Raw genomic sequence first — 124,805 nt, forward strand, 5'->3', positions numbered from 1 at the left:
AGTACAGGTGCCTACCCTAACTTAATGATAAGACCCTATTACAAAGTCAGCACTCTAACAAAGATGCAGGATGCAAAGAAATCAACTTCCATTGACCAGGAAAATCTGTCCCTGCTGGATAGCTATTAAAGTGCCAGAAGGTGCTACTCAAGTTTCCTGGGGTCAGGAGAGACATCAATAGTCTCATACTACACTGGATGCTGTGTGTAGCACACAGCACACAAGATGTACCCACTGGCGCAGTGATGAGCATGGGGATAACCAAGGGCTTTCTGATTGAATATGAGTCCTGATTCACAGAGGGATTTCATGTCTGCTGCTGTAAACTGCTGAAAAGCAAATGACTAAGGAGATCGTAGAACCGAAGAAGGGAATCTCCTCTTGTTTCACTGCCAGTACATGCTGTCAAACCGCTTTCCAACGTTCATGTATGCACATATAGGTTTTTGTCACTTTGACTTTAGCCAGACACCTCTTTCTGCAGTGGGTAGTAGTTAATACAGCCTCATATCCGGCCCAAGTGTGAAGTATAAGTAACTGTGAGTTCACTGTGAACAAGTAATATACAACAACCTCCCTACATACAAGGCTCAGGAAACATCATGAGAGAGAGACGGCAGAAAAGATGTTCAGGGGTTGGAAGAACTGTGAACTGCTGACATCTGGACATGGCACGACTATTGCACACATCAACTCCTACCAGCTGTGATCACCTGCAAAGTTGTCTAGGAGATCAAACCAGTCATGATTCCAGTATGGACGGAGCAGGACCAAGCAAAGACCTACACTTAGTGGATGAGCTATTGGTAGTTGTTGATGGTGGAGGGGGGTTGTTCTCCTCTGTGAATACTACAAGTATGCTGTCCACACAAAGGTAGAGAGCCCTGATTGGACTCAGGGTATAAAAACAACCAAAAGAAGGAAAATGGGAAGCTCTGAGGGAGAGGAAGCAAGGGTACCATGGAGAGTTAGAAGGAGGCAGTGGTAGATGAATAACATCAAAATACATTGCATAAATGTGCAACATTTTCAAAGAATAAATAAATATTACTGAAAATATAAATATAAATGACACATAGCATCCACATCCCTGACAGGCCCATTCTACTTTCACAAGAAGAAGAAAGAGTAGGGATCTCACAATTACATAAATAAATATTACTGAAAATATAAATGTACACACATCCCTGCTAGCCCTGTTATACTTTCACAAGAAGACTTAATAGGAGCCTCACACAAAAGTATATAACTTAACACACCTGAGATCACTACTATGCTCAAATTCATTTTGTCACTAGAAATATTCCATCCCTGCACACCCCATTACTCGTGAGTAGGTATGATATCGCAGGATGTTTCATGTCAGACATACATGAGACAAACTACTTGACAGGAAGCCATCACTGAAATCAATGACCAAAGGGACATCATAGCTGAATTATGGATGCCTGCCTTTCTGCTGACCATTAGGTGCTCAGTTTATACATAGGGACATTGTGACACCATAAAAGCTCTTTCAGAGACTTATACTGTCTGCCTTGGGCTCTGTCCATCTTGACGTTGCACAAAGTCACCCAACACCTCAATGACTAAAACACAGCAAGACACAGAGAGCTTGAGAGGATGTAAAACAAGAAGGGAACAGATAAACCACCTTCTAATACACTCAATAAAAATATTGATGAAAGCAATTTATTGGCTGCAACCCATCCCAAAGATAAATACAGAACACAAAGAAGCACCAGGCCCCTAGGGCCTTTGCACTCTCTCTGTGACGTGCCTACCTCTGCCATCTCAAAACCAGCTCTGACAGGCCGAGGAGCATGCCAACAAAAGAAAGAATAGCTGCTGCTGATTTTCGAAAGCAGACTGCATCACGCCTGTCTTATCAGCACATCTAGATCATGCCCCTTCCTCTATGATGACCTTTCTAGGAGACAATGGATGCCTATAAAAGTGGGGTGCAGCCTTGGGGTGGACAGTCAGAGGCAGGACCAGGAGGAGAAGCAGCTTCTGAAGACGTTGACCCTTCAGAGGGACAAGGTAAGGACTGCCCAGAGGGATGCACTAAGAATGGCAGGCTACCTGGGAACGATCATGGGACGGGTCACCTCTGGACAGATGACTAGGGCTTACGCACTGGGCTGAACTGCAGGACACTGGGCCTAAAATGGGACGGTGGATATCAAGGGCTGATGAGGGGACTATTTTAAGAAAACAGGAAACCAACCACTGGAACTCTCAGAGAGGTTCGCCAAGGCACCATACCCATGAACTCATTAAGAGGCACACAGGCCCCACTTGTCCTAACAGTGTGTTTAGATGGATGTAATACTGTTTAGATTTCCCAGAGGTCAGAAAAGAAAGGGAGAAGTCTGGTGGAAATGTGGTAAGATTTATTTTCCAAAAAGGCAATTTATTCCAGGTAAGGAATTGTCACTGGCTTGAATTACTAGAACCACTTTCTGATGGCAATGGCAATAGAGGACTTGCTTTTGCTAGTGTGTGTGTACACAATGCCTATCTAAACCATCACAACCACCCTCTAAGGTTCATCAGCTTCTCAGACTAAGGCCCCCTCAGCTTTGGGAAGACACGGGTACTGGAGACTACTGGAGTATGAAAAGAGGACGGGGCATGGCAAGATTGGAAGGATGAAAGGAGAGGGATTATAGATGATATTTTAAATCAACATCAAGTAATTACCAGAGTGGTACCAGTCACGGGTGGAGGAGGCACTTGCTGGGCAGGTATGCCGCAGGAGCCTCCACTGTGCCGTGTTTCTGTAAAGCAGGGGCTATAGCTGAGGTCTGAGGAATGGTTGTTGTAAACAGGAATACATATGCAGGGTCCTGTCTTTCATTAGGAAAATAGAACTTATAGGATCAGGATTTGACAGAAGTGACCTATTGATTCTAACAACTTTCCCAAAGGTCACAGCAAAGACCCAGACCCCCCAATACTATAAACCATGGCAGGTGAATGAGGGCCAAAGGGAAGAAATGTCACAGTCCAACACATATCTTAAAGGAAGATGTCAAGGACACATACCTCAGCACCGCTCTAAATGTGAAGAGAGGGGACAGGGAAACCACTCATCTGGTAATGACACCTGCTGCCAATCCACATGGACTCGGTTTGATCCCTGCAACCCACATGACAGAAAGAAAGAACCAGCTCCATCAACTCGTCCTGGGACTTACACATAACTAAGAACACACAATGAGGAGCAATGAATAACTGTAATTCGAATACTAAGAAGCAGGCCAGGCATAGAGGGGCACAGCTTTAATCCCAGCACTGGAGGGACAGAGGCAACAGTTCTCAGTGATGTCACGGCCAGGCAGAACCAGAAAGCAAGCTTCAGGAAAGCTGGGACTGTAGATTAAGACCCTGTCTCAAAATGAATAATCAGCTGAATCAAGTAAATGTCAGAGACAAAGCACTTAGAGAATAAGCATAAGAGAGGAATCTGAGAAGGGGAGATGGGAAATAATCTCCAGGAGTGACCAGCACAGCTCAGATCCACCATGAATGAGGAAAACCACCCAAGACAGGGAAACCAGGATAAGAATGGGGCCTAGTGCCCAGCTTTGCTGGCACAGTTCTATAGATGCCTCAGGGAAAGTCCAGTACTAGCTACTCACTCAGAAGACACTTGGGGAAGAAACCTGAGATTGGAGCTAAGGTCTTGACATGTTCACAGACAGGGACTAGGACACGACCAGGGGCTAGGACATAGCTCCGCGTTAGAGCAGTTGTATAACATGGGCAAGGCCTGTGTACAACCTCAGCACTGAGAAACAACAGAGGGGAGAAATTCATATTGGGGGTAATACAAAGGACATGTGACTGCACAGTATAGGAGGATGGTATATATGAGCCCAGGAAGTCAGAGCTCAGGACAGGGCTCAGACAACAATGACATGATGTAGCCAATCCTGACAGTACAGTTACCCATATAGGAAGGAATTGCTTCCACAGGATGTTAACATGTATCAGACCATATTCCCATGAACAGAGGATAACCTGAGGTGTGGATAATGTGAAAAACACACTCTAACAAAGACAGGGAATCCTCTACACAAAGTTGCATGACAGCTCAAAGGCCCATTGTGACTGACATATGTGACCCATTTTTCTTCTTCAGGTTTCAGTCACCATGATGTGGGTTCTCTGGGCCTTGGCCATCATGTTGAAAATCCAAGAAGGAATACTTGACCTGGTGGAAGCACCCCCAAGGCTGAACACTCTCCCTGTCTTTGTGACCAATGTGAGCATCCTCCCTCTTAACCTGCCAACACCACCACGCCTCAGAGGTCCCTCCAACAGGCAAGGCTCAGCTCCCAAAATTAATCCAGCTCTCCCCAAAGGCGGCAAGTGTGCACCGGCAGCCAGATACTTCCTCTCCAGTGGCAAACTCCAAGACTGTAAGTAAGACTCACCTCAGCTGTCTCTTGGCTCCTGTCCACACCTCCGATAGCCTGATCATTTCTGAGCTCAGAGCAGGGTTGGTCAACCTTTGAAACAAGTGGTTTTCAAACATGAGAATCCTGGGACATCTTCTTGGTGCCTAGAGAGAGAACGGAATGTGGTTCAAACCTAGAACTTCTTTAACAGCAAGGGGCTGAATCCAGCTAATCCAAGAGCTCAGGGAGATGGTGAAGCTTCATGTAAGGTTTCAGTACTAGTTTAGAACAGGTCAGCCCTACCCTGGACAAAAATAATATCTGACCCCAAAGGCTGTCTCTCTATTAGCCTTCCACTGGATTCTTACCACCTAGAGACTCGGTCACACCACAAGGTTCTTCCTTACTGTGTCCTAAGCTTGCCTAGACTCCCACAGATGATTAACACTCAGCCTGGTTTACAGAAAAAAAGAAACAGAAAATTAAGAATTTGCCAGGAAGCCCTTTACCACATATGCTCTCATGAAACTTCCACTCCATTCCCTATCTGAGATACACATTGGTCCATGAGATGAGGAATTCTACTCCCTGTGAATCTCAAAGGCTGAGAGTACAGAAACCTGGGCAGTTAAAACCACGACAGAGAAGTGACTCAGTTTGACCAATAGGAAATGGATAGATTTGAAAGCTAAAGTAGGACAAGAAACCCTTGTAGATCTTGGAAGTTCCCTGCAGCAGTGGTCTAGCAAAGGCCCGCATCAGAGCATGAAGGATGGAGATGAAGGCCATTAGCCACTGAACTGTCACAGTGGCCAATTACCACGGCCATAAGTCCAATGTCCTAGGCACAGAACTCAACAAAGAAGGACCGCAAGTCTGTAAGAGATGCTTCAGGGGACTGCTTCAACTGCAATTCTGCTGAGTCAGATGCCCTTTGGTTCAATCAGTCTCAGCTCTGAAGTTAGCAAAGGTGAACATATTCAATACGTCACTGACATTTATTTCTATACACTTCCTACTAGAGCTAGCAAGACAGAATGTGGAAATAGCATTTTAGCATAAGACTGTTTTGCAGGTCACAGGATGACTCTCAGCCTGTTCTCTACTACCCGAAAATTCCATGTCTCCCTTCCTATTTATATCAGATGGAGGGAAGCATATGATAGGCCCCTGACTATCAGTGCCCAAGCCTCGGGCAAATGCAAAGGTTACTCAACACAGCACATCCCAGAAACAATACCCTGCAAAGACTAATGAAATGAAAATGAGTCAAAAGACCAGAGGAGTGTGGGCATAAAAGCCTAGAGAAAGAGTAACTGTGCTTGTCTCTTTACTACACCCTACTTCTGTAGTCCTTCCACATTACATAGATATCAGCAACCATAACCTGTATCCTTCACCTGTAAGCCATGCTCCACATCCAATCATAAACCTTGAACAAACACTGAGACTAGGGATCAGAGGACCATGAAGACTCTAAAGAGCAGAGCTGATATTGAGGTGTAGACACAAAAGGAAAAAATAAAGCTGGTCTGATGGCTCAGGCCCCAACAGGAGCAGTGCAGGAGGCACCATGTGTGTGTGCATGTGTGCGTGTTTGTGATATTTTTTAAATAAAGGAAGAGGAAAAAAAACAAGACATATGACAAGTAATATAACAAACATATATGAGGTTCCACCTTGACTCTACACCCAAGTATCTTTGAAGCAAATGATCCAATCAAAATTTAGCTCCATGAGGTCTAACAGGAGCTATGGACAAAAAGAAATGTGGACCTATCTGACAGACAAATATTCTTAACTAGGGCAGAGGCAACACTCGAATTGGAAGGCAGAATTCAGAGTTCCTAGTGCCCATATTCCAACATGCCATCTTCCAAAAGGAGGCTGCTAGGGATGATCTGAACAGAAACCACACAGCAGGACTGTCTCTTGATCTTTTTCAGATCTCATGGACGCTCTGCCCCCACAGATCGAGGACATTGTCAAGTGTGATGACGTTAACATGGCAGGTGTACTTGGGACACTGCTAGCCACGGTGGACAGCGCTGACCTGCTCTCACTCTTAGATCCCACCTCCCTCCTACAAGGGGCAGGCGGTCTCGGCCTAGATGGTATCCTAGGCAAAGCAGGGAATGAGGATCCCTCAAAGCCCTCCTCAGGGTCCAAGGCCGCTGGAGGCCTCGGCCAGCTACTCCCAGGGGGCGGTGGTGGCCTGGGAAGCTTACTAAGCCTCGGTGGAGACAAGGGCCCTGGGAAAGGACTTCTGAATGGAGACGTGCTCGCCAATATCAAGAAGCCTTTGGATGACATGATTGGGAACGTAGACAACCTGAAAGACTCTGTAGAGGCCAAGGTGAATGAAATACTCCCAGAAAGTGTCAAAGACCCACTTTCAGATCTGCTCAAGGTCAAGGTCCAAGACCTTTTGCTCGAGTAAGTACTTCCTCCACAATCCTCTGGGTTTCTGAACAAACAACTACTCACTGGGAATGCTGACACTCACCCTACAGCAACCCCAGGGACAACCACCCTTTCATACAGGGACATACTTATTCCTGCTGGAATAGCTGCAAAATGTGACCAGGATGTCTTGAGCTTGAACCACTGGGTGGGAAGAGGAGCTCGGCAGCCATAAGCAGAGCTCAGGTGGTGGTGAACTGGCGGCCTCACGGGGATTTCTCATGAGGACAAGGCGGTTTTCAGGAGGAGAATTGAGTCTGTGTTGTCGTTCTGCAGCTTAAAGGTTGATGACGTAACCGTGGACAGCATAGACATAACCATGGCAGCGGATGAGATCCAAGTCCACTCGGCAGTCACTGCCAACATAGGTGGAAAAGGGTGAGCCTGTTCCCAAAATGATTGCCGGGTCACCGGGGATTAGGATGTGAAGTCCCTATCCTAGAGCCAGATGACAGGGACACATAGACAAAAAAAGGACAGTCACCAATTTTCCAGCAAGCTTGGGTTACTGAGTGAGAGCCTGCCTCTGAAAAATAGACACACACACACACACACAATTTGCCTTGTCTGGACCTTCCTATGTTAAGAAGCCCAACCTGTCTCCTGCTAGGCTTCTCTTATGTATTTCCACACAACTAGAAGACATAAGTATGACACTTGTAGGTTCTGCAACCAAAAACAGGTGACCTTCTCAAGGCTACTTGGGGAAATTTTTTGTCAGATATTACCTAACTACCAAAAATGGCCAACCTCTTCATTCTGTGGCATGGGACTGAGTACCTAGGAGCACGTGGACTGGGAACACAGCCCTCCCCTAAAGACGACAACCTTCCCCGAACCTTGAGGCTGATTCCCAACTGCCCGTCCCTCTGCTGGAGCCTCACCTCCCAGACAGTATGACAACAGCCTGCACATCCTCTCCACAGCGTACTTGGACCTGTCATCACCTTACTGCAGTTTCAATCTGCAATGGAAGTGACGATGAAAGCTGTTATTTCCCCCAACAACACCCAGTGCGTCAACCTTGACATCCAGGACACACATTTCCAGGTCAACGAAGTCACCATTCAGTTAATAGAGACGTATGTAAAACCTGCTTTCTTTCTACTCGATCAATGCAAAAGGGTACCAGAGGGGCCACCTGCTGTCTCAGAGGAGACTGGTCCACCATAGTACACTAGACAGTCAGGAAATGCCAAAAGAGCTGACGACCAGAGTTCCTCTGTAGCTCAGAACAGCCTTCTCATATCAATCTTATATCTTTCCTGCCGGCTCTATTTAAGTGACTCATCCTATATATTCCCTAAACAGAACACGGACTTGAGTCAAAATGTAAAAAGAACCATGCAGCCACACAGTAAATATCTCTCTACCACTTCTGTGGGCCAGCTGCCTATGGCTCCCCTCCTGGAACAGATACAGGCTCCAGGCCCTTCTGACTAGGCACACACTAGAAAAATAGAAATGCTTCTCACCTGCCCAGAACCACCTTTGACATTCCTTCCTTCCCTCTGCTATGGCCTAGGCAGGAGTCATTATAGTTTCTCTAACTAGAACATAGAAAGCTGTGAATTCAGATCTACAGCTACACCAAGACAACAGAAAGGTCTATGGACAATGTGCTCCAGTGTCTGAAGGGTGAAACCATCCAAGGGGACCTCTGGGCCAGGTGTCCTGTGACTTGCACAGGTATCTTTGCATTCTCCTTAAACACTAAAGACCAAGACAAGAGCTCAGGACTCACGCGTTAATTTAGAAGCCAGACATCATCTGATGCCTTCATCAGTGAGCCCATTTGTCTAAGACACAGAAAAACCCAGAAACATGAAGATCACTTATTTCAGCATTATATCTTTCAGGGTCACAGGAACTGTGCCTCTCCCTGTGCCTCTGCCCTTGAATGATCTCGTCCCAGTACTGCTGACAGCAGAAATGAATGAGAATGTAAGTCCAGGGAAGGGGTGGGGCTTCTGCACAGACATGATCCCTAGGAAGGAGGGGAGAAACTTTCACCTTTGTAAATGCCCTGCTGCTAGGACAGATTGAGGAACAGTGCCAGGGAACTCTGGAGCACAAGGGCCACCATGGACAAGCAGCTCCTGTGGACCATAAGTCTGTAGTGTAATTAATAAAAACCCAGAGATCGATACTGGGGTTCAACCTGAACACTAGAAAAAGTAAATCAGCCAGTAACTGGCGCTTACCTCTATCTGCATCAGTCTGCAATGGAGATCCTGCCTCCAGCAATCTCAGAATGAGACTGACCTGAGAGCTGTCTCCTCCTGTTTCATATTCATATCTAGTGCTGGCATTAAAGGTGTGCATACGACTGCCTGGTTTCTATGGCAATTGGTGTGGTTACTGAAATTAAAGATGTGTGTCAACACTGCCTGGTCTTTAAGGCTGACCAGGGAAGCAGTTTCACACTCTGATCTCCAGACAAGCTTTACTTATTAAAATACAAATGAAATATCACTACATATACCAAGCAGCAGAACTAAAGAACACAAGATTTGAGAACAGTGGATAACTTCGGTCCAGTAGATGTCAGGAAAATAGCACAGGGAAGTGGGAAGAAAGGGGAGACGGGAGGAGGTAGGATGATAAGACAAGCGACTGGTGTTCCCTCAGCTAAGCTAACCTGTGGTGACTTCACAGCTGGAGAATTCCGACTCCTGTGCTGTCGTTCTCGCGAACTTTAATGAGTGCAAGAACGGTGAGTACTTCCTAGGTGGTATATGCCCAGTACACTGAGGTGCCCCAGGGACCTTGTGGGATTTCACAGGGTGGCATACTACAGAGGAGGGGCTCCAGGATACCAGACTCCAAAACTACAAGGGCTCACACAGCCTACTCAGCACACCTAGGAAGGAGAATGTCCCAGCAGACCTTTCTCTGAGAGTACTTGGCTTCTAACACATGGAAGACAAAGGACACAGTGCCTCTGGGGCATCTGCACAGAGCTCCCAACCCAAACGGTTTTCAAAGCAATACTGCAAAGAGTCTGAATCAGGAGCAGTCCCAGGTCCTCATCTATGGAGTCCTGGGATCGGGAAATCTCACAATATCCCTATAAACATGCCAACAGCCAAGGTGAGAGGACATGTTTGGTTGAACCACACAGAGAGGTGAAGTAGGAAAATAAGCTCTTTTCTCAAGGCTCAGGGTAGACAAAATGCATGGCCTAGATAGATAGTATTTCCTTCTCCATGAAGATTTTGATACATCAGGTTAAAAAAAAATCTAAATCTTTTTGGGTAAACCACAAGGTCATAGCATCCTTTGGGATGTAGAAGGCATCCAAGACAGCACCTTGTGCATGGAAGGCAGACAGAATCAAATGTCCATCTATGGGGAAGACCAGAGCTGCATTTGAGGCACCGCAGCCGTCAATGGCCGTTTGAACTCTCTCCATTCCTCCCCGCTCTCCTCCACAGCTACCGGCTTATTCAAGTACAAGACTCAAAGTGCCAGGATATCTCCCAAAGGACTTTCCATCTTCTACTGTGTAAGTATTTGCTGTCATTGCAATAACTGGATGAAGGCTGAAAGCCTACCTGAGCCCACCAAAGAGATCAAAAAGTCAGGACAGTAAAATAATGATCGGCTCTTTTCTCACCCCCATGCTTTCCTGGGATTAGTCTCCTGAGTACTCATCAGGGCACAGACAGGCTAGCGTTCTTCTCAGTTCAAACCCACAGCACATGGCCTGTGAGAACCCCAACAGAGAAAACAAAAACTTCGCCCAGCTCAGGTCTCCACTCTCGGGGGATTTTACACAACAAAACAAAAAGGGCCAGCTCGTTCTAAATACCTGCTACCCAAGCAGGAAGGCAAAAGCAGAACATGGCAAGTGATGAAAAAGGAGACAGAGTTGGTTCAGCTTCTCTTCTGCAAATCCATCAACAACATTGCTCTCAGATGATGGAACACAAATCCATGCACATTCAGTAGGACATTCATCAATGACCTACAACACAAACAAAGGACATAGCCAACCTGAGGGTCAGATTCTTCTACACATGTCACATGTGGAAACAGAGCCATGGTTTATGAATATAACTAGTATAAAGAGATAGTATGAATGACCCAAAAGTCAAAAAAAAAAACTAACAGGACAATGATGTTAGGTAAAACCCTATCTTCTCTATTTCAACTCTGAATGTTCCAATATCCCTTCCAGAAAGAGATTATAGCTCAGAAATATGAGGAGAGAATGCATACAAAAAGAGAATGAAACAGACAGAAAGACAGAGAAAATACTCAAGAATGGCTTTAATCTAAGAACTTATTCCTCCATATGATGGTTTATGCTACATGGGAGGGAGGGAAGTGGGGAGGGAAGAAAGGAAGGAGGGAGACATGGAGGGAGATATAGAGAGAGACCAGACCTCAGGTCTGTAGATGGTGACAAGGACAGGAAGCAACTAGTAAACACACGTCATCATGAAGTCCATCATAAAAGGGCGACTGGCCCTCAGGTGAGAATTCATGGCCTCTCAGGAAAGCTCGGCCGCCCTGAGCCCTGCTACCCTGCCACTGGAGCAAAGGCCTCTTCACCCTGCCCTGGCAGAGCCGAGTCACAGGCCTTCCCTCTCCTTCTAGTCTCCTGCACTCACACAGATAGTTCTCTGATTTCCTCTCCCTAGGTTGAAGCCAACATTGGCAAAAGAACAGTGCCCGTGCCTGGAAGTCGACTGCCTCCAGATCCCAGAAACGCCACCATTTCTGTAACCATGTCCACCTCAATGCTGAAGACACTTCTAGTTTATGTGGCCAAGCAGAGCTCTGTCAAGGTGAGTGTCCTTCATCAGCCCCAGGTCTGTGCCACTCTGGACATGAGCCGAGACTGTCACTTCTGAGGGAGAAAGTAGAGGTGTAAATGAGATCTGAAGGGATGTTTCATTTTGTTTTGTCTTAGGGGGGGTGGTTGGGGGCTTTTTGGTTACATTTGGTTTTTTGGGTTTTGTTGTTGTTGCTGTTGTTGCTGTTTTCAAGATAAGGTTCCTTATGTATTCCTGGCTGTCCTGGAACTAGCTCTGTAGAACAGGCTGGCCTCTAACTTACAGAGATTCCAATGTCTGTGCCTTACTTTGAAAGACTTGATAGAAAGCAACATTTCACAAGGGTTCCGCCTCAAAATCCATCCACTAAACTAAATAGAGCAAAGGATGGGAATGTCCCTGTCATTTCTTCTTCTCAGTTGCACAAGGCCCAAGCTGGAAGATCAAGCCTAAAGGACCAAACTCAGGATCTCAACCAAGACTGAAGAGCACATGCTAGCTCATGATACAGCACCTCCATCCTCTTCCCCAAACTAACTGAAGTCTTCTTCACAACAGATGAATGACCTGGAAGCCAACATCACCAAAATAGCCTATACCTTCCAGAAAGACAAACTCCTCAGAGTCTTTTATGAGGTGAAAATAACGAAGGATGGTGAGGACTTTGCCACTGGGAAAACGGTGAGTGCTGAGAAATGAGGGTTCGTGAGTTGGAAGAAGGCCAAGGACTTGGACATGGAATGAACGCTTCCCAAAACCCTGAGGCCTTGGTGTCCCCACAGAGGAGGGAAAGGCCATGGACCCATGTCTCACTCATGCTCCCTTGTGTCATTTCAGCAATTAATCGTCAGCCATAACAGCAAGATTTCAAAAACCAAACTGGTACCAGACATCAAACTCACAAGGTACTACGAGGTGCAACTGCATAGACCTCAGGAATGTAAAGACCCTGTAAACACAGAGACATGATGGGTTCTGGGCAGATATTTGAATCATTACAGGGACTCAGGAATTGTGGCTTCTGTGCTCTTCGTCATCTGTCTGTTCTATTCAGTAGCTCCAGCCTACAGATGACTCATTCCAAACCAACAGAGACAAGACTTGAACTCTAAACATGAGTGGTACTGTTCCCATGAGCCTAACATTTCTCTGTTCTTTGTGGCTTACAGGTCTGATCACAGAGTGGAGCCCCCTGAGGCTGTAAGTTGATCTGTTCTTTTATACTGACCCGTGATGGCTGGGAAATCATGTCAATGCTGGAACTCAGTTACTCGGGAGTGGGGGAAAGAGAGGCCCATGGGGATTAGAACACAAACTTACTGTGGAACAGAAACACAGGCTCCTAATTGATTCTCTGGAGAACTCTTAAACCACAGCTGCCATGCTCACACTGACATATGTGTGTGGGGCCTGCAAGGAGCATATATGTAAACACATACAAAGGAACAAGATACTGAAAGTCTTGCCACATGCTAGAGAGAGGCCCACAGTGGTTGCCCAGAGATGGATATGGAAAATGTGTCCTTTTAGCAGCCCAAGATATGGGGAGTCAGTGAAGCAGCAGACTCAGGGAACATTTCAAGGCTAGCAATCCCTACATCTCTACTTAGCAGGGAAACAACAGGATATACCTGGCTGTGGGCTCAGTGAAAAAGACTGAGTATTATTGACCCACGTCCTCATAGAGACACCCAAATATAGTCATTAATGCTAAGAGTTGCCCCCTGGATGTTAAAGGGCAGAGATTAAGGAGTGTTCTCTGAGTGCACCCCAACCAGTTCTGCAAAGCCTGATTTCCCACAGAGAAGGGTGAGCAATGAGAAGGAAACAGAGGTGCAGAGCAAACCATATGATCTCAGAGGAGGGTCACAAGAGAGAGAGAAGGGAGCACCATAACATGGATGGACCCTATATGATCTCAGAAGAAGGTCACGAGAGAGAGAAGGGAGCACCATGATGTGAATGAACCCCATATGATCTCAGAGAAGGGTCACAAGAGAGAGAGAAGGGAGCACCATGACGTGGATAGACCCCATATGATCTAAAAGGAGGGACACGAGAGAGAGAAGGGAGCACCATAACATGGATGGACTCTATATGATCTCAGAGGAGGGTCACGAGAGAGAGAAGGAGCACCATGACAGGGATGGACCTAGAGTTATACATCCTTGAACCACATCACAACAGATGCAGTGGCCAACAACTGCCAGGCCTCCCACCTTTGGTCTCCATGTTGTTCCTGAAGTTCCAAAGCCTCCTGCGGTAACAGTAGCAAGGTGGCAGTGCACAGGACAACACCTCTGCTCATGGAACCACAAGGGCAACAAACAAAAGAGGGGCCCCCAAACTCCCAAACATGGGAGCCCTAAGGATACCTTGAGATCCATCTCTACACTCCACCCTGACACATGGCAAACCCATGACATAGAGAAATCCCACAGGAACCTGCAGCCTGAGCTGAGGTCCTAGGCCCTGATGACAAGCAGAGGCCTGCAAGGCTCTACTGAAAATGTCTTCCCGTGTCTTGCAGAAGGAACAGGTGGAAGGCATTTTGTCTGAAGTCATGAAGAAGTCCTGGTCTGTCTTCAATGGTATGTGGAATTAATAACTCTGACAGCTGCCATAGATGACACATGTTTGACACTAAAGCACTCAGCACAAGGCCATCCTGTCCTCTGCCGGGCTACACATCACCTTCTCTGTCATAATGGCAGCAGCTAACGCTATAAAGGGAAAAGAGATCAAGATGCCTCCTCTGCGGCTCCCAGGAAGTCTTGTCCACAGGAGCCTTGGGACCAAGACCACTGGGCATACAAATGAGCAGTGGACCTGGGTCACCACCACTATAGGCATTAGGGTTCTGACTCTTGAAGGTTATATCATAACCGTTTTGGGCAACAATAATGGTGGTGCCACATGCCAGGTATGCACATCCCTGGTTAGCCCTACTGTGGTTGTAGATAGTATACTGGTCATCAAATGCACATACAACCTCCAGCCAGGTCCTGCAGTGAGGCAGAGCATCGCTTCTCATCGGTGTTAGGCCACCAGGTCCCCACCTGCTTTGGGGGCCTTTCTTCCCCTACACCATACCTTGCCTCCATCCTACAAGCTGGGGTGGACAGTACCCATGACACCATGCTGAATGTGTGTGGCAGCAACTTTCCTAGGGCCACAAACACGTAGAGATCCCACGTGTGACAGTGGTCTAAAGACCTATCCAGGTTACCGTTTCCCTTAACTCTTGTCACAAGGTGATTCTTCCCTATTTCAGATCTGTATAAACAAATGAATGTTCCAGAAGGAGTGTCTTCATTTGCCTTATCGAATGCCGATGTCAAACCGCTGAAATCGGTAAGAAACTGAAATAAATTCTTTTCCTTGCTTCTCTGCTTTGCTTTACTTGATTTTGCCTCAAATACAGGACCTTACCTATTTTCTTCCTCTGCCTGTGCAATCAGTATGAAATTTGACCCAGAAAACATCAGCTTCTCTCATATGACTCAAACTTTAAGCTGCACCTGACCCCATCCTTCCCTGCATCTGGGCCCAAAGCAATTCCTAGAGGGTCCAAATGGCAGAAAGTCAGTCTTTTCTCGGGGTGGTTCTTCATGCTCTCAGTTTTTCGTACTGACTCTATCAGGGGTCAGAGAACCTTACACAAGCCAGCCTTGATCAGGCAAACAGAACAGATGGATGACATCTGAGCCTTAACTACAGGGACAAGAAACACAGCCCACACCAGGTTATATGTTAACAGTGAAAGTCTAGTTACTGACAGCCAGCATTGTGCCAGGGTCAGCAGGTACTTCACTCAGAAACCTGTGACCCCAGAGTTGGTACCTTACACCTATTTTCTCTGGGTGGACCCCAAATGCATCTGTATGGATTTCCTCCTGCAACTCCCCCTTCCAGAGGCTTCACCTCCAAATTCCTTCTCTCATAGTCTGAACTCTTGGGTGCTCACTCCAGGTGTTTTATCCCATCCCTGAAGCAGTGCTATGGGATCTGGTGGGGTGTGGGTTAACACTCACCGTGCTGCAGTCAACTTCTGGGTTAAAGGCTGTCTTTAACTGCTGTCTTTCTCTCCCCTTAGAGTGACCTTCAGGCAGCAAACTGAACCCAGCACTGCTGAAGCCAGGCAAAGTACTGAATGACAGCCAACCCCTCTGTGAATTTTTCCATGCAACTCTGAAGCCCCATCCTTATGATTAAGGACAGTAGCAGTAGTCCCTCAGCCTGCCTAGGATCCTCTGCCCTGACCTACAAGGGAAAGAAGAACAGTTCAAGGACCTGATCTCTTTGTAATCAACTCCTTAATAAACAGTCACTTCATGCAAAAGTAAAAGATGACTCGTGTCTCCATTCTGGTACATGTTCATGAGTGTGCAAAGAACTTCTTACTTTGGGCTGAACAATAATATGAGACAACAAAATCCACTGTTCTCCAACACTCTGGGGACAATCATGACAATGATCAAACTCCTCTCCCCTCACTTTCCTGTTTTACTTTAGATCTGGTGCGCCTCACAAAGATTCAGGTGGGAAAGCCTTGTTCCCACCTACTTCTATTGGGAAGTGGCTGCAAATGGTAAATCTTCCTTCTCCCAGTCAGCATAAATGCTTCCCTGTACCCATGGGAATGACCACTGATCATCCAGCACCCCACTGGTGTCCTTGGAAGTGGAGGAAACCCAGCCACTATCTTCAAGCTACATCTGGCCTTTTTGCCCACCAGCACCTCTGGCTATTATCCACTAGTGAGCCCTCGTTTCTCGAGCATGGTTTCTCACATCTCAGCCCTCTCTGTTTGATATCAGACAACCTATACGTCTCTCAGACCCACATGTCCCAAGGGCTCAGAGCCTGGTGCCTGACCTGTGTTTGATGAATAACTGAGTAGTTTGTGCCTTCTCACTTGATCCTCACTTAACTGCAACACTAGAAACTCCAAGCCGTGGAATCTTATTTCTCTGCCTCACTCATGGGTAAGCCACCTACCAAAATAAGCTCAACATCTCCTCTGGGATGTCTTTTAGAAAACCTCAAACCTCCACGTTTAACGTCCGATTTAAAGGCTTCTAAATTCATCTACTTTGTATGCAGACATGGCCCTAATACCCCTTAGATGGCCAGTCAAAATGACCACCTAATGGCAGTTTGAACCCAATATTTTGTGGGCTCGTTCCAACTTCTGTCAGTAGACGGGTAGATGGAAGAAGTGACTTATGTACAAGGCTTCTTCCACCTCAACCCCAAACCCTCTCCCCGCGCTTCCTGTTCACCCACTCACTTTTTCCTAGCTATGCAGTCTGAACCAAAAGAACCCTCCACTAACCCGAACCCTGCTAACGAACCCCCACTATTCTGTCCTCAACATGCATCTGCTCCTTCAGCTCCTCTAGCCTCTTCCTCCTCTCCAGCTGTGGGCCATTCTAGCCATCTGACTCTCGTGCCCACTTTCACCCCTCCTGTTACTCATCCTCATGCCGCCATGGGACCCCATCTACCCCTCTCCACCCATTCCAACCCTGCTACCATTCTCCCTTTGCGAGAGGTCGCCCGAGTGGATGAACTGGTTAAGGTACCCTTCTCATTAAGTAAACTCTCTCAGAGAAAAATCCTATGCATCTAATCCTACATCTTTCATTAAAGAATTTCAATATATAACTCAATTGTATAACCTCACATCCCATCAGATATACAGATATATATACATATATCCTACTTCCTGATGAATGCAGGCAAGTTTGGGTACAGGCCAGAGAATGTGCAGACGAGATTCATCAAACTAACATAGGCAGTCCCCGATATGATAGGTCTATAATACCCCAGGGGACACTCTAGCTAGAGATCAGTTTAAAACCTGCATCCTAGCAGGTCTCCATAAGGCTGTACTCAAACCAGTTAACTATGAAAAACTCCAAGAAATCATCCAGGAAAGACAGGAAAATCTGTCTCAGTTCTTAGAACACCTCACAGAGTCCATCTTACAGTATACAAATCTAGACCCTGAAAACCCAGAAGGCAGACCACTCCTTATGACCTATTTCATCTCTCAGAGCTTCCCTGACATGAGGGCCAAGCTTAAGCATCTGGAGAGAGGGCCCCTACTCCCACAGGTAGAAGTCTTAGCGCCAGCTTTCAAGGTGTAACATGGGAGAGATGAGAAAACCCACAAACAAAATTACCAAATGCTGGCTAAGGCCATCCGACCTACCTAGGCAACTGCCAGGGCTCCCTTGCCCCCTGGGGCTAAAGTATCACTGGGTCCCTGCTTCAAAGATGATCAGGAGAGTCACTGGGCCCGAGCTTGCCCTAATCCCTGCAGGTCACCCAGACCAAAGTGCTACCAAGAGGGGCATTGGTCTGTTGACTGTCCCCGTGCACCTTGTGACATAAGGACATCAAACACAGACCACCCTCAAGCCAACCTTTTAGGCCTAGCCATGGACGACTGAGGCAACCTGGGCTCTCTCGACCCAACCACTCTCATCTCTGACAGGGAGCCCAGGTAATCAGCATGGTATCAGGGTGGTCCATCTCCTTACTCTTGGACACTGGGGTCACTTACTCTGTCCTGAGGGAATTTTGAGGACCTACCTCTCCTCGTGTCCCTATTGTCGGGGAATAGGGACAGTCTTACCCACCTCATCAGACTCCACCACTCAATTGCATTTTAGGGGCTTTCTCCTCACTCATTCATTTTTGGTTGTGCCCTTACTGGGAAGGGATCTTTTAGTCCAAGTAGGAGCTTCTATTTCTCCCCACATCTGCCTGATCCCAGACTCACCAGCAGCCCTTCTCTGGTTCCAACATGTCATTTTCTCCACCAGCCTCCCAGGTGGACCCCCATGTCTGGGACACTCAAACCCCTCTGTTGCTGACGTCATTTCCACATTGTCATCCAATTACAGAATCCTGCCCAGTTCATTACCCAAGCCCAGTGCCCACTCTCACTCCAGAGCCTTAGGAGACTTAAACCTATCATCTCTGACCTTCTAAGAAAAAACTACTTTGTCCTACCCTTCTTCTTTTAACACCCCTATACTTGCAGTTAAGAAACCTAACGGGACTTACTGCCTGGTTCAAGAGTTCCAGCTCATTAACTCTGCAGTGGTCCCCCTCCATCCTGTGATGCCTAATCCCTACACCCTTCTTTCCACTATCCCTTCAGGGACCCCCCCATCTCTCAGTTCTGAATCTCAAATACACTTTCTTCTCTATACCTCTCATACTCAGTCTCAAAATATCTTTGCTTTCACCTAGACTGACCCTGACACTTACCCCTCCACACAGATCACGGGGACTGTGTTGTAATCTGTTGGCTTGGTCTGTCACCTGGGTATCCTGTCCCTTTAAGAGACAAGCTCCACCCACTCCCAACTCCCCCCTCCCCTTCTGCTGAGGCCTCCTCTCCAGTCTTCTCTCTCTCTCTCTTTCTCTCTCCCTCTCCCTCTCTCTCTCTCTCTCTGCCCATCTTCTGGAGAGGCAGTTTCTGCCTCTCTCTCTCTCCTCCTCCTCCACTTCTCTCCCTTCCCTTCCCCCTCCATAACCCACTAAATAAACTCTATACCCCATCTATCTGTTTGTTTCCTGTGGGGCCTCAGGCTACCCACCAGAGGACCCACCAAGGTGACCTACCACTGTCCCTCGAGGGACCAGTCTCAGGTCACCAGCATTGATGACCCACCACATTTAATGCTGTGAACTCAGCAGGCTATCCCTGAAAGCTGAGGACTGCTATGGATCCTGTAATCTTCTAACTCTTCTTCTATGTGGTCGCTTTTCCAACTTAAAATCACTGGAACATCAAACGGCAGGTTCTTCCCACACATCTGGCCATGCCTCCATGAGTGTGCAATTGCTTGGTAGTGATTACTCCACATAAAAAAAAAGGCCCAGTACTGGTCAAACACTAACCCATTGGGATTAAAGCCCCTCACTTGGGCCTCCGACTCCACGTGACAATGTAGGGGTTTGGTTTGTGCCCATCCATTTTCAAGGCCCCCTAGACTTTGAGTGACAACCCAAAGTCAACTTGAGCTATGGTCCATTCTCTTTCTTAGTAATGTCTTTCTATGGTTTGGGATTCAGGGTAATTGTAGCCTCATAAAGAGTTTGGCAACGTTCCTTCTGTTTTTATTGTATGAAATAATTTGAGGAGTATTGGTATTGGTTCTTCTTTGAAAATCTTGTAGAATTCTGAGCTGAAATCATCTGGTTCTGGACTTTTTTTGGTTGGGAGGCTTTTTTTAAAGATTTATTTATTAAGCATACAATGTACTGTTGGCAAGGAAGGCACCAGGTCTCATTACAGATGGTTGTGAGCCACCATGTGATTGCTGGGAATTTCTCCCAGCATTCAGTTTAGTTTTCCCCATCTAACTCTATTCTGCCCTGCCAGGCCCAAGACAGATTCTTTATTAACCAATGGTAGTCACAACATACAGAGGGGAATCCCACATCACTGTACCAATGTGTTCAAGAGTACTTCCCTCTTTGTCTTCTATGAGGTTCAGTGTGGTTGGTTTTATGTTGAGGTCTTTGATCTATTTAGACTTGAGTTTTGTGCATGTCAATAGATATGGATCTATTTTCATTCTTCTACATGTTGATATCCAGTTATGCCAGCACCATTTGTTGAATATGCTTTCTTTTTTCCATTTTATATTTTTAGCTTGTCAAAACTCAGGTGTTTATAGGTGTGTGGATTGATATCTGGGTCTTCAATTAGGTTCCATTGGTCCTCCTATCTGTTTTTATGCTAATACCAGACTTTTTTCATTATTGTAGCTCTGTAGTAGAATTTGAAGTCAGGGGTTCTTTTATTGTACAGGATTGTTTTGGCTATTCTGGGATTTTTGTTTTTCCATATGAAGTTGAGTATTTTTTTTAGATCTGTGAAGGGTTTTGCTGGCATTTTCATGATCATTTCATTGAATATGAAGATTGCTTTTGGCAAGATTGCCATTTTTACTATGTTAATTCTACCTACCCAAGAGTATGAGAGATCTTTCCATTTTCTGGTGTCTTCTTCAATTTCTTTCTTCAAAGACTTAAAGTTCTTGTCATACAGGTCTTACACATGTTTGGCTAGAGTTACACCAAGAAATTTTACCATGCATCCCTCTTAGGGTCCTCCTTGTTACCCAGTTTCTCTAGAGCTGTGAATTGTGGTCTTGTTATCCTTTACTTTATATCAAGTACTCACTTATGAGCGAGTACATACCATGTTTGTCTTTCTGGGTCTGGGTTACCTCACTCAGAATGATTTTTTTCCAGTTCCATCAATCTGTCTGCAAATTTCATGATGTCACTTTTTTAACCACTGAGTAATACTCTATTGTGTAACTATACCACATTTTCTTTATCCATTCTTCAGTTGAAAGGCATCTAGGTTGTTTCCAGGTTCTGGCTATTAAGAATAATGCTGCTCTGAACATTGTTGAGCAGGTGTCCTTGTGGTATGATTGAGCATCTTTTGAGTGTATGCCCAGAGCGGTATCACTGGGTCTTGAGGTAGATTGATTTCCTATTTTCTGAGAAACCACCATACTTATTTTCAAAGTGGCTATACCAGCTTGCATTCCCACCAGCAATACAGAAGTGTTCCCTTTTCCCCACAACTTCTCCAGCATAAGTTGTCATCAGTGTTTTTGATCTTAGCCATACTGACAGGTGTAAGATGGTATCTCAGAGTAATTTTGATTTGCATTTCCCTGAGGCTAAGGATGTTGAGCAATTCCTTAAATGTCTTCCAGCCAGTTGAGATTCTTCCATTGAGAATTCTGCTTAGATCTGCACCCCATTTTAATTGGATTATTTGGTATTTTGATGTCTAGTTTCTTGAGTTCTTTATATATATTGGAGATCGGCCCTCTGTCGAGTGAGGTTGGTGAAGATCTTTTCCCATTCTGTAGGATGCCATTTTGTCTTATTGACAGTGTCCTTTGCCTTACAGGGAAGCTTTTCAGTTTCAGAAGGTCCCATTTATTTTCAATCTCAGTGTCTGTGTTATTGGTGTTATATTCAGGAAGTGGTCTCCTGTGCCAATGTATTCAAGGTTATTTTCCCCTTTTTCGTCTGTCAGGTTCAATGTAACTGGATTTATGTTGAGGTCTTTGATCCACTTGGACTTGATTTTGTGCAGGGTGATAGATATGGATCTATTTGCATTCTTCTACATGAGGACATCCAGTTATGCCAGCACCATTTGTTGTAGATTCTTTTTCTCCATTGTACAATTTTGGCTTCTTTGTCAAAAATCAAGTGTTTAGAGGTGTATGGATTGATACACCTCTATTATTATTATTATATTATATTATTAGGGCCTTCAACTTGATTCCATTGATCCGCATGTTTGTTTTTATATCAATACCAAGCTGGTTTTATTACTATAGCTCTATAATAGAGCTTGAAGTCAGGAATAGTGATGCCTCCAGAAGTTCCTTTATTGGACAAGATTTTTTTTTATTTTAATTTATTTATTTATTAAAGATTTCTGTCTCTTCCCCGCCACCACCTCCCATTTCCCTCCCCCTCTCCCAATTAAGACCCCCCCCTCAGCCCGAAGAGCAATCAGGGTTCCCTGCCCTGTGGGAAGTCCAAGGAACCCCCACCTCCATCCAGGTCTAGTAAGGTGAGCATCCAAACTGCCTAGGCTCCCACAAAGCCAGTACGTGCAGTAGGATCAGAAACTCATTGCCATTGTTCTTGAGTTCTCAGTAGTCCTCATTGTCCGCTATGTTCAGCGAGTCCGGTTTTATCCCAGGCTTTTTCAGACCCAGGCCAGCTGGCCTTGGTGAGTTCCCGATAGAACATCCCCATTGTCTCAGTGTGTGGGTGCACCCCTCGCGGTCCTGAGTTCCTTGCTCGTGCTCTCTCTCCTTCTGCTCCTGATTTGGACCTTGAGATTTCTGTCTGGTGCTCCAATGTGGGTCTCTGTCTCTGTCTCCTTTCATCACCTGATGGTTAATATTCAGGAGGATGCCTATATGTTTTTCTTTGGGTTCTCATTCTTATTTAGCTTCTCTAGGATCTCTAATTATAGGCTCAATGTCCTTTGTTTATGGCTAGAAACCAAATATGAGTGAGTACATCCCATGCTCCTCTTTTTGGGTCTGGCTTACCTCACTTTCCTGAGTGTTTTCTATTTCCATCCATTTGCATGCAAAATTCAAGAAGCCCTTGTGTTTTACTGCTGAGTAGTACTCTAATATGTATATATTCCATACTTTCTTCATCCATTCTTCCATTGAAGGGCATCTAGGTTGTTTCCAGGTTCTGGCTATTACAAACAATGCTACTATGAACATCGTAGAGCATATACTTTTGTTGTATGATAAGGCCTCTCTTGGGTATATTCCCAAGAGTGGTATTGCTGGGTCCAGGGGTAAGTTGATCCCGAATTTCCTGAGAAACCGCCACACTGCTTTCCAAAGTGGTTGCACAAGTTTGCATTCCCACCAGCAATGAGTGAGTGTACCCCTTTCTCCACAACCTCTCCAGCAAAGGCTATCATTGGTGTTTTTTATTTTAGCCATTCTGACAGGTGTAAGATGGTATCTTAAAGTTGTCTTGATTTGCATTTCCCTGATTGCTAAGGAAGTTGAGCATGACCTAAAGTGTCTTTTGGTCATTTGAACTTCTTCTGTTGAGAATTCTCTGTTCAGCTCAGTGCCCCATTTAATAATTGGGTTGATTAGCCTTTTATGGTCTAGTTTCTTGAGATCTTTACATATTTTGGAGATCAGACCTTTGTCAGTTGCGGGGTTGGTGAAGATCTTCTCCCAGTCAGTGGTTGGACAAGATTATTCTGACTATCCTGGAGTGTTTTGTTTTGCTCTTCCATATGAAGTTGAGTATTGTTCTTTTGAGGTCTGTGAAGAGTTATGTTGGGATCTTAATGGGGATTGCATTGAATTTGTAGATTGCTTTTGGTAAGATTGCCATTTTTACTATGTTAATCCTGTCTATTCAAGAGCATGGGACATCTTTCCATTTTCTGATATCTTCTTCCATTTCTTTCTTCCAAGACTTAAAGGTCTTGTCATACATGTCTTTTACTTGTATAAGTTGCCCTGAGATTTTATATTATTTGTAGCTATTGTATAGGGTGTTGTTTCTCTGATTTCTTTCTCAGCCCATTTATCATTTATGTATAAGGAGGGCAGTTGATTTTTTTTTAAGTTAATCTTGTATCCTGCTATATTACTGAGGGTGCTTATCAGCTGTAGGAGTTCCCTCATAGAACTTTTGGGGTCACTTATGTAAACTATCATATCATCTGCAAATAGCAAAAGTTTGACTTCTTCCTTTTCAATTTGTATCCCCTTGATCTCCTTTTGTTGTCTTATTGCTCTAGCTAGAACTTCAAAATACTATATTGAATAGATATGGAGAGAGCTTCAGCCTTGTCTTGTTCCTGATTTTAGTGGAATCGCTTTGAGTTTCTCTCCATTTAATTTGATGTTGTCAGCCTACTTTCTTTCAGAACTCAGGACCACCAGCCCAGAGATGGCCCCACCCACAATGGGCTGGACTGTACCCCATCAATTACTAATTAAGAAAATGCCCTGCAGACTTGCCTACAGCTGGATCTTATGGAGGCCTTTTCTTAATTAAGGTTCCCTCCCCTCAAACTTTAGCTTGCATCAAGCTGACAAGAAACTATCCATCACACTTATTAAGTAGGAGGCAACAAGATAGCTCAGCAAGTTAAGTCACTCGTCACTAAGACTGATAGCTTGAGTTCTATCCCTATGACCTACCTACACCATGGAAGGAGAAAACCAACTCCTGGAAGTTGTTTTCTAGTCTCCTCATGCACGCACACACACACACACACACACACACACACACACACACACACACACAAATAGATAAGTAAGCAAATCCAAAAAAAAAATCTTAAGGTCTAGTGTCACCGGGGCTTTGAGGTTTCATACTAAGCCCAGAGTGTGTGTGTGTGTGTGTGTGTATGTGTCTGCACCTATAGATCAGAACATAGTTCTCTGCTACCACTCCAGAATCTGCCTGAATACTGTCATACTTCCTGCCATGGTAATGGACTAACTCTCTGAAACTGTAAGCAAGCCTCCAACTAAATGCTTTCTCGTATTACAGCTAGCTGCCTTATTCATAGTGTCTTCACAGCAATACAACAGTAACTAAGACAGAGTGCATACTGCTCTTGCAGAGGACCTAAGTTCAGTTCCAAGCACACACATCAGGCAGCTCACAACAACCCGTAACTTCACCTTTGGGATACGAAGGCCTCTTCTAGACTCCATAGAAACCTGTACACACGTGTATATACTCAAACACAGACACACACACGCACATAAAAATCTTTTTTGTAATGTTAAGCAACAGATAGCAATGTTATATACTAAATTAATTTTAATTATGAAGTAAAATATAGAAGTAAAAATTTTCCTAGATTTAAACATACATATAGCAAAAGCCTTAAAGAAAAAGTACTAATAGAGCAAATCTCCCAAACAGCTATTTACTGATGCCTGAAACTGAGCTATGTATGCAAAATGCCTTCCACTTACACAGCAGTAAATTCCTAAGGGGCAGGAAATCATCTTTTAAATTGCAGGGGCTTAAAAGATAGAAAAGAATGCCATCATATCCACACTTAGGCAGAAAAGAATACTGTCATATTGATATAGACATGAATAATTTGCATTAGTATAGATTTTGCTTTATTGATAGAGATTTACGGTCAATTTTGTTATATGTATAAATGTTTCTGATATAACTTTTACTTGATAACTGTTTTGTTATATGTAATTTTGCTATGTTAAAGTTAAAGCCTTTTTTGTTTAAACCGAAAAAGGGGAAATGATGGAGGAAGGTCGTTGGTTAAATTAAAAGAAACTGCTTGGCTTTCATTGGTTAGAAGATAGGTGGGAGGAGTAGACAGAACAAAACGCTGGGAGGAAGAGGAAGTGAGGTCAGACTCGACAGCTCTCCTCTCCGGAGCAGACGCAAGAGAGACGCCATGCTACCTGCTCCAGGGAAGATGCACACTATGAAGCTCCGACCCAGGATGGACATAGGCTAGAATCTTCCCGGTAAGCGCACCTAGGGGCGCTACACAGATGATTAGAAATGGGCTAAATTAATATGTGAGAATTAGCCTAGAAGAGGCTAGATAGAAATGGGCCAAAGCAGTGTTTAAATGAATACAGTGTCTGTGTAATTATTTCGGGTAAAGCTAGCCGGGCAGGCGGCTGGGGTTTTGGGGACACAGCCCCGCCGCTGCTCCATATTACTACAAATGGCGCCCGACATGATGGACTAAACCCACTTAAAAAACCTGAGAAGGCTTAAAAATAAGGAAGAGAGCGTTTAACACAGATTTTTGCTGTTTGTTGGTGGCGTGCTGTAGAGAGATTTCCTGATTCGGCAACAGCAGCAGAAAAAATGCTGTGTCATTTTAAAGCACAGCTTCTTGGGGCTGTGCCCCCAGTGCAAACTCTGGCTTTAGGTTTGTGTTCCCACTTGGGATCGGAAGGAGAGTGCTCTGAGACCATGACGATGACTCAGAGCTCCCTGCCTGCTCCTGGGAAGAAGGCAGAATCAGGCTTAGGCAGGCAGAAGAGCATGGTGGATTCCTGCCACCATACAGAGACGTGTTTTCAGACTGCGCAGTGCTCTGCGTGTCAGATTTGGATTTAACTTGGATGAAAAGAATTTCTGTGCTGCATGCTCAGTCTCAGAATTAAAGTGCTGAGTGCCGCTCCTACCTGGCGGCCCCAGAACTAGCACAAAATGGTAGTCCTCCATTTTGAAATTTTCCTGACTCAGCTTTAGCTGCAAAACCCTGCAGCTCATTAAGAGGTCCTGCCACGAAACACTCAAACGGTGTTGAGGAAAAGCTGAACGCATGCTTTTCTGTTTTCAGCCATAGCAGGAAAAAAGCTGTGCCGTTTAAAAATGCAGGCTTTCTGGGCCATCCTGCCAGGGCAAACTCTGACTGTTTGAGGCAGGAGGGCCGGCTACGGAGAGAGGATTTGAGTGTTGTCTGTTGTAGCTTGCTGGCTGGCAGGGACCTTGAAACGCCATAGAGGTGTGGCTATAAACATGGCTACAGCCAGTACCTCAGCCTTGAGGCTGGAAAGCTAAGGATCCAGCTGTCAAAGCCACGGCTTTAGTCCTACTGAGATTGCTTGGTAAATTAAAGGCTCTTGTGGTCAGAAAAAAAGAGATATACAGTAAAGAGAGATTCAAAGACAGAAAATTTCTGAATGGTTTAAAGTGTGTTAAAAATATATGCAGACTAAAAGTTAAAATTCTTAAAGTAAACCTCTGTGACTTCAAGGTGTGGTAGCACACGCCTTTAATCCCAGTGCCTAGAAGGCAGAGACAAACAGATCTCTGCGAGTTCAAGGTGTAGTAGCAAACACCTTTAATCCCAATGCCTGGGAGGCAGAGACAGGCGGATCTCTGAGAGTTCAAAGACAGCCTGGTCTACAGATATATGCTCAAAAAGCAAAAAGTTAACCTAGGAATGTCACAGTTTAGATTCTTAAGCGCCTACTGATTTAAAGGCACAAATCAAAAGTGCTCCTGGATAGTAAAAAATTGCAGATTCACAATAGGACAGATTCAGACCACTAAATGAGTCACACTGTTGGATGAATGTACGTAGGCTTGGGAGAGAGAAGAAAAAGAATATAGAGAATAAAGTTAATGGTTTAAAAAAAAGGTAAAGTCTTTAAAGAGACAGAATAAAGTAAAGTGATAGAGTAAAAATAAGCCGCGTAAAGATGAAAAATTCACAGAGAGTCTGGATTCTTTGTATTATTGTGTTTTCTTTAAAATTTTTGACTGTGAAGGAGCTAAGTACAGAGAGACATTTCATTATATGGGCTGCCCAGTGGAACCAGAACGGATATCATGAGGGTATGATTTCAGAATTTGGATCTAAGGATATGATACTTTGGAAAAGAGATTCTTCTTTTGTTTTCACAGAGGATGAGACTCTATGGATTTCTTCTATTCCGATTTGGTATGATGGACCACGTCCTCCTGAAGGGTTGCTGTGAACATCTTCAGAAAATTGCTTTGCTCAACTGCCAACTGAGATGAAACTAGCACACAGGTTATACCATGAAAGACCTAATTAACGACGCCCCCATTCAGCAGGAAGCAGTTTGGAGAGAAAAAACTGCGCCCATGTTCCCAAATATAGTTTATAAGTGTTCTTTTACATTTAAAGGGGGATATGATATAGACATGAATAATTTGCATTAGTATAGATTTTGCTTTATTGATAGAGATTTACGGTCAATTTTGTTATATGTATAAATGTTTCTGATGTAACTTTTACTTGATAACTGTTTTGTTATATGTAATTTTGCTATGTTAAAGTTAAAGCCTTTTTTGTTTAAACCGAAAAAGGGGAAATGATGGAGGAAGGTCATTGGTTAAATTAAAAGAAACTGCTTGGCTTTCATTGGTTAGAAGATAGGTGGGAGGAGTAGACAGAACAAAACGCTGGGAGGAAGAGGAAGTGAGGTCAGACTCGACAGCTCTCCTCTCCGGAGCAGACGCAAGAGAGACGCCATGCTACCTGCTCCAGGGAAGATGCACACTATGAAGCTCCGACCCAGGATGGACATAGGCTAGAATCTTCCCGGTAAGCGCACCTAGGGGCACTACACAGATGATTAGAAATGGGCTAAATTAATATGTGAGAATTAGCCTAGAAGAGGCTAAATAGAAATGGGCCAAAGCAGTGTTTAAATGAATAGAATACAGTGTCTGTGTAATTATTTCGGGTAAAGCTAGCCGGGCAGGCGGCTGGGGTTTTGGGGACACAGCCCTGCCGCCACTCCATATTACTACATCATATCCACATTATTATTATTTTTTTTTTTTGGTTTTTCGAGACAGGGTTTCTCTGTGGCTTTGGAGCCTGTCCTGGAACTAGCTCTGTAGACCAGGCTGGTCTCGAACTCACAGAGATCCGCCTGCCTCTGCCTCCCGAGTGCTGGGATTAAAGGCGTGCGCCACCATCGCCCGGCTTATCCACATTATTTAAACAATGGATGAAACACAATTTTGGGATACTAAGCAACCAACACTCCCATGTAAAAGCTGTCAATAGTTTCCTGAGTTGAAGATATCCTTGGGTCATCTTTGAGTTATTCAGATTTGTCTGTAGAAGAATCATTTATAGGTTCACATTTGTGCTATAAATTTAGGGTGAAGGAAGTCTGTTGTTGTTTCCTTATAAAACTGCACCCATTATTTCTTTGGCAGAAAAAGAAACAAAGTCTCTTTGATAACTGGGGTATAAATCGGGGACAAGAATGATGGAAGGTAGAGAGAGCTGGTCCAACACTACATTTGACCAAGAGTACATACCGCTTCTGATCGGACATCCCTTGCAGAGTATGATTTCATCTGCGTCTTCTTGTCATTTTCCTTCTGGTAACTATTGTAATGCTTGGATAATTTAAAGAACTGGGAAAAGATCCATAACAGATGTTCTCTTCAGGATAAGATGAACACGAAAGGGCTGGAGAGATGGCTCAGTGGTTAAGAGCACTGACTACTCTTCCAGAGGACCCAGGTTCAATTCCCAGCACATACATGGCAGCTCACAACTGTCTGTAATGTGAGCTTTGACACCGTCACACAGACATACATGCAGGAAACACCAATGCTCATATAAAGTTAAAAAGTAAATAAAAAAAGTTGGACACTGAAAATAGAAACCAAGTATCCAGGACTGAACCACACTGAAGAAGGCTCTCATAGGTTGTCAAGCTAGTCAGCAGGGTGTCTGAAGAGGATCACAGCCAGACACAATTAACAGCCAAGCATGCCCAAATATGCAGTCTGTATCAGAAGCAAATCTTTCAAGGACTGTTTCCACTTGGTAAGAGCTTACAGTGGGAGAGTGGGTATAGCTCAGTTGGTGGGGAGTACTTGCTAGCATGAAGCTCTAGATTTGATCCCCAGATATTCACACCTGGTGTGGCGGCTCATGCCTTTAATTCTAGCATTCAGGAGGAGAGAGGCCAGCCTCAATTACAAAAGAGGTGGGTTAGAGCACTATAAACATTATTTTTCTTTTTCCCCCTATGGCACTGTGGATCTTCCCCAGGGCCTTGCTTATTCTAAGCAAACATTATATCACTGAGTTACTCCCATAGCCCTCATATAACAACCACTAAAGGAGTAAGGATCTGATCTGAAATCTAGTTCTAATTATCCTATGCTACCATCTTGGATTTTGATTTTTGAGGTTTTTGTTTTTGCTTCATGAAGATAACTGCAGTGGTAAATAACCCATTTCCTACAGCTAAAGGAAAAGCTGAAAAAGATGGCCATGATGAAAACCCTCAGGTCAAAATAACTAAATAAGTAAATGAACAAGGAGAGGTGGTTAACAGCTGAGTCAATGGCATTAAATAGCAAACATTGCGCTGAGAAGCACTTCCCATAGAGAGAGGCAAGAACCCCATAAATGGGCCTAGATGAAAATGAAAAGTAGAGACAAAGGAGTCATTTAATTTATGAAATTTATTGTTGTAAAATCTGTTCAAGCGACAAGGAAATGTACTCTTCCATTTGGTATAAAGGCGCTTCATGACTATTGTCTTGTCTCCAAAGCATGAGGAAAACTGTCCAAGTCTACCCTTGAGCCACCCACTCATGTCAAGCAATACATTGATGAGTCTTTCATGGTGGTCCTGCAGAGAGCGTGTCCTTTGAGAGTCTGAGAACTGGCAGAGGTGATCTGAAAGAAAACCCACCAAAAGAAGACAACGTAACCTGACGTAACATGGGCACAGGACATGGCTAGAGATGACAGGAAGCTCATGGTACTTGTGAAAGGAAGACACAGACGGAACAGTAATGCACATGAGGAAAGAAGGCACACAATCCATCAGGCCTGGGAGGCCTGGGAGACACTGATGGGGAACCTCCTTCACTAGAGTGTGCCGTTCCCAACCACAGTGATCAGTATTCTGACAGGGCACACAGTTGCACACCTGATTGGCTAGAGCCATCATCTCAATGTGAGCTGACCTCTGGTGTACCCAGCATGGAAGGAAGGGACTAGCTTTCTGCAGGAAGGGAGGACAGAGTCACAGGCCCTGAGGGAGACTGAGCACAGCAGGACACACCTGGGCTGCTGCTGGCAGTGGAGTCTTCTTCCCTCTGCAGTTCCCTTCAGTCTGTTGCTAGGCACAGTCTCCCTGACCGCTGGCGTGCTTTCCACACTCTGTGAACACTTCCTTTTCAACAGAGAAAAGGCCTCCAGAGCCTTGTGCAGGCCACCAGATCCGGTCGGAGTTTAACGACATTGTTTGTCTTCACTGTGCTTATTTTTAAGTTTACTTTCTACTTATGGCACAAGATACTGGCTTTCCATTTATGGAGAGATCTAGAGTGTCCTTTAGAAATAATAAATTTATGTTTATTTTTATTTTTTCCTCTTTATTGAAAATAGAGCCCGGCGATAGTGGCACACGCCTTTAATCCCAGCACTCAGAAGGCAGAGGCAGGTGGATCTCTGTGAGTTCGAGGCCAGCCTCGTCTACAAGAGCTAGTTCCAGGACAAGATCCAAAGTTACAGAGAAACCCTGTCTCGAAAAAAACAAATCAAAATAAAACAAATAAAAAAATTTTTTCCTTACATAATATATTCTAATTACAGTTTCCCTTCCCTCCACTCTACCCCACCTCCCCTCCTAACTGCATTCACTCCCTTTGTGTCTCTCAATTAGAAAACAAACAGGTATCCAGCCATGCTTGGTACACACTTTTAATCCCAGCACTTGAAAGGTAGAAGCAGGCAGGTCTCTGTGAGTTCCAGGCCAGCCTGGGCTACAGAACTAATTCAGGATTGCCAGGGTGACACAAAGAAAAGCCATGTCTTGGAGGAGGAGGAGGAGGAGGAGGAGGAGGAGGAGGAGGAGGAGGAGGAGGAGGAGGAGGAGGAGGAGGAGGAGGAGGAGGAGCAGCAGCAGCAGCAGCAGCAGCAGGAGGAGGAGGAGCAGCAGCAGGAGGAGAAGGAGGAGGAGGAGGAGGAGGAGGAGCAGGGAAGGAAGAAAGGAGAGGAAAACTAATAGGTTACCTTGCCAGTGGTGGCGCACACCTTTAATCCCAGCTGGGGCAACTTTCCAGCTTGCAAGCTGGCATTTAACTCACAGATATCCACCTGCCTCTGTCTCCCAAGTGCTGCGATTAAATGCGTGGACCACTACCACCATAAATATTTTTATGATATTTTTGATCAAATGCTAGTGAGAAAGTTTATTTTGTCTCTGTTGAGGACTGAATGGCTAGGACCCCAAAGTTACCATTAATCACATTTCTCATCAGAACAAGCTGATCCGTTAGTAAATATTTACAAGGTTCTAACTGCATGTTAGAAACGACCTTTTGTGCAGGAAATACAAATATAGACAAAAGAGGTACTTTCTTACCCACAACAGAATTTCAGAGAAAGGCAGGTAATAAACATATACATAAACAAAATTATTTCGGGAACTAAAAAGTACTCTAAAGATTACGGAGAACAGGTAGTTAATAGGCATGGGAATTAGGCAGGAAAAGTTGCTTCCAAACAATGATGTTCATGTAAGGCATCTCTGAGGTAACAATAAAGAGATAACCTTAAAATTAAAAGAAAGGAACCAGGCAAAGATCAAGAATCTCCCAAGCCAAAACAGCATATCTAAGTTCCTGAAAACAGAAGAGAATCGATGAGACAAAAAGAAGGTCATGAGACTGGGAGAGAGAGAATGAGAGGACATTGTAGAGACCCAAAAATGTGCGCCTATTTCACCTTGTCTGAAGGTCAGAGTTTATTTTGTTCTCTCAAAGTTGTTGACAACAAGCGTGGCTACACACCCTGACCTGGGGTGTGGTGACTTGGCGCTTTGGACGTTAAGATGGCCCACACAAGCAGATCCACCCACCCTGACCTGGGGTGTGGTGACTTGGCGCTTTGGACGTTAAGATGGCCCACACAAGCAGATCCACCCACCCTGACCTGGGGTGTGGTGACTTGGCGCTTTGGACATTAAGATGGCCCACACAAGCAGATCCACCCACCCTGACCTGGGGTGTGGTGACTTGGCGCTTTGGACATTAAGATGGCCCACACAAGCAGATCCACCCACCCTGACCTGGGGTGTGGTTACTTGGCGCTTTGGACATTAAGATGGCCCACACAAGCAGATCCACCCACCCTGACCTGGGGTGTGGTGACTTGGCGCTTTGGACGTTAAGATGGCCCACACAAGCAGATCCACCCACCCTGACCTGGGGTGTGGTGACTTGGCGCTTTGGACGTTAAGATGGCCCACACAAGCAGATCCACCCACCCTGACCTGGGGTGTGGTTACTTGGCGCTTTGGACATTAAGATGGCCCACACAAGCAGATCCACCCACCCTGACCTGGGGTGTGGTGACTTGGCGCTTTGGACATTAAGATGGCCCACACAAGCAGATCCACCCACCCTGACCTGGGGTGTGGTTACTTGGCGCTTTGGACATTAAGATGGCCCATACAAGCAGATCCACCCACCCTGACCAAAGGTCAGAGAATTCAAGCATACTTCTGCTCCTTCTTTTGAAACAGGTTTGACCTAGGCAGTGACTGCCTTCAGGACATTTGATCTAGAGTCTGTTCACTGCCTAAACAACAGAATGCTTAACTCAGGATATAGTTGCTTGATGTTTCAGTATTGAAGCACGTAACCCTTCGGGCTGTCCTTTATATCACGTTAAAGCAGTCTTCTGCCTTCTTCCCCATTTTTGCACTGAGGTATAAAAGTGTATGGAAAATTAAACACGGGCAAACTCAGAAGTCAGAACTCAGTATGCAGCAGGCACAGAATTGCCCTCCGATACTATACAATGTCTCTGTGTTTCTTTCTTATCTCTCTGTTCCTCCTATCTAATGTTTCTAATCCTCATGCCCCTACCCTGAAACATAGAAACCCGCTGTGTCTAGGATCATGGCAGAAGTCACCCCAAAAAGGGGATCCCGACAGGATGTCAAGTTGGAAAGTCACTGGGTTAGATCACATAGGCCTGAATTACACTCTGGCTCCAAGGAAAAGCCAGTGGAGGGCCCAAGCTGCAGAGTAAATGATTTGAATCAGAATGATCACACCAGCTGTCACGGGGCAGACACTGGAGGAGAGTAAGAACAGAAACAGAGAAGGTGAAATTTCTATAATTCTCTATCACTGCTAGCAGGAGTGTAAAAAGCACCTGGGCTATTCCTATTACAGAGATGAACACTCATGTGCCTTACAACACATGTACAGGAATACTCACAGCAGTATCACGTGTACTAGCTCCAGACTGGAAACAACCAGCATGGCCCACTAGCAATACAACACATAACAAACTGTCGTGGTGAGAAAACACACCCACAAAAGAACCACAGAATGTAAGTTGAGGAAAAGAAAACGGAAATTCAAAACTATGTTCTATAGAATTCAGTTTACAAGAAATCAAAACCAGACAAAACCAAGCCATAGTACAAAAGTGGGACAGGGTATGCACAGGCCTACAATTCCAGCACTCAGATGCCTGGGCAGCAACTAGAAGTACATGAAGGGCATTTCTGAGCTCCAAAACCATTCTTTTTGATCTCAGAAATAGCTACCTGAGTGAGTCCCCAAATCATGACACTTAAACTTATTAATTATGAATGCTCGGCCTTAGCTTAGGCTTGTTTCTAACATTTTTTTAACTTAAATTAACTCATTTCTTTTAATCTATGTGCTGCCTCAAGGCTCATTTACCACATCTACATACTGTTCATCCTGCTTTCCTGCTTCTTCTGCGCCTGGCTAGCTGGCCCCCAGCTGGCTGGTCGCAGGCTGGTTGGCTAGCTCCCTTTTCTCTCTGCCCCCCAACCCTGCCTATCCCTCCTCTGCCTAGCTATTGGCCATTCTGATTTTTATTACACCAATCATATGCTTAGGCAGGTAAGGTTAAATAGCAACACATCTTTACATAGTTAAACAAATATTGTATTCCACAACAGCTATCCTCCTGCCTCAGACTCCTAAGAGTTAGGATTGCAGGTATGAGTCATTAATCTGAATACCTTTTTTAATTAAGCCATTCTCAATGATGTACAGTTAAGCTCTGTGTTTTTTGAGGTATACATTTTCTACCTTGTTTCTACTAAGAATAACATTTCTTCTTTTGGTAGGGGAGAAAGAAAGGCACAGTCTTTCCATGAAACTATAGCTGACTTGCCTAAAACAGGAGCTTGTGAACTTCCCAGAGTAGATGCTGGGAAGGGAACTTGGATCCTCTGGAAGAAGAGGAAGTGCTCTGATATCCCATCTCTCCAGGGGCTCTATATGTGTTTATATGGCACCATATTAAATTAATAGAGAATGATGACATAATTAGCCCAAAATTCCTTTTAGTTTATAGAACTTAAATCTTTAACAAGTCAAGTAATTCAAATTTGTAGATAATTCAGGTTTGGTGATACACACCTTCTATCCCAGTGCTTAGAAGGAAGATGGATCTCTTTTGAGTACCAGGTAGGCCTAGTCTACATAGTGAGACCAGTCACAGATGCATAGACCCTGTCTCAGAAAAGAGTTATACTATCTTAAGATGGGAACTTTGACAAGATGTGAACTTTTAATTTTGGTTTGCTGACAATTTTTTACTTTACTTATCTGTTCACTGTGAACTGCACAAGTAATATGAACACATGTACACTTTGTGCATGAATATGTGAAGGCCAGAGGTCAGCCTTGGGTGTCACTACACAAGAGCAGCTCACCTTGTCTCATTGGAACAAGTCTTAGCAACTAGGCTGCCCCAACTGGACAGTAAACCACAGGAACCCTCCCATCTCCTCCCCAGTACTATGATTAAAATTGTGTGCCAGTGCTAGGTGAGGTAATACAGCCTTTAACACGGCACTCAGAAAGCTCAGAGAGCCATATCTTTGTAAATTCAAAGTCAGCTTGGTCTACATAGTGAATTCCAGGCCAGAGCTACAAAATGAAAACCCTGTCTCAGAAACAAAAATAACAAAGTCATCTGCCAGGCCAACACTTAACTTTAACCTCAGCTCTTGGAATAGAGGAAAATGAGAGGCTGAGGGGGGCAGAGGTAGGCAGATTCCTGTGAATTAGAAGCCAGCCTTATCTACATAGTGAGTTCCAGGACAGTTAGGGCAACATAAAGAAAAACTGTATCAAAAAGATAAATAAATAGCTAAGTGGTGGTAGTGCACACCTTTAATCCCAGCACTTGGGAGGCAGAGGCAGGTGGATCTGAGTCTGAAGCCAGCCTGGTCTAGAGAGAGTTCCAGGACAGCTAGGACTACAAAGAAAAAAAAAACCTGTCTTCGGGGGGGAAAAAAATTAAAACCTGATTATCAACCTAATTCCTTTGTATCGAGTGACCCATTGTTACAGTGGAAAGAAATTAAGAGGCAATATGAGAAGGTAACTGTTAGATCTCAAGTAATCCAAACATCCAAAAATGAGCTCAAACTGAATTATAAGAGGATTTCCAGCAGTTAGATAAAAGCCTGTTTTCCTCAGCAACTTGTGAAACCAGTTCCCATCTGCCACAAGGAGTCATTTCTCTTACCTCTGGTGGAAGGGACATATGACATCCATATCAAAGCCCACACCACCCTCCAGGTTCACTCAATCCCTACTCACAAGTACTAATAATACATTTCAAAGTTTGCACTAGCATCTTGGCCCTTCTCGCCTCAGAGCCCTGCTCTCTCTGTCCCCGGCCCCTCGCTACGCTTGCTATTCTCACTATTCCCTTTCTGGCTATTCTCTCTTCTCTCACAGACAGCCCTGGCCTGTCCAGTCTGTTTCTCTTTCTCTCTGCTCTGCTCTTCCCGATGCCTCTGGGTACTTTCTCCCTCTTGTTCACAATTAACCCTTCCCTAATAATAAAGCAGTCAAAACACTCTTGGGCACTCTCAGCAATTAAGAACACACACTTTGGGGAACAGAGAGGTGGCTCAGCAGGCAAGAGCAACTGCTGCTCTTCCAGAGGACCTGGTTTCAATTTCCACACCCACATGGCAGCTCACATCTGTTCTGTAACTTCAGCTCCAGGAGGGATCCAGTGCCCTCTACTGGCCTCCACAGGCTCTAGGTACACACATGGTACAAGGATACATGCAGGCAAAACTCCCATACACATAAAATAAATGAGTAAATTTAGAGGGGAAAAAAGAGGGGTGCCTATTGCTCTTCCTGAGGACTTGAATTCACTTCCGAGCACCCACATTGGTTGGCTCTAGCTTGTATCTCTAGCTACAGGGAGATCTGAAAGAAACTTCTGGCCTCTGCAAGTACCTACATTCACATGCACATACACACAACTAAAAATAGTGAGACAAGGTCTGAGAGGTGGCTCGCTGGTTAAAAGAACTTTCTGCTCTTCCAGAGGGCCTAAGCTTGTTTCCCAGCACCCACACTGGAAAGTCCCAACTTAATTTAAGAGCATTTTTTGGTCCAATGTCAGGGAAGGGAAAGGGGACTAGGAGGCCTGTCAGTAAACTGGTTGTGTTCTGGGTTTTGTCAGACAGACAGAACAAGGAAACTCAAGACACCTTACCTTCACCAGCACATAGTCCCCAGGCTGAGCTCTGACCTTCTGCCCAGAGTTAGTGATATCCTCCACCTCCACATCAGGGAAAACCACCTTAAGGTTTGCATCATTCCGGCCACACAAGTTGGTGGAAGAACGTTTGCTGAACTGCAGAAAACAAAGACAAGAATGTATGCATCCGTCAGTAGTAAGTTTTAGGAAGCAGACATTGCTCCTGTTGTCTGAGGCTCTCCTGGGTCTATCACAGAGCATTTCTTAACCAAGAAATCCAAAGGCTCCGTGTGTATGGCTGCTTCAACAATAGGACAACATGCAGTGCACAACAGAAACAAAGTTCTGCTGACTATTTTAATGAATCGATGAATCTTTACAGACTTGGCTTTTGCAATAATGAACTTTCAACAAGCATGAAGTCCAGGTACTCGTGAGTGAGTGATGTGCTTAACAAACCAATGTTCACGACTCCTGACCTCACACTAAGCACTTAGGATGGGCCCAGAGTTTTTGGCCTGAGTTACTTGCTCCTCTTGAACATGCCAATTTGAACTAGAGCCTGGGACCAGAAAGAAAGATAAACCTCAATGAGAAGATTAAGTTCTAGAATAGACACAAGTCTTTCTATTCCTGCCAAGATTCAGTAACAGAAACCAAATTTACCCTCTTCTCTAAAATCAGAAAATAAGACAAAACACAAGAAACAACTCTATTTAGAAATCAGAAAACAAATCACACAAGACCTCAGCCTGACTGAAATGGAAAGCAAATGAAGTGAGTCCCCCCTCCACCCCTGCTTTCAAGCAGAAAGGCACTCGTCACTAGAACACGGAAAGCAAGGGAGATCAAAAAGAACAACATCAGGTTCTCTTCCATAACAAGAGAGATGAACCTGAATTCAAGCTGCTGGATGTCATAGGAAATTAAAGAGCAAATTCTGGAAAGGAGAAGGGTAAGCAGAAAGAAGAGCTCTAGAATTCTCTCTGGGTTTCCTGATTCTTTACTAAGCAGATGTGTGTAAAGGAAAAACTCCAGAGACTCAGGTCAACAGAGTAACCTGGCAACGATCAGCTAGACGGTTTGGCATTTCATATCTGTTCTTAGAACATATTATAACTTTGCTATCAGGATGATTAGTATGGGAGTGGGGGAGATGACTCGGTGTCTAAGAAGCCCTTGCTCTGCAAGCATGAGGACTTGAGTATGAATACTCAGCGCCCACATAAAAGCCAGGCATGGAAGCATAAGCCTAAAGCCCCAGTGATGGGGAGCAGAGACAAGCAGATCCCAAGAGCTTGAAAGCTAGTCAGCCTAGCAGAGATGAAAGAAGAAACAAGCCCTTCTTATTTGTCCTCCTCTTCCCTACCTGAGCTGTGGCAAGCTTCCTCATACTCACCTTGTGCCACCTGTGAGAACTCTAGGTCCGTCCCTACACTTAGCCAAAAAGCCTCCAGGAACAAGCTTTCTAAGAAATTATGACCAAAATAGTACTGAACAAACATAACCAATAAATCTAGTTCTAAAATTACACATGTCTTTGCTTCCAGGAAGATAAAGCAGAAATATTTCTCCTAGTCCTCTTGTTAAGAGCACTAAAAATCATATATATTTTTTTTAATTTTAATAAATTAAAAACATATATAATTTAAATAATTTTTAAAAATCAGTGACAAATAAGAAATTTCTAAACAAAATAGATAAATTCAAGAAAAATAAACAGAGCCTCAGACACTGTGGGACAATTCAAAAATCTATTACTTGTGTTGATACTGCATCATAATTGCAGAAAAGTGTTCAATCTAGCAGCAAATACACTAAAATTTTAATAACACAGAATTGAAGAAGAGGAGGAAAGGGAATGAAGAAGTATTCAAAGTCATGACTAAACACTTCTCAAATGTGGCAGATAACATAAAATCCTAACAGAGGAAATCCACGCCAAGATACATCACAGCCAAACTTCTACGAGAAAAACCTTGAAACCAACAGTTGTCTGTCATTTGAGGAGCATGAGGACAGCCACCTGCAAGCAGGAAGTAGACTCTCACAAGAACTGGACTGTGCTCATCTCTGACTTCTAGACACAAAATTAGAAAAAATAATTTCTATTATTTAAGTCAAAAAAAGAGGAAAGGGAAGAAAACAGGAAGGAAATGGAAGTTAAAAAGAATGGAGAGGAGAGGAATAAGGAGGGGAAGTGCAGGAGGAAGGGAGAGGAAGGGGAAACGGAGAAGAGGAAAGAGAAAGGAAAACAGAAAGATCAATTTAAAAAAAGGAAATTCCCAATAAAAACATCCATGATTTTTATCATGGAACAGGAAGCCAGCAGGAAATGGCACGTTTTTCAAGACCTGAAAGGAAAGCGTTACCAACCCAGAATACAAGGTCCAGCAAAAATATCCCTCAGGGGCTGGAGAGACAGCTTAGCAGATCGGAGCAGTAGCTACTCTATTACAGGACCAGTCCAGACCCCATCGCATACTCAGAAGGACACCATGACTCTAACTCCAGCTCCAGGAGATCTGACACCCTCTCCTGGCCTCCTCAAGCATTCAAATATACAAATGTACATACATTCACACACACATACACACACATGCACACACATACACACACACACTCACATGCACACACAATAAAAAATCTTTTAAAAAAAAAGATCTTTCAGGAAAAAAGCAGAAATGGAGACAACTCAAAATTAAGAAAATTAAAGAAAATCTATTACTAGAACATCCACAGGAAGTTTTCTAAATATAAAACACTTGGTACATCAGAAAGAAAGAAAAAAATACGACATAATTATATACATAGAAGTTTAAAACACCAGCCGGGTGGTGGCCATGCCTTTAATCCCAGCAAAGGCAGGCAGATTTCTGAGTTCAAGGTCAGCCTGGTCTACAAAGTGATTTCCAGGACAGCCAGGGATACTTAGAAAAACACTCTCTCTTGAAAAAGAAAAGAAAATTCAAAACACCAACAAGAAAATAAACCAGAACACTGAATTCAGCAAGATCATAAAATACAAGATAAACATTTTGGGCTGGTTCGTAGAGTGTTTGTCTAGCACGCAGGGGCCGTGGGTTTGATACAATTACCACACAACCTTGGGCAGAACGATGCACTCCTGTAATCCCAGTGCTTAGGAAGATACAGGCAGGAGGTTCAGAAATTCAAGGTCACCCTTGGCTACTTAGCAAGTTTAAGGTCAACCTAAGTAAGATACATGAGACCAGGTCTCAAAAAAAATTAAATTTAAAATAATCAGAATCAAGTAAGACCTAAATAAAGAAAACACATAGTGTTATTTTAAAAAGTAAAAAAAAAAGATACATGTGACCTTACCCCCTCAACCAATACCAGCTGGGTGTGGCCCACTGAGGTCTCATTGGCTTTTGAAGCCTCTTCTCTGAAGACAGTAATAAGTTCCTCCAAACGTCTTAATTTTACTTCTTCTGGGACATCGTCCTTCAGCCTATGATATGCTCGTGTTTTCTGTTAAAAAGACAAAACAGAAGAGAGGTCACTAAGAAGTTGTAGAATCCTCAGGGCACAAACAAGAGAATGTGCTCATTCTATTTACAAGTTACAGATGTATAATCTGGTCCAAAACCCAACCTGAACCAGACTTATTTCTCTAGTTCTAGGAACAGTCCATGAGAGAAAATGGTGACTGAAATAGAATCTTTGTAGAATCATTCTAAATTTAGCAAATGACAATCACACTGGTGGCTGGCAGGGTGGGTCAGGGGGCAAAGGTTCCTGCCACCAAGCCTGACAACCTGAATTCAACCCTAGAACCCATGTAGTGGAAGGAAAGAACCAATTCCAGCAAGTGGTCCTCTGACCTACACACACATCCCTACAAATACATACATACAAAATAAACAAGTTTATAAGTAAATACATTTAAAAAGAAGACCACGGACTCAAAGTTCATCTTCATATTTATATTTGGACACAAACTAAATAATAATAATCCATGCTCTAAGTTATTCACTGCACTATCGATAGAGACACAGATGTAAAGCAGCCTAAATACTCACTATGGCTTATCAACAGAGTGGAGTATTACACAACTGTTAATAAGATAGCTCCACGAATACTAATGTAATTGTTCCAAAATATCCTGCCAACTGAAATTAGGAAAGTACAATCAACATGCATGTCTTTGGTGTACAAAGTAGTCATGTTTATGAACACATGAAACATATCTGGAAAGTCATAGAAGAAATCACTAGAGTTCCTTCAAGAAGGGAACTAAACCTGGGAGCAACAAAAGGAAAAAGTGCTTTACCCTTCACGCTTTCTACCATAAGCACATATTACCTATTCAGAAACAATAGTTATCCTCAGAAAGTGTTTAGAAACTCTCCTGGGTATACACTTACATACGTACTTATGCTCATGCTCAAATCATGTGGAAAACCACTGAGTTAGGAAGAAGCCAAGGAATAAAAGGAAAAGCTGAACACCACTGTCTGGACATTCAAACCAATCTACCCTAAAAGAACTACCATGCCCACAGAGGAAAACAGAATGGGGAATGGGCATAAGATCCCACTTGATGTCAGCATACTGTTAGCAGTTGATGGCCATCCTGATGGCAACGACCCTGCAGGAAGCACCACACTAAGTGCTTCGCACACACCATCCTATTCAAGCCTCAAAACAGCCCTAGCTGGTATTGTTATTCCCACTCCAGGAAGCAACTAAGGACTTTAGACAAGGTCACTGTTACATAACAAAGGTACAATTTGAGTGCCATATTTCTACTGTGTATTGAAAGGCCATTTTCCATCTACGCCAGTCTCATAAATAATTTGTGCATCTATGATGTCCACGAAAAGGAGGCAATACGGAATGTTACAGGCTCTGGGGAAGTCTCACTTCTGAAATAATTTTGTAAAAGACACTGACCAATTGAAACTGACTACAGAACACTGAGCACTGGGCTTTGGTTTTGTCTTGATTTGCTTGTTTGTGTTTGTTTTTGAGACAGTCTCAGTCTACTCCAGGCCAGTTTCAAACTTGAGATCCCCCTGCCTCAGCCTCCTAAGTGCTGGAATTACAGGCATATATGGTATTTTTTTCATATCAATTTGCTGAAGTTTGTGGTGGCTAACACCTATAATGCTAATGATCGGGCAGCTAAGTGAAGTAGAAGGAAAACAGGTTCAAGGCCATCCTGAGTTTTATGGTAAGAGAGCGATGCTAATTGTCTCCCATCCAGGACGCACCTGCCTCATGCTGTAAGCAAAGAGAAAACCGGTATTATACTGGACTTCTCGAAGTAAAGACACTGTCTGTAGGTGATCATCCTCTGTCTCTCCACAGAAGCCAGTGATGAAGTCGCTGCTGAGGCTCACACCTGTCAATACACAACAAAGGACAAGGGACCAATGCTCAGAGTACTGCTTCTGCCTACCTCAGAAGGAATGTGGGCATTTACAGATTCCAGAAGGAAGGAAACCAAATGGGACAGATTTCCAGACTACCCCACCCACATCTATGTAAAACAGAAGTCATTACAGAGCAAGGGAGAGAGGCTTGTTTTTCTACATAATGCCAGAAGTGGCTTCTCACTCAACATTTCCTTAAGCAAACTAAATCTTAGTTTCATATGCTGGATTCAGAGATACTACAGAAATGCAGTTTCAAATCAGTCCTGCTTTTGCAGGGGAGGGTGGGAGACAGTGCTAAAAACTGAACCCAGAGCCTAATATATGCTAGACAAGCACTCTACCACTAACAGTCCAGCCCCCAGGTCCTGCTTTTACTAGTCAATCTTTCAGTGCTTCACACAAACATATACATCTATGTATCTTGTTTTGTTGCTATTGTTTGAAGATAGGGGATTGTTTCTCTACTGTGTTAGAGACAGAACCCAGGGCCTCTACCTCTAAGCTAGACTATATCTATGTATTTTAGTCAATTCATAATAACTGCAAATGTATATATGATCAGACATTGAATTTAATTTAGCATTATGTTCATTTACAATGCAGTAGCAAAAATTATCAGATACTGAATACTTAGAAAGTGCTATATGTCACTAGCTATTCAATTGCTCCCAAAATCAGATAACATGAGCACTATTTACTCTATTTCATAAATGACAAATCTTTGTTGTCACATAGCCAGTAACACAGTACTCAATACAAAGCCAGTACATCCAGCGGCCACATCATCCTGCCCCATCAAAGCACAAGTATATGTGCATTATACAAGAAGCATGGTGGCACACACCTTTAGTCTCAGCACTCAGGAGACAGAAGCAGGTGGATCTCTGTGAGTTCAGGGCCAACCAAGCTAGTAAGTTCTAGACTCAAAAAGAGAAAAAATAAAATTTGAGGTAAATGTCAGGCAACATCCTCAACCAAATCTAAGTAAAACAAAACAAAAACATTAATTTTATTAGGAGGAAGGGGAAAGAGAGGGGTAATCTAAAGTCTGCCTACTTATAGTGGAATAAGTGGTAGTGCATATTTATAATCCCAGCAATGGTAATGAAGGTAGAATAGCAAGTTCAAGGCCACCCTGAGCAACATAACAAGACACTGTCAAAATCTAAATGCTAGAGATGCAGATCAGAGCATATGCCCGTAAGACATGAGGTGTGGATTAAATATCTTGCAAAACACACACAGTCAGAAAGATGGAAAGGAAAGAGAGGAAAACAGAGAAGCAGAAAATGAACATGAAAGTAGCAAAAACTATAAAATGACACCATAAGGAATTTGCCAAAGAGGCTGGTAATTGAGCAGGATGAATGTGGACTGTGGTAATATGATCAGCATTTCTTAAAAGTACCTGGGATACAGTCTCTGATATGATGAACCAATGCCACATAAGCTTCCCTTGAATATCTGCAGCAAAGAAGAAGAAAGGACCCAAATGAACTATTCATTCTTTTATTTGGGGGAAGAGGGAAGAACAGGGTTATAAGGTCTTATGTAACTGAAGTTTTCCTTAAACTTCTGTTCCACTGGCTCTACCTCCCAAGTACTGGGCTCATATGGGTACACTACCACACTCGACCCAATCTTATTTAAATGAGCACTATAGAGAGATAAAACTATGAATTCCCACATATATTCATTTTTTTTGATTTTGGATTTCATAACCACAAATCACACTAGAGAAGTATATAAAAGCACCCTTTTGGGCCAGTGAGATGTTTCAGCAAGTAACATTCTTTTTTTCATGTTTTACCAAACCTGATGACTTAAATTCAACCCCTGGGACCTACATGGTAGAAGAAGAAAACTAACTCCTTCCAGCTCCTGAGGATCTTTCATTTAATAAATCAAGAAAAAAAATTAAACACTGAAGAGGACCTGTAGAGGCTGGAGAGATGGCTCAATGGTTAAGAGCACTGGACCTAGGTTGAGTTCCTAAAAACCACACTGTAGCTAACAACCATCTGCCACTCCAGTTTCAGGGAATCTAATGCCCTCTTCTGGCCTCTGTGAGCACTGCATGTTCATGATGCAGAAATACATGCAGGCAAAACACCCACACACATAAAATTTAAAAAAAAATGGGATTCCTACATCTTTGCCTCTGTGGAAAATAAGACAAACTTCCAGTTCATATTAACCCCCAGTCCTACCTCTGCAAATTTATTTCCAAAGTGAGTCAAGTGATCTGCATTTATATTCTAAGACTTAAAAAACATTATTATTCTTGCAAGTTAAAAGACTAAAATTTAAAATATGGCACCCAACAAGCACTTAATTTTTAAAATGTTAAGCAAATAAGAGATTTGATGCATATCCTGCTTAGGGGATGCACAGAAGCAAGTTCAACTGTCCATAGATATATTCAAACAACAACCACTTAATAATTTGCTACTGTGTGTTATATACCATACTAGGTCCTTAGCAACAAATGCAGTGTTTAGTGATTCAAAGAAACTGGAAAGATAAAGGATGTCCTCTCCCCCAGTGAGTCTGACCCTCTCCGCATGGCATCCAGTACACGGTTGCTTCCACTCTGGGCCGGCAGGTGGATCTGCTTACAGATGTTGTGTCTCTCATGAATCAGCTGCAAAACCTGACGAAACAGAACACATGGGTTACCTAAGTCTCATCAAGGAATCCTGTAAAAATGAATACTCTCTACTTCTGGGAGGGGTTGCTGTTGTTTTGTTTTGTTTGAGAGAAGATTTCACTGTGTAGGCCAGGGTGGCCTCTAGCTCAGCAATCTGCCTGACTCTGCCTCCTGAGTGGTGGAATTAAAAGTGTCTAACAAAGTACTTGGTAGGATACTCCCCTCACTGTTTCTCCTCAAAAACTAATTTTCAAGTAATTAAAAGGTTGACTGGGAACTGAGGACAAAGCTCAGTGCACTGACTGCTTAGCAGGAACGAGGCTCTGGACCCAGTCCTCAGCACCACATCAAACTAGGCATGATGGTGCACATCTTTAATCTCAGCACTGGGGAGGAAAGGGGAAGAATCAGGAGTTCAAAGCTAGCCTCAACTACATAGGCAAACATGGGCTGAGTGAGACCTGTCTTAAAAACTAGAAAGAGCCAGGGCACGCCTTTAGGGCTGCCTAGCTGCTGGCCCAATGCCTCTAGAGCTTTAGTAATTAGGGGTAGTGGCCCCGCAGTCATGTGGGTAGCCGGCCCCAAGTGACAGCAGCATGGAGGAATTCGACTCCAAAGACTTCTCTCTGTCGGACGAGGATGAGGACTACGTGCCGTCGGGTGGAGAGTACAGTAAAGATGATGTCAACAAGTTAGTGAAGGTGGATGAAGTAGATGGTGACGAGCAGCTGAGAAAACCAAAGGGAAAAGAAAGAAGGCACAGAGCATTCCAGCCAGAAAGAGAAAACAAAGTGGCCTCTTGCTAGAAGACAAAGAGGAAGATGGCAAGAAGAATCTGGAGGTAGTAGAAGTGAAGAAGATGAGGAGGACCAAGGAGGCCTTGGGTCTGAGAATGCAAGGAAGAAGAAGGAAGATGGATTATGGGCCAGCTTCTTTAATGATGTGGGACCAAAATCAAAAGCAGCTCCAAGCCCACAAGTTAAGGCAGCAGAGGAGACTGAAGAGACTAGTTCAAATAAATTGTTGGTCAAAGCAGATGAACTGGAGAAATCTAAAGAGTCAGAAAAAGTGAAGATCACCAAGGTGTTTGACTTTGCTAGTGAAGAATGCGACTAAAGAAGTAGACGCTTGATTGGGGGAGGGGGAGGGAAATGGGAGGCAGTGGCAGAGAAGAGACAGAAATCTTAAATAAATAAATTTTAAAAAAAAGAAGTAGACGCTGCATCTAAGGAAGCCCAATCTTTCCTCAAGCAAAATGAGAAAGAAAAACCTCAGGCTGCTATTCCACCAGCAGCACCAGTGCGCCCTGCTGGATCGGGGATAATAAGATCAAGTGGCATGAGCAGCCTTTTGGGGAAAACTGGAGTCAAAAACCAGAAAATGAGCACCCTTGAGAAGTCCAAACTGGACTGGGAGAACTTCAAGGAGGAGGAAGGGATTGGTGAAGAACTGGCTATCCATAACTGAGGGAAAGAAGGGTACACCGAACGGAAAGCTTTTCTGGATCGAGTGGACCACAGGCAGTTTTGAAATTGAACGAGACCTCAGACTGAGCAAAATGAAACCTTGACATTCTGGGAAGAATTAGTAGCAGTTTATTCCTATTATCAGTGTGAGCTCTTCTGTGTGTCTGTGAACTATTTCCAGTGTTCATCATGTTTCCAGAAGGGCCCTTTTCTTCGTTGCAGTTTTGTTTATGTATCTTAATCTTAGCTGGTTTCATTCATTTTACTTTTTAAAGTTTGTCTTTAAATAAACAAATAGAGAAGTACTGAAAAAAATAAATAAATAAATAAATAAATAGAAAGAGCCAGGCAGTGGTGGCGCACACCTTTAACCCCAGCACTTGGGAAGAGAGAGGTAGGTGAATCTCTGAGTTCAAGGTCAGTCTGGTCTACAGAGTGAGTTCCAGGACAGCCAGGTCTACACAGGGAAACCCTATCTTCAAAAAACAAAAAACAAACAAGCAAAAATAAAATAAAGAACTTTTTATTATTCAATAAGAAAGAAAACAATCCAGTCCAGGTAGAAAAGGTGGATGATTGGATGTCTAGCAAACATGTGTGCCACCTATTCAATGTGTGGCACTGTCCCAAGTTTGAAACATGTGTTCATTCTCAACAACCCACAGAACTAGGTTATTAATGCTCTCTTTTCCCAGATAAAGACAGCAAACTAAAAAGTATCTTTATATATCTACTAGCAAAAGAATACAATATCTGGGATTTTACTAGCAAAAGAGTACAACATCTGGGATTTGGATTTTTTTTTTCCCTTTTTGACATTTATTTTTGTTTTGTTTTTCTGTTCATTTCTTTCTTTTTTTTTTTTTTGATATTTCAAGACAGGGTTTCTCTATAGCTTTGGAGCTGTCCTGGAACTAGCTCTTATAGACCAGGCTGGCCTTAAACTCACAGAGACCCACCTGCCTCTGCCTCCTGAGTGCTGGGATTAAAGGCATGCGCCACCACCACACAGCCATTTATTTGTTTCTTAAAGCATAGTCACAGCCAGGCAGTGGTGACACACATATTTAATCCCAGCACTCAGGAAGCAGGGGCAAGTGGATCTAAGAGGGTTCAAGACCAACCTGGTCTACAAAGTGAGTTCCAGAACAGCCAGAACAACCAGGATTGTTACACAGAGAAACCATCTCAAAAAAAACGAAAAAGAATGAAAGACAGTCTTGCTAAGTTGCCCTGACTGACTGACCTGACACTATGTAGCTAAGTCTGGCCTGGAACTCACAATCCACCTACGTTAACCTCTCAAAGCTAGGATTATAACCATGTATCACACACTGGACAAGAGCTAGTATCTGAGCCCAAGTGTGTCTCAGGCTACAGTCTGGGCACTTTTCCCACCACATCGCATTGTCTCCCTTCTGTTCTCACTGTATCTCTTCCTCCACCACCACAATGTAGCTGCCCACCTTGATAAACTTCTCACTACACAGGTGGTCCCAAGTTCCCATGGAAAACCATCCTGTCACCTTCCTGACCTTAGGGGACTTTAAATTCTGCCCAAAGGCCAGCAGTTCTGCAAGGAGATATTGCAATGTAACACAGAATCCCCAAAGCAGGACTCAAGGTCTCCGCTGTATGCTACTGGGTCCAGGCAATCATATGCCTCAAGGGGGCTGGAGAGATGGCTCAGAGGTTAAGAGCACTGACTGCTCTTCCAGAGGTCCTGAGTTCAATTCCCAGCAACCACATGATGGCTCACAACCATCTGTAATGAGATCTGGCGCCCTCTTCTGGTGTGTGGGAAGCAGAATGTTGTACACATAATAAATAAATAAATAAAAAAAAATCATATGCCTCAAGATGCTGGTAAATTTGTCACAACGCTAAATATCAACACTCACCTCATCGGGAAAATCCTTGGGGTGGGGAGAGGTGAAACGGATCCGCATTTCAGGGTCTATTCTTGAAACCTGATCCAGGAGATGAGAAAAACGAAGCCCCCCTTGTTTGGTTTTATAGTTGGTAGTAAAACCACGGCTGAGGTTGGTAGACACTGCATTATTGAACTGGACCTCCGAATTGTCCCGAAAACTATTAACATTCTGGCCAAGAAGTGTCACTTCTTTTACCCCCTAAAAACAAAAAGAACATGTTGAAAACTAGTTTAAAATTTCTAAAACAACAGATTCATGTCAAACCACTAATTAAAAATTAGCTAAATCTACCAAGAACCATATGGAAACCTGTCTTTAATACAATAATTTCACACTGGAGTATTTTATCTAAAGACTGAACAACAGGCAAGACAGTGACGGTACGTGCCTTTAATCCCAGTACTTGGAAGGCAGAAACAGTCAGATCTCTGTGAGTTCAAGGCTAGCCTGGTCTACAGAGGGAGTTCTAGGACAGCCAGAACTGTTACAAAGACAAACCCTGTCTCGAGAGAAAAAAAAGACTGAAAAGAATAAAACCTTAAATACTAAGAGTGTGCATGATTATAATCTCAACACTCAATAGGCAGGTTTCTATTAGCATCTCAATCCTTTGAACAGAATATATCTATCCTAAAGGAGTTTTGTATTGTGGGGGAATTAAAAATGGGGGGAAGGGGATGACTTTAGTATTTAGGAAGGTGAAAGCAGATTCACAAGCTACCATCTTTGGATAGTAGAGAGGCACAGGCTACAAAATAGAAAGGTTGTCCTCAGCCCGCCCAGAGCATGCTCAGACAAAGAAATCTTAGAGAACCTTACCTGCTCAGACAGTTTCGTCACTTCATCTAGAATGGAGGCAACCGGCCGACTCCTCTCCCGGCCACGAGTGAAAGGAACAATACAGTAACTGCACATGTTGTCACAGCCACGCATGATTGATCTAAGGGGACAGCACCAGAGCACGGTTAAGAGAGGAACAGCATTGTCTTAGCAGGTCACAAGCAATGGGTCACAGCTCTACAGCTCTCTTGGGATTTTTCTTTGGCTCTGGATCCTCCTTCCTCTAAGCTCACACTGAACTAATGTGGAATTTCTAAGTATAATCACAGACTATGAGCCAGACTATAATTGATAGACATCCTGGTGAGGAAGCACAGTAGTGAGGGGAAGAAGTCAGAATCAGCACTGTGGAGTCTCTACTGTTTTTATAGGTATATTGGCTGGAACTTTTACATAGAGATTAAAAACAAACTCTATCGTCTATCTATGTTATATAAGAGATCCTGAATTTAAAATATAGTTTACATTTCTCATACAATTTTTTTCTTTGAGACAGGGTCTTCTGTGGATCAGACTAAACTTAAACTTGTATGTAGCAAAAACCATGGATGAGGATCTTGAAGTCCTGAAGTTCCCGCCTCCATCACCCAAGTGTTGTGTTTATAGATAGCATCACCGTATCTGACTCCAGCTTTGATTTTCTGACATAGGGTCTCTCAAAGCAGCTCTCAACTGCCTAGTACATGCTGTGGAGCCCAGACTGCCCTTGAATTCACAGCAATGTTCCTGCCTCCTGCTCCCAACTGTTACAATTATAGGTATGAGCCTCTTCCCAGCTGCTGTTTTCTATTTCTAAGAGAAAGGCTTTCCAAATTACACAGACTAGCCTGGAACAATAGAATCCAGAGTGACCACAAACTCATAACAATCTTCCTCCTGCCTTGGCCTCAGATTGTGAGCATATACTATAGCAGCTAAAAAAAAAAATATTTCCTTAAGTGAAAATAAACACAGAACAATATTTATGCTTTAAAAGGAGAGTACAGGCTAGAGAGATGGCTCAGAGGTTAAGAGCACTGACTGCTCGTCCAGAGGTCCTGAGTTCAATTCCCAGCAATTCACAGCCATCTATAATGAGATCAGGTGTCCTCTTCTGGTGAGCAGGCATACATGGAGGCAGAATGTTGTATACATAATAATCTTTAAAAAAAATAAAAAATAAAATAAAAGGAGAGTAGAAAAAGTATCCATATGAGCATATGACTGCATATACAAGGGATAGTTCGAGAAGGATTAAATAAGAATGACTGACATGGAAACCTTCGAGAAATGGTCTGAGAGAACAGGGAAGATGGGTGAGAGGGACTCTTACTATATCACGTGTTGTTTTCTGCATGCTGTACCATAACTTTCAAACTCATTACTATCAGGAACCTTCCATTCCTAATAGTAAGACTAAACATACTATTCCAAAAGTAAAAGAGAAGGAAGAAGTTCATCCCCAGGTATCACAGAATGACTCACACAAAGGCAGAAGTGGCACTGGGACTCGTTTGGACTGGCATGATATCTGCATAGGTCTCATCCAGAGAGAGAAGCACATTTGCTGCCTGCTGACCTGACTCCACAACAGCCAACAGTCGGGGGAGGTCTCGATAGGCATCTGGACCAGCCAGGAGATCCACCATTTTCTCCCTGTTGAGGATTTCTCCCTTCAGTCTCTCAGCCATGCAGCCTAGGAAGTAAAAGAAACTCGTACCTCTTCCGCAGTTCATCTGGATTCCTGGCTTTTGCTCAGTGCATGCAATTGATAACTTGCATTGGAGACTAGGGCACAGAAAACTTCTCTGAGAGCTTGATATTATCCTTCAAACTGGACCCACACCACTGAACCCACATCTTCAAATACAAGGAGACCACAGAAATATTCGTAGCAACTCAATTAAATGCCTAGGATTACAGGGAGACATCCAAAAGCCTCTCCCCATTCTTTTCATTATTGCTGGGGGTGGAGGTCAGAGCCCCCGACATAAACCAAGCATGCATGAGTGAGCTGCATCCTCTGCCCAGCGAAAGCCCCCCAAACACGAGCTACCTCTTCTCACAGTTAAAAATCCTTACTACTGAGACAAAAGACTTCTTACATCAGAAGCCTGTTCATAAATTTGCAACTACACTTACACTTTTTTCTCTTTCAGCCCACAATACTTGCTAAACCTATGAGAAATGATAAAATTAATACCCTCAAACCATCGTTTTATTATCCAGTCTTTATTTACTAAAATACAATTGAAATGCCACTGCACAGGGACAGCTATAATGACGTGAAAGGAGCACTCGTGCAGCGTCTCTCTGTACTAGCAAGTACAACCGCTAGTTGTAGAGATATGCTAGCTGTGTATAGCATCATCAAGAGTGAGGACAATAACTGCACGACATGGACACAGTCCACAATGCATAAAGTTAAAATACCAGCCAAATTCTGGGACAGGAAGGATGCAGAGATTTTTCTTTCGATTAGCATATTTTTACACTTATTTATTTATTTAGGGTGTGTAGGTGTGCATATGCTACAGTACAGATGTGAAGGTAAGAGGACAAAGCAGTCAGCTCTCTCCTACCATGTGTGTTCCCAGAATCAAACCCAGGTCAGTAGATCTGATGGCAAGCAAGTGCTTTCCCTGCTGAGCCACTGGCCAAGCCCCCAAGCATTTATTTTTGAAATATGTTTCCTGGCCACCTAGGGCAGAACCATCCAGCTGAGTTTTCTAACAAGATGAAGAGAAATGCTAGATGGAAAAGACTGGAGGGGTTGTGTAAGCTGGCAGCCCCGTCAGCTGCGGTCACTGAGGAATGACAGGAGGGACCATGTAAGTGCGCAGCCCCGTCAGCTGTGGTCACTGAGAAATGACAGGTGGGGCCATGGAAGCTGGCGGCCCCATCAGCTGTGGCTACTGAAGCTGAAATGTATCTGATGCAAAAATGGAGAGGATTTTTGAAATTTTATTTTAAATGTGACTACTGACCACCAGACTGGTCAGGGCAGACCTGAATTCTCACTTGGGCATGCTTCAGTAGCTCACATGACAGATGACTACACTGGGAACTCATGCTGCCCTCCAGACAGCCTGCATATCAGATATTTACATTATGATTCATAACAATAGTAAAATTTCAGTTATAAAGTAGCAACAAGCCGGGCGGTGGTGGCACACGCCTTTAATCCCAGCACTCGGGAGGCAGAGGCAGGCGGATCTCTGTGAGTTCGAGACCAGCCTGGTCTACAAGAGCTAGTTCCAGGACAGGCTCCAAAACCACAGAGAAACCCTGTCTCGAAAAACAAAAAAATAAATAAATAAATAAAGTAGCAACAAAAATAATTTTATGGCTGGGGTCACCACAACATGAGGAACTGTATTAAAGGGTCCCAACATTAGGAAGGTTAAGAATCATTGCTCTAAAGGAAAACTCTAGGAACCCAAATCTCAAAATGGAGAAGTCTGAAAATGAATGGATACCTAGAATCCCAATCCTCAGAGGCACCCGGGAGCGTGGTCGCTTTGTCTTCAGGGCTTTCAGCTGACGTAAACGGTTCCAAATGGTCTGCTCAGCCTTCTCCCTGAAAAGATCCAAAGAGAGGAAAATGAGCAAGATAGGCGAACAGGACAGGGGGCGGGGGGAATGAAAGCCATGTGAGTCCTTTCAAAGGCATCTACATTTAACTCAGGGAAAGCACCGCTTGCTATCATTTCCTTGCTCTCTAACAATATCCTCCCTACACATCTCAAAATCCAGATGAGCTGTAAACCAAACTCAAAAACTACATTCTTCACAAATAGCAATCATAAGTAGGAGGAGCCTATCACTTTAGATGAACTTCCTGTGATCAAGTATTTCCTGGCAACCTCTGAAGATGTCATTCATACTCTTTTAGAATTCTGTTTCCCAACCATTGTCTATACCTCAAATCAGGTATATATATATATATATATATATATATATATATATATATATATATATATATATATATATATATATTGTCAGAATATGCCATTAATAGCCAGAAAACTTTAGGAAATTTGGGAGCTCAGCACTTTGGGTTTAAAATTCTATATAATGTACAGAGCTTGGTTTGGGCATTTTTGTGACTATTGTTTGCTTTTTAGACAGTTTCATGTGTAGTCCAGGCTGGTCGAGAACTTACAATCCTCCCAACTTTTACAGCGCTGAGATTACAAGTGTGTACTACCATGCCCAGATGAAATGTGTGAGGAAGAAAAGCCATGTCACAGAAAGGCTACTGTTTAAACTTAGAAATCCGTGTATACTGTACACACGGAACCCAACACATAGAGCATGCTCAGCAAACTTCAGTCAGTTGTATCAAGACTATCTCTATTACAAAAAACTCTTAACTCTCAGGGACCTGGAGTCATTGGCTCATCTCCATAAACAAGCCTCCTTGACATGATTACACACAGTATATTCACTCCCTATGGAAAGAACAAATTTGTACCTGATAGAACACGTGACAAGAAGGATCACATCAGCCTAAGGAGAACAAGAAAAATAAAGTCATAAACTTTGAAATTAGCTTTGCAGAATCACTACCATGCAGTCCACCTGATTTTTTCCAATTATTATGGTAAAAAACATAAGTAAATCTTATTTTAACCATTTTTAAGGATACCGTGCTATCATAAGAACACTTGAACACTATAGAGCAACCATCACCATCATCTCCTTCCAGAACATTCCAGGGGAAGCTCTCTATCCATTATGTACTTACTCCTCAAGCCTCACCACAAGAAATCTTTGTTTTGCTCTGGTTTAATTGGGTGTGGTTTAGCTGCTCTGGAGACACAGTCATGCCTTACAGTCACCATAGCCTCAAATTTGAGATCCTCCTGCCTCTACTTCCCAAGGCTAGGATTACAGTCACATGTGACCACATCAAGTCTGATAACCCCTTTCCTGAAGATGAACAGCATCGTTAAAGCTCAAAATAGCTGGAACACCAGTATATGCCAGTCCTACGGTACACGTCACTCAAAGGAACTAACTCAGCAGGCAGCATCCTCTCCCCGAAACTCACTGCATCTAAGAGCCTGCACCAAGGCAAGTAGCCCAGGCCCAGGAAACAGGAAAGCAGAGAATGCAAGCACCTCTTGGAGGTTGCTGGTCCGCAGGTAGCCGCTCTTCTGTAAAATGGACCAGGCTATCTCTGTGTCATTCACATTCATCTGGCAGCCATAGGTCTCGAGATAGACTGTAATGAAAGGTAGATTGAGTAGGCAGAGGGTCACATGCTTTGAGCCTCCTTCCCAAAGCACTCAGAAACCCTAGACAACATGTTATCTACCTCAACCCTAAAACACCATCAACTGCTAGGTGTACCCCCAAATTAATAACAGCCTTTCAGAACAAAGGAAATACAACATCATATATACACACCTACTATAAACAGGGTATTTAAAATGTAGGGGAAATGTGCCCCTTCAGAAATAAGGAAATAGGGTTACAGAAACAAGTAGAACAGGAAAGACTAATGATCACTTTTATCCATCTGAGGGAAAACTAAATTCAGGTCCCCATATTATAGTCCTCCCTCTAAACAAAGGGAAAGTGAAGTAAAGCCAACCTTTTCGCTGCCTTCCTAGAAGTTCATCCCCTGTGACATAAGGGGGTGGGTCCTCCACTTGTGGAGAAGATGGTTTCTCTTGGAGAACCAAAGCACTTCTTAAAAAATGCTGAAAAGTTGGTCCGGCAGCAAGCCTGGAGCTGAAATCCTTTTGAACATCTTCTGAGCTCTGCCCCTCTGGACTTGACGTGGTGGGGACACTGCTATGTGCCCTGCAGGTCCTGAGCAGCAGCCAGGACACAGAGCTCAGAGGCCCCCACTTTAGAGACCTCTGTGCTTGGAGGACACACTGTAATGGATGCATGGCACCTGCAGTTCTAAATCTGCAAAGGAGTGAGACACATCAATGCACATTACTGTGCACCCTATACAGGTATGCACTGGACACTTCCCACAAAAGCAGAAGAGAGTATGTTTTGGGGGAGGGGCATAAGAGGTGTTGCGACATAATCTCAGTATTATCCTGAGCTGGCCTGGAACTCACTCTGTAGTCCAGGCTGGGGGACAGGGAGGGCATCAGTGGGGAAACAAAACTAGGTTCTGTTTGTTTGCTCCTTTTTTTTTTCTTTTTTTGAGATCTTGTTATATAGCCCAGACTGACCACAAACTCTCCTCATTCCCCCGCCTCAGTCTCCCAAGTACTAGAATCAGGAACATAGACAACCATATCCAGCTCAAAGGCACTCTTGACAGTCACCTTAACCAAAGCATGGTAAACCTATAGTCTCAGTGATTTGGAAGGCTAAGGTAGGAAGATCACTTGAGCCCAGGAGTTCCAGGCCTACCTGGACAGCCTACCAAGGTCTCTTAAATCTTACAGTCTCTCACGTTGGGTGTGGCAGCATGTGCCTTTAATCACAGCATTTGGGAGGCAGAGGCAAGTGGATCTCTGTGAGTTTAAGGCCAACTTGGTCTACAGAGCTAGTTCCAGGACAGCCAAATCTGTGCATAGAAATCCTGTCTCAAACCAAAACAAAACAATCTTAGAGTATCTCTAATTTACAGGTTTATAGGTGGAAATAACTAAAGTATGGCAGTGAGGTGGCTCGGTGGGTAAAGGTGCCTGCCATCAAGCCTGACCTGACCCACACAGTGGAAGGAAAGAGCTAATTCCCACAGCTTGTCTTCTGATCTACACACACACACACACACACACACACACACACACACACCAGGTGTGGTAGCGCACATCTTTAATCCTAACACTCAAGGAGGCAGAGGCAAGCAAATCTCTGTGAGTTTGAGGCCAGCCTGGTTGACAAAGTGAGTTCCAAGACAGCCAGGACTATTTATATAGAAAATCCCCATGGGGGGAAGGGGGTATAGCAAATGTAAATAGGACCTAACCACTGGCCAGGTGTTACGAAAAATCACACATTAAAAATCCAGCCAGGGGCTGGAGAGATGGCTCAGTGGTTAAGAGCATTGCCTGCTCTTCCAAAGGTCCTGAGTTCAATTCCCAGCAACCACATGGTGGCTCACAACCATCTGTAAAGAGGTCTGGCGCTCTCTTCTGGCCTTCAGGCATATACACAGACAGAATATTGTATACATAATAAATAAATGAATGAATGAATGAATAAATAGAAAAAATCCAGTCAGAGTGGTAGCTTATACCCTTAATACCAGCACTTGGGAAGTGGCTTCTCTGTGAGTTCGAAGCCAGCCTGATCTACAGAATGAGTTCTAGGACAGCCAGTGCCACACAGAGAAACCCTGTCTCAGAAAAAAAACAAAACAAAACAGCTGGATGCTAGGCACTGGCAGCACACACCTTTAAACCCAGCACTCAGAAGGCTGAGGCTGAGGTAGGGATTTCCTCAAGTTTGGAGTCAGCCTGGACTAGAATGAGACAAACAAACAAAACAACTTTAAAACCTAACTTGGACAAGATGGTTCAGTGGATAAAAATGCCTGTGGCTCAAGTCTGAAAACCTCAGTTAGAGCTCCTGAACCCACCGTGAATGGGAAGAACTGACGGTGGGAGGAGGAATGACTCTGACCACCACACGCTGTGCCCACACTCATACAATAACACTTTTAACGAGGTTGGGGGTGGGGGGACGACCCAAATAGGCACACTAAGACTTCAGCAACCATCAATTCCCGGCCCACATCTCTTCTCACAGTATGTACCTTAAGAGTCAAAGTGACTGCTGCCTAGCCGGGCAAGCGCCGGATCAAGGAGCCTTCTTTATGAGCGCTGGGATGGGGCAACGATCCTCTCTGTGGAACCTGACAGGGAAATCAAATGCAAACTTACAGATTTGCACAACACAGCCCAGAGCGAAGCTCTTAATGGCAGTGGAAAGGGGCGGGACCACTTGCCATATCCAAGCACGTGATTGGGTAGATACTGATGCTAGGCGTGGCGGGAGCTCTGCCTGCACGCCCACAAGAGCCCCTACAGTCGTCCAGCAAGGCCGTTCGGACCCCAGCTCTGCTTCCCAAGGGGAGACGCTAGGGCTCGGAAGGTGACTTGGCCAAGGACATGCAGAAGTAGATAGCAGGATTGAGCTACAGTCGCAGCGGTCTCGCTCAAGGCCTCGCGCCGACCAGTGATACCTTCCCCTGGAGCTCTCGGCTCTTCCTGCACGCCACGAGCCCGCCTGCACCACGGCGGGGTCACCCGCAGCAAGTCCGTCTCAGGCCTCTCACCTCCCACAACTGCGTGGTCCCACGCCCGCTCAGTCAGCTAGTGTGCGTCTCTCTCAGGCGTCCTCCGCTGCGCGCCTAGGCGGGCAACTTTTGTTCCGCCGTGACTCCCGTCTGCCGTGTTCTAACGGAAGTGTTTCCTACCGGCCCGGTAGACTCTGGCCACTGACTTTGAAAAATGTTTGGGTGTGAAACCTAGTTCTTAAAATGCTAACCAAATATATATATGTGTGTGTTAAAAACCAGGTTGAGCCGAGCGGTGGTAGCTCACGCCTTCAATCCCAGGCAGAAGCAGGTGGATCTCTGTTCGAGGCCAGTCTGGTGTGCAGAGCAAGTTCCAGGACAGCTAGGGAAACACTGAGAAACCCTGTCTCGAAAAACAAACAGGTTGGACATCGAGTTCCAGGACAGTTAGGGAAACACTGAGAAACCCTGTCTCGAAAAATAAACAGGTTGGGCATGTAGACAGCCTCAGAGTCTGCATCTGCCCGTGTCCCGAGAAAATGAGGGATTCTTAAGCGAGTTCTACCCGTGGAAAGTAGGGACTCTGCCTTGTCACCCATTAGCTCCCTCCTGTCACATGCACCCTCCTCTCCTCTCGATCCCAGGTCTTTTAAGAAACGTGACCCATGGGGCTGATAAGACTCAGAGTGAAAGTCACTTACTGCCAAGCCCGACAGCCTGAATTTGAATCCCCAGAACCTACAAGGTGAAAGAGAATTGACTCCTCTGATCTCTACACATACGCTAAGGGACATACAATCCTCCCTAACACACACACACACACACAGACACACATCTCTTGGTGCAGTAATTCTAACACTCAGGAAGCAGAGCCTGACAACCTGAGTTCGAATCCCTAGAATCCACAAGGTGAAAGGAGAGCACTGACTCCCACAAGTCCTCTGACTTCCACAGATAAACCATGGAATATGCAACCCCACACACACACGCATGCACACACACACACAAATACACACACATTAAATGTCTCCTGGCCCAGTAGCATACTTGAGTAATCCCAGCACTCAGGAAGCAGAGGCAGGCTGGTATTTGTAAATTCAAGTCCAGAGAGAGCTGCGTAGTAAGACTCTATCTCATAATAAATAGACAGACAGACAGATAGATGGAAAAAGAATTTAGAGAAAAGAGGCTAAGGAAGGATTTCTGTGGCTAGCTCTGAACTGCCTCACCTTTCCTGAATCTCCCAGTTGTTCCTTGACACCTCTTTGTTCTATTCCTGTCACCTGGCAGGACCTTGATGCTCTCAGCCACTCTCCCTTGCCCATGGGTCATGCCTCTAGCCAAGGTGCTTCTTCTCCCTTAGACCTAACCTATAGACCCTACATTCAGGAAAATGCTGAGCACAGGATTCAGACAGACCAGAGCCCTGTGGTCAGAACCACCCTTTGTAGCATAGGTGTTTTGCAAGCTCCACCATAGTTTTAAAGTGTGAACATTTGGTTGAAGCACAAATTGTAAGTGGACAGTTCAAATTCCACAAGCTTACAGCATGAGTAACAGAGGAGAGGTGCCCCCTCCTGGCCTCTTCCAGTCACTACCCCTAGCAAGAGACTGGATTTGGGTGCCCAGGAGGAGAAGGGTATTCCCAGCCTTCCTCTGTTTTGCTTTGCTTTGCTTTGTTTTGTTTTGTGTGTTTATGCATCTGTGCGGGAAGTCAGAAGCACCTGTGTGTGGGAAACCGGAGACCCCTTAGCCTCCAAGTGATGCCAGAATTACAGGTGTTGTGAGCCACTTGACGTGGGTGCCAGGAATCAAACTCCAGTGCTAACAGTACGAACACTCAGTACTATCTCTCTGGCCCTCCATCTTTAACATGCTAACTCTGAAATCTCTGTGTAAGGCATTCTGGGCCTCAATCTCCACCGCATTCTCCTATTTCAAAAATATAGATGGTGTTGTGGTCTCGATGTGGGAGTCCCCCTCAAATCCACATATTGAAACTGTGACCTTCAAGAAAATAGTAATAAGAGGTAGGGTCATAATAGCAGATCCCTCATTGATGTGGTTATTATCTTAAGAGACCTCAGGCTAGGCACAGTAGCACACGCCTTTAACCCCAGCACTCAGAGACAGAGGCAGGCGGATCTCTATGAATTTGAGTTACCTCAAGCCTTTACACATCTAGTTCCAAGTCAGCCAAAGTTACATAGTGAGACTTTGTCTGATAAACTTTTTTTTTTTTGGTTTTACAAGACAGGGTTTCTCTGTGTAGTCTTGGCTATCCTGTAACTCAGACTGGCCTCGAACTCAGAGATCTGCCAGCCTCTGCCTCTGAGTGCACCACCACCACCCAGAATAAACGAACTTTTTTAAAACAGTAAGTCTGTAAAGAGCCAGGTATGGAATGCATACCTACAATCACAGCATTTTGGAAGGTGGAGGCAGGAGAACCAGGAGTTCAAAGCCAACCTCAGTTACATTAGGAGTTCAAAGGCTATGTGTGACCCTATCTCAAAAATTTATTTTAAAAAATAACCAACAAGGGGCTGAAGAGATGGCTCAGTGGTTAAGAGCACTGGCTGCTCTTCCAAAGGACCCACATGACAACTCACAACTGTCTGAAGATCCAGTTGCAGGGGATCTGACACCTTCACACCAATGCACATAAAATAAAGTTAAATAAACCATAAAAATATTTTTAAAAAAATGACCAACAAATACATATACATATATAGTCAGTCACAGTTGCTTCCACATGTAAACCAGCCAGCACTCAGGAAGCAGAAACAGGAATCTAGGAGTTCACAGCTAACTCAGACAGTATAGTGTGGTCCAGGCCAGCCTGAGCTAAAGAGTGAGGCCTGCCTCGGAAAATTTCTTTTTGACTTCATAAAAAAAATCTATGAGATTAACTAATTTTACAATCTTAAAGATGAGAATACAAAAGTAGTCGCACACAAAGGCTCCCACAGCAAGACAGAGCTGTACAGTGTTTGGGATCCACCCCTAGTTCAGTCTGATCCCAAAGCTCTATTCTTAGCACTAACCCAACCTCAGACTGGCTGGGTTCCCGCCTATGCTGCTGACAGTTGGATAACCCCAGCCAACTCGTCACTGCTGACTCCAATGTCCTTGCCTACAGAGTGGCAACCACGACCTAAGTGAGGGGGAAAGGGATGAGGAGGGGCTGAAGATCAGAAAAGCACTGGGGCTGTGGCGGTATTCCAAAGATCTACTGTGGATTCCTGGGCCAGTGTGGGATTTGGGGCAGTGAAGTTTGAAAAAATAAACAAAGCCCTATGGTTCCAGGAGATTGAGACCCTCATATTCTACCTGTTCTAGGACCTGGGTGTTCTGCCTGAGATGATATGTGAGCAGAGCGTGCAATCCTCCCCACTGCTGTCAGACAGAGGACCTGGATGGTCTGTGAGACTGACTGTTCTTTGTACTCTACTGACTTATCACAGGGCAAGCATGCCCGAGGGAGTCCAACCAACAGCCGGGAGCAAAAGCGCCCTGCTCAGCCCAGGTTTACCTGGTAAAACTGTAGTCGTGCACAGCTAGGATCATGAAAACAAATGCCCGTTGTTACAGCCACGGAGACTGAGCGGGTTTGTTATTGTGGTGCCGCAGCATCTCAGGAGAAGCTGGTATACCTGCTTCCGCGTCTCTTCCTACAGAAATGAGACCAGGTGAGCACCCGCCATCCTCTCTGCTCACTCCCTGTGGCTATTCAATTGGAATCTCACATTTGATTGTGGAAGATTTTGGCAGATTTCTTCACGCTGAGGCTAGAGACCTGTTGGCTACACGTCACCAAGGCCTAGCACAGAACAGACGTGTCCTGGATACTTCTAGATAACTGTGGGCTGGTGGGTGCATGATGAGGTAGATGAGGAAGCAAGACTGGAGAGTCCTCACCTGCCTACATTTCCCCATTCCCTGGTGCCTAATTTCTAACCATGCTAATGAGGTAACTTCACGGGACAACTTCCTCATTGGCTAAATGTCCTAAGAGACCTCGGACAGGAATAAATCCAACTCAGCCACTCTTAGATTTCTGACCTACAGACTGGAAGACAAGGTGAGCACTGCTAGATTGTAGGAGCACTTATCACAGAGCACAGATAAGACCTGTATTCACTTTGAGACGCCGGTTCTCCAGGAGAAGGGTCTCACATCTTGGTCCGGTTCCTCTTGGGACTGCAGAGCCACCTTAGAGTCCAAATGTCGAGACACAAATCACAGACATGGAGCCAGGCAGCCTATGTGCTCAGAGGCTGTTTATTATTCAAGAGGAAGGAGGAGAGAGAGAGGAGAAACCCCGGACACCCCACGGGGCTCAGGAGAAAGTGAACTGGAAGGCTCCTCTTCTTTCTCTTGCCACTGACCCAGAAGACTCCAGATGCAGAGATCTCAGGGGTTGGCTTAGAGGCCTCCAGGAGGCCTGGCAGCTCTGCTGTTGGCTGGGGACAGAATCCCCACAGGGGCAGGTCCCAGGCTCGGAATGGCTTCTGTGTACACAAAATATCTCTCTTCAAAAGGCACTGGTGGAAGTGAGCAGTAGGAAGGCCGCCCCATCACAAGCCAGACCTGTTGTATCAGGTCTGAGTTCTGTTTCCCCAAGACCAAGCCAACCTTCCTAAGGCTGGTCTCTGAGGCCCTCGTTCCCCTCCTCTCCCTTCCCTCAGCCCAAACATGAGCAGGCAGTCGGCAGAAGGACAAGTCAGGCCACGGGGTAAATGATCCTCTTCAGGGCTTGCACCTGACAACTTCTAGGCCAAGAGCCCCAAGCGGGTGACTTTGGCCGAGAGGAAGGAGTGGATGATAAAGACCATAGTTTTGGGACACGAATGCAGGTCCAGCTGCTGCAGAGTGGACAGAGAAAAGGGTCAGGGGGTCTCTCCAGCCTGGCCTCCAGGAGAGCATCCCCACCCCCAAGATGCAGAAGTGGCCCTCCACTTACGATCTCTCCTTCAGCACCCCCAAAGTCCAGGAAAAGGAGACTTGTGCCATCATCCGATGACATCTGCAGCTTCTCGAAGGGCTGTCGGAGCAGCACGGCTCGGGCTGCTCCTGGCTCAGCTGCCCACAGTGTGAAGCCCTTGTCGATGTGCACAGAGAGGTTACAGGGGCGGCCATTCCATGTGCAGGCTGCGGGAGAGCAGGGAACACAGGCTTCTCTGAGGCTACTTCAGAGACCACAAGCCCCACTCAACTTCAAAAGCAGCTCCAGAATCCGGCTTTTCCTCCCCCAGATATAAGAGGCTCTCTCTGTCCACCTGCCCAGTCACCCCTATCCTAAAATGCAGAAGGGCGGGCCTTCAGAGAACCTACAGCTGCTTCTGTCCCCACTTCCAGCACCTGTGTTGAAGAAGCTTGGGCTGGGAGGTTCTGTGGGAGAGGATTTAGCTATCACATACAAGGTCTTGGGTTCAATTCTCGGAATAAAATAGAGTTAATTTCTGTGATGTACATAGTTTATCCCATTAGAGGCACAGGAGAGTCCAGTTAACTTTAAATTTATGAAATTTAAGTGGATAATTTAGATTGGCATATAAAATACTATGCATCGTTTGAAATTCAAAGCTATTTTACCTACAGCCTTGCCCCCAAGACAGAATCTCATTGTGTAGCCCTGGCTTGCCTGGAACTTGCTATGTAGACCAGGCTGGCCTCAGACCCACAGAGATCCACCTGCCCTAGCTCCCAAGTGCTAAAATGAAAGGTGCATGCCACCAGGTATCCCTACCAGCAGAATCGCAAAGAGAACAGAAAAAAGACTAAGGAAAAATGTCTTCCTTCCTCCCAGAGTGTCGGGGAATGTTATTTTAAGGTGTATTGCTTTTGTCTATGCTGCATTTGTTTAACTCTGTGAAACTGATTCTTTACCTGTCTAAAATGTCTGATAGTCTAATAAAGAGCTAAACAGCTAATAGCAAGGCAGGAGCAAGGATGGGTGGGGCTGGCAGGCAGTGTATAAATAGGAGAACCAAGGAAGAAGAGAAGCAAGAGAGGAGGACATCAGGGACCAGCCAGCCAGCAAGCCACAGAGAAAGGCGAAAGGTAGTCAGGATATGTATCTCCACAGCAAGGAAGAAGCCAGGCTGCTAAGGTCTGGAATTTCTAAGACTAAGCCTTTGTGAGAGATATATTTGGGAGCTGGGTGGTGATGGGCCCCCCAAAAGCCAAAAGAGTAAAACATCTAGAGCACCTGCATACCCCAAACAGGGGCTTCTTAAAAGACCCAACCTCCACTAGTTATCCCCCTCCAGAAAAGTCATAAAGAAACTTGAACGCCTCTAGGCACAAGAGGCTCCACCTGGCACACCTGTAGACACTTCTTGCACACCTTCAGCAGCCCGGTGACAGCCATCCACCAGCTGTCGGGTCCAGGCTGCCAGCTCCTGCGGTGACTCCACACTGAACAGGTGAGTGTCCACCCCATGACGTGTGCCCGTCCGCAGGGCAAAGGAGAGTTCTGCATCATAGGGCACTGAGCCCTTGGACGGGCCTGAGTGCACCAGCCTGCGTGCAGAGCAGAGGGCCAAGTGGTGAGGCCTTGAGGTGGGGTGGGGTGGGGTCAAGGCAGTGACCTGCATCCTTTCAGAGGACAGAAGCTGCAGGGGTGTGTCTCCTCCATCTCACCCTTAGCCTCACTTCAGCCCTAGCGGAGGTCCTCTGCATATTGTTCCCTCTGCCTGGCTACTCCTCCCGATCCCCACGCCACTCGCTCTTTCACGTCCTGTGGACCTTTGTTCAAATATTCCCTCCTCTGAAATGAGCTGTCTAAAATAGTTCCTCTAGCACTCACTAGCCTTACTTTTCATCAGCCTTGGCTAGTCTGGAATTCACTGCCCCTGTCTGGCCAGCAGACCTCTAAGTTCTAGCCCTTAGACTCTTCTGTTCCTCACTCCATCCACTCTGCTTCCCTTTAGAGCTTCTACTGAAGCCCCGCACTCCAGCCCTGAACCTCTGACCAGACAGTCCCCAAGCTTCTGAGCCATGGTCCCTGTGTTTCCCACAGATACTCTGGGCCTGACTCAGCATCTCGTTGAACATCCTCCATAGGCACCATCGCTCCAGTCCCACTGCCCCCGCCAACACCCACACACACCCACACACACACACAACCACTCCAAACCTCCTATTCATCCAAGACGTCTCCTGCCCTCTCCCATCTGCCAAGCACTGTGCCTGTGAGTTCCCACCCATGCCCCTTTCCTCTGCAAATGCCTCTGCGCTTCTCCAGATGCTTCCTCCACCCACGTCTCCTGAAGAGATGGCAGCCTCCCAGCTTCTGCCCTCCCTTCCCCAGTGAAAGTTCTCCGTGGCAGGCACAGGGCTTCCTCTAAAACACAGCCCCAGTCTCCTGACTCCCCAGCTTACCCCCTCCAGCGATAATGCTGGGACTGGAGAGATGACTCAGTGGGTAAAGCATTTACTCCTCAAGCAGGAGGACCTGAGTTTGTGTCCCTGGCATCTATGGAAAAGCCAGACATGGCAGCAGATACCTGCAGCCCCAGTGCTGGGGACGCTGAGACGGGGGCCACTGGTCTGCCAGTCTAGCCCAAACAGCAAGCTGAGTTCAATGAGAGAGCCTGTCCCCCAAAAAATATTGAGTGGGTGTGGCAGCTCATGCCTTTAATCCCAGCACTTAGAGGCAGAGGCAGACAAGTTCAAGGCCATCCGCAGGACTGGACAGGGCAGAGACAGGTGAATTGCATGAACTTAATGGCCAGCCAATCTAGCCAGAAATAGCAACCTCTAGGTTTGGTGAGAGACAAAGTCTCAAAAGATAAGGTAGAGAAAAATAGAGAAAGGTATCTGAATACGACCTCTGGTTTCTATATTTGTATATATGAATGCATGCACGCACATGCACACAAACACACACAGACATACACACAATCTTTTTTTTTTTTTGGTTTTTCAAGACAGGGTTTCTCTGTGGCTTTGGAGCCTGTCCTGGAACTAGCTCTTGTAGACCAGACTGGTCTCGAACTCACAGAGATCCACCTGCCTCTGCCTCCCGAGTGCTGGGATTAAAGGCGTGCGCCACCACCGCCCGGCTTACACACAATCTTGATAACACAATATTCCTTCACCAGACAGTTATCTCTTCCCCCCCCCCCCACTTCCCATGTGGATTCTGCATCTGGTTCTACTACATTCACAGGTCATGAACATGTTCTAGCCCTTCATGCCTCTGTACCTCTGTAAGATGCTCTACCATCCTTCCTCAAAAGCCACACTTCTCATTCATCAATGTCATTAAGTCTCCCCTGGCCAAGCCAGACAGCTAGGTGTCTCCAATAGCCAGACAATTCTGTGTCTGTCTCCTGACTCTGGGTTCTCCCTGAGGGCAGTGATTGTACCTGTTAACTTTGTGTCCCCTGAACCATGCAGTACAAGATGCAGGTATCAGTAACTGAGGGACAATGAATACTTTACATTTTTCTGTTCTGAGCCTTGGCTTTAAAAATGAGGAAAAATTGTGGCTAAAAGAAGCAGATCACCTGGGAAGTAGCTGGAGGCAGAACAGGGCTGGGGTTTGGGGCGTTGGGGCCCATCTGGAACACCACCCTCCCACGTCTTGAGTACAACCATTGAGTGCAACCCAGTGCCCCTGCTCCTTGGTACCTGGTGGCAATGAGCGGGGCAGTACGGGCTGGCCTGCTCAGGGCCTCTCGAGTCTGGGGGAGAGAGCAGTAGAGGAGCAACTCCTTCTCCGTCAGCAGGGCCAGGGTTGGAGCCGTACCCCCACTGGGCAGCTGCAAGCAAAACGGTAATGAGGAGGAATGGAAGGAAAAGAGGTCAAAGGGCCAGAAGGGCATGGGGTGACAAGGGGTGACAGCAAGCACCTGTTCTGTCAGCCAGCCAATCTGCTTGATGTCCTGGTTCCCAGCTGTACCTGTGGCTGTCAGCAGTGCCAGCAGCTCATCCTTGACCCAAGGTATGAAAGTGCTGATCTGGGCTTGGATGGCACCTGCCCATGACCTTGCACTGGCCTCATCCTTGGCCCTCAAGAAGAGGGTGTCCTGGCCATCTGCTGCCCAGATTTCCAGATACCTGAAGGCACATGGGATTAAAAAATAAGACATGTCACTGGTCACCATCTGGTCCAAGAAACCCACCCACTGCCAAACTGGAAGAAACCACACAGGGTGTCCATGAGAGGTAAGGACTGAGTTTGTAGATAGAATCCCAGCCATGGGTGTTAGAACCTCGCAGGATCTAGGACCAAAAAAAAAAAAAAACCAACCACAACACACACACACACACACACACACACATATACACAGATTTCTAGATTCCCACTCAAACACGTGCCAAGAGCCACAGTTACGGCCAATACCCTTTTCTCCTGGCTTCCATGAAAGGTTCCTGCTGAGTTAGCTTTCCAGGCCTCCCTGTTGCCTAGAATCTAAGGCATTCATCTACTAATAGGGAAAATATATTAAGAATCTTAGAAGACCAAGTTTACCTATAAAACAAAGAACTGGGCCAAGTAGTACACATCTGTAATCAAATCAGGCTGAGGCAGGCAAGAAAAGACTAAAGAGGGGCTGGAGAGATGGCTCAGAGGTTAAGAGCACTGACTGCTCTTCCAGAGGTCCTGAGTTTAATTCCCAGCAACCACATGGCGGCTCACAGCCATCTGTAATGAGATCTGGTGCCCTCTTCTGGCCAGCAAGAAGAAAGACAGACAGAACACTATACACATAATAAATAAATAAATCTTTAAAAAAAATGTGGAAGAGAACCAACTCCTAAAAGTTGTCCTCTGACCTCCACACATGTGGTGTGCCCATATATGGGGCGGGGAGGGGCAGGAATAAATACAATCAAAAATTTTTAAAGACTTAAGTACCTAAATTATACGAGACCCTGTCTGAAAGAGAGAGAAGAGAGAAAGAAACAAAATCCATGCCGTCAACTATGGAGGGAGAGTTTCAGGGGACAGCAACAGTGGTGCTAGAAAAGTTTTATGTTCCACGAAAGACTGGCTCCCCTTTGGATTTCTGTACTTCATGGAGCAGGGCAGAAACGAGAGGCTGCTCCCAGCTCCTAGCCCATCCACCTTCACCCCTCCTTCCTCTGCTGCAGAACTAGGAAACAAAGTTCATGGCTTCCCTTGCAGTTATGCCTGCCAGTTAGACCCAGGTCTAATCACTCTGAGAATCAAAGGTAAATCTTTCCTAGGTGATAATCTCCAAAGACAGATTCCACCAAATCCACCCCTCCCTACACACATGCTGGGGGCTATGGACCCCAGACCCTGAATTTCCTGTAACCCCCTTGCCTGCCAGAGTAAACAACTTGTTATGCTTGCAGCTGCTCCGAGCAAACAACTTGTTTTCCTGTGCTTGCAGCTGCTCTGAGCACAAGACAGGGAGTGGTTTCTGGTGGGCTTGCAGCTGAGAGTTAGGTGTGGCCATTGGTCAAGGAGACTAGATAAGATGCCCTGGAACACAATAAAGTGGGCATTCTTAATTCAAGGGGGCGTTCTTGGGGAATTCAAGGATGACCTGTGTCTCTGTCTGTATTAATGTCAGTCTCCAGCCCCTTGCCCATAGCGTGAACTGTACCACAGCACAGAGTGCAGAACAGGCGTAGTGCCGTACACACACACAGTCTACTCCCAGCAGAAGGATGAAATTCAAAACACCAGATATGCAGGGACACCTTTGATCCCAGCACTCAGGAGGCAGAGGCAGGCAGATCTCTGTGAGTTTGAGGCCAGCTTGGTCTATATATAGAGCGAGTTCCAAGGTAGTCAGAGCAACACAGAGAAACCCTGTCTTAGAAGAGAGAGAGAGAGAGAGAGAGAGAGAGAGAGAGAGAGAGAGAGAGAGAGAGAGAGAGAAGCAATGCATGCCATCACCCTAGAGTTAATTCATGCATCCATTTGACCTAGCTGCAAAGCACCTGCTTCCGTGCCAGCATGGATGCTCATAACATGTTAGTCACTTATATACAGCACAGATACCTTTCATTTGTGTTATCTGAGTGCCTCCCCACTCCAGCCTCACCTGGGTTCCGGGTCAGTGGGGGTGCACCTCCTTGAAACATATGCCATCTTCAAGGATATGTGTTTAGCCTCACTGAGGTTCCTGGGCTGGGGTCCAGGGGAAGAAGGCTGGCGCTGAAGAGGCGAGGCAGGGGGTGAGTCCCAGCCAACGGAGGTCCCGCCAGCGGAATTCTTGAAATACGGTGAGACCTCCTTCATGTATTTAACTGGTAAGGAGAGAGGTCACCTGTTACCACAGTGGCATGAACTCCATGTAGCATATATCACGATTGTCACCAGTTAATTAAAAGCTTAGTTGATGGGGCTGGAGAGAGGACTCAGTGGCTAAGAGCACTCACTGCTCTTCCAGAGGACCCAGGTTCAAGTCCCAGCATCCAGCTCACAACTGTCTGTAACTCCAAGATCTGACAACCTCACACAGACAAACATGCAGGCAGAACACCAATTCACATAAAATAAAATGAATTATTTTAAAAAGTTTAATTTAAGCCTAATATTATAATTTTCTAAAGTAAATTTTCTAGCATTGACAGAAGGGTAGAAAACATCTGATACCTTCCAGTATCCATCTACTCGTTTAGCCTGGTTTATGGACACGGGGCCGTCTAGAACAAAGACTACATTTCCAGCCTCCTTTGCAGCAAGTGTGGCCAAGTAAGTAAGTTCCAAGCAAGGAGTCAGAGAGTTTGGGGCCTTTGGGTGGTCATTCACAAAAAAAGACAACAGAAGCCGGCCAGGCAATGGTGGCATGTGCCTAGGATCCCAGCACTCAGTAGATGGAAGCAGGAGGATCTCAGGGCCAGCATGGGCTACATACTGAGATGAGAAAGAGGACAGGAGAGGAAAAGGAAAATAGAGACATGGAGAAAAGAGGAGTGGAGCTGGGAGAGAGGAGAGAGAGAACACCACTGCAGGGAGACCGGCATCTCAGAGCACCGAGATGGAAGTCAGGCTGTGTGGCTGCTAGCTCTGTCCTGGGGCTTGTTTCCATCTCTTCATACCTCGTATCTGCCAGAAGGAGTTGAATGAGGAGTTCTATGGCATTGCTCATTATCCTCCAATATATTAATAGCCCCTGAAAGACTTCATTTCCCAGGATCCTTTGCATTCATAAATATCCATGTTACTAATTCTGGTCACTAGCATGAGAAAAGAATAGTGGATGCAAATAGCAGGCTTTGACTGATGGGGAAAAGAGGTGTCCTTTCCTTTCCCCTATGTTCTCCTTTCCCTGGCCAGAAGCCAGACTAACAGGATACCATCTTAAACATGAGGATGTGGGCCATGCTCTAAGGAAGCCCAATTAAAATAGAGATAGCTGGGTACTGGAGAGATGACTCAGTGGTTAAGAGCACTGACTGCTCTTCTAAGAGGACCCAGGTTCTATTCCCTGCACCCACATGACAGTTCACAACTGTTTCTAACTCCATTTCCAGGGGTTCCAAGGCTTTCTTCTGACCTCAGTGGGCCATTCATGTACATGGTACACAGACATATATGCAGGCAAAATACTCTAGAACATAAAATAATAAAATAAAAATAATTTCAAAATATAGATAGTGCAGTCTAGTTTGAATATACATACACAGATGCAATTATCTCAGAATTGCTAACATCAGACTTGCAACCTTTACCTAAACAAAACATTTGGGCTATCAAGCACAGGTAAACACACACACATAAATATTTAAAATTTTTAAGAATAATGTTTTCAAAACAAAACATCTTCCAGGCATGGTGACATCAGCTGCCTTTAATCCTAGCTATGCAGAGGCTGAGGCAGAAGTGTCATGAGTTGAGGCCAGTCTGGGTGATTTAGCTAGACCCCCCACCTCAATAATCCCAGTTCAAGGACAAGCATGGTCTACAGAAAAAATTCCAGGGCACAGAGGAACACTGTCTTTTAAAAAACCTAAATAAATAAGACAGATGTGTAGCACTTGACTGTAAACCAAGCATTTAAAAGGTCAAAAAAAGGAAAATCAGGGGTTTGAGACTAGCCTGGGCCACACAATCCCATCTCACAAAAAAAAAAAAAAAGAACCCGCAAAATCACCAGGCGGTGGTTGTTCACACCTCTAAAGAAACCCTGTGTTGAAAAAAAAATAGAATCAGGCTGGGAAGATAGCCCTGTGGTAGATTTCTTGGCGAGCATACACGGGCACAAGGTTCCATCTCTAGCACCAAAGAGAGAGGGAGGGAGAGAGTGGGAGAGTTTACAGAGGGGGTGATTCCAGCAGAATTCTTGTCTTGCATATTCAAATCCCTGAGTTCAGTCCTTGGTACCACAAAAAAAGAAGGAAGCAGTAGAAGAGATGAGAAGTGGAGACAGAGCTGTGTGCTGTTCACACCTGTAATCCCAGAACTCAGGCAGCTGGGCAGGAGGACTGCCAAGAACTGGACGCTACAGAGCAGTGATTCTCAACTTCCTAATGCTGCAACCCTTTAATACGGTTCCTCATGATGCAGTGACCCCCCTAACCATAAAATTATTTCATTGCTACTTCACAACCTTAATTTTGTTACTGTTATGAATTGTAATGCAAATATCTGATATGCAGGATATCTGACCCAGTGGTGGATGAGACCCACAGGTTGAGAACCACTGCTATAGAGTATTCCAGGCCAGCCTAAGCTATAGAGTAATATACTCCGTTAAAAAATAAAATAGAAGATGGGCAGAGGTAGTATACACCTTTGCTCCCAGCACTCCAGAGGCAGAGAAAGGCAGATCCTCTGCGAGTTAAAGGCCAGAGCAAGTTCCAGGACAACCAAAACTACACAGAGAAACGCTGTCTTGAAAAAAAAAATAAGTAAATAAATATAAAATAGGATAAAATAAAAAAACAGAAAGAATGAAAAACAGGACAGAGAGAAGAAAAAAAGGAAAGGAAGAAAAGAAGGAAGGGAGAAGAAAAGGAAAGAAAAAAGAGAAAAACTTCTATTACACTGTTTGGCCTTCTTTTAATTTTCTTTTTAGATTTATTTATTTTATTTTATGTGTAAGAAAGTTTTGCTCAAATGTGTGTCTGTACCCCACATGTATGCCTGGTGTCCTCAGAGGTCCGAGGAGGGCACCGTGAGCACCATGTCAGGTCCTCTGCAAGAACAGCAAATGCTCTTAACCACTGAGCCATCTCTCCAGCCCTGCTGTTGGTCTTTTTGAAATAGAGTCTCATACTGGCCTCCCAAACACTAGGATTGTAGGCATGTGTGATCATGTCCAGCTAACTTTATCCTTTTTTTTTTCCAGTTTTGATTTTGGTTTTTCAAGATAAGATTTCTCTGTGTTGACCTGGAACCCACTCTGTAGACCAGGCTGGCCTTGAACTCAGAGATCCTCCTGCCTCTGCAGGATTAAAGAAGTATACCACCACCACTACCTGGCTTACTTTTATTATCTCTAAGGCACCATGGATCATGGGTTTATTTCTGACAGGGCCAGCTAGCATCTTAACCAGCACATGTGACCAGGGACCCTGGCAGATCCGCCCAGCATCACTGAAAGGGCCTTTGGTGACGATGGAAATGTGTCGCTCTATACAGCAGAACCACCACTGGCTCACACTGCAGTGAGCACATGGAATAAGACTAGCACGAACCAGCAGACACCAAAATAGGGCCTCAGATTACCTGGAGCTGGTGCTACGGGCCACTGGGGTCCACCAGATGTCAGTGCTGGGAGCCAAACCCGGCCCCTCTACGTGAGCAGCAGTGCTCTTAACACTGAGCCATCTCTGCAGAGCTCACAACTGTCTGTAACTCCAGTACCAGGAGATCTGACACCTTCACACCAATGCAAATAAAATAAAGTTAAATACATTATTTTAAAAATTATTGAACTGGGGGCTGGAGAGATGGCTCAGCGGTTAAGAGCATTGCCTGCTCTTCCAAAGGTCCTGAGTTCAATTCCCGGCAACCACATGGTGGCTCACAACCATCTGTAATGGGGTCTGGTACCACAAGGACATATGCTCAACTATGTTCATAGCAGCTTTGTTTGTCATAGCCAGAACCTGGAAACAACCTCCACCGAAGAATGGATAAGGAAAGTGTGGTACATTTACACAATGGAGCACTACATAGCAGAAAAAAAAGTAACGACAGCTTGAATTTTGCAGGAAAATGGATGGAGCTAGAAAACATTATTTTGAGTGAGATAACCCAGACACAGAAAGACAATTATCACATGTACTCACTCATAGGTGGTTTTTAAACATAAAGCAAAGAAAGCCAGCCTACAAACCACAATCCCAGAGAACTTAGACAACAATGCGGACACTAAGAGAGACTTACATAGATCTAATCTACATGGGAAGTAGAAAGTAGAAAAAACAAGATCTCCTGAGTAAATTGGGAGCATGGGGACCTTGAGGGAGGGTTGAAGGGGGAAAGGGAGAGGCAGGGAGGGGAGCAGAGAAAAATGTAGAGCTCAATAAAAATCAATAAAAAAATAAAACAATAAAAAAGAATTTAAAAAAAGCAAATTCAATACCCGAAAACACTTGAGTCCACTCTCAAAAGAAATAGAAACAAAGCCTGGCAGTGGTGGCACATGCCTTTAATCCCAGCACTCAAGGCAGAGGCAAGCGAATCTCTGTGAGTTCGAGGCCAGCCTGGTGTACAGAGTGAGTTCCAGGACTGTTACAGAGAAACCCTATATCAAAGAAAGAAAAGGGAGGGTGGGAGAGAGGGATGGAGGGATGGGGTGAAGGAGGGAGGGAAGGAAGAAAAGAAGAGAGAAAGAAAAAGAGTTTGAACATGACCAGGCATGAGGAATTCAGAGTCATCCTTAACTACATAGGGAGTCTCAGATCAATCTACTAGAAGGAGACAGACAGACAGCTAGAAATCATGAGGCAGCAATGTGGCTCACACCTATAATCCCAGACCTTGGGAGATTCTAAGGCAGTTGGATTACCAAGAGTTCTAGGCTACCCTGGGCTACAGAATTAGGCTCTGTCTCAAATGACTGAAAGGAAAAGAATGCTAAGGAAGGTAATTCAGCTTTAGTTCATGGGACAGGTGTGACACTAGAGTCTGGGTCTTTCTCTTGGCCTCACCCTCACAGCCACAGGAGGGCTGCCATAACTCAAGTCGATCATTCCTTATGTCACAAAACACAAAGCAAGGAGAGAGGGGCAAGCAGAAAAACACGGCTCCCTTGCACCTGTGTAACAGGTGCCTGTGGCGGCCGGAGGTGTTGGATCCCACACAGCTGAAGCTACAGGTGGTAGCAAGCAGCCTTATGTGGATGCTGGGAACCCACCTCCGGTCCCCTGAGGTCAGTGTCGTTGTCCCTGTCTCCCCCGCCCCTGTCCCGGAGAGAACACTGTAAAGGCAAGAACTTCATGTGACTCATCTATGTCCTCAGGATCCAACAGGCTTCTCATATGCTACATGCTCAGCAAATGAACGTTCGTCAATTCTGAAGCCAAAGAAACTGGTAAGAGTCACTGTGCGCCCGGCTGTCCCAGAACCAGGTCACCTTTCTCCATTGCCATAGGAACGTACTATAAATGAGGAGTGTTCCAGCTGGTGCCAGAAACAGGGCTTGGATTTCACAGACCAAGTGGCCTCTCCCTGAATGAGGGTGGAAACCTGGGGGCCCCAGAGTTTGGCCATAAATAGCCTCGCCACTCTGACTTCTGCCTGACTCATTTGAGCAGATAGGGTGGGACTGCCTCCAGACTATGGCCTCCAGCACTGAGGACACGGCCATGGCTGGTGGCCAGGATCATGGAATCTACAAGGATAGGTCCAGCCAGAGTCCACATTCTCCCCAGCCAAGTCTCTGGCCAAGCAGCCTAGTAAAGCTCACACAGGAAGCTGAGGCTAATGAAGGAAACCAGAGGAAAAGCAGAGGTGAGCCCTGGCCCCAGGACATAGGAAGAGATCCTACTGGAGGCATTCCACTAGATTCTGCAACGAAGCAAGGCCATACCCCTGCCAGTTCAATTGGAGAACACAGGGTCTCGTGTGCCTTGCTGAGAGGAGTCACATTTGTTTTGGCTCAATGCAAAAATGTTCAGAATGCATCCCAGGGCTCAGTAAGTGCCTGTGACTAAATGTCCTGGCCTGGAACCTTGGGAAATCTGTTGGCTGGGCTTAACCTGTTCCCTGTCTGTTCAGAGTGGGCGGTTACTTCCCCTGTTGAAATTATACCTTGGACTCATCCTTTTACTAATCTAAAGCCTCTCTACCCTAACCCAGATGTTAATAGTGTGAACAGAGGACCCCATCTCACCTGCCAGGGCACACCAGCTTCTCCTACAGCTCTTGACCTACACTAGGTAGCAGGATAAAAACACAAACCAAGTGTGCTAATGCATGACCGCTGTCCCGGCACTGGTGGCTGAGGCATGAAGAGCAAGATCAAGAAGCATGCAGGCCAGGCAGTGGTGGCTCATACCTTAAATCCCAACACTCAGGAGGCAGACCCAGGGGGATCTCTGAGGACAACCTGGTCTTCAGAGTGAGTTCTAGGACAGCCAGGGATACACAGAGAAACCCTGTTTCGAAAAACCAAAAAACAAAACCATGTAGGGGCTGGAGAGATAGGTTCAGTGGTTAAGAGCATTTGCTGTTTTGGTTAAAGACCCAGGCTTGGTTCCCAACACCCACATGGTGGCTCACAACTGTCCTTAACTCCAGTTCCTAGGACTGCCCCACCTTCTAAGGGTGCCAGGCACACACGTAGTATACATACATACATACATACATACAAACATACATACAAACAAAACACTCATATACATAGAGTAAAAATAAATGTCTGAAAATAAATACTTAGACTACATGTAAATGCCTAGAACTGAACAAAAACAAAGAAATGTGTTCGATGACATGACTGAAGGCATCCCTCTTCAGTAAAATGCTTGCCTAGCACGGGTAAGAGCCTGGGGGAAGAAAAGAAGAAAGGGAGGAAGAAAGGAGGAGTATGAGAAGGGAGGGACATTTGTCAAAGGAATGGGTATCGAAAGGCTTGGAACTTGTGGGACTGGAACAAGAACATAAATGTGGTGTCTGGTGGCTTGGTTTAATGTCCTCGTTTTATGACATAACCACTCTGAGCCTTGATGTCCTATTTTTGTTTGTTTGTTCCTGGGCCTATCTTTCTTCATTTCCTACTTTCTTTGTCTCTTTCCTTTCTCCTTTTGTGACTCGGGCGTGGTCGAGGATGACCTTGAACTCCTTTTTTTTTTCTTTTTTGCAACAGTGTTATTTCATTAGGCACAGAATTTTAAATGATCTCTTCAGTTTTCAGTTTCTCCATAAACAGGCAAAATGATGTGTGGCATTTAACATATTTGAGCTTGCCAACTGACTCACTACCTAGAAAGGGGAAATTGTCCCTAACATGTTTACCCAGGAGGTCAGATCATCTGCCGATCCCATCAACATGAACATGACATGAATACGAGCATGAATATGACATGAATACGAACATGAACATGACATGAATATGACACGAATACGAACATGAATACTAACATGAATATGACACGAATACTAACATGAATATGACATGAATACGAACATGAATATGAACATGAACATGACATGAATACGAACATGAACATGACATGAATACAAACATGAATATGACATGAATACGAACATGAATATGACATGAATACGAACATGAATACGAACATGAATATGACAGACAGACTGTTACCCATCTGCACCTTCATTCACCACAATCCAACAACCCCAGTTTAGGCCCAGATTCCACAGCATGTTTCCTGCCAACGGTTCTTAAATTTCCTAGAAGACTTTTATCATTACCTCCTGCTCCAGAAATCTGGGCTAGAAGCTTCTTGGGTATCACCAGCAAATGTGTTGGTGCTTGAGGAGAAATGTCATGAATGAAAAGATGATCTTGGCAGGGATTTCTTTGCCGTGATCTTGCTGAAAATTGTGTTGCCGTCAGGTTGGGCCACTTGAGTATTGGCAATCTCGTCAGCCATCAGGGCCCCTCGATGTCCTTCCTGAGTAGTGGCCACTGAAGAGAGCAACCTTGAACTCTTGATCCTCTGGTCTCTACCTCTCACGTGCTGGTGTGCACAACCATTCGCCTAGCTCTTTTCTGGTCTTTAAGGCAGGGCCTCGTTAGCACATGTTCATAGTGGCCCAAGTGCTGAGGGTCCAGGCATATGCTACCATGCCCAGTTAGTTCCTCATTTTAAAAATAATTTATAGGGGTTGAAGAGTAGGCAAAGAACACATGTGAATAAAATTTTCAAAACATAGAATTTTTATTTTATTTTATTTTATTTTGGGGGTTCTTTTTAGACAGGAACTCTATGTGTAACCCTGGCTGTCCTGGAACTCACTCTGTAGACCAGGCTAGACTGGAATTCAATCTGCCTGCCTCTGACTCCCAAGAGCTAGGATTAAAGGTGTGCACCACCACATTGGGCCCTAATAAAATTTTTACTTTTATTAAGACTGGAGAGATGTCTCAGTGGTTAAGAGCATCTGTTACTCTTGAAGAGGACCCAAGTTCAGTTCCCGGCACCCACTTGGCAGCTCACAACCTTAAGTCTACCTGCAGGGAATCTCACACCCTCTTCTGGACTCTTTTGGTGGCCATGAAAATGCACTTACAGATATGCAAGCAAAACACACACATAACTTTTTTAACTTTAAATGATTTTTATTTTTATTACTTTGGGGGGAGGATTTGAGGCAGGGTTTCTCTATGTGGCTTTGGAGCCTGTCCTGGAACTCGCTCTGTAGACCAGGCTTACTTTTATTACTTTTATGAATGGGGTGGGGGTATGTGCACCTAAATATGACGCCCTCAGAGGCTAAGGGCACTGGATCCCTTTAGAGCTGGAGTTGTAAGCAGTGTAAACTGCCAGTGTGGGTGCTGAGAACTAATTTCAGGTCTTCTACAAGAGCTCAGAATTCAGAGATCTGCCTGCTTCTGAGTACTGAGATTAAAGTAGACTACTGTCTGGTTTGTAGTACACACTCTTAAGTGGGATGACATCTCTCCGACCCCTACTTTTTACCCTAATTTTTTATTTTATTTTTATTTAGTGTACACATATGCACACCGTGTATGCATCGTGCATACGTGGAAGTCAGAGGATAATGTGTGGGAGTTGGTTCTCCCCATCCACCAGGTGGGTCCCCAATCTCTGGGCCTAGCAGCAAATACTTTTGCCATTAGACCCATCTCTTCAGCCCTTAGGTCCTCATCTTAAACATGGCATCTGTCTTGTAGGACGGTGAAGCCACTGTTTGCCTGTCTGCCATAGAATAGGTCTTCAAGGGGCTGGAGAGATGGCTCAGAGGTTGGGAGCGCTGGCTGCTCTTCCGGAGGTCCTGAGTTCGGTTCCCAGCAACCACGTGGTGGCTCACAACCATCTGTACTGAGATCTGGCGCCCTCCTCTGGCGTGCGGGAATACATTGAGGCAGAATGTTGTATACATAATAAATAAATAAATCTTAAAAAAAAAAGAATAGGTCTTCAATAAAGGCGTGGTAACACTTCTGCCGCTGGTCTCCGCCTGACAGAGTGAGGGAAATGGGAATAGTGGTAATACCCAGAAAAGTGTCTGAGTCCAAACCCTGTCCCTTGGTCTCTAGCCTTGGTATCTCTCTGAGCGTGTCACTTTTCCTATTCAATGGACTCTGATGCTAATTCTCTCAACAAGGCACTGTGAGGATTCAGTCCCTTCCCTAAAGCTGATGGAAAAGAGAAGGCTTAGGATTTCAATGCCTGTGAGGGGCAACCTTTAAGGACCTACTGACTTCACAAAGCTGAACAAAAAAATAGTTTCTGGACCCCTGCATGCTGACTAACCAGCAGAGACCCCACACTACTACACCTTGGAAAATAAAATCTCATTTTACTCCACCTGTACTACAGATGTGGAATGGAAGTAGCATTGAGTGAGATTCTACAGGCAAATGAAGCCTTTATTCTAATAGTCCCCCCAGGAACCATACTCCAAATATGTATTCACAGGTTCATGAAAGAGTCATATCAGGGTTATCTAGGACACAAGACCCTATGGACAATGTGCATGTCCGTGATGAACACCAACAGCACAGAACAAGATGTGAGCTCCCTAACTGGCAGACATCATTCTGTGCCCTGATATTTGCACCCAGCCCTGGACCAGAAGGAAGCAGAAAATACTTGCTAGAAGGATGAATGAGCTAAGTAAGCATGGTGGAAACTGCCTGGAATCATGCCAAGGAGGCTACACAAGCACAAACATGACTGAGGGCCCACGAGAAGGCTCAGCAGGAAAACGTGTTTGCTGTCGAGCCCAGTATCTGAGTAAATCCCTTGGATCCACAAGCTGGAAGGAGGAAACGGACTCCCACGAGTTGTCCTCTGCTCTCTACATACGCATGGTGATACAAATGCATAAACATCATACACACATTAACATACAAAATAAGCAGGGTGTGACTTAAAAATTAAGAAACTGGGCTTAGTAGTTAAGGACGTGTACTATTTTGCAAGAGGACCTGAGTTTAACTCCCAGAAATCAGAAGCTCACAACTGCCAATAACTCTAGCTCCAGGATTCAATGCCCTGGCCTCAATGGGTGCATACCCGTAACCACACATGTTATATAATTAAAATTTTAATTAAGAAAAGAAGGATTAGCACATTTGTTTAACATGGGCAAGTCCCTAGGTACAAGATACCAAAGCATGCTAGGCACTGTGTTAAGTGCCTTCCCTGGGTCATTTCACTGGCTCCTCAATACCACCCCTTGAGAGAGGCACATGGTTAATACCCTCGGACAAATGAGAACACTGAAACTCAGGTGAGGCTACTTACCTAAGGTCACGCCTGCCTAGTCTACACAATGAGATCCAGGTAAGCCAGGGCTACAGAGTGAGACTTCCTCAAAAAGAAAAAGATAGATGATAGATAGATAGATAGATAGATAGATAGATAGATAGATAGATAGATAAAAATGAACATAAATTTTAAGCTCAGATCTCTCAGAAGCAACGTTCTGAGCTATTCCTACTGCATAGCATATGACCTAGATGTCACAAGATACCTGGCACTGTAAAAAATAAAATAAATAAGTCAGATATAGTGACACTTGGGAGACTGGGGCAGGAGGATTGCTTAGACTAGCCAAGTATGGTTTACACAGGGATAACCAGGACTGCATAACAAGACCCATCTCAAAAGGTTATAAGTCTTTAACTTACAAGCACAAGCATATAAAGTTCTCTGATGTAAAACTATCAACAGAGGTTATCACTGTACAGTGGGTGTTTTGTTTGGATTTTTAGTTCTTATTGTTGTTGAAACATAGCCTTGAACTCCTCTTCCTGCCTCCACCTCGCAAGGTCCTATTGTATCTGGGCAAGTTCTCCACTATTGAGTCATATCTCAGCCCTGACTATGAATGACCTTCTTAATTCCCTGTTGTTTCATTCTGCAGAATATACGCTGTTTTTTTAATTTTTAAAACACCAACTTTAGTTTTCAAAATATACCACTGGGGCCTTGGAGATAGATGGTTCAGCAGGTAAAGCTGCATGATGGGCCTGCCACCTCTCTGCCGTGATGAACTGTACACACCCTTCCTTAAACTGACTGACAAGTTAAACTAACTGACAAGTTATCCATCACAGCAACGAGATACCTAACTTTACCTAGTCAGTGAAAGATTAAAATTCTTTGGCAAATAATTTTGTGCACTAGACCTTAGAGAGCCACATGACTTGCAGTAGAGATATTTAAAAACATCACTTCTAGAAAGGCAGTGGTGACACATGCCTTTATCCCAACACTGGGCAGGCAGAGGCAGGAGGATCTCTGTGAGTTCAAAGCCAGCTTGATCTACAGAGTGAATTCCAGGAGACAGCCAAGGCTATTACACAGAGAAATTCTTTGTATAAAAATAGGAACAAAAACAAAAGCAAAAAAAAAATCACTTCTGAGAGATCTGGGCTCAAATTTCCTTCTCCTCTTCCTCCTTCTCTTTCTCTTTCCTCTTTCTCCCTTCTCCTTCTTCTTCTTTTGTCAAAAGAATCTCATTCCATAGCCCTGGCTTGCCTGAAATGCACCATTAGATCAGGCAAGTGTGACCTTATGCAAGCATCTAAAGACCTAGTAGTTTCTCGGTTTGCTTGTGGGGAGATAGTGGTGTTGGGAAGTAACACTGCCACTGCACTACTTCCCAGCCCTAATTATTTTCATTAAATTTAATTATTGTGTGTAAGAAACACACATGTACAGAGGTCAGAGGACAACTTGCAGGAGTCAGTTCTCTCCCTCCAACTGTGGACTCTGGAGACTGAACACAAGTCATCAGGCTTGGCAGCGAGTGCCTCTACCTGCTGAGCCATCATCTCACTGGCAAGAGCCACAAGCATTTCATTTGAGTTCTGCAGATCAGGCCAGGGTTGGATTAGGCCAGGTTTTGTCTGTGGGGAGTCACATGATCCAAAGCTATGTGTGTGCAGCCAAAAAAATGTCTCCTTGAGAACAATGGTCAGAATAACAGGTCTTTGCATTCATGGGAGACCCAGACAGGGGTTCCATTTATGTCTGTTCCAAGCACAGAAGTCTCTCTGGCACCTAAGGGGCACAGAACACTCAGCTCAACTGAATAAATAACCCCAAATTAACTACATCCACTTTAAAACTGTTAAAAATCACATGGGGGGGGGGGGCTGGAGAGGTGGCTCAGAGGTTAAGAGCTCTGGCTGCAATTCCAGAGGTCCTGAGTTCAGTTCCCAGCAACCACATGGTGGCTCACAACCATCTATAATAAGATGTGGTGCCTTCTTCAGGCATGTAGGCATACATACTGGCAGAACATTGTATGTATAATAAATAAATCTTTAAAAAAAAATCACATGGGATGCATAGCAGTGTCTGTCTCCCAGAGGAAGAGACAGGGTTGGCTGACTTCAGAGCTCCAAGGACCCATAACAGAAAAACTCAAATTTCACAAGCCAGAATGAGCCTGGAGACCTTATTCAGATTTAGAAATGACAACTGCAATCATGAACATTTCAGGAAAGTAAAAAAAGGTCAGAGGCATAGCCTACTGGTCAATCTCCAAACACTCTCAAGAACCAAGATGCACAGAGCTGAGTGCCAGCCCTAGAGGGAGGGGCAGCAGGGCTCAGAAGTATACAATAGCATCTGCTCTCAGAGAGTTTCTAGATTGGAGGAACAGTTCAGTGGTACAGTACTTGCCAGTCATACATGGGACCCTGGGTTTTGTTGTGGTTTGTTTTTGAGATACAGTTTCTCTGTGTATCCCTGGCCCTGTGGCCCTGGGTTTGATTCCCAGCACTAGGATTGGAGGAGGGGCTTCTATACTAGATGCTTGAAATGCACTATCACCTTAGCTTTACATACTGCTTGTTTGTTTTTTTTGTTTGTTTGTTTCAGGGAGGGTTTAAGACAAGGGTTCTCTGTATGGCCTTGGCTGTCCTGGAACTTGCTCTGTAGACCAAGCTAGTCTCGAACTCAGAGATCTGCCTGTTGTGACAGGCTACCCCCCCACCCCACCTCATGCTGGGATTATAAACTTTTGCCACCACTAACCAGCCTACATGCATTATTCTTTAATCTTGGGGGGGGGAGAAGCATGACAGGGAGTATCATCCAAGACTGAGGCAATATTTCTCTCTATAACCAGAGAGAAATCAGTTCAACTAGAGTCAGAATCTTCTTAGCTGCAGGATTTAAGAATCGTTACTTATTCTCAGAGCTGGAGAGATGGCTCAACAGTAAGGAAAGCTCACTGCTCTTGCAGATGGCTGCAATTCAGTTTCGAGCACCCACACCAGGCTCACAATGTTGACTATAGCTACAGAAGAGGGGGCCACCCTCTTCTGGCCCTCAAAGGCACATACTCTCACATGCATATATATGCACATATACATAGTTAAAAATAATAGCAATTCCTGTTATTCTAGGCTTTGATCATGAACATTTATTTAAGTGCTAATATATACTTGTACCTTTTATTTCTTGATTGGTTGGTTGGTTGGTTGGTTGGTTAGTTGATTTGCTTGTTTTTTGATGCAGGGTCTTACTTATAGTCTAGGCTGGTCTGAAACTCAGCAGTTCTCCTGCCTTGGCCTCCTGAATGCTCAGGATTAAAATTAGCTTTTTTCCCCCTTCTTTTTGTTTTCTTACTTAAAATATAAATCTATTTGTATTTATGTCTCTGCGTATGGATGTATGCCTTTGTGTGCAGATGCTCAGAAAGGCCAGAAGAGGGTGTCAGATCCCCTGGAGCTAGATTCACGGGCAGTTGTGAGGCACCCCATGTGGGTACTTGGAATGGAGCTCAAGTTCTCTGAGCAGTAAGCACACTTAGCTCCCCAGCCGTCTCACCAGCTCCTCCCACGCTCATTTTGTACATTTCTCTACATTTTATTTGCAAAAACTAAGAAATAAAATGTATGCATTTCAAGTAGGAGAAACTCTCTAGTAAAGTAGGTCAAAGTATAAGATCGGCCTGAGAGCAAAGGTTTGTGTTATGGAGGAAAGGGGCTCCTTCATCATTTAGGGCTCCCCTCTAGTCACTCTCATTAAAAATCTCAGAAGCAGGCCTGGAGAGATGACTCAGTGGTTAAGAGCACTGGCTGTTCTTCCAGAGGACCCGGGTCCAATTCCCAGCACCCACGTGGCAGTTCACAACTGTCTGTAACTCCAGTTTCAGGGTACCCAAAACCCTTATACAGGCCAAACACCAATGCACATAAATTTTTTTTTAAAAGTGGAAAAAAATTCAGAAGCAGCTGAGCTGTTATGGTACACACATTAAGCAGACAGATCTCGGTGAGTTCAAGGCCAGCTTGGTCTACAGAGCGAGTTAGTCCACAGAGTGAGTTCCAGGACAGCCAGGGCTACACAGAGAAACCCTGTTTCAGAAAAAAAAAAAGAAAGAAAAAAAAAGATAAGGTCTCACTGTGTTGCACAAGATGGCTCTGAATGCCTGAACTCAAGACAGCCTCTTGTTCAGTCTCATGAGTACCTGAGATTACAGGTTTGCTCCATCCTGATCATCTTTTTGTTTATATCTTTAAAAACAAATAATCTCTGTGTAATGTATACCTTCCCCCCTTCGAATAAAACTTTAGACTTATTTTATGAGTTTTTACTGTGCCTTAGTATTTGATTTTTACCTTTTTATGTATTTTATGTTTGAGTGTTCTACTTACATGTATCCCTGCATGACAGAAGAGGGCATCAGATTCCATTACAGATGGTTGGGAGCCATCATGTGGTTGCTGGGAATTGAACTCAGAGGACCTCTGGAAGAGCAGCAAGAGCTCTTAACTGCTGAGCCCTCTCTCCAGCCCGAGTAATATTTTTAGTAATATTTTTCAATGCATCACAGATTCACTACTGTCGCTGTCAGTAAGTTCCGCCAAATTGGAAAAAGAACAAAAGAAAGAAGGGCATTTTCCTTGTGGTATCCCTCCCTCTTCCCCCTGGCCTGGTCTCCAAGGGCCCGAGCAAGTCCTGGCATGAGATCTGCACACACAATGGGCCTCTCTAAGCAGCGGACAGAGGAGTGTTGGCTGCCAGCTTACGCCCAGGCTCTAGTCACAAACATATCCCTGTGGCTAAAAACAGGCTCAGAAGATCTGTGCAAATCCCTGACTTAGCAGGAAGAAAAAAAGTTCTAGGAGGCATGCTGGGGTGTCTGAGGCCCAGCTGAACCCCCAACTCAGGCCTGGGAAAGAAGGCCTACCTATGGGAAACACCTAGAGATCACTGGTGACACCAGTCCTTACTGGACATTCCTGAGGATTCTATATCCATCAAGCTGCCTTGCCAAGTTCACATTCAAATGACAGACCAGCCTTCGATGACTCTTCCAAGAAGCCTTAGGAGTCAGTTAGGGAATGGGGAAGTCGCAAACAATGTGGCCAGTGACTAGGTTCTCAGGGAACCTAGGCCCCGGCAAGATCCTAAGAGCCCTGGTTCCAAATAGGGAAAATTGAGTGGCTAACTCACACAAACTCCTCAGAGTCTCAAGGAACAAGTACAGCCCAGCATCGTTCTGTCCTCAAGACTTTTCCAATCACTGCAGCAGCGCAGACTTGAGCCCAGTTCCCCACCAACACCCCTCCCACCCAATCAGCCTGTGGTGCTGCCTTGAAGGAAACGCCCCTCCTTCCAGGAGGCAGCTGGCCAAGAGACCAGGTCAAAACAGACCTCAGGGCTGAAAATAGAGCTCAGTGGTAGAGAACCTGCCTAGTATATGTGAGTCCTAAGTTCAGTTACAGAACGCCCACCACCACCACAGCACAACAGGGAGCTGGGAAAGAGAGGGAGAGAAAATGAGATTCAAGGAGGAAAACTGGAAAGCAGAACACAGTGATTAAGACATACAGCACACAAGCCGGGCAGTGGTGGCGCACACCTTTAACCTCAGCACTCAGGAGGCAGAGACAGGCAGAGCTCTGTGAGCTCGAGGCCAGCCTGGTCTACAGAGCGAGTTCCAGGACAGGCTCAAAAGTTAGAGAAACCCTGACTCGAAAAAACAAAACAAAACAGCCAGTCATGGGGCTGGAGGGCTGGAGTGAGCGCTGACAGTTCAGAGCTCATACGGCTCTTCCGGAAGACCCAAGTCCAGTTCCAAGCACCCTAGGGATGGTAACTCCAGCTCTAGGGAATCTGACACCTCTGGCATCCAAGGGTACCTGCGCTCATATATACAAACCCACATACAGACATACACCAACTACAAATAATATGATTTTTTTTAAAAGAATCCAGGCCAGGTAGTAGTGGTATCTGCCTTTAATCCCAGCACTCAGGGAAACAGAGGTAGGTAGATCTCTGTGAGTTCAAGGCCAGCCTGGTCTAAAGACCTAGTTCCAGGACAGCTAGGGCTGTTACAAAGAAAAACCCTGTCTCAGAAAAAAAAAAAGTCCAAGCATGGTGGTACAGTCTGTAATCTCCACACTCAAGAGATGAAGGCAGGAGAATCAGGAGTTCAAAGTCAACCTGGGCTACTTGAAACTACACCAAATAACCAACACATAAAATGAAGGGGGAGATGTTCCAAGTACTTTTGTTTGCTTGTTTTGAGTCTCATTGTGTGGTAGGACTTTGCTGATCTTGGACTATGTGTGCCAGGATTTCCCTCAAATTCATAGAGATTTACCTTTACCTCCAAGTACTGGGATTAAAGATATGCACCTCTATATCAGCTGCTACTATTCTTTTAATAAGAAGTATGAGTGGGTAAGTGTGTGTGAGTGTGTGTGTGAGTGTGTGTCTAGGACTGTGTCTCTATCGGTACGGATCCCTGGAGCTGGAGTTATGAGCGGTTGTGAACCACTGACCTGGAGGCTGGGAACTGAACTCCGGTCCTCTAGGAGGGCAACAAGTACTCTTCACCACCGAGCTGTCTCTCGCTCCCTCCCTACCTTACCAGACCTAGACTGTCCTAGCCAAGGATAACATTGAAGTTCTGATCCTCCTGCTTCCACCTCCCATCAAATGTCAATCATTCATCCTCAGAGCGATGTACGTGCTACAGATAAATTGCTCTCGTCCTAAAGATGAGAAGGTACGATTAGGAACATGGCTCCAGTAAACTTTTGCCATCTATAAACTAAGGTTTCGAACAGCAATCCAGGCACAGCGGCATATGTCTTTTTTGGTTGTTGTTCTTTTTGTTTTTGTTTTTCGAGACAAGGTTTCTCTGCGCAGGCTTAACTGTCCTGGAACTCTCTCTGTAGACCAGGCTGGCCTTGAACTCACAGAGATCAGCCTGCTTCTGCCCCCAGAGTGCTGGGATTATAGGTGCGCCACTGCCACCACCGGGCTTGTGCATATATCTTTAATCCCAGCACTTGGAAGTAAGAGGCAGGCAGATTTCTGTGAGTTCAGAGCCAAGCTAGTCTACATATCAAGTTCCAAGACAGCCAAAACTAAAACGAAAAGCTTCAAATAGCATAAACTAAAGAAGCTTTAACATCAGCTGTAATTGATCTATCTAGATGTGAGCAGTCCCAGGGGCAGGCTCCCACTAGCAACAATCAGCCATATCTTTGTGCCGTTTTTTTTACTTTACCCCTTCAAACCATAAGCTTAATATAAATCCCACTTTCTTTTAAAAAATACAATAAAATGTGATGTTTCAATTAATGTCAATTATTTTAAGTCACATTGCTGGCTATAAATATCAAAATAATAAAATGTCTGAAGTGGAAAGTCTCTCCATATCTGTAACATGTATGATCTTATTTGCTGATTGTGCTGTTAAAGTATAATTGATAGGGGCTAGGGATATATCTCACTGGATGAATGTTTCCTGGCAGGCAAGAAGCCCTGGGAATATGACTTTTTTTTCCTTTTTATTAGACTTACTCATTTTTTTATTTTTTAATGTCTATTTTGCCTGTTTGTAGGTATGTGCACCACTTGCATGCCTGACACCCCCAGAGGTCAAAAGAGGGTGTTGGATCCCCAGAGCTGAAGTTTCTGGAGTTTCAGGTGGTTGTGAACATGTGGGTGCTGGGAATCAAGCACAATCCTCTAGAAAAGGAGGAAGTGCTCTTAGTTGCTGAACCACCTCTCCACCCCAACTTCTCTCTCTCTCTCTCTCTCTCTCTCTCTCTCTCTCTCTCTCTCTTTCTTGAGACAGGGTCTCATTCTGTAGCTGTAGCTGACCTAGAACTCCTCTGTAGACCAGGCTGACCTTGAACTCATGAAGGTCTTCCTGCCTCTGCTTCCTGAGTGCTGAGATTAAAGTAGAGTGCCAGGATTCACTGCCTCAGACTTTGACTTGATTATACTACACATGTAAATAATTGATATACTTAAGTTTTTAAGAACTAACGTACTAAACCGGGCAGTGGTGGCGCATGCCTTTAATCCCAGCACTTGGGAGGCAGAGACTGGCGGATCTCTGTGAGTTCGAGACCAGCCTGGTCTACAGAGCTAGTTCCAGGACAGGCTCCAAAACCACAGAGAAACCCTGTCTCGAAAAAAAAAAAAAGAACTAACATACTACTAGACTGAGAAACAAAACTACTGTGCACAATGAAATAAAATGTATCAATACTAGTTATAGATGTTTATAGATGTGCCTAAAGTATCAAATAAAATAAAACTAAGCAGAAGTTGAGGTCTTGGGCCACAAGAATGGCAAAAGTGAGGACCTATCTGGTTAACTCAGAGATTAAGAGTGGATCACTGATGACCAATGTACATACGCATACATAGTACATAAACATACAGGCAGGCAAAACGCCCATTCACATAAGATAAAAACAAATCTTTAAAAGTGCCAAGCTAAGAAGGAGAACCCAAAGAAAAACATATAGGCATCCTCCTGAATATTAACCTTCATCAGGTGATGAAAGGAGACAGAGACAGAGACCTACATTGGAGCACCAGACAGAAATCTCAAGGTCCAAATCAGGAGCAGAAGGAGAGAGAGCACGAGCAAGGAACTCAGGACCGCGAGGGGTGCACCCACACACTGAGACAATGGGGATGTTCTATCGGGAACTCACCAAGGCCAGCTGGCCTAGGTCTGAAAAAGCCTGGGATAAAACCGGACTCGCTGAACATAGCGGACAATGAGGACTACTGAGAACTCAAGAACAATGGCAAAGGGTTTTGATCCTACTGCACGTACTGGCTTTGTGGGAGCCTAGGCAGTTTGGATGCTCACCTTACTAGACCTGGATGGAGGTGGGTGGTCCTTGGACTTCCCACAGGGCAGGGAACCCTGATTGCTCTTTGGGCTGACAAGGGAGGGGGACTTGATTGGGGGAGGGGGAGGGAAATGGGAGGCAGTGGCGGGGAGGAGGCAAAAATCTTTAATAAATAATTAATAAAAGAAAAGAAAAAGAAAAAAAGAATAGTTTAATAAAATGCAACCATTCTGTAAGTCTTAAAAAAAAATAAAAAAGTGCCAAGCTGGGCAGTGGTAGGGTGCGCCTCTAATCCCAGCACTCGGGAGGCAGAGGCAGGCAGATCTTTGTGAGTTCAAGCCAGCCTGGTCTACAAGAGCTAGTTCCAGGACAGGCTCCATAGCTTCAGAGAAACCCTGTCTTGGAAAAAAAAAATTTTAAAAAATGAAAATGGCAAAGGTCACCCAGGGTCCCAAAGCCTCTTTACTTCTATGGCGTCTTGGAAACCCCTTTGGGGAAACGTGGCAGGATCCAGGTCTGGGCCTGAGCTCAGCAGGTTTGCTGACCACGGCATTGTGCATCAGCCCCACCATCTCTAAGTTCCCAAGCTGGGCAAGAAGCCAAAGACACATTCTTCAGGCCCCCGCAGGCATGCAGGACTGACAGAGTGGAGTCTGAGGAAAGGGCTGAGCAAAGCAGAAATCTCCTGAGAGTGTCAAAGACAGATAACAAACAAGCACATCACGGGGCTTATATCCAACAATGGAGAAACTGAGACCCAGAAAAACTGAGCATCTTCAAGACCTCACGTGAACGGCTCGTGGAGAGAGTCACCCAAGTAAGGGTCTCCTCAAAACATCTCTCTGGTCCTCGCTAGATGTGATGGGTCACTACATAGTGGACAAATCTCAGGATCTGAGGGACCCTAGATGATAAAGAGCCTGGGGTTAAAAGCTCCAGCAGCCCTTTATCTAGAAAGAATCCAGTCCCCACTCTTCCCTTTCCCTCAGCCACTCAACGGGTGGCAAATCCTGCTCACAACCCGGAGAGCCAGGAGTTATGGCCCCGTTTTAAGAGGAAATTAAGGTTTTTGGAAATGAAGTGATTTGTCCAAGACCACACTACTCATGAATGAGAGACAAGAAGTACAAACCAGACCTTCTCAGCTCTGGGCCTTCTCTCCTTCCAGCAGCCCTGGATGACCCCAGGTAAGTACGGATTCTATTTTCGTGCCCACACCCCACCCCTCAAGGCCAGGCTGGAGCCACTTGAGGCCTGGGGGAAACAGAAAAGAAATTAAAACAGCCCTTCCCTGGCTCTGGGCCCTGGTACTTACCCTCCAGTACCACCTCCTTGCCTGTCTTCTTGAGGGCCTGGACCGCTTCATCATGGGTGGCAGAGGACAGATCTTCACCATTCACGGACAGAATGGCATCCCCAACAAAGAGGGCCTCTGTCTGGTCTGCTGCCAGTCCCTTGAAGATCTTGGAAATGAGAATAGGCATCTTGTTTTCCCGGCCCCCTGCACAGGCACAGAAGGAGGAGGAAACTGAGGCAGGTGCTTCAACACATGGGAAACTCATCAAGACGAAATTGCTTCTGACTCAGTGCTGGGAAAGGGGAGATGTGCAAATAATGAGAAATAAAGAGAGGGAACTTAGACACACAGCCAGGCTTGGTGACGTGCAGCTGTAATCCCAGCATTCAGGAGGCTTAGACAGGAATGGATTGCCTTGAGTGCAGAGTCACCCAGAGACATACAAGACATATCAATTTTCTAAATTGATAATGCTATAGTTTGACTCCTATATCCTTTGTTTAAATGTTTTGTTTGTTCACTGTTTTACTGGGGTTTTTTTTAATGTTTTGGATTTTAAGCATTTCCCACAGTATGGAGTTCATGGAAAAGCACTGGTTGCTATGACCTGAAAGCACCTCTTCCACAATCATCAAGTTTTAGAATCCAGAACTGGGTGTGGTACAGAATGCCTGTTATCCCAGAACTGGGGAAGTAGAAGTGGGGAAGGGGGGGGGCAGGGGGAGGGACATGAGTTCAGATCAGCCTCAGCTATGCAGGGAATTTGAGGCCAGCCTGGGATATATAAATCCATCTCAAAAATAAAGAAATTAATTAAATGGACTTTACTAACCAAGATCCACCCTGAAAAGGAAGGCCTTAAGTTCTAGAAATTTCAAAAGTATATCTGGCAGCCTAGTCTAGTTTCAGGACAGACTCCAAAGACTCCAAAGCTACGCCCTTGTCTTGAATATGTATGTGTGTGTGTGAATTTTTCTGATACAAGAAAATTTTACTAGACTAGTTTATTGTTAAAATCTCAAATACCATTTTAAAGAATTTAACATGCATTTACTTAGTGTCTATATGCATGTATACAAATACACATGTACCATGTGGGGGTCAGAGGACAACTTGCAGGAGTTGGTTCTCTCCTTCCACCCTCTGGGTACTGGAGATCAATCTGGTCATCAGTTTTGACAGCAGAATCTTTACCCTGAGCCAGTGGTTCTCGATCTGTGGATCAAACCCCTTTGGGGGTCGCACAACCCTTTTACAGGATTTGCGTCAGAGAGCCTTCATAGCAGTACTTATAATTCATAACAGTAGCAAAGTTACAGTTATAAAGTAGCAAAGAAAATAATTTTACAGTTGGGGGTCACCAGAACATGAGAAACTGTGTTAAAAGGTTGGAGCATTAGGAAGGTTGAGAACTACTGCTTCTGAGCCATCTTACCAGCCCTCCAATGTCTTTGCTTGTTTTGTTTGTGGTTTTGTTTGTTTGAGGAAGGACCTCACTATGCAGCCCCGACTGGCCTGGAACTCCCCTATGTCTAACAGGCTAGTCTGAGACTCAGAGAGATCCACCTGCTTCTGCCCCTGGGGTGCTAAATTAAAGGCATGTGCCACCATGCCCAGACGAAATGCCTCTTTAAAATATACAGTCAGCGGGGCTGGCCATGGCAGTACATACTTGTAATCCCAGCACCTAGGTGGCAAAGGATAAAAAGGATTACTGCAAATTCAAGAACAGCATGTTCTACATATGACATTTCATGACAATATGAGCTACATAGCAAAACAGTCTCCAAAATAGAAAGATCAACACTCTCAACCCGATATAGATTCAAATCGGACCCTCAGATATCACATTCCTGACCTCAAAGTACTGAAGATGAGAGACTAGTGGCACAGAGCAAGAGGTCATTGTTTCAAGGTTATATAAGTCGGTGACATCTGAGCCTGGAACACCTCTCCCAACCCGCCCCCCCCCCAGGCCCCACAGTTGCTCACGGCACTGCACAAGGCTTGAGGCCTAGAAGAGGAAGGTGTTTCTATTTATAGCTAGCCTCCTCACCTAAAAGCAAGGACTTTCATTCCATTTGAAGAGATGACCATTCCCAGCTGCCTTGGACTCAGCTGGACCCCAGAAGGGAAGTTACCATGGCAACAGGAGCCCGGTCTTCAATCCAGGAGGAACTGAATGAAACTGCTACTTTCCCTACCGTCCCACCAAAATATCCTTTTGATCACCTGGAAGTACAGATGGGCGTAGTATCTCTGTACCTTGGCAAGACCCTGCTCCTCTGAGAGTCAGTTTGTCTGCCTGCAAAGTGGAACTCTATAGGAACTCTAAGTCCCTTCCTGCTCTGACGTATTGGGTATATTTTTTTAATTGCTTTTTACCCAGCCAGTCTATAATAGAGTTTGGAATTAAAGCTGGTGTCCACTCACTGTTTTCCTATTCCCCTTTTGACTCTTGGGTTTAACTAACTAGGAATTTACCCTTCCCTGGAAAGAACTGACTCCCTGGGCAGTCGTTAGGGCCATAAAGGCTCTATAATGAAGATTTAAATTCTGGTTCTGCTGTTCACAGACTGATTCTGGGGAAACCATTATTCCCTTTTGAGTCTCGACTTCTTTACCTGAAAACTGGAGACTGAACTCAATGTCTTTCAGCACTGATGGTCAAGAAGAACTAGACCATGAGCTAAGTATAATGAACACAACACCTAGCACACAGCGGCATTCACTGCCATGACCACTTCCTAATTTGGGTCAAAGTCTAGACAAGGTATCGATGAACACAGTCTGCCAGGAGGCCTGGGAACGTTCGGACACTTTCAATTTAAAAAAAAGGGGGCCGACAGTCTGTGGAGGGATGAAGCTGACAGAGAGATGTACAGGAATGGCGAACCCAGCAGCTAGCGATGCACACGGATTTTAAACACCACATTTAGTTGTTTTGAGAGTACCTCCTGGTCTCTTTTCCTCTCGTCACGTGTTGGCAAGCCCTGCTCTCAACACATTCCAAGATTGGAAGTGACTTGTCCAAGTTCACACGGAGATCTAGAACTCCAGGTGCAGCCTAAAGGAGCTGGTTGGTCAGCTGACAAAGTGCTTGCCTAACATGGCTAAAGCTCTAGGCTTGATCCCCAGCGCAACATAAACCTATTTTAGCATCACATTGCAGTAATCCCGGCACTCTGGGATTCCTTCAGTGTTATCCTTTGCTACATAGTAACTATGAGGCCAGCCTGGGATACATGAGCCCTGTCAAACAGTGGTCAGTTTTGGAGACTAAGAACTCTCAGGAAGGAATGGCAACTCTGGGTTCACCCTTTTCTCCTGTCCATGGTACAAATGGACAGGTGAGGAGACTCAAATCCAGCCATCAGGACACCAAATCTATGCATACAACCTCTGGAGTCCAAGATGTCTAGGTTCTTACTGACCCCTTCTCTGGGACCATGGCTGTGTCTCCATCCACATGGAGTTCCTAGAACCCAGGCCTTCACCTGTGCAGCCAGGGTGTGTCTCAGTACTTACCCCCCCTTGTCCTAAGTAGTGTCCCAGGCCTCTATCCCCCTTCTCCCCTTCTGCCTTCCTTAGGATCCTCATGTCCTTGATACCCATAGCGACCATTTTGCTTCAACACAGAACTACAAATCCACGTCCTTGGTGTGCCCGCACACTTCCACACTTGTGTCTTCTGGGCCCCCTGTAAGACCTCCAACTCCCCAAGCGTCTTCCGACCTTGGTGCCCCTCCTTCACTCCGTTCCTTCCTCCCCTCAATCTCTGCTCCACCTCAGACAGAAGGCTCTTGGCTCTCTAGTCTCCGTGTTCTGCCAGGCCCCGTGACCACTGAGCACTTCGCAGCAGCACGGACATCACGACCCCATGCCCTCAGTGCCCCCGCACCTACCCTTGATGCTGATGCCCAGCCCACCGGCGTCGGCCTTGCGCACCGTCACGCGGCGCCGCTGGAGCAGCAGCGCCTCTGACAGCTGCGGGGGCGCCGTGCCTGGCTCAGCGGCTCCGTTGAACTGCGCGGGCTCGGGCTCCGGGCCGGACTCGCCGTCGGCGGGGCTCACGGTCAGCGCGTCCTCCGCCAAAGTGAGCAACACCCGCTGCCACCGTTCGCCTCCCGCCCCGGAGCCCGCCCCGGCGCGCAGTTCCAACAGCCCGGTGCGCGGAGCGCGCCTGCCTGACGCCATCTTCGCCTCAAAGTCCTAGTCCGCGGCGCTCGCCCGGTCCCACCGTACCCGGCCGGCTCCGACCCAGCGCCCAGGGCAGAGGGCGGCAGGGCTGCTGAGCCAGCCGCCACCCTACCCCGGGCCTGGGGGGCGGAGCTTCAGGGGACAGGCTGTCCGGGGCGGGGCTAACGGGGGCGGGGCCCTGGGAGAGACTGACGAGACTCCGCTGGGTAACCTACGGATGCTCTGTGTGACCGCGTGGGAGTGGGTCAGAACCACGTCGCCGCGAGACCACAAAGTTAGGGGAGGAGGTTGAGGCTGTGGCGTGTTCGGAGGGGGCATAAAGGGACTGGAGTCTGTGGATAGAGCAACCTAAGGATCGGGTTCAGTGCGCCGTCGAGGACTGGACGAGCTACTGCTCCTAGAGGCAGAAGGACAAAAAAAGGAATCACCAAGGATCCCCGGGCGAGACTGTGGACCTCGGAACAGAGCTCCGTGTGGCGGGGATCTAAGCTCCAGGGACTTTGCAGACAGTTAACTTGTAAATGAGCCAAGAAAAAAAATGGTTTTCCACGTTTTGTGTGCCAATGAAAGGGTCCCAGAGGCGGTCTGTGGGCGTGACTTAGCTTGGGGACACAGCCTCAAAAGAGGTTTGAGGGTTTGGTCCCAGCACTTGTAGAGGCGGAAGGATTTGCAAGTTTAAAACCAGCTCGCTATATGAGACTCTGCCTTAAAAAAATGCAAAATAAAAGACACAAGAAGCTAAAGAGATAGAAGGCTCGGCGACTAAGAGCAGAATAAAGTTTACAGCATCCATGCTGGGCAGCCCACAACCACTTGTAACTCCAGCTCCATGGAGATTTGACACCACTAGCCTCTTTGGGAACCTACTTTCCCATTGCACAACCCACACACGGTACACAATAAAAATAATAATAATAAAAGAAAAGATATGTCTAAGCCAGACAGTGGTGGCGCACACCTTTAATCCCAGCGCTCGAAAGGCAGAGGCAGGTGGATCTCCGTGAGTTTGAGGCCAGCCTGGAACGAGTTCTATGACAGGCTCCAAAGCTACACAGAAAAACCGTGTCTCGAAAAACAAAACAAAACAAAAGGTATGTCTAATAAACACATATACATACATGTATGTCATTTATTCAGTGTTTGCATGGCACGTCAGCTGGCTGATTTATACTATCATTTGTGCCTCATTTATAAATCCTGCATAACCTATACATTATTACCATTTTATTGATGAGGAAACTGAGACACATGAGTACTAAGAGCAGACCTCTGTTCTTTTTGTTTTTTGGTTTTTTTGAGACAGAGTTTCTCTGTGTAACAACCCTGGCTGTCCTGGAACTCACTTTGTAGACCAGGCTGGCCTCAAACTCCCAGAGATCCGCCTGCCTCTTCCTCCTGAGTGCTGGGGATAACCATGTGTGCACCACCATGCCTGACTGCAGACCTCTGGTAACCTGGGTCTTTCTGGCTTCCAAGCTCATATCCCTCCTACTCCCCTGCGCTGCATGCATAGTGGCAAGGGATGATTGCACTATTTATTACTAACTGAGCACTAACCAGACTAAGCAACATACCATACACCTACAATCACAGCACTCTGGAAACTGAAGCAGGAGGCTCACGAATTAATTCTAGGCCAGTTAGGGATTCATAGCAAGTTCCAGGTTGTACTTTTTTAAAATTTATTTTAACTTCTATGCAGACTGGTATTTTGTTGCATGGATGTCTGTGCACCACATACATATAGTGTCCTCAGAGACCAGAAGAGGGCAGCAGATCCCTGGAACTGGAGTTACAAATGGCTGTGAGCTGCCACGTGAGAGCTGGGAATTGAACTTCAGACTTTTTGGTTAAAGACTGAAACCGGGCGGGGCTAACGCACGCTTTTAATCCCAGCACTCAGGAGGCAGAGGCAGGCGGATCTCTGTGAGCTCGAGACCAGCCTGGTCTACAAGAACTAGTTCCAGGACAGGTTCCAAAAGCTACAGAGAAACCCTGTCTCGAAGAAAGAAAAAAAAAAACAAAACCCTGAAGGACAAGCCATGCCTACTGGGGAAGGTCTATAATCTCCGATACTCAGGAAGCTAAAGTAAGATGATCACAAGCTCAGAGCAACTTGCACCTTAATGAGACTCTGTTTTAATTTTTTAAAATACAGAAATAGGGATATATAACTCATTGGTAGAGCCTATCATATACAAAGCCCTACATTCAATCTCAACACTGTAAGCACACACACACACACACACAAGGCGGCAAGGATTACAAGTCTCGTGCTTGTAATCACAGTGCTGGGGAGATGGAGGCAGGAAAATCAAAAGTTCAAAGGCTGAGGCAGGAGAGAAGGTTCAACAGTTAGGAACATTGGCTGCTCTTGCAAAGGACTTGGGTCTGATTTCCAGCACCCATGCGGTGTCTCATGAACATCTATATCTCTAGTTCCAAGGCGTCTTACACCCTCTTCTATCTTCAACAAGCACCAGGCACACAAATGGTGCACAGGCATATATACAGACAAAACACCATACACATAAAAAACATGTTTTAAAGTTAAAAGTCTGCATAGTGAGACCCTGAGTCAAAAAAAAAGAGTCAAGAGGGAAGGAGAAAGGGGGAAAGAGAGAGGAGAGAGAGAGAGCATTAGTAAGATTACATAGAGGGGACACACATCCACACACCACCAGGAACTGAGGTCCTTTTCCAAGACCAAGTTTGCAATTAGATTCTTAAAAGTCCCCCCACGTACTGCCCTGCTTAAAGAAGCCTAATGAATGCTGGGCAAACTTTCTGGGAAGGAACCCTAATAGTGAGCTCCTCCCTTAGGAAATATTCTCTGTAGACAAAGCTGAAGAAAGGGGAAATGGACATCTGTATACCAAGCAGCAGCAGAGAAGGGAGAAAGTGTTGAGCCAGAAAAGTGTGCGTGTTGGGGGTGGGGTTGTCCATGATCACACAACATGAGCAGTGCCAATCACCTGCTTCGCTGTCAGCTGCCTCATGAACATGTATCGGGAGGAATGTTCTACTCCCCCACTTAGTCAGCTGTGGCCAGAATTGATGACACACAGGAATTAACACCACACACACACACACACACACACACTGGCCTGGCTACCTACCAAATGCCTGGGCAAAGCTCCCAGAGAAAACCAGTTCACTCTGAAGAGATAGGAGGGGGAACCTAGAAAAGGAAGAACACAAGGGAACTGCCCAACCACTGAAGTCCCTACTGGCTCATGCTATGAGAGCAAGTCTGAAGTCCTGGTCAATAATGAGTTACCCTGCATAGACTCCAGGACAAGAAGCAGAGGTTCTTGAATGTCCATTGCTCCTGATGACAACTGTCATGGCTGAATATATCACATAGTAAGTGTTTTCTGTGGACCAAAAGGATCCTCAACACTCAAGAGGCTGGGGGAAGTTCCAAGTTGGAGGACGTTCTACATATGAATGTTCTCAAGTAAAACAGCAACTGCAAAGCAGTAAGCCTGGGTCCATTCTCTGTGTGAGTTGGAGTGGTGGGAATGGCTATTAACATGCTATCTCTTGATTCTGAAACCTCCAATCCTAGGCTAGAGAGGCAGCTGTCCCAGACTCTACAGAGTGCCACTTTAGTTGGGTTAGGTGGCACTTAGGAGGTAGAAGCAAGAAGATCAGGAGTTGGAGATCAGCCTGGACTCCATAAACTCTATCTCAAAAAAATAGGGAGGAAAGAGATCTGGCAAAATTGCTCAGCGGTAAAGGCACATGTCTTCAAACCTGATGACCTACAAGTAGGAGAGCACCAACTCTCAAAAGCTGTCCTCTGACCTCCACAAGCCTTCCATGACCCACATATTTACACATGCCAGATAGATAGATAGATAGATAGATAGATAGATAGATAGATAGATAGATAGATAGATAGATAGATAGATATTTAAAAGCAGGGTACTTTTGCCCAAGGTCAGGTGAAACCAATTGGCCCTGGTAACGTGTGAAGGATCTGCTCTCTGAATGCCAGGATTTAGGATGCTAACATCCCTTTATACTAAATTCTAAAGTTTTCAGTTCAGATTCTCTAGCATCTGAGATGTCTGAATCTAACAAATATCCTAGAGCAGTCCAGGAAAAGGGTTAAAGGCTTTGGACCCAGGAATCTGCTGATTTAGTTAGGCTTGCTAACTCATCTCTATAATCACAGCACTCAGAAGGCTGACTAAGAGGGTCACTGGGAGTTTGAAGCCAGCCTAGGGTATATAGGAAGATTTCTTTTTGTTTTTTGAGACAGGACTTCTCTGTGTCACAGCCCTGGCTGTCCTAGAATTCACTTTGTAGATCAGGCTGGCCTCAAACTCACAGAGATCCACCTGCCTCTGCCTCCCAAGTGCTGCTGTTTGCCATCATACCCCACGTGTAAGATCCTGTAAGATCTGGTCTTTAAAACAAACAAATAGACTAGGCGGTGGGTGGCACACACCTTTAATCCCAGCACTGGGGAGGCAGAAGCAGGCGGATCTCTGTGAGTTCAAGACCAGCCTGGTCTATAGAGCAAGTTCATGGCAGCCAAGACTAAACAGATAAGCCCTGTTTAGAGGGGGAAAAGGAAGAAAGAAAGAAAGAAAGAAAGAAAGAAAGAAAGAAAGAAAGGAAGGAAGGAAGGAAGAAAGGGGAAGGGAAAGGGAAGGGAAGGGAAGAAAGGGAAGGGAAGGGAAGGGAAGGGAAGGGAAGAAATGGAAGGGAAGGGAAGGGAAGGGAAGGGAAGGGAAGAAATGGAAGGGAAGAAATGGAAGGGAAGGGAAGGGAAGAAATGGAAGGGAAGGGAAGAAATGGAAGGGAAGAAAGAGGGCAGGCAAAATTTCTCACTGGGGCCCAGCAGTAGTGGCATGTAAATATCTGAGCTTGAGCCCAGCCTGATCCCAGGACATTCAGGGCTACACAGAGAAACCCTGTCATGAAAACAAACAACACCCCCCCCCCCAAAAATTGCTCAATGTTTGGAAATGCTTATGTGTAGGCCTGATGAGCTGAGTTCAATCCATCAGATGCCACAAGGTGGCAGAAGAGAACCTACTTTAGAAAACTGGCACTCACACAGAACAGATACCTGCACGCACAAAAAATTTAAGTGGTTTTTTTTCTTGTGGGGGCAGTTTCAAGACAGGATTTCTCTGTGTAACTTTGGAGCCTGTCCTAGAACTTGCTCTGTAGACCAGGCTGGCCTCAAACTCACAGAGATCTGCCTGCCTCTGCCTCCCAGGTGCTGGGATTCTCATCTTTTTTTCCCCTCTGTTGTTGAATTTATTACAGGAAGTTGGTTACCAAGTGCTGTATGATACTTCCAACTCGTTGCTAGGTGGTGATGCAGGTGAAGTCAAGGGTTGAGAAACATTCAGGGTTTCTGCAGGCAGGGTTCAAAGAGCCTTAGATGCCTTCCCTGGGGTGTGGCCAGGACATCAGGTCACTAGACAGATGAGATTCCTCACCAACAGTCTCTGGGCACCAATTTCACAGCCACGTGCACACACTCAGGGCTAGCTAAGCAGACTGATGTTGTATATAGAGGGTGTGGCCTTGTCCCATTAACCCTTTCCTTTTCTGCTGTGACTACAGCAGCCTGTGCAGGAAGTGTGTACCTCCCTTAAGGGACACTAGTAAACATTCCCTGATGCCCAATTATTTCAAGAGAGTTTATTTCCAAAGTGGGTCACAACTTTAGCTTTTGGCCCATTCTGCCAAATGTACAAGCTACAAATGCTTGCTCAGCAGCTGAGGGGCACATGTTAGTAGCATGTCTGAAAAGTGATAAAAACCCATATAAAACAAATATTTATTTAAAGTTCCCATAGGAACACAGGTAAGTGTGACCTACCTCCTAGCTTGCCACACTGCATCCATGCCCACCCTACTCTTACAAAGACATTCCAAAACTAGCGAGAATTAGGTTAAATGGTCCCCCCCCCCATCCATTAATTCAAGCTAAACTTGTAGGTAAGAGCTACAAGAATGCCATCTACACACTGATACTAGCAGAAGCACAAGCTGCTGGGTGACGGTCCATCCCGCTCTCCCGGGCACAAGACATGGGCAGAGTGCCAACATCCTGCTCCTCCACTTCTGGTGGGAAGCCATGACTCTGGATCTGCTTCCTGAGTTGCCATATCAGCCTTGACATTACATAGTAGACAGAAGGCCTCTGGAACCCACTGAAAGTAGATGCAGCGGCTACAGTATATGCACCCATGTTCTCCCAGAGCAGCCAATCACCCACATGCATGTCAGGCAGGTTACAGCACTCGATCCAATCAAGGCCATCACGTGTTGGTCCCCAGATGCTGGATGAGTAATACTTCTCATCTGGCTTGGGTCTCTTCGGCAGCAGGGCCTTCACATGTGTGTGATCATAAAGAATGCAATTAAATGATCCGTGCACTCCGTCATTCACATAATGCATGGAGGTTTGCTTGTTTGACTCATCTTCGTCATCAGAGCCGGTCCGCTCCTTCCATACCGTCTTTTTGGCAATGATATTGATTGCCAGTGTGAAAGCTGACCCACACAGTATCTGCCTGGCTCGGCTATGGCTCTCACCCCAGAGACTGGTGGGAAGTACTTGTCCAGAGCTGGGTTGATCACACTGGTGATCCCTTCAGTACCTCAGATCCAGGAAAGCCACCACCAATATCAAACAGATACATGCGGAAACCAACTTCTGTTCCCATGTCAAAGACACAGCGATCATCCGACAGGACCTGTACAAATCAGTACATCCACTCCCTACATGGAAGCTGACACCAATGACATCAGTATTTAGTTCTTTCGCCTGTTCCAAGAAGCCTGCAGGTTTAGCGTGTGGCACCAAATTTAACATTGAGGCGACAAACTGCTATGAAATCATCAGTGTCAATCCGCAAAACCCACTTTGCCTTTGGACGTGCTCTGGCGACCTTCATCAGCTCAACCTCACTGTCAAAAGTCATCATCTGGACTCCATTGCTGGCAGCATCCTTGATCTGAGATACTTGTCTACAAGGATTTGCATAGATAATCCTGTCCAGAGGCACCCGAGCCCCTGCACCAACGGTATGTTCACTATGGCTCTGCTGTCCTTACTTTTGACTACATAAAAGGAAGTGACGCGGGAAAGAGCCTTTAGCCATCTTAGATGGTTCCTCAGAATGTCTCCAAGGTCCGCGACATAGAAAGCTTCCTTGTCATCGAGGAGGAAACTTCATGAATGTTTTGGTCCAGAATGTCCTTGGCAGTAAAGACTTCGTCGAGGATGTGGCAGTCAAACTCTTCCTTCTGAAAGCTGATCATGGTTCTCGATGTGCCTACAAAAAAAAACCTAGAGATGGAATGAAATTATTGCCAGCTCCTCACAAGGCAAGCTATTCAGGAACTCTGAACGCTGTCTCCTGGAAGCGGTGAAAGCATTTCTGCTTCCCAGCCCTGTGACGTCAGCACACTAGCTGTTATGTTGGCATCTTGGCATCTTTCAACTCTTTTTTTTTTAAAGAAGAAAGAGAGCTGGCAAGATGACTCAGAGGGTAAAGGCCCTTGTCATATAATCTTGGTGTCCTTAGCTCTATCTCTCAGAACCCACATAATGGTGGAGAGAACTCCACAGAGTTGTGGTACATACTTCTATACACATATATCATATCATGCACACAATCACACATACATGCATGCATACATGCATACGTACACACAATGTCTTTTCTTTAAGGGGGCTGGAGAGATGTCCCAAAGTTAAGAACACTGGTTACTCTTCCAGAGAGCCTAGGTTCCCAGCACTCAGGAAGTGGCTAACAACCATGTGACTCTGGGGATCTGACACCCTGTTCTGGCTTTTGTAGGCACCAAGAATGCATGTGATGCATAGACATCGTGCAGGCAAAAACTCCATACTAATAAATGAATAAATCTAAAAAAAATGTAAGAATAAAAGAATACCAGCACTTGGGAGGCAGATAGATCTTTCCAAGTTTGAGACCAGCTTGAGTTCCAAGCCAGCCGAAGCTACATAATAAGACTCTCTCAAGAGGTGGCAGACAGGGGAGAGAGAGAAAGAAGGGAAGGAAAGGAAGGTGATGGGACCTGGTGGACAATTGCTATAATCCCAGCACTCTGGAGAAGGAAGATCAAGGAAGATCAGGAATTCACAGTGAGTGCTAGTCTAGACAGTGAGTTGACAGCATGGAGCACAAGAGACCTTATTTCCAAATATAAGCATAAGAACAGGTGCTATGGCATGTGTCTTTATTCCTGTTAAGTTTCTTTTTTCGAGACAGGGTTTCTCTGTAGCTTTGGGGAGCCTGTCCTGGAACTAGCTCTTGTAGACCAGGCTGACTTTGAACTCACAGAGGTCCGCCTGCCTCTGCCTCTTAAGTGCTAGGATTAAAGGCGTGCGCCACCACTGCCCGGCTATCCTCCCTGAGTTCTGATATGGAATTCCAGCCTATACAAGGTAAGTGAATGGGCTAGAGAGAAGGCTCAGAGGGTAAAAGCTTTGACTGCTCTTCCAGAGGTCATGAGTTCAATTCCCAGCAACCACGTAGTGACTCACAACCATCTGTAAGGAATCTGGTGCCCTCTTCTGGCCTGCAGGCAAACATGTAGACAGAACACTATATATAATAAATAAAATACATTTTATGAAAAAAAAAACCACGGTAAGTGAACAGCGGTTTGAAGAACAAGTGAAGACAAGAAAGGACTAGATCAGGCTGATGAGATCTGTGGGATGATTTTAAGCCTAAGATGACAATGACAGAAGCTCAATACAGTTGGAAGACTATTCACACAAGCCAACAAAAGAGACTGGTATATTTCCTACTGAGTGTTCTCTCAATTTTTTTAAATTTTGTTTTTGTTTTTTGTTTTTGTTTTGAGACAGGGTTTCTCTGTGTAGCCCTAGCTGTCCTGGAACTCACTCTGAAGACCAGGCTGGCCTTGAACTCAAAAGATTTATCTGCCTCAATCTCCCAAGTGCTAGGACTAAAGGCCTGTGCCACCACCGCCCAGTTATTTTTTTTAGTAATTTATTTTATGTGCATTGGTGTTTTGCCTGCATGTATGTCTGTCAGATCTTGGAGTTATAGACAGTTGTGAGCTGCCATGGGTGCTGGGAATTGAATCCGGGTCCTCTGCTAGAGCAATCAGTGCTTTTTTTTTTTTTTTTTTTTTTTTTTTTTTTAGTTTTTTGAGACAAAGTTTTGCTGTAGTTTTAGAACCTGGCCTGGAACTAGCTCTTGTAGACCAGGCTGGCCTCAAACTCACAGAGATCCACCTGTCTCTGCCTCCCAAGTGCTGGGGTTAAAGGCGTGCACCACCACCGCCTGGCTGAGCTATCAGTGCTCTTAATTGCAGAACCATCTCTCCAGCCCCTGAGAGTTCTTTAAATTATTACACTACCTATTATATACACAACACTATTACAGTATGCTGATGTTGACATCTGTAAGATAGATGGAACACAACCAAATGGGAGGATTAATGACTGGGCTTTTTCTATTTGTATTTTGTTTGTTTGTTTGTTTGAGATAGGGTCTCCTAAAGCCCAAACTGGCCTGAACTCACTAAGTAGTAGACACTGGCTTTGTACTCCTGATCTTCCTAACACTACCCCCCCAAATCTAGGTGACAGGTGTGTGGTCCACACCCAGTCCTTGACTTTTGGCTTCCACGGGCAGTGCCTGTACGTGATGCACAGACATTGAGGCAAGCACTCACACACACAAAAATTAAAATCTCAAAAAAATTTTTTAGTGCTTCTCCCTGGTGTGATAATATATACCTTTATTTCCAGGAACCAGAGGCAGAGACAAGCAGATCTCTGTGAGTCTCAGGCCAACCTGGTCTACAGAGTAAGTTCCAGGACAGCCAGGACTGTCCCACAGAGAAACCCTGTCTCAAAAAAAAAAAAAAAATGTGTGTTGGGCAAAAGCAAACAGTCATACAGTATCCATATGAAAGAAGAGACAAAAAGAATGAATGAGGAAGAAGTATATGACATTAAAACTTTTGGTAGAACAAAGCAGGTTTCCTTCATGATGATGTGGAGCATTCATAATCCATAAAAGTGTTTATTGTTGGGCATTAGCCAATCAGCCTTCTGAGAACAAAACTCTTGTTAAATATCATCAGTGACTACTCTGGCACTCTTGCCTTCTACTGCAGATGATTAGATTGACAGAGAAGGGAAATACTCCATGATTCTCAAGAATCTGGCTGGGCATTGTAGATCCATTTTCACCACTCTGTAAGAGTGAAGAGCCAGATACTGCACATGTACGATGCTTCACAACTTGTAAGGAAGTTTAGCTGGGCTGAGGTAAAGGCAGGCATGAACTCTATGAGTTCAAACCCAGCCTGGCTTACAAATTGAATTTTAGGACAGCCAGGGTTGCTATACACAAAAACCCTGTCTCAAAAATTAATTATTAATTTAATTAATTAATTAATAGAAGAAGATGTGAAGGGGGACTTGGGAGAGAAAGGGCATTGGTGGGAGTAGAAGTAGGACAAGAGAGTTGAATGGAGGTAAAATATGATCAAATTACATCAGACATACACGGAAACGTCAAGGTGAAATCCAACATTATGTATTATTAATATATGCTATTTTAAAAACCATTTAAGACAGGTGTAATGGCACCCGACTTTAATCTCAGTTCTTAGAAGGCAGAGGAGGGGCAGACTGGTCTACATAGCAAGCTCCAGGCCAGCAGAGCTACATAGTGAGACCCTGTCTCAGAAGTAGAGGAAAAGAGTCTGGAGGGCTGGTTCAGCAGTCAAAAGCACTTGCTGTTCTTACAGAGGACCCAGGTTAGTTTCCTAGTACATACATGGCAGCTCATAACCATTCATAGCTGCAGTTCTAGGAGAAGAGATGTCCTCTTGTGACCTCCACAGCACCAGGAACGCAGTTGGTGCGGTGCATACATTCAGGCAGTCACCATGCCTGGCTCATATCCCATTCCTCTAATCGCAACACTTGGAAGGTGGCAGCAAGAGAATCAGGAATTCACAAGGCCAGCCTGAGCTATATGATACCTCCCCCTTAAAACATAAACAAATAGACAGGCATTGTGGTATGTCTTTAATCCCAGAACTTGAGCGGCAGACTGGGCAGGTGGATTTCTATGAGTCTGGGGAGCCTAATCTACACAGTGATTTCCAGGACAGCCAGGGCTGTGTAGAAAGACCCTGTCTCAACAAACAGATAAATGAATGAACTAGGAGAGGTGGTACATGCCTACCATCCCAGCACTTCAGAGGCAGGGGCAGGAAGATGACTACCAGTTTAAAGTTAGCAAGGTCTATATCCTGTGTTCCAGACTAACAAGGGTTTCACATCGAGACCTTGTCTCAAATGGGAATAAAAGGGGACTGGAGAGATGGCTCAGAGATTAAGAGCACTGAATGTTCTTGAGTTCAATTCCCAGCAACCACATGGTGGCTCACAACCATCTGTAATGAGATCTGGTGCTCTCTTCTGACCTGCAGGCACACATGTGTTTAAAGGTTTCCTCAAAGGCAACTGTCTTTTGACACACATAGTACTGCAAAGATTCAGTGAAGTTTAAGTTGGGTTTTCACAATGCTCAGGTAGCAAGGAACATAAACTTTCAGAGAATGAAGCACACAAGGCCGGCCAGGGCAAAGAATCCATGCTTTTGATGAAGTCACTAGAAGCCAGCTCATCATTCAGGTTCTCCGTCTAAGCCATTTCAGCTACAGTACGACACTTCAACCAGCCCTGTCCCTCCAGCCCACGAGCAGTCACTGGGGAAAGGCCTTGTTTAGGGCTCCAGACAGACTAATATTGAATTCAGGTCATACAGATTCTGCCTCCATGCTTCACATCCCAAAACACCAGCTGAGCAGGGCAGCCTGAGTTTCTGTGAACCAATGCTTTGCCTATCCCTTTCCTCAACCCTTTTGCTAATTAAAACTTTGTTGCAGGGATACCAGCAGGGGGCAGCAGACAGCCAGGGCTGCCAGTGCAGGGGCCTGGCCATCCGTTCAATTCTGACTGAAGACAAGGGTAACAAAGTGGAAAAGAAGTGGGTTTCTCCTTCCTTTTTTTTTCTCTTTCACCTCTTTCTTGTCTCCCTCATTCCCCCCCCCCCCTTTATCTTTTGTTTCTTTCATACAGGAGTTACCAGCATGCTAGCCTCAAACTGGAAATCTTCCCTCTTTAGCCTCCCAAGTTTGGGAATCATGGGCCAATGATATCTCACTCGTTTTGTTTGGTTGATTTTAAAACTCCTCCTCCTCCTCCTTCTCCTCCTCCTCTTCCTCCTCCTATTCTTTTTTTCTTCCTCTTCTTCTTTTCCTGAGACAGAGTCTGACTGTATACCTCTGACTATCCTGAACTCACAGAAATCCATCTGCCTCTGCCTCCCAAGTGCCAGGATTAAAGGCATGTGCCATTAGGCATTGCGGGAGTGATGGTGAGATTGGGTGTGTATGTTATGTTTGTGTGTGTGTGCCCTCAGAGGACAGAAGAGGGTGTCAGATCTGGAGCTGGAGATACAGGTGCTGGGAACCAAACTCACACTTTCTGGAAGAGCCACCTGGCTCTGATTGTCACTATTCACCTATTTACTATTTACCTATTTTCTCCTTCATTAATTCAGTATTTATTTGGTGGCACTGAAGTTGAATCAAGAAATAATTGTAGGGGACTGGAGAGATGGCTCAGCGGTTAAGAGCACTGATTGCTCTTCCAGAGGTCCTGAGTTCAATTCCCAGCAACCACATGGTGGCTCACAACCATCTGTAATGAGATCTGGTGCCCTCTTCTGGCATACAAACATACATGGAAGGAATGTTGTATACATAATAAATAAATAAATCTTTAAAAAAAAAGAAATAATTGTAATGATATTTCATTTGTATTTTAATAAATAAAGCTTACCTGAAGATCAGAGAATAAAACCACCACTGCCTTGTCTGTATGGCTGACCAGGGTTACTGTTTTACTCTTTAGGCAAGCTTTATTTATAAAATACAAATAAAATATCACTTCAAATAATTACTATTTTTGTTGTTTGTTTGGGTTTTTGTTTCTTTATTTCATTTTTTGTGTTTGTATGAATGTTTTGCCTGAATTCATATTTGTTTGCCATGTGAGTGCCTGGTGCTTATGGAGGCCAGAAGAGGGCCTAGGACGCCCTGAAACTGGAGTTACAGGTGATTGTGAGCCACCAGGTGGGTGCTGGGACTCGAACCCTGATCCTCTGTGAGAGCACCCAGTGTTTTTAATTACGGAGCCATCTCACCAGCCCCTTGTTTTCTTGTTTGGGGTTTTTATTTGTCTGTTTACTTGCTTTGTTTTTTCGAGACAGGGTTTCTCTGTGTAATAGCCCTAGCTGTCCTGAAACTAATTCTGTACTGAGGCTGACCTTGAACTCTCAAAGACCCTCCTGCCTCTGCCTCCCAAGTGATGGGATTAAAGATGGGCTCCACCACCGCCTGGTCCCTTGTTTGTTTGTTTTTTTTTTTTGGTTTGGGTTTTTTTTTTTTTTTTTGAAGCAGGGTTTCTCTGTGTAGCCCTGGCTTTCCTAGAGAACTTGCTTTATAGAGCAGGCTGGCCTTGAACTCAGAGATCTGCGTGCCTCTGCCTCTCAATTAAAGGTGAGCTCTGCTACTGCCCAGCTATTTGTTTTTGAGACAAGGTCTCATTCTTTAGCCCCAAGCTGGGCCCTGAACTAAACTACATCAGCCAGCCAAGTCTATATGAGTGAGTTCCAGGACAGCCAAGGCAGTTACACAGAATAACTCTGTCTCAAAAAAACAATCAAAAAAGCAAGGGGCTGTGATGTAGCTCAGTTAATGGAGTACTTGCTTAGCATGCAGGAAGCCCTGGGTTTGATCCCCCCAAACTTCATAAACTAGGTGGGAAGCAGTGCAGCAAGATCAGAAGTTCAAAGTCATCCTTAGCTACATAATGAATAGGAAGCTAGTCCTAGATACATGAGACCCTGCTTTAAAAACATATATAATAATGCTAATAATTTAAATTTCTGTTTCTGGTTTGAGCATTGCTTTATTGGGACTAGCATTGTTATTTCTATTTTTTAAGAGCTTGCCATTGAATTCAGCAAGTGTTTTTTAATACCTTTTTAAAAATTTATTTATTTTTATTGCCTGTGCACTGGTTTCTCGCCGGCACGTATGTCTGTGTGAGGGTGTCAGATTCCCTGAAACTGGAGTTACAGGCAGTTGTGAACTGCTGTGTGGATGCTAGGAATTGAACCTGGGTCTCCTGAAAGAGCAGCAAGTACTCATGATCCCTGAACCATCATCTCTCCAGCCCCATTTTGTCCCAGCACTCAGGAGATAGAAGCAGGTGGCTCTCTGTGAATTTGAGGTCAGCTTAGTCTACAGAGTCACATAGGGAGAGCTACATAGGGAGACATTGTCTCAGAAAGAGAAGGGAGCGAAGGGCTGTGCACCAGCTTCAGAGCCTTCCTTTAACACTGGAATCTACGGCTTTGCACCAAAGTCAGGGCTTCCTAAGGCCTGAAAACCCCGGTTCCACATCCATTCTCCTCTCCGTGGTCCTCCACACAGCATGGGCCCCATCGCCCACCCTTCCTGTGGTCCTCCACCCACCCACGGGCCTCATCACACACCCTCCATCAGAACAACTTTTTTTCCTTGCAGATGTTTCACACGGCCTCTCTTTCCCTCAGAAATTTCCTCAAAAGCATTCGCCGGTAATTTTTCTAACATCACAGTAATTACCTCATTACTTTGATATTAATAGACCTCACTTGGCACCAGGGGGCCAATTTAAAGCGCTCAGGCCCTGCGTGAGGGGTGGAGAGGGATTGAAGCACGGCCCTCCAGAATGCTGGCCCTGGAACAGCCCTTGTTTGCCTCCCTTCCGAGTCATCCTGCACTTTTGCTCGCAGGGGTTCTGATGGAATCCAGAGAATCCTAGAAGCCCAGGCTCCTGAGACATGGTAGACAGGAAGAAGAAAGCATAAAAGAAATGGTGGAGGCTAAGCCACGAGCTCCTGGTCACCTGTGGCAGCCTTTCCCTTCCCTTCTCTAGCCTGAAGGGCTCTCTCTAGTCACTCCTCCCCAGGGCCTCTACTGATGCCCTTACAGTTCCGTAATTCAGGGTGCTCTGTATGCCTCTTGGTCAATAATTTATTTAATCCTCACTACAGTCTTACGTTATGATTTTTTAATAATATGTAGGCCTTGTGTTTCAAATGCTTCTTGAATAAAATGAGGCACCTACTGTTATTTAACCTTTTCAGCTAAGGAAAGAGCCCAAGCTTGTAGCTGCGGAGTCCTCAGGGTTCTGGGCCTGAACCTGACAACTACCACGCCCTGGGACCTCTCACCTGGAGGCCTCACACCTCCAGACCTGCATGTTCTCCCTCTGTTTAGGAAGACAGCGGATTTAACCCGCATGTATTGAGTGCTTCCACAGGCTGCTTCCATTACATCACACTCTGGGTTATGCCATGAGAACTCTGGTGATTGGTCCCAGAGTGCGCTCAGGTCGCTGATGTGGATCCACCACAGACTCCCAAGCTGGTCCTCTTCACCCCAAGACTCTCCTTCGAGCATCTCCCTCTCAACGTCGTCCAGAACAATCTCTGAGATCAATGCTGAAGGCTCGCTGAGTGTCAGGTGTTGACTGGTTTGCTACAACCCCTACTTGACCCACTGCACTTCATTTTATCACTGCATTTGAGTCTGCAACCGGTTGTGACCAGATGGCTGGCCACACTACAGTGGCCACATTTGTCCATTCTCAGGTTGATAGATACGTTTTCCAAGTCCAAGGCTCTCCAGGAACGCTTCCTGGGAAGCTTCCTCCATGAATAGAGTGGGAAGAGTGATAGTCTCTACAGAAATCCAGGATCGAGAGTGATTGGCAGCCAGAGACTAGACTTGCTGAGCTAGGAGGTGGGAGGGGGGCAGTATAGAGGATCCTTTGTTAGGCCAGGAGCTACAAAGCTGCCCCATCCCCACCATCTGGCTCCTGCTTCAGCCCAGTGATGCATGATGGGGAATATTGGGGGCGGGTGCTAGGGGCTACCCACCTGCTCTGCCTCCTGGGATAAGCCGATCCAAGACCTCCCAGACCCATCTGGTCAACACATCCCCAGGCCCTGACCACCCCTGGGACTCCTTTAGACAGACTGAAATTGGCCGGGAGTGTGGCCAGCCTGTCAGGGTCACAGGTCACCGTTAATCTGCCAGAACAAGGGAAGACAGGCAGGTGGGCAGGCAGGCGGTGTGGGCGAAGTCCTGGGAGTTCCTGCTGTCTTCCTAGTGACCACAGAGGGAGGATTTCCCCTTCTGGGAGCCAGGGAGAAGGTTATTGGACTCCAGGGAAATTGCTCATTCTCGCACCTAGCTCTTTTAGTTCCAGATGGGAAGCCTGGAAACTCTCCCTAAATATGCTCAGGGCATCACCGAAACAACACATGAGGCAGAGAAATGCTGGGGAAAATGTAAGTGCCCATCAACAGGATCTGGGTTAATCTAAAGACCTACTTCGGGAAAACTGAACTTCTTGGACTGAGAACTGAGGTCCCCCTGTCAACTGACTCTTCTAGGGTTCTCTTGCCTGGAAAGATAAAACTATAAGTCAACAGATCACCTCACTGTTTCTCTCAAAGAGCTCTTGCAAACCAATTTCTTTGGGCAAGCAGTTTGTTCGACTCTGCCAATACCTCTTTTGCCAGCCAACCGTTTAATTTCAATCTCTCAGGAGCATCCTTTTGGAATTCTGACCTTCCTAGACATGGGCTTGCTCTCAAATTCCACCTGGCCTCAGGCTTGCAACACCCAGCCTCTTAGTCCCATCCAGTGTCTAGTCCCACCTGTCCTGTCGTCTGTGTCCACCCCCCACTGCCCCTACCCTCGGTCTGGTCCAACCTGCAGTCTGCAGTTCCAGCACTAAGCTCTTCTCCTTTTCCAAGTTCCTTACCGACCTGAGCATGTGTGGAACCCTCCATCCTGTGGCTCAGTTGCTCAACATCAAACCAGCTTACAGCTGAGTCACAGTGTCTCATGGTATGAAAAGCAACTTCACCAGGGTCTCGGGGGGCATTCTGTACAATTGCCATGTGCTAGGAGGATGTACGATTGCACCTGCCTTTCTCATTTCTTCCCTGGAAACAGTGGAAGTTTCCTCGCTCATTCCTAGGTCATATGGGAGACGAAAGAAATCTGCCCCCCCCATTGGAAACAAGATCTATCTATCTATCTATCTATCTATCTATCTATCTATCTATCTATCTATCTATCTATCTATCTGATGGAGTTTTGTTCATTCATTTGTTTGTTTGAGACAGGGTGTTTCTACATAGCCCTGGCTGTCCTGGAACCCACTATGTAGATCAGACTGGCCTTAAACTCACAGAGACCCACCTGCCTCTGCCTCTAAAGTTCTGGGATTAAAAGTGTGGGACATCATGGCAAAAAGAAAATTTATGATTTTTTTTTAAAGAATCACTTTTCACTGGACAGTGATTACAGGACACATGCCTATAATCCAGGACTTGGGAGGCAGGCAGATCTTTGTGAGTTCAAGGTCAGCCTGGTCTACAGAGTGAGTTCCATGACAGTCAGAGCAGAAACCCTGTTTTGAAAAATAAAATAAAGAGCCACTTCTCAGATGTTTGCTAGCCCTAAACTAGTATGTCACAAACCCAGTCTCAATTGCATTTCTGCCTTAAGAAAGACCGCCCAAGGCGGCTCAGCAGTTAAGATGCGCTGCTCTTGTAAAGGACCCAGGTTCTAGTACCAGTGCCCACATGTTGGATCAAGACTGTAGTTCTAGTTTCATGGGATCAAACACCTTCTCTGGGCTTCCATGGGCATCAGACACAGGCAGTACACATGCATACATTCAGACAAACACTTGTAAACAAAAACATAAGGAAAAAAAAGCCAGGAATGGTGGTATATACCTGTAATTCTGTCTATGAGAAGGACCAGCAAGAGAATTACGACCAACTTCAATTACATAGCAAATTCAAGGACAACCTGGATTGCGGGGACTCATTTCATAAAAACAAAAAATAAGACAGGGATAGTGGCTTACATCTGTAATCCTAGACTGGGGAGGGGGCCTGAAACAGGAGGATTGCTGAGATGATAGCAAGGACGGGTTACACAACTTAAAAAACAGCAACAAAACTCACTAGATCTATAGCTAGGGTGAGTTATACAACAAGATCCTGTTAAAAACAGCCACAAAATTCACTGGATCCTCTTCTTTCTTCTTTTCAGTTTTTTGAGACAGGTTTTCTCTGTGTAACAGTCCTAGCTGTCCTGGAACTAGCTCTTGTAGACCAGGCTGGACTCAAACCCACGGAGTAGATCCTCTTTCTTTCTGCGAATTCTTTGGAGCATTTTGAGGCTCTTCAGAGACTCCCTCAAGAACCTGCACTCCAGTGGGCGCTCAGCAGTACAGGGTTCGCTGCTGATCCAACTCGGTGTTGTTTAGGTGGATGCTCTACCGGGCCCCACTCCTCCCATTCCAGGCCCCAATCCCGAGAAAGCTCAGCCAAGGATCAGCTCAAGACAACACCTACAGGGTATTTAAGACCTGATTGCTGACATTTAGGAAAGGTTTCGATGCAAGACCTGGAGACACCAGCTGTCTCATCCACTAATGGCGTCCATGCATGGGCCTGAAACATGTTTCCTTCAGCTAAAAAGTGACAGTACAACTGTATGATTTAAAAGACCACCAACCTCCGACTCCCAAGTCTGCTGGGCCCATACCCCACTACATTGCTACTCCTAGAAGACAAAGGTGGACAATTCAAGCCAAATAGGAAAACCATCTCTGAATTAGTCTGTTACTCATTTAGGAAAGCAATATTTTTGTCAACCTCAAGAATAATTATTTTTAAGAATGTAAATATGTAGTGAATCTTATATGGCTTATGGTAATTTTACATATTGCTAAGAATTTTATAAATAATAAAAGATAGCCCTGAATTACTGACCATTGGGGAAAAAAAGGCCTGATTGCTAGACTTGTCACATGATTGCTTCCCCCAACCGCAGACTACCTAGGAGTTGCTTTGCTCAGATTAAACCTGGTCTTATTAATTCAGCCTGATCTGATTTATTGCACTGGTGGGGGAACCCAATAACTGGGAATCCAATATTTATCAAGTGTATCAGTGAGCTACACCACCCCTCATTCTCTTTTAAATTAATCTATTGAGACACGGTCTCAAGTAGTATAGGCCTTGTAGCCAAAGATGACTTTGAACTTCGGATCTTCCTTTCTTTATCTCCCAAGTATTAGAATTAAAGTGTGTACCACCATGGTCAAGGAGGCTTACTTTGATTTTTATATGAGTGTGCATGTGTGTGTGTGTTGGGTGTGCGTGTGCTCACAGCTACCCACAGAAGCCAGAAGGGGGTGTCAGATTGTCTGGAGCTGGAGTTGCAAGCATGTGAGCTGCTCAGAGCTGCCCATGATAGGGTTGAGAACCAAACTGGAAGAGCAACAGCGGCGCTCACGTAGTTTAGGCTGGCTTTGAACATGCTCTGTACAGCAAAAAATGGCCTAGCACTTCTTCTTCTTCTTCTTCTTCTTCTTCTTCTTCTTCTTCTTCTTTTTAAGATTTATTTATTATGTATACAGTGTTCTCTCTGCATGTATGCCTGCAGGCCAGAAGAGGGCACCAGATCTCACTAGGATGGTTGTGAGCCACCATATGGTTGCTGGGACTTGAACCCAGGTCCTTGGGATGAGCAGCCAGTGCTCTTAACTACTGAGCCATCTCTCCAGCCTCCCAGTTGTTAAATTTTTAAGTGTTTTTCAACAGCATGGAGAAATTAAAGCAGATGGCAGATAGACAGAAATAGCCTATATATAGACATATATATGTGTGTGTGTGTGTCTGTATCTGTGTGTGTGTGTCTGTGTGTGTGTGTGTCTGTGTGTCACAACTGCATTTCTTCCTGGCTCCTCTACTACAATGCAAGAAACTTATTCTGGAATTTATTTTGTTTTTTGAGACTGTGTCTCATGTAACTCACTAGGATAGCTTTTAACTGTTTATCCTGTCTCTCTCTACCTTGTCTTCCACCATATCCAGTTTATTTAATGCTGGGAATAGAATCCGAGCTACCTGGAAGCTTCTCTTTCCAGATCTCCAAAACACTCTCTCTCTCTCTCTCTCTCTCTCTCTCTCTCTCTCTCTCTCTCTCTCCTTTGATTTTTCAAGACAGGGTTTCTCTGTAGCTTTGGAGCCTGTCCTGGAACTAGCTCTTGTAGACCAGGCTGGCCTCGAACTCACAGAGATCCTCTTGAGGATTGGGACTAAAGGCATATGTCACCAACACCAAACAGCAACTGTCCCGTTTACTTTATACCTCCTGCCTAGACCAGTGCTTGGCACCCAGTAGCACAATACCATATTACACTCCTGCAATCAGAATGTAGAAAGACCTTCTAGGGCTAAGTGCCATCAAGGATCAGAGGATGCAAGAATGAAGACCTTGAGGAACCAATACTTTGGGGGTTCACAACCCTCTTCTGAAGAAGGTAGCTACATAAGGGTAAACAAACTACTTTTTGTTTTAAAAGTATTTATTCTTTTACATGTATGAATGCTTGCTGCATGTATGCATGTGTACTACATGTGTGTGAACCTGGTACCCATGGAGGACAGAAGGCACTGGATCCCCTGAAGCTAGAATTAGAGAGGGTTATGATTTGCCATGTGGGTGTTAGAAAATTGAACTCAGGTCCTCTATAAGAGCAAAAATGGCTCTCACTCTTTAAATTCCTTTTATTATTATGTTGTTGTTGTTGTGTTGAGAGAGAGTCTCACTATGTAACTATGGCTGTTCCAGAACTAGCTATGCAGAGCAGGCTGGCCTCGAACTCACAGAGATCCACCTGCCACTGGCATAGCTGTCTTAACCGTAATTTAACAAAGCTTGTCATCATGAAGGGCCTCCATGTCCAGGTTAAACTTCTTTTTCTGTCTTTTTTTTTAAATAACGTATTTATTTTTATGTGCATTGGTGTTTTGCCTGCATGTTATGTCTGTGTGAAAGTGTCAGATCTTGGAGTTACAGACAGTTGTGAGCTGTCATGTGAGTGCTAGGAATTGAACCCCGGGTCCTCTGGAAGAACAGCCAGTGTGGTCTTAACTGCTGAGCCATCTCTCCAGCCCCTAAACTTCTTTTTCTTATACTCTGGTTTTGAGCCTAGCCTTTAACGGCTGGGCCATCTCTCCAGCCTTAAACTCCTTTTTCTTCAACAGAGTAGCACATTAAAAAAAAAAAACAAGCTGAGCCAGCCATGGGGTTTGTGGCCCCTCGGTGTCACAGCTCTCAGGTGTACACAGGAGCCTCAGACAGCAACTGGAACTTGTCCAAGTCAAGTTCTTACACTAAAGTTTGACTTTTACTTAACTCTCCCAGGGACAGAAAGGTCGGGGGGGGGGCTCTTCAGTACAGATGAAGCTTTAGGAAGTATGAGGGTCTCAGGTGGACAAGAAACACTTTTTTTCTCCTCCACTTCAGTGATGCTGGGAAGTCCCTTAACCGTTCAGAGCCTGGGGCTTCCCCTTTGCAAAAGGGTTATAATAAAAGACCTTGGCTCCCAAAGCGCTCATGAGGATTAACTGAGACAAGCCCTCAACTCCAGCCAGGAGGGCTCTGCATTACACACTGGATTGCTATTGTTGATAATGATTATTATTACTATGACCAGCGGGACTTTGGGAGTTGCAAAAAGAAGGGCATATGCAAATCCTCCAGGGCAAAGTCTGTTACACTGGAGACCTTCTTAAAGGCTCCTAACCGCCCCCTGTTTTACACCCTCATTCCCACCCCCACCCCCGCAGCCCCCACTCACAACCCGGGCCATTTCACTTAGATTTTCCCAGCATCCTTTATGCTTGTTAACCCCCCAACCCCAACACACACACTCCCATTGCAAGATCTTGCCCCTCAAACCTCAGCAGAGACCAGAGAAAGTGCCTACGGCAGCTGGCCAGGGTCCGGGGGAAGACCCGGCGCCAAGGGAGGCAGGTTCCGGCCAGACCCCTGCCCATTGTCTCAGCCCGCCAGCCCGCCAGCCAGCTGATGTCTTGGGTCGCCGACACCAGCTGGTTAGGCCCCACACCACCTCTAAAAGGCCTCCTCCCTGGACCCTCCCTGTCTCTCGTCTTGCGCGTAGCCCAGGGAGAATCCTAGTGCGATTACAGGGTCTGGGCTTTTGTCCCTCAAATCAGTTGACTGATTTGCATTCTTTGCAATTTGCATAGCCCATTCTCTTGTGGAGGGCTTGGCTGCTGTAGAGCCCGACCAGTCCTTTGGGTTTGTTTATGCCGGTAATTCGATTTTGTAACCTGGGCTGGTTTGGAACTCCCTGTGCAACTCCTGCCTCTACCTCCAGCTATCTGTGATAACAGGACGGGTGTGCTGTCCAAATCTTGGGCCACTAGGCACTTTTGGCTATTTAAACTAAAGTTAAGTTTAGTACTTTGGTGCCTCAGTTATAGGCACCAAATGCACATAGAGTATCTTATTTGCCTTTTTTGCTTTTTTTTTTTATTCCAGGGTCTCAATGTAATCCAGGCTAGCTCCAGAGCTCCATCTCTAGCCTGGCAGCCACATATTAAATGCTCAATAGCCACATGTAAGGGCTGGGAGTGTAGCTGTGTAAGTGCATAGGCCCTGAATTCCATTATCACACACACACACACACACACACACACACCAGCAATCTCAGCACTTAGGAGGCAGTGGCAAGAGGACTGTCACGTGCCTCACATGTCGAGGCCAGAGTGCGTGTTTCCAGGTCATACAGGACTACATAGCGAGACCTGTCTAAAAATAAATAAAGAAACCAAACCTATAGGGACTCTCATACTAGGCAGTATGGGTAAAAATTACCCATTTCAGCCGGGCAGTGGTGGCGCACGCCTTTAATCCCAGCACTTGGGAGGTAGAGGCAGGCGGATCTCTGTGAGTTCGAGACCAGCCTGGTCTACAAGAGCTAGTGCCAGGACAGGCTCCAAAGCCACAGAGAAACCCTGTCTCGAAAAACCAAAAAAAAAATAAATAAATAAAAAAAAATTACCCATTTCAGAAAGTTCTGCTGGCTGAGGCTGACTCAAACCTTTTAATTCAACTAATTTCTCTTTCTCGAATAGAGGTCTTCCTTCTCCAGCCCTCCTCCCTACCCCCATCAAGGTAATGACCTTGGTGAGTAGGTGTTCTTTTGTTCTCTGCAGGGCAGGCTTGCACCTGGACAGAGGGTGGAGAACAGGTGTGGAGCCGTGCCCTGGAGCACCAATGGGGTGGGCTCAATTATTGTTCTTATAAAGCAAACAACTGCACCCAACCTCGTCTTTGGCCTCAGCTGGAGCCTCCAGTGCCCGAAGGTGAGTGAGGAAGGAAGGGTTTAGGGAACTGTGTACGAACCCTGTCGTCGTCGTCGTCTCCCCCCCCCCCCGCCCCCCACTCACAGGCAGTTTAAGGTCACCCCTCCCTCTGGGATGAGCGGTTTACAGCACAGCTGACACCTGGGGAAGGTGTGCCAGATGGAATGCGCTGGGAGGAGGGGGGGGGAGGACTGGCAATCTGCCAAGGGCTAAGGCCCAGCTGCAGCACAAGCTGCGGAAAGCAAGTGTGGGTCTTGTCTAGCCTATTTCAGGTTAGAGGCAGCCCACATCCACTGTGGCCCCACCTCACCTCTGGAGAGAAGCAAGGGCTCAGCAACCACAACAGTGATATCTTTATAGCATGTGGCCATCTCTTGCCATCCGAAATTGTACCAAGCCTAAACCCTGCTCCTGCTAATCCCGGCTCAGCAGGTGGCTACTCCATCCTTCCAGATATTCAGGCTTCAAATCTTTTATTTTGTTTTGCTTGAGATAGGGTCTCACTATAGTTTTGGCTGGCCTTAAACATACTGTAATCCTCCTGCCTCAGTCTCCTGAGTGCTGACTGGCCATTATGCCCAGCTACCATTCTGGTGTCCCACATAAATCCTTGGCCTCCACCTTCAAAATAGATCTGAAATCCATTCACTTTTCAAATCCCAACAGCTCTACCCGGCTTTGAGCATTACTCTAGCAGTATCCCGCCTTCGCCTTCTCTAGTATGCTCTCTCCCATAGGAGAGATCTCAAACTATCTGGTGGCTGCAAAACTGACTTAGAACAAAGCTAAAGTCCTTATTAAGGTGCAACAGATCCCACACTATCTCTAGTTCCCTTCCAAGTCTTTGGCCCTTTACCAGTTTCCTTTGTGTTCTATGAATGGTCCTGCCTCAGGGCCTTCAGTTCCTACTACTCTCTCCAAACTTGGCATCTGTTATCTTCTTTAGGTTTCAGTGTTATAAGTGCCAGCACCTTAGAAAAGACTCTCTTAGCCTAGTGGTGGTGCACACCTCTAATCCCAGAACTCAGGAAGCAGAGGCAGGTGGATCTCTGAGTTCCAGACCAGCCTGTTTTTTTTTTTTGTTTTTTTTTTTTTTTTGGTTTTTCAAGACAGGGTTTCTCTGTGGCTTTGGAGCCTGTCCTGGAACTAGCTCTGTAGACCAGGCTGGTCTTGAACTCACAGAGATCCACCTGCCTCTGCCTCCCGACCAGCCTGGTTTTTAGAGCAAGTTCCAGGATAGTTAGAGCTAAACAGAGAAACCCTGTCTTGAAAAATAAGATGCCCCGTGGGGCAGGGATTTTGTCTAAGACTATTGTATCCCCAATGCTGAGGACAGTCTCTGGTGTCCAGTGACAGGAGGTGTGGAATGGTGGTAGAGTGTTTGCCTAGCGTGCTCAAGGCTCTGGGATACCCTAGCATAGCAAATAATGGGGGTACTTTGTGTAAATGAAAATTTTACCACGTAGGGAGATTTAAAAGATTTACATAAAAGTTTTACAAGGTGGTAGAGAATTATGGAATAATATTGGTCCTTGGAAGGTTAGCAACCTTGCAACCTTTTTTGTTTGTTTTTTGAAACAGGCTTTCTTTGTGTAACCCAGGCTGGCCTGGAACTCACAGAGATCTACCTGCCTCTGTCTCTCAAATGTTGGGATTCCCTGCCTCTCGTCTGGCAAGGCTAGCTACCTCTGACAGAATAAAAAAATTTCTCTCACTTTGAGCCCATTTTACAAGGCAAGCACCCTGGGAGATTCAATTGTATAGACAAGGTCTGCCACACCCTGTCCTGCATAAGTGAGCCTTTTATACTTTCTTTGAGGAGACTCTGACTTTCTGGATCTTTCTCCTTTAAGAGCGTCTGTGCTGGGCAGTGGTAGTGCAGGCCTTTAATCCCAGCTCTTAGGAGGCAGAAACAGGTGAATCTCTGTGAGTTCAAGTCTAGTCTGGGACACAGAGCAAGCTCCAGAAAATACAGAGAAACCCTGTTTCAGGGGGAAAAAGAAATCTAAGAATGTCTGACACATTTGTTTAGAAGGAAGGGGGTGTTGCATGTCTCTGTGTGTATGTATGTGTGTGTTGGGGGTGTAAACCAGAGTCCTTAGGGCTGAACTGAAACTTTTTATGTTTTCTTTTGCCTCAGGCTCCAGAAACCATTCTTTGATCTTCAAACAGGCAGCAGGGAAGCCTGTCCACCTTGCCCAGTGCCTCCTGGATTGAACGCACATGTACCACCATACCTGGCAAATGCTTTTTCTTTTTGTGGTTTCAAGGATTGAACACAGGTTCTTATGCATGCTAAGCAAGCTTTCTACCACTAGACTATTTCTGCAGCCTCGAATTTGTCTAATAGTCTGGGTTTTCTTTAGTTCTTCTAACCATTGGCAAATATAGGTTTTTTTTCAACCTTTATTATTATTATTATTTGTTTAGTCTCTCTATATAACCCTGGCAGACCTAGAATTCTCTATGTTGACCAGGCTGGCCTTAAATTCACAGAGATCTGCCTGCCTTTGCCTAAAAAGTGATGGGCTTAAAGGGCAAAGATAACCACCCCTGGTCCAATCTTAATTACTGACGCTAATTTTCAGATCATATAATACACACAAGGATTATATTACAGAATGGCCAACAATGGGTTAAAGAGGCCACAGGGTTAAAAGGTGCCTTAGGAAAGACATAAGGCAGGGAGCTGAGAGATGCTAGCAGAGTTATTGCAGGTGCTTAGGTTAATATAACAACTAATGTTGCAATAGTTCCAGTATGGGCTGTTGAAGCTCTGGGGTGGTTCCAGATGCTAAACAGAGGGCGGTGGGGGAGTATTTCACATTTGTAATTCCAGTATTTGAGAGGCAGAGGCAAGCGCATTAAATTCTAGGTCAGCCTGCTGGATTATAGTTACTATCTGTTTATTCAGCAGGGCTGCACTAGTAGATTCTGTTTATTCAATTTATTCTTATTTGATGTGCATTTGTGTTTTGCCTGCATATATGTCTGTGTGATGGTGTTGGATCCCTTGGAACTGGAGTTACAGACAGTTGTGAGCAACCATGTGGCTGCTGGGAATTGAACCCAGCTCCTTTGGAAGAGCAGTCAGTACTCTTAACCACTGAGCCATCTCTTCAGCCCCAGTAGATTCTGTCTTAAAATATGGGACAGGTGGTAACGTGGTGGTGCGGTTGGTGAGTGAGTTCTAAGATTACTAGGTCTCCAGAAAAGATAACTTGAGTTGACTTTGTCAAGCAGATCATATAAGCTAAAACCCCTGGAGTACTGGGGACAGAATCAGGAAGTTATTGCTTGGAGATAGCTTGATGATGGGTAAAGTCTTATCCAATCGTAGGAGCTCCCCCCCCCCCCCCCCCCCCGTTGTATGACCCAGGAAGGAGTTGCATCATTCCTTGGTCTGGTGTGTTTGATAAGTTTTGGGGTCTGGTTTCTCTGATATAGTTCCCATATACCTTTGGGTACATATGCTTCTGATTAAATTTGATAAAGCCTATCAAATTAAGTGGTAGATAAAACAGGACCATCCTGATCTCTATTTCACATGTGGCATCGCAGCTTTGCAATACCAGCACTAACGTGGCTAAGGCAGGAGGATTAAAAGTTTAAGCCTAGGGCTGGAGAGATGGTTCAGTGGTTAAAAGAGCACTGGCTGCTCTTCCAGAGGACCTGGGTTCAATTCTAGCACCCACATGTGGCTCACAACTATCTCTAACTCCAGTTCTAGAGGACCAAAACATCAATCCACAATAAATAAATTATTTTTTAAAAAAAATAGAGTTTAAGCCTAGACTGAACTACAAAATTATTCTGAAACCAGCTCCTCAGACTAATGAAACTGTCTTAAGATGAAAAATGTTTTTAAAGCCGGGCGGTGGTGGCGCACGCCTTTAATCCCAGCACTCGGGAGGCAGAGGCAGGCGGATCTCTGTGAGTTCGAGACCAGCCTGGTCTACAGAGCTAGTTCCAGGACAGGCTCCAAAGCCACAGAGAAACCCTGTCTCGAAAAAAAAAAAAAAAAAAAAAAAAAAAGAAAAATGTTTTTAAGCCGGGCGGTGGTGGCGCACGCCTTTAATCCCAGCACTCGGGAGGCAGAGGCAGGTGGATCTCTGTGAGTTCGAGACCAGCCTGGTCTACAAGAGCTAGTTCCAGGACAGGCTCCAAAGCCACAGAGAAACCCTGTCTCGAAAAACCAAAAAAAAAAAAAAAAAATGTTTTTAAGGTGATTCATTTTCTTCGTAATCTTCTTTTTGTTTTTCGAGACAGGGTTACTCTGTGTAACAGCTCTGGCTGTCCCAGAACTCACTTTGTAGATGAGGCTGGCCTCAAAGGCACAGAGATCCACCTGCCTCTGCCTTCCAAATGGTGGGATTATAGGCGTGCGCCACCACCGACCTTTTGGAGAAAGGGTTCGTTTTTCTGAAGAGTCACACTCACAGCAAATATTTCTCAATTACATAGGTAGGCTTTGGAGTGTGAAGGAGTTGGGTGCAGTGGAACACCCCCGTAATTCTTTAGGAGACTGAAACAGGGATGGCTGTGAATTCCCGATCCTGAGCCACATGGCAAGTAGTAAGCCAGCCAGAGCTATATGGGGAAACCATGATCAAACATAATAATAATAATGACGAAAATCTGGGCCTGATAGTATGTCTACTTCAGAACTTGGGAAGTAAAGCCTAAGAGGATAAGGCATTCAAAGGCGTTCTCTTCCTAGAGTACACAGTAAGGAGTTCTAGCCCAGTGTCAGGTATAGGAAATCCCATCTCAGGACCAATCCACAAGCCAACCAACCAACCACCACTATCATAAATAAATACATAAGTAAATAAAGTGCCAGCAGTGTTCAACAAGGAACATTACTTAGAAGAAGTTAATCCACGGGTCTTTAAGTGGTTTCTCTCACTGTCAGCTGGTCTGGCCTTGAGTTTATAACTCACTAGCGGAAGTGGCAGGGCCTGGGCAGATGGCAGGCAGCATGTACTTCTCTCTGCCTGCCCATCTTTACTCTTCTTGTCACTGAAGACAAACACGGAGGGGAGTGGGGGAAGGAAGAAGAAAAACATCCAGCTAGTGTGATCAGATCTGGAATCCCAGAATTTGGGAGGTTGACAAGGGACTTGTGAACAGTTAGTTCCAGGCCAGTCTGGGAAACAGAGTGATAATCTTATAAAACAAACAAACAAACAAACAAACAAAAAACGACAAACAAACGAATGAACAAGCAATTTCCATTTCTTAGGTCTATCTGAACCTATAACTTTTTGTTTGTTTGAGACGGGGTTTCTCTGTGTATCCCTGGCTGTCCTGTGCTGTGTAGATCAGGCTGACCTCAAACTCGAACTGTCTGATTCTGCCTCCTGATTGTTGGGATGGTGTGTGTGTGTGTGTGTGTGTGTGTGTGTGTGTGTGTGTACCACTTCACCTGGCAAATGTCACTGCAGTTCACCCAGTTGGCCTTGAACTCATTCTATTGGTGAGAATAACCTTGAACCTCCTGCTTCCACTGCGCAAGTGCTGCTGCTAGACAGCTGTGGGCCACCACTTCTGACCTTGTTTTATTGAGACCCGGTTCTCACTGCGTGGCCCAGGCTGGTCTTGAATTGGCATTTCTTTTGCTTCAGTTTCTCAAGGGTTGGGATTACAACCCCCCATGCCAGGCTGGCTTCATTTTTGTTATCTTCTTAAATTTTTCTTTTATGTGCACTGGTGTTGTATTTTGCCTGCATGTACGTCTGTGTGAGGGTGTGGGGTCTCTGGAACTAGAGCTACAGACAGTTATGAGCTGCCATATGGGTGCCGGAAATTGAACCTGGGTCCTCTGAAAGAGCAGCCAGTGCTCTTAACCAGTGAATCATAGCTCTAGCCCCTTCATTTTAGTTGTAATTTCTGGATTATAATTTTTGAAACATTGAATAATTCCTGAAATATAATTTTGAGTCTTTGAGAGACAGAATGGCAGAGTAGCTCAAAGTAACATCCTACAGTCAGAGTACTTTCTTTTTTTTAATTTTATTATTTATTTATTAAAGATTTCTGCCTCCTCCCCACCACCGCCTCCCATTTCCCTCCCCCTTCCCCAATCAACTCCCCCTCCCTCATCAGCCCGAAGAGCAGTCAGGGTTCCCTGCCCTGTGGGAAGTCCAAGGACCTCCCACCTCCTTCCAGGTCTAGTAAGGTCAGCATCCAAACTGCCTAGGCTCCCACAAAGCCAGAACATGCTGTAGGATCAAAAACCTATTGCCATTGTTCTTGAGTTCTCAGTAGTCCTCATTGCCCGCTATGTGCAGCGAGTCTGGTTTTATCCCGATAGAACATCCCCATTGTCTCAGTGTGTGGGTGCACCCCTCGTGGTCCTGAGTTCCTTGCTCGTGTTCTCTCTCCTTCTGCTCCTGATTTGGACCTTGGGATTTGTCAGAGTACTTTCTTTGTTTACTATGAGTTTGTTTGCTTGTTTTGATTTTCTTTTTTTCTTTTTGGTTTTTGAGATGCCTTTGAAGACTGGCTAGTGGTGCCTATTTTTAATCCAACTTGGGAGGCTGAGGAAGGCAGATTGGTGAGCATTCCAGACCATCATGAACTACACGGTGTGTTCCAGGCCAGCTAGAGATACAAAACAGAACCCTTATTGGAAACAAAACAACTTATGAGGCCTGTTGGTGTTGTAACACAGCATTTGGGAGGCAGAGGCAGGAGTATGGCTTAAGGTTCAAGGATAGCCTGGTCTAGGTGAGTGAGTTCAAGCCTGCCAAACGTACATTAAGATCTTGTTTCCACAAAGTGAAACAGGTTGAGGGTGATGCTTGCCTTCACCTTTAAATCCTAGCAGAGGCAGCGGATCTCTTGAGTTTGAGGCCAGCCTGGTCTACAGAGCAAATCCCAGGAGAGCTGGGGCTACATAGGGAAACCGTCTCGAAAAACCAAAAATAGACCAAAAAAAAATCACAATACACACATATACATATGTTGTAATTTTTTACAACATATATATATATATATATATATGTGCTACTCTTCCCACAAACACACAAAACCCCACAATACAGAAATCAATTATGACAGCTATTAGTTATATTAAACATTTAGATTCCTATAGCCTAAAAAGGGTTTGCTGCGAGATGGCTCAGCTGGCAAAGATGCTTGCTACAAGCCTGATGCATGAAGTTTGATCAGCTGGACCAATAGGGTGGAAGGAGGGCATGCCCCCAACTTGTCCTCTGACAGTCACACGCACACCTTGGAATGCACGCGCCCAAACACATACACGCACACAAACGCAATAAATCAATGTAAAAACAAACAAGCAAATAAAAGGGGGGAGAAGAACAACTTGCCACCCAATACAACCATAAAGGCATCGAGGCCTGCACCTGAAGACGCCCTCCCCCGAAGCCCCGCCCCAGGACCCCGCCCCCGCCCCTAAGTGGCCGCCCAGGCCACATCCGGAAGTCTGGAGC

The 124,805-nt window shown here is 45.3% G+C and overlaps 3 protein-coding genes and 3 pseudogenes across 7 annotated transcripts; 2 read left to right on the forward strand and 4 right to left on the reverse strand.

Annotated features, from left to right (window-relative positions):
* Window positions 1–1,997: 1,997 nt before the first annotated feature.
* Window positions 1,998–15,966, forward strand: LOC142845140 (vomeromodulin-like). The gene is made up of 15 exons (XM_075963904.1): window positions 1,998–2,043; window positions 4,151–4,430; window positions 6,356–6,845; window positions 7,149–7,250; window positions 7,799–7,954; window positions 8,732–8,816; window positions 9,531–9,588; window positions 10,310–10,380; window positions 11,522–11,668; window positions 12,215–12,337; window positions 12,494–12,561; window positions 12,826–12,856; window positions 14,187–14,247; window positions 14,931–15,010; window positions 15,753–15,966. Exons 2-15 carry the CDS (start codon window positions 4,163–4,165, stop codon window positions 15,774–15,776), a joined length of 1,764 nt encoding a protein of 587 aa, XP_075820019.1. The 5' UTR covers window positions 1,998–2,043; window positions 4,151–4,162; the 3' UTR covers window positions 15,777–15,966.
* A 14,224-nt stretch (window positions 15,967–30,190) lies between these two features.
* Window positions 30,191–57,868, reverse strand: Cdk5rap1 (CDK5RAP1 mitochondrial tRNA methylthiotransferase). 3 transcript variants are annotated; one of them, XM_075962582.1, is made up of 15 exons: window positions 57,800–57,868; window positions 57,278–57,376; window positions 55,142–55,464; window positions 54,666–54,769; window positions 54,017–54,051; window positions 53,019–53,119; window positions 51,025–51,235; window positions 49,540–49,660; window positions 48,688–48,918; window positions 45,226–45,323; window positions 44,079–44,134; window positions 42,506–42,636; window positions 40,611–40,760; window positions 37,281–37,421; window positions 30,191–30,425 (listed from the first exon to the last, which is right to left on the reverse strand). In XM_075962582.1, exons 3-15 carry the CDS (start codon window positions 55,443–55,445, stop codon window positions 30,339–30,341), a joined length of 1,770 nt encoding a protein of 589 aa, XP_075818697.1. In that variant the 5' UTR covers window positions 55,446–55,464; window positions 57,278–57,376; window positions 57,800–57,868; the 3' UTR covers window positions 30,191–30,338. The 3 variants fall into 3 exon arrangements, with proteins under 3 accessions (XP_075818697.1, XP_075818698.1, XP_075818700.1); XM_075962583.1 differs by having other exon boundaries at window positions 57,707–57,845; XM_075962585.1 differs by lacking the exon at window positions 57,278–57,376 and having other exon boundaries at window positions 57,800–57,813.
* LOC142845142 (craniofacial development protein 1-like) lies at window positions 45,904–46,890 on the forward strand (annotated as a pseudogene).
* Window positions 57,869–62,026: 4,158 nt separating the features above from the next.
* Snta1 (syntrophin alpha 1) lies at window positions 62,027–94,065 on the reverse strand. 3 transcript variants are annotated; one of them, XM_075962587.1, is made up of 8 exons: window positions 93,652–94,065; window positions 89,765–89,950; window positions 68,797–69,001; window positions 66,625–66,832; window positions 66,404–66,534; window positions 64,092–64,288; window positions 62,727–62,914; window positions 62,027–62,628 (listed from the first exon to the last, which is right to left on the reverse strand). In XM_075962587.1, exons 1-8 carry the CDS (start codon window positions 93,941–93,943, stop codon window positions 62,536–62,538), a joined length of 1,500 nt encoding a protein of 499 aa, XP_075818702.1. In that variant the 5' UTR covers window positions 93,944–94,065; the 3' UTR covers window positions 62,027–62,535. The 3 variants fall into 3 exon arrangements, with proteins under 3 accessions (XP_075818702.1, XP_075818704.1, XP_075818703.1); XM_075962589.1 differs by having other exon boundaries at window positions 62,338–62,628; window positions 62,727–62,949; window positions 64,071–64,288; XM_075962588.1 differs by having other exon boundaries at window positions 62,387–62,628; window positions 64,113–64,288.
* On the reverse strand, window positions 76,489–76,768 carry LOC142845233 (adenosine 5'-monophosphoramidase HINT1 pseudogene; annotated as a pseudogene).
* Window positions 94,066–99,938: 5,873 nt separating the features above from the next.
* LOC142845143 (ornithine decarboxylase pseudogene) lies at window positions 99,939–101,245 on the reverse strand (annotated as a pseudogene).
* Window positions 101,246–124,805: the final 23,560 nt, after the last annotated feature.

Source organism: Microtus pennsylvanicus, chromosome 2 (genome assembly GCF_037038515.1).
Source record: "Microtus pennsylvanicus isolate mMicPen1 chromosome 2, mMicPen1.hap1, whole genome shotgun sequence".
In the NCBI taxonomy this organism is placed as follows: domain Eukaryota; kingdom Metazoa; phylum Chordata; class Mammalia; order Rodentia; family Cricetidae; genus Microtus; species Microtus pennsylvanicus.

Bases quoted from the DNA above. Each gene is read 5' to 3' on its own strand.
- LOC142845140 (XM_075963904.1), top strand. From the start codon at position 4,163: ATGATGTGGGTTCTCTGGGCCTTGGCCATCATGTTGAAAATCCAAGAA. The intron at 6,846-7,148 runs GTAAGTACTTCC...GTCGTTCTGCAG, and splicing joins GTCCAAGACCTTTTGCTCGA to CTTAAAGGTTGATGACGTAA. The intron at 12,338-12,493 runs GTGAGTGCTGAG...GTGTCATTTCAG, and splicing joins ACTTTGCCACTGGGAAAACG to CAATTAATCGTCAGCCATAA.
- Cdk5rap1 (XM_075962582.1), bottom strand. From the start codon at position 55,445: ATGCATCCATTACAGTGTGTCCTCCAAGCACAGAGGTCTCTAAAGTGG. The intron at 53,120-54,016 runs GTACAAATTTGT...GGATCTTTTCAG, and splicing joins CTTGTCACGTGTTCTATCAG to GGAGAAGGCTGAGCAGACCA. The intron at 42,637-44,078 runs GTACTTTTAAGA...GTGTATTGACAG, and splicing joins TATCAGAGACTGTATCCCAG to GTGTGAGCCTCAGCAGCGAC.
- Snta1 (XM_075962589.1), bottom strand. From the start codon at position 93,943: ATGGCGTCAGGCAGGCGCGCTCCGCGCACCGGGCTGTTGGAACTGCGC. The intron at 89,951-93,651 runs GTAGGTGCGGGG...GTGCCTGTGCAG, and splicing joins GCTGGGCATCAGCATCAAGG to GGGGCCGGGAAAACAAGATG. The intron at 69,002-89,764 runs GTAAGTACCAGG...TCTCCTTACCAG, and splicing joins CAAGGAGGTGGTACTGGAGG to TTAAATACATGAAGGAGGTC.